At 43.6% G+C, this 144,179-nt stretch overlaps 7 protein-coding genes and 1 long non-coding RNA gene across 19 annotated transcripts in view; 2 read left to right on the forward strand and 6 right to left on the reverse strand.

Moving 5' to 3' along the window:
• The first annotated feature begins 2,842 nt into the window (after positions 1–2,842).
• On the forward strand, positions 2,843–3,957 carry LOC115102113 (uncharacterized). The gene is made up of 3 exons (XR_003859407.1): positions 2,843–3,055; positions 3,320–3,441; positions 3,719–3,957. It is a non-coding gene; the product is annotated as an uncharacterized LOC115102113 (long non-coding RNA).
• A 1,467-nt stretch (positions 3,958–5,424) lies between these two features.
• On the reverse strand, positions 5,425–9,203 carry LOC115102112 (uncharacterized protein SCO4629-like). 3 transcript variants are annotated; one of them, XM_029621700.2, is made up of 6 exons: positions 8,079–9,203; positions 7,498–7,586; positions 6,992–7,115; positions 6,710–6,862; positions 5,853–6,035; positions 5,425–5,640 (listed from the first exon to the last, which is right to left on the reverse strand). In XM_029621700.2, exons 1-6 carry the CDS (start codon positions 8,104–8,106, stop codon positions 5,522–5,524), a joined length of 696 nt encoding a protein of 231 aa, XP_029477560.1. In that variant the 5' UTR covers positions 8,107–9,203; the 3' UTR covers positions 5,425–5,521. The 3 variants fall into 3 exon arrangements, with proteins under 3 accessions (XP_029477560.1, XP_029477562.1, XP_029477563.1); XM_029621702.2 differs by lacking the exon at positions 8,079–9,203 and adding an exon at positions 7,734–8,072; XM_029621703.2 differs by lacking the exon at positions 8,079–9,203 and adding an exon at positions 7,986–8,070.
• Positions 9,204–9,565: 362 nt separating this feature from the next.
• mtg2 (mitochondrial ribosome-associated GTPase 2) lies at positions 9,566–16,126 on the reverse strand. The gene is made up of 6 exons (XM_029621699.2): positions 15,398–16,126; positions 14,925–15,072; positions 12,457–12,572; positions 12,062–12,280; positions 11,765–11,903; positions 9,566–11,679 (listed from the first exon to the last, which is right to left on the reverse strand). Exons 1-6 carry the CDS (start codon positions 15,626–15,628, stop codon positions 11,279–11,281), a joined length of 1,254 nt encoding a protein of 417 aa, XP_029477559.1. The 5' UTR covers positions 15,629–16,126; the 3' UTR covers positions 9,566–11,278.
• A 3,120-nt stretch (positions 16,127–19,246) lies between these two features.
• On the reverse strand, positions 19,247–45,604 carry LOC115102114 (calcium-responsive transactivator-like). 7 transcript variants are annotated; one of them, XM_029621708.2, is made up of 11 exons: positions 45,111–45,604; positions 39,940–40,016; positions 27,982–28,066; positions 27,644–27,788; positions 26,736–26,975; positions 25,583–25,744; positions 23,132–23,233; positions 22,448–22,540; positions 22,094–22,213; positions 21,730–21,916; positions 19,247–21,570 (listed from the first exon to the last, which is right to left on the reverse strand). In XM_029621708.2, exons 1-11 carry the CDS (start codon positions 45,177–45,179, stop codon positions 21,477–21,479), a joined length of 1,374 nt encoding a protein of 457 aa, XP_029477568.1. In that variant the 5' UTR covers positions 45,180–45,604; the 3' UTR covers positions 19,247–21,476. The 7 variants fall into 7 exon arrangements, with proteins under 7 accessions (XP_029477568.1, XP_029477564.1, XP_029477565.1 ...); XM_029621704.2 differs by having other exon boundaries at positions 41,985–45,602; XM_029621710.2 differs by having other exon boundaries at positions 21,460–21,570; positions 21,789–21,916; positions 45,111–45,603.
• A 6,230-nt stretch (positions 45,605–51,834) lies between these two features.
• LOC115102118 (protein LSM14 homolog B-like) lies at positions 51,835–55,643 on the reverse strand. 3 transcript variants are annotated; one of them, XM_029621713.2, is made up of 9 exons: positions 55,521–55,643; positions 55,044–55,207; positions 54,212–54,344; positions 53,886–54,074; positions 53,453–53,530; positions 53,153–53,314; positions 52,745–52,883; positions 52,457–52,611; positions 51,835–52,356 (listed from the first exon to the last, which is right to left on the reverse strand). In XM_029621713.2, exons 1-8 carry the CDS (start codon positions 55,639–55,641, stop codon positions 52,464–52,466), a joined length of 1,134 nt encoding a protein of 377 aa, XP_029477573.1. In that variant the 5' UTR covers positions 55,642–55,643; the 3' UTR covers positions 51,835–52,356; positions 52,457–52,463. The 3 variants fall into 3 exon arrangements, with proteins under 3 accessions (XP_029477573.1, XP_029477572.1, XP_064861404.1); XM_029621712.2 differs by having other exon boundaries at positions 52,453–52,611; XM_065005332.1 differs by having other exon boundaries at positions 51,835–52,380; positions 52,453–52,611.
• A 1,113-nt stretch (positions 55,644–56,756) lies between these two features.
• On the forward strand, positions 56,757–78,881 carry LOC115102117 (transcription initiation factor TFIID subunit 4-like). Of its 2 annotated transcripts, none has more exons than XM_065005331.1 (16): positions 56,757–56,988; positions 57,142–57,936; positions 59,746–59,894; positions 59,986–60,111; positions 60,204–60,332; positions 60,422–60,544; positions 60,662–60,751; positions 60,876–61,118; positions 61,476–61,611; positions 63,047–63,161; positions 63,288–63,457; positions 63,541–63,671; positions 63,941–64,066; positions 64,182–64,238; positions 64,444–64,563; positions 78,519–78,881. In XM_065005331.1, exons 1-16 carry the CDS (start codon positions 56,757–56,759, stop codon positions 78,549–78,551), a joined length of 2,775 nt encoding a protein of 924 aa, XP_064861403.1. In that variant the 3' UTR covers positions 78,552–78,881. The 2 variants fall into 2 exon arrangements, with proteins under 2 accessions (XP_064861403.1, XP_064861402.1); XM_065005330.1 differs by lacking the exon at positions 78,519–78,881 and adding an exon at positions 65,289–66,062.
• A 19,668-nt stretch (positions 78,882–98,549) lies between these two features.
• The window catches only part of LOC115102119 (cadherin-4-like), a 555,321-nt gene continuing 509,691 nt past the window's right edge, over positions 98,550–144,179 (reverse strand). The window contains exons 12-17 of the mRNA XM_029621715.2: positions 116,933–117,075; positions 111,316–111,552; positions 110,946–111,179; positions 105,417–105,556; positions 103,422–103,586; positions 98,550–101,586 (exon numbers count right to left, since the gene is read on the reverse strand). Of these exons, the coding sequence (XP_029477575.2) occupies positions 101,380–101,586; positions 103,422–103,586; positions 105,417–105,556; positions 110,946–111,179; positions 111,316–111,552; positions 116,933–117,075 (1,126 nt within the window). The 3' untranslated portion in view covers positions 98,550–101,379. The remainder of the gene's footprint in view (positions 101,587–103,421; positions 103,587–105,416; positions 105,557–110,945; positions 111,180–111,315; positions 111,553–116,932; positions 117,076–144,179) is intronic.
• LOC115101866 (octapeptide-repeat protein T2-like) lies at positions 99,586–99,969 on the reverse strand. Its single transcript, XM_029621334.2, has one exon. The coding sequence runs from the start codon at positions 99,967–99,969 to the stop codon at positions 99,586–99,588; it is 384 nt and encodes a 127-aa protein (XP_029477194.2).

Raw genomic sequence — 144,179 nt, forward strand, 5'->3', positions numbered from 1 at the left:
ATGCATTAAGAAGGAAATAAATTCCACAAATTAACTTTTAACAAGGCACACCTGCTAATTGAAATGCATTCCAAGCGACTAAGCTGTTTGAGAGAATGCCAAGAGTGTGCAAAGCTGTCATCAAGGCAAAGGGTGGCTACTTTGAAGAATCTCAAATGTAAAATATATTTTGATTTGTTTAACACTTTTATGGTCACTACATGATTCCATATGTGTTATTTAATAGTTTTGATGTCTTCACTATTATTCTACAATGTAGAAAATAGTAAAAAATTAAGAAAAACCCTTGAATGAGTAGGTGTGTCCAAACTTTTGACTGGTACTGTAGTTACTGCATGACTGACTAAGGCCTCAGAGAGAAAAAGAGAGCAAGAGAGAGAGAGAAATAAATACTGAAGCCAGGACACGTCTCTTGAGCTGTGTTTTCACCTCAGGTGGACTGTATCTGTATTGTACTTAGGGATCAAGCCCACACTCTGTGGCATTGGAGTAACATAATTTCACACTTTTGGATACATGATGAGGATGACTACAACTACATGTCTGCTCATGATACTGGTAAGGTTTGATGTTTGCTATCGATTATCTGCTGAATAGAGGGATGCAGGGTCAATGGACTGACGGGCAGACAGACACAGTGGTTTATCATGCGCAACTATTAATATGGACAGTTTGGGAAGACCATTTGAGATTCCCTCTGGTGACTTGTGGAATAGGAGTTTTATTGTGAGAGGGACCGAACCATCTGTGTTCATTCAGACTAGGATTTAAATTACCAATGGCAGTCGGTGACGTTAATGTTTTTTTTTTATGAGCATGGCCATTTCTATTACAGCATATTGGTAATAGACTGTCATTCATATTCCATTCACCCAGCTCAATGTAACATCGATAGGTTTAGTCTACTACATGATACTAATATTTCTCTATACTTATCATGAGGTTGCTAAAACCTAGTCTATGAATGAACATTTACAACTTAGGTGAACAGGTCGAGAGGAACATTTTGTAATGAAGGTGGCAGACAGTGACACATTCAATACCGCCTTGCACACTCTTGTCTGCGTCTAGCTGATCTAGGGTGTAATCAGTCCAATAGTTGCAAACAAGAGATTCTATTGCACAAATTCAGGCATGTTTATCCCCAATTCTTTACCTCTAAAAAACGTTTTTCAACAGGATCGGCGGAATGAATACACCCCTGATCACACGCAAACACAGTTCCCTTTCATAGCAGCCACATACAAACAGCATGATAATTTTGCTCGTTGTAAAATTCCTTCTCGCATCTATGCGCTTTCCTCTGAACACCTTTTCCCTTTGCTTGTGGACTTCAACACATCAGGTGACAGTCACGGTGGAGGATGTCAACGATCCGCCAATCTTCACCCACACCGTCAAAACCTGTTCTTCGGGTGTCCCCATAGGAGAACTCTTTTTGGTTTGAGGTCGAACCGTTTTTGGAATCAGATAGAACCCTTTTGGGTTCCATGTAAAACCATCGGTGGACAGATATCTAGAACCAAATGCGTTCTACCGGTAACCAAGAAGAGTTCTTCAACGGGTTCTCCTATGGGGACAGCCGAAGAACCCTGTTAGGTTCTTGAAAGCACCTTTTTTAACCTCATAGTCCGCCCAAACCCGTATGCGGTAGCGTAACTACAGCCTCAAGCTCATTACCATAACACAACGTTAGCGATTTCTAAAAATCGCAAATGAAATGAAATAAATATGCCTGCTCTCAAGCTTATCCTTTTCTTTTCAAAATATGCTTTAGAACCAGAGAAAATCAATAATTTGTGTAAGAGTGGTGATAGCTAGCTTAGCATTTAGCGTTAGCATTTAGCACGCAACATATTCACAAAAACCAGCCAAGGAATCAAATAAAATAATTTACCTTTGAAGAACTTCAGATGTTTCAATGAGGAGACTCTCAGTTACATAGCAGATGTCCAGTGTTTCCTGAAAGATTCTTGTGTAGGACACATCGTTCCCTTTTGTTACTATGCATTTGGCTACCGAAACTAACCGAAAATTCAGTCACCTACACGTCGAACTTTTTTCCGAATTAACTCCATAATATCGACTGAAACATGGAAAACGTTGTTTGAATCAATCCTGAAGGTGGTTTCTCATATTTCTCTCCATTGAAAGCACCGTCTTTGAAGCCTGCTTTGTTGTCTGATTCGAATGGAAAAACACTGGGAGCTGACTTTTGCGCACCAAATGCCACGCAGACACCAAGCGGGACACTTGGCAATTGTAGTCTCTTATGGTCAATCTTCCAATGATATGCCTACAAATACGTCACAATGCTGCAGAGACCTTGGGGAAACAAGATAAAGTGTCCGTTGATTCCTGTCGCATTCACAGCCATATAAGGTGATCATGGAAAACGTAGCCTCAAAAATCCTGTTCATTTCCTGGTCGGTCATACATCTTGGTTTTGCCCGAAGCATTTGTTCTAAGGGACTCACAGTGAAAATCTTTGCAGTTCTGGAAACGTAAGACTCTCTTCTTTCCAAAACTATCAATTCCAAGCATATTCGAGCATCTTTTCGTGACAAAATATTGCGCTTAAAACGGGCACGTCTTTTTATTCAAAAATGAAATACTGCCCCTAGAGTACTAACAGGTTAAAGTGTGTACACACAATCTGGAATCTCATTCCTCATCCATTATTACATATGGTCTCTTTGACCTTTACACATCACTATTGTAGGTTTCACACACCAAGTAGGCCCAAGTCTCATGCTATTAGTCTACACTTCATGCAGTCATAAACTAGCTAAACTAATGCTGTTAATGACTCTCTTTCTTACTACACATCCCTCCAGGATACAGTGAACCTGGTGAAGGAGAACCCAGGGTACGCAGGTCACTACGACCTTCTGCTCATGGTGTTGGACCAGCAGGGTCAGGGAGCCCTCCACAACCTGTCCGTCACCGTGTATGCCTGCTCTGGTGGCCAGCTGCAGTCTCGGCAGGGCCTCTGGAACCAAGATTGGAGCGAGGGCTGTAGGGATTGTCATCGGTGTCACGCTGCTACTGCAAAGTAAGTCAATCTTAGGAGTAGGGTGAAGATTCCCCTAGATGTTAATTGTGGGCCAGTTTTGCATTTTCCCCACTAATGGTTAAGGTTAGGATTGGGAAGCTGATCCTAGATCTGTGCCTAGGGGAAACTTCACCATTGATGTGAATCTTACACTTGAGAAAGATATACTAGCCTACATCCCCACCTAGTGTTGATTTGGTATAGTTCGTTCGAACTTCAGTGTGTGTGGAGATTTGTATTTATTCAAGTGTGAGTTCCTCCTAGGTTTTCTACTGTTGTCCCTCCTGTTGACCAGTAAAAGAGAACTGAAGCTGATCCCTACAGATGAAAACTCTGAAGAACGTCAGATCAAATCTAACATTGAGATCCCAGGAACTGATTGCAAGGTAACAACAGACAACATTACCATCACATTAATCTCTGGTCATTGCTTTTTTCCCATCACACAATATGCTATTTTGATCATAGGTGCCTACATGTATCACACTCAAAGTGGACAGTCTGCTGGGAACAAAAGCTGCTTTTCTACCAATCAAGATGCCGGTTCAGAAACCAGCCATATTTAATCACCATTCATCAGTACTGTTTTGGTTCACACTGGGCATATTTGGCAAATGGAAAATTGTTGATCCATGCAAAGTAAATATGATACTCTTTCCCCAGGCTGTACAGAGGTCCACCAGTATGCGAGCACCGGTATGTTCAGGATATTCAGGGTATTTTTCCTCATACCAAGAGCAACGGGAACAGTTTCAACAAGGAATCTCTCTGCGCAAGGTAGGCTCTATAAGTCTAATAAATCTACTACCTTCGTCCACTTTTGACCTGTCAATTACATTTTCAGTGGCACTGAACTACAGCAACATTTTGAATTTGGTTTCAGAGTGCGCCCACAAAATTACACTCCAATGGTTATGGACAGGTATTTCAAGATCTAAAATTACACTCCAATGGTTATGGACAGGTATTTCAAGATCTAAAATTTCAATTAAACTTGTGAAACTCTCAGAAAAAGTATTTGACTTGATTAATGTTGCATTGCATTGGTTGTGTGTGTAGAGTATGTTTCTGATCACTCAGGGGTCAACGATGAGCAGATCAATGACAAAAACAAGATACTCCTCATGGGGAGAAAATTATTCTCAATAACACCAGGCCCTTGGTGACTCTACTCAATCATGTAACAATGTGCAACAGTCATAAACAATCATGACTTGACAAAAAAAAAAACTGTTTCGAATGTTTATTTTTTAAATCTCTGGTGAACTCTATCCCTTCATTAACCTTTGTGACCTCCAATCCCTCTATCCCTCCCTCCTTCCTTCTCCAGAGGATGTTAATTCTGCAGATTCCCGGAGAGGAGCTGGGGGACTATGCCCCCCACCCCTACGCTAGAGGGGGACCTAGAGACCGACCTCCAGCTGGGTGCTATTGCCATCAGAGACCCCCTTCGACCAGGATAAACTACTCTACATGGGCGCCAGGTTCAACACGCTGGCCTCCATTTGCAACACCCCATACCCCAGCGCATCCTAAGCCCACCTCTCCCTCACCCTCTTGGGCAAGAGGCTCTGCCAGGACTGACTAGTTAGCATGGGCATAACAGGCTAGGTACTGGCTGCTTTCATGGATTATAAATTGAACTGGATCACTCATGCTTAAAAATGAGGTAGAACAGCAAACCTGCTCTTGGAAAATCTGGATAACAACAAGCAATGTTAGACTTACTTTTTTTAAAGCATAAAATACACAGGACTATGGAGATCAATGACCGGTACAAAGACCAAGACGGAACTCAGTGCTGGAAGGAAAATAAATGCAATTTACCAATGGATCTTACATGGCAGGGCAGTAGCTATGTACAGCTGTGCCGTAGGGAGCCTGGTTGTACATATCAGGCATTCTACATTCTACTCTATTGTACACTGGTCAGGTTTTACCAGCCAGCAGAAAACAAAAGGATTTCGGCACTGAGAACAGACCAGGGAAGTGAGCAACTTGGAGTGGAAAATACTTGAATGTCAATTACTTTTTAGCTCTGATTTTACAAATGTGATGGCTGCAATGAAATAGTGCTATAATGGTGAATGAGAGAGAAAGAGGTCATTCTTTTAACATACCATCTCTTACCCACATATGGCAAGACAAAAGTAGTCTAATGATGTTATACATGATGGTCATGTTTAAGATTATTATCAATTAAACACTTGGGCTTAAGTCCAGTTGTTTTATTTGGGTGTATATTTTGAGGTTGTCTTTTAATGTATATCTATATGGTATGTAAATAAGGGTAAGCACAAATTGAGTTCTGTGGCATATTTTCATACGCCTCAAGTCACGGTATCAATGAAACAACCATCTTCGCAAAATATGAATGTACTGAAATTTAATGTTAAATTCCCAACCATCTGCAGCATCAACATGTCCATAGCGAAACTTAAGCACAAGTGTGTGTGTGTTGTGTATTCACTTGGGAATGTAGCCAGCCTGCAGGAACCAGTGGTAGGCAGAGAGAGCACTGGGTGTGATCTCCTGTTCCACCTGGAAACCTTTCTGTGGGTAGTCACGGATCCTCTCTAGAACACCTGGAACACACGTTTACACCTTACTCACAGCATCATACTCTGGTCTGTTGTTTCTACACGTCTTTCACACAACAATATTTTATTCTGAAATCCTTCATACATTCCTGCACTAGAAAGATGACAGGTGGGCTTACCATATACATATTTATTTTACATGGTCTAAATGCTTTAAGACAACACACAAGTCCTGGGATTATGGACAGAGTACATACCTAGCATGTATGTGATGAGGTCCGTGGCAGTGCCCACAGTGGGATGGGGGTAGGCAGAGATGCCCATCTGGGGGGAGGTAACGATGACATGCGTGTGTTCCCCTTGGTCAGGCCACTGGCGCAGGAATGTTGCAGAGACCCTGCGCTCCATAAAGGGCTGCTGGACCAGGATCACCCTGTTGGCTGGGGTAGACAACCACAAATGGGTACATGACAAAATACACATCGGCATACTGTACATAGGAATCACAGGAGGTTGGTGGCACCTTAACTGAGGAGGACGGGCTCATGGTAATGGCTGGAGTGGAATAGGATCAAATACATCAAACACATGGTTTCCATGTGCTTGATGCCATTCCATGGTTTCCATGTGCTTGATGCCATTCCATGGTTTCCATGTGCTTGATGCCATTCCATGGTTTCCATGTGCTTGATGCCATTCCATGGTTTCCATGTGCTTGATGCCATTCCATGGTTTCCATGTGCTTGATGCCATTCCATGGTTTCCATGTGCTTGATGCCATTCCATGGTTTCCATGTGCTTGATGCCATTCCATGGTTTCCATGTGCTTGATGCCATTCCATGGTTTCCATGTGTTTGATGCCATTCCATGGTTTCCATGTGCTTGATGCCATTCCATGGTTTCCATGTGCTTGATGCCATTCAGGCCATTATTATGAGCCGTCCTCCCCTCAACAGCCTCCTGTAATAGGAATAAAATATTGGCTTGGCTGAAATGTGTTCCAGTGATTCAGTTGTGCTGTCCTGCCCCCTAGCTGTAGAATAACGCAACAACAATAACAGACATTTCATAAGAAAGGTTCTCCATCATTGTGTCTAATGAGGAGAGTCTCACCTGGGATGTTTCTCTCCTTGAGGAGCCTGTATGAGAAGCAGATGTTGTCTCCAGTGTTGGTGGCCTCTGTCTCCAGCAGTATGTTCACCCTGGGCACTCCCATCCTCAGAGCCACATCCAGGAACACGTCAGCCTCTGGCCTCGACCACACACCTGGACCACACAAGACACACATCAGACAGAGACATTGTGTAGAAAAATGGAATGTGTGCGTGCCTTTGTGCTTTCTTGCATTAGCAGAAAGAGGGACAGAAAGAGAGAATGATGCTCAGTCTTGCTGACCTGCAGTCTGGTTGCCTTGATAACCAGTGAAGAGCAGCCAAGGAGCCCACCCTTCCAGGAAGAGAGCGGCTGACCTCTCCGCCACACGCACATCATGGCAACCCAGGCCTATTATGACATCACTCTGAGATCAGACAGGATTATGATGCAATTTCAGATACATAACTTATGACATCACTATGACAGGATTATGGCACTTCAACAGAGGACATCATGGCATTTCAAATTATGACATCACTGACAGAACATACATGATTATTCAACAGAGGAGACAGCATTGATTGTTACAAAACCCTGAGCGAAAATCTAGGAGTATGACATCTTAAAAGAGTACAGATCATTATGTTGTTATTTTTGGTGAAATCAGAAGAGCATATCATATAATCAAATCAAAAGATAATGGGGAAGGATGTAGCATCATACTGCTTACAATTCTGATTGCAGTTCATTTTAAATCCAGTCAAAACATATCTTATGTGTCTGTACAATCAGATATGAAGGCTTGCCTTTTCCAGAGAATGGGGCAGACAAAGGTAGTCCCACAGAATTCTGGCCCACTTCTCACTCTCTTTGTCCATTTCTCTCGCATGCTGGTCTGTGGGAGAGAAAGACACTTCAAATGCAGAACCAAATGGAATAAACAACATGATACTGAATGAATCAATACTTAAAAGTAGACCTTTTCACAGGTCAACAATGTCCTCATTAAATACATGTGTGGAGAGGAGGCACTCCACCTCACCTCAGGGGAGAACAAACTGAGCTGTAGTGGAGGCCCGTCGAGTTGACAATGAACATGTGACGCAACAGCAGCATGCAGACCACAATAACAGCGCCCTGAGGGCAGGTGTCGTGGGTCTGCTGCAGAAGTGGCCATGCTCAACACACTACACTGCACCAGTGTTAAACTCATTAACTCCCCGAACATCATTCAGAAGCCATTAGAATTGTCGTTCTATTTCTCATTTGTCGCAAGGATGAAAGCTTTACACACCCCAGCGGCTCTCTATCCAGGTCTCTTTCTTTCATCCTGCGCGATACTCTCCCTATCTCGACTGTTCTCATTCACCTGTCAATGTTTTCTTACCCAGGATGCACTGCCAATGTTCCGGCATATTCCACTGCAGATTCCACTCTATGGCATTATTGTGATTGGCTAGTCTAAATTATATCCAGCTGCTCTGTCTAACTCTCATTGGCTAATTTACATTTCACTCTTTATCCGATCGGCTGATTAGGCCTCCTTTCTCTTATTCGATTGGTTGGTGAGTCTCTGTAATGCCGCGTTCAAAACAACTAGGAACTGGTAAATCTCCGGCTATAGCGTGTTCACGACAACTGGGAACTAGGAGGAAAACGATATCCGATTAGGATAAATCGTTTTGAACGGTCATCCAACACGGAATTCTAAATCGGAAACTAGTTCCGACTTTCTGACCTAAAGATCACTGATGTCATGATTTGACCACATTTCTTTCCGAGTTCCCAGTTATTAGCTAGCTTGTTTTAACATATGGTCAAATTAGCTACATTATACATATTGATAAGGTCAATATGTATTGTAATAAACTGATTGTCATCCTTTGGTTGAAAAGGTAAAAGGTCAGTGAGTGAAAAGTCACAACTTGGCAAACACAATTTTCTGTTTCCCACTTGTAATTACGATTTGGTGTGTCTATCAAGCGAAATTTCCCACAGGGAACTTTGAGCTTCCGATAATTCTTATAGCACGAACGCGGAATTAGTGTATAACTGTCTTTGTCCATTTTTATTTGACTCTGACTGGTCTGAGTGTAGGCTGATGATTGTGTTTCTAAGTGGAGTAGAAGAAGTAGACACATCTGAAAGGTTCCAAAGTGAAAAAATCTGTGAGAAACCATCAACAGAGCTCTGTTAAAGCCTAGCTATTTCCTGCTAACCTGCTTGCACACCCACTCAAGTTTAAATTGGATGTTGTTTTGTTTGTCACATGACTAGACCCAACCCCATCCACAACACAAGCTCTACATTTTATTTTATCCCCTTCTATTCTCGAATGGTTTCCCCCTTACATACATTAGCTCCACCTAGTTTCTGCCATATAACAAGGACAGAGGGATCAGTTTTCTAGAATGAAACCTAGCCATGGTGTGCCAGCCCATACCTGATCTCGTTTGCTCTCAAGAGGTCAAAGGTCAGCAGAAACTCACTGCGGTTTTGTTTTTCAACCAAGAAACACAGAAAAATCCTTCAGCGAAGGTGACAGATGCATCAATGAGAATTCCTGTCATTATACTGAACAAATATATAAAACGCAACATGCAACAATTTAAGATTTTAATGAGCTACAGTTCATATAAGGAAACCTGTTGCGTTATTTTTTTATCAGCGTAGTTAAAATAATCCAGATGTCTAAGATGTACCAGTACTTGCATTTTTGATGAAGTGTGTTTCTAGACATCCAAGGGGTAAAATGTGTGATGTTGATATAAGGGAAAACACAAGTACATATGACATCACAATAACTATCTGATGTCATCAGTACTGACCCTTGTACACAGATCTCAGTACTTGTGTAAATAAAACAATGAGTAATCAGATTTACTGAAACGCATTTATTAAATCAATTCCATTTTCAGTTGAATAAATACACTGCTCAAAAAAAATAAAGGGAACACTTAAACAACACAATGTAACTTCAAGTCAATCACACTTCTGTGAAATCAAATTGTCCACTTAGGAAGCAACACTGATTGACAATACATTTCACATGCTGTTGTGCAAATGGAATAGACAACAGGTGTAAATTATAGGCAATTAAGCAAGACACCCCCAATAAAAGGAGTGGTTCTGCAGTTGGTGACCACAGACCACTTCTCAGTTCCTATGCTTCCTGGCTGATGTTTTGGTCACTTTTGAATGCTGGCGGTGCTTTTACTCTAGTAGTAGCATGAGACGGAGTCTACAACCCACACAAGTGGCTCAGGTAGTGCAGCTCATCCAGGATGGCACATCAATGCAAGATGTGGCAAGAAGGTTTGCTGTGTCTGTCAGAGTAGTGTCCAGAGCATGGAGGCACTACCAGGAGACAGGCCAGTACATCAGGAGACGTGGAGGAGGCCGTAGAAGGGCAACAACCCAGCAGCAGGACCGCTACCTCCGCCTTTGTGCAAGGAGCACTGCCAGAGCCCTGCAAAATTACCTCCAGCAGGCCACAAATGTGCATGTGTCTCCTTAAACAGTCAGAAACAGACTCCATGAGGGCCCGACGTCCACAGGTGGGGGTTGTGCTTACAGCCCAACACCGTGCAGGACGTTTGGCATTTGCCAGAGAACACCAAGATTGGCAAATTCGCCACTGGCGTCCTGTGCTCTTCACAGATGAAAGCAGGTTCACACTGAGCATATGTGACAGATGTGACAGAGTCTGGAGACGCCGCGGAGAACGTTCTGCAACATCCTCCAGCATGACCGGTTTGGCGGTGGGTCAGTCATGGTGTGGGGTGGCATTTCTTTGGGGGGCCGCACAGCCCTCCATGAGCCTGCCAGAGGTAGCCTGACTGCCATTAGGTACTGAGATGAGATCCTCAGACCCCTTGTGAGACCATATGCTGGTGCGGTTGGCCCTGGGTTCCTCCTAATGCAAGACAATGCTAGACCTCATGTGGGTGGAGTGTGTCAGCAGGTCCTGCAAGAGGAAGGCATTGATGCTATGGACTGGTCCGCCCGTTCCCCAGACCTGAATCCAATTGAGCACATCTGGAACATCATCTTGCTCTATCCACCAACACCACGTTGCACCACAGACTGTCCACAGACTGAGTTGGCGGATGCTTTAGTCCAGGTCTGGGAGGAGATCCCTCAGGAGACCATCCGCCACCTCATCAGGAGAATGCCCAGGCGTTGTAGGGAGGTCATACAGGCACGTGGAGGCCACACACACTACTGAGTCTCAGTTTGACTTGTTTTAAGGACATTACATCAAAGTTGGATCAGCCTGTAGTGTGGTTTTCCACATTCATTTTGAGTGTGACTCCCAAATCCAGACCGCCATGGGTTGATAAATTTGATTTCCATTGATAATTTGTGTGATTTTGTTGTCAGCACATTGAACTACGTAAAGAAAAAAGTATTTAATAAGACTTTCATTCATTCAGATCTAGGATGTGTTATTTTAGTGTTCCCTTTATTTTTTTGAGCAGTGTATTTATTTAGTTCTATAATTTAAACAAAATCAAAATACACTTAGCAGGTGAGACGCAGTGAGGAAAAGGCATGGAAGTCTTTCAGTCCTTTTCCAGGGCAGACCTACCACCTGGTGGGCATGTCCTGCCCACTGCCCTGTCCATGGGTCTGTAGATAGCCATCATATAACTCCCTGAGGTGCAGGATCAGCTCCTCTGTGTTCTGGCCTGTGAGGGCAGACACAGGGATCACCCTGTGGGCCACGTGGCCCCGGAGGGCCTCAAGGTTTCCCCGAGCCCCAGGCAGGTCCATTTTGTTGGCCACGATAGCGTGGGGCCGGTGGGTGAGGCCGGGCTCATACTGGTCCAGCTCATAGCGCAGTTGTTGGAGCTGAGTCCAGGGTTCTGGGGAGGACAGGTCCAGGACAAAGAGAAGGAAGCGACAGCGCTCAATATGGCGCAGGAAGGAGATCCCTAGGCCTCGGTTCAGATGGGCCCCACAGATGATACCAGGAATATCAGCCACTAGACAAGAGGATGGGGACAGTAAACTACAACACCAACCTTTGTGCCCAACAATATACAACACTAAAATCAAAAACTCCTTTACCTGCCACTTGCTCATGGTCCCTGTAGTTGACAATACCCACATGGGGGTTAAGGGTGGTAAAGGGGTAGGCAGCCACAGCAGGCCTGGCATTGGATATGGCCCTTAGAAGGGAAGACTTCCCTGCATTGGGAAACCCAACCTGGAGTGGAAGACACACACCAACAGGTAAATCAAGAAAATGTTATACATTTTTGGGGATAGAGTACATACCATTTATATTTCTACAATATTATTTTAACCAGCCCAATTAATAAGATAGGCCTAGTCAGTGGAGTGAGTCCCTCTTCCGTGTCTCACCAGTCCGGCGTGGGCCATGGTGCGCAGCTCCAGCTGGAGGACCCTCTCCTGTCCCCTCTCACCCATGGTGGCCGTCATGGGGGCGCGGTTCTCATTGGACAGGAAGAAGCGGTTTCCCTTTCCCCCTGCCCCCCCAAACACAGCCACATACTCCTGGTTGTGCTGGGAGAGGTCTGACACAGTCTTCCCTTGCTCCTTCACCACCGTGCCCACTGGCACCTGCACCATCACAAAATACCAAACAATATTCAGTTACACTATTTTACAGTCAGCATTTTAGTATCTGGTATTTGTGGCAATTACATGGCTAAACAAAAGTTTAAAAAAATAATAATAATATAAAGAACCCCTAATTAAAAGCAACACCCCAGCTGTAGTCATGGGAACTAACTCACAGCGATGTAGGTTGTGCTGGCGTTGCGTCCGTAGCAGTTCTTACTGCCTCCTGAATCGCCGTTGTATCCTTTGTAAACGGGGGCGACCTGCGCCAGGGATTTCACCTGCAGGTCGACTGGAGGCACGCAAATCACAGATATTCGGAAATAGGACTTGAAGTACACATATGAAAACCGTCTCCAATGCCCTGGTTAAAATATCCCTACAAATTAAAAAAATATCCGGCCTGATTATATCCTTGTGAAATTGTAAGCCTATTGTGGATCTCCTGATGATCAAAATATTGATCTGAATAGCCAAACGAGAGCACCTCAGAAGACCAACACATTGTAACGAGATTATAAACAATGTATAAACAGTAGAGGTCGACCGATTAATTGGGGCCGATTTCAAGTTTTCATAACAATCGGAAATCGGTATTTTTGGGCGTCGATTTTGCCCATTTTTTATACCTTTATTTAACTAGGCAAGTCAGTTAAGAACACATTCTTAATTTCAATGACAGCCTAGGAACGGTGGGGTAACTGCCTTGTTCAGGGGCAGAACGACAAATTTTCACCTTGTCAGCTCGGGGGATCCAATCTTGCAACCTTACAGTTAACTATTCCAACGCTATAACCACCTGCCTCTCGTTGCACTCCACAAGGAGACTGCCTGTTACGCGAATGCAGTAGAAGCCAAGGTAAGTTGCTAGCTAGCATTTAAACTTCTCATAAAAAACAATCATAATCAAGTGATAACTACACATGGTTGATGATATTACTAGTTTATCTAGCGTGTCCTGCGTTGCATATAATCGATGCAAAGCTGGGGGATGACTGTACCTAACCATAAACACCAATGCCTTCCTTAAAATCAATACACACAGAAGTATATTTTTAAACCTGCATATTTAGCTAAAAGAAATCAAGGTTAGCAGGCAATATTAACCAGGTGAAATTGTGTCACTTCTCTTGCGTTCATTGCACAGGGAGTCAGGGTATATGCAACAGTTTGGGCAGCCTGGCTCATTGCGAACTAATTTGCCAGAATTTTACGTAATTATGACATAACATTGAAGGTTGTGCAATGTAACAAGAATATTTAGACTTAGGGATGCCACCCGTTAGATAAAATACCGAACGGTTCCGTATTTCACTGAAATAATAAACGTTTTGTTTTCGATGATAGTTTCCGGATTCGACCATATTAATGACCAAAGGCTCGTATTTCTGTGTGTTATGTTATAACTAAGTCTATGATTTGATAGAGCAGTCTGAGCGATGGTAGGCAGCAGCAGGCTCGTAAGCATTCATTAATTTTCCAGCAGCTCTTCAAGCCTATCAGCCTAATGGCTGGTGTAACCGATGTGAAATGGCTAGCTAGTTAGCGCTAATAACGTTTCAAACGTCACTCGCTCTGAGACTTGGAGTAGTTATTCCCCTTGCTCTGCAAGGGCCGCGGCTTTTGTGGAGCGATGGGTAACGCTGCTTCGAGTGTGGCTGTGGTCGATGTGATCCTGGTTCGAGCCCAGGTAGCGGCGAGGACAGGGACGGAAGCTATACTGTTACACTGGCAATACTATAATGCCTATAAGAACATCCAGTCAACGGTATATGAAATACAAATGGTATAGAGAAATAGTCCTATAAATACTATATTAACTACAACCTAAAACCTCTTACCTTGGAATATTGAAGTCTCATGTTAAAAGGAACCACCAACTTTCATATGTTCTCATGTTCTGAGCAAGGGGCGGCAGGGTAGCCTAGTGGTTAGAGCGTTGGACTAGTAACCGGAAAGTTGCAAGTTCAAACCCCCGAGCTGACAAGGTACAAATATGTCGTTCTGCCCCTGAACAGGCAGTTAACCCACTGTTCCTAGGCCGTCATTGAAAATAAGAATTTGTTCTTAACTGACTTGCCTGGTTAAATAAAGGTAAAAAAAATTTTTTTTAAAGGAACTCAAACGTTAGCTTCTTTACATGGCACATATTGCACTTTTACTTCTCCAACACTTTGTTTTTGCATTATGTAAACCAAATTGAACATGTTTCATTATTTATTTGAGGGTAAATTGATTTTTAGCAATATATTATATTAAGTTAAAATAAATGTTCATTCAGTATTGTTGTAATTGTCATTATTACAAATAAAAATGTTTTTTATAAATAATAAAAAAATTGGCCGATTAATCGGTATCTGCTTTTTTTGGTCCTCCAATAATCGGTATTGGCGTTGAAAAAAAATAATTTACATTTACATTACATTTAGGTCATTTAGCAGACGCTCTTATCCAGAGCGACATACAAATTGGTGCTTTCACCTTATGACATCCAGTGGAACAGCCACTTTACAATAGTGCATCTAAGTCTTTTAAGGGGGGTGAGAAGGATTACTTTATCCAAATCATAAATCGGTCAACATCTAATAAACAATTATGTTTGGGAACAGTGCAACACTTGAGTGTGACGGTGTGTCTGACACACCTTTGATGATTATGTTCCCACCATCTCCTCCATTCCCTCCGTCTGGTCCACCCCACTCTTTCCGAGGCTCACTGTGGAAGGTGCAGGCCCCTTTTCCACCTGCTCCAGCCAGTAGCTTAACATTGCGGTGGTCCACAAAGTGGCGAGTCTGAGCAACAGAGAGAGACCCAAAGTGAACATTAACATAAGCTTCGTTAACTAGCCACCTGCAGTCTATATACACAAGTCATTGGTCTAAACTCATATCACACTGGACTGGCATAGCACCAATGTTTCATCTTAACTAATAGTGTCATCAATATCTACTTATCCATGTGTGAGTGCATGATAGAGCAGAAGACCAAGAAAACAAGCAATCTAAACAAACTAGCTAACTTGGGTATTGCAAATATAAACAAACCAACGTGTGCTTGGCTAGTGTGATGAGGACAGAGGATATGAGATAGCCATCTGCCTAGTATATCATGACATACCAGTTTCTTTTCTGAAAGTTCTTTCTTTTTAGAAATTCGAGGTTTGGCGCACAATGCACAGGACGTGCTGACATTCATGATTCCAGTTTTCCTCTGTGCTGCCAAGTTGCTTTTGAGCCCTAGCAACAAGCTGCCAATGAACTCGTGCCTAACGCAAACTTGTGCAAATAGTCGACTTATCTCTTGGACAAACCATCTTCGGCTTTGAAATTTGGTCAATGTAGTTAACATTGCAAAATAATCAAATGTAATCTCAGAGCATAAGACCGTAGTTATTTCGTAGTGAGACAGCCAGTGTAGCCCTGATCTCGTTTCGTTAAAGCAGGGTATCCCAAACTCTGTCCTGGGCACCGTTTAGTTTTTTTTACCCTAGCACTACAAAGCTGATTCAAATAACCAACCCATCTTCAATCTTTGATTATTTGAATCAGCTGTGAAGAGCTAGGGCAAAAACCAAAACGTGCACCCAGAAAACCCTGCGTCAGACCAGCTGTAGCCTGCAAGCTAATGTTAGCTACTATTGCTAGTTAACGAAATCACCGTCAATAAACCGACTAGCTAATTAAATCGATAACAAATGACAACAATAATCTATCTAGAGTTTACACATAACATCGCCATCTGCAACTCTAGGTAATATGTAGCTTTTAGATCAAATGAGCTACACGGTACCTATTTTGAATGTCATCTTCAACGAGATCTACCTACGGGACCTACGGAGGGTCAAAAAGCACAGCAAATCACAGCGATGGGTCTACACATTGCTTCTTCATAAATAATACAATACGGATACAAAACTAGCGGAAAGTCGATTTATTTAACGTATTAAAACAGTAAAATAAATCGAAACTGAACAAGCAGCTAAACATTCATAATTGGTCATATATATAGAGTACCAGTCAAAAAAATATATTTTATATTTGAGATTCTTCAATGTTTATTTATTTATTTTATTTCACCTTTATTTAACCAGGTAGGCAAGTTGAGAACAAGTTCTCATTTACAATTGCGACCTGGCCAAGATAAAGCAAAGCAGTTCGACACATACAACGACACAGAGTTACACATGGAGTAAAACAAACATACAGTCAATAATACAGTATAAACAAGTCTATATACGATGTGAGCAAATGAGGTGAGATAAGGGAGGTAAAGGCAAAAAAGGACATGGTGGCAAAGTAAATACAATATAGCAAGTAAAACACTGGAATGGTATATTTGCAGTGGAAGAAAAATAATGGGGTACAAAGGAGCAAAATAAATAAATAAAATAAATACAGTAGGGAAAGAGGTAGTTGTTTGGGCTAAATTATAGGTGGGCTATGTACAGGTGCAGTAATCTGTGAGCTGCTCTGACAGTTGGTGTTTAAAGCTAGTGAGGGCGATAAGTGTTTCCAGTTTCAGAGATTTTTGTAGTTCGTTCCAGTCATTGGCAGCAGAGAACTGGAAGGAGAGGCGGCCAAAGAAATAATTGGTTTTGGGGGTGACCAGAGAGATATACCTGCTGGAGCACGTGCTACAGGTGGGTGATGCTATGGTGACCAGCGAGCTGAGATAAGGGGGGACTTTACCTAGCAGGGACTTGTAGATGACATGGAGCCAGTGGGTTTGGCGACGAGTATGAAGCGAGGGCCAGCCAACGAGAGAGTACAGGTCGCAATGGTGGGTAGTATATGGGGCTTTGGTGACAAAACGGATTGCACTGTGATAGACTGCATCCAATTTGTTGAGTAGGGTATTGGAGGCTATTTTGTAAATGACATCGCCGAAGTCGAGGATTGGTAGGATGGTCAGTTTTACAAGGGTATGTTTGGCAGCATGAGTGAAGGATGCTTTGTTGCGAAATAGGAAGCCAATTCTAGATTTAACTTTGGATTGGAGATGTTTGATGTGGGTCTGGAAGGAGAGTGTACAGTCTAACCAGACACCTAGGTATTTGTAGTTGTCCATGTATTCTAAGTCAGAGCCGTCCAGAGTAGTGATGTTGGACAGGCGGGCACGTGCAGGCAGCGATCGGTTGAAGAGCATGCATTTAGTTTTACTTGTCTTTAAGAGCAATTGGAGGCCACGGAAGGAGAGTTGTATGGCTTTGAAGCTTGCCTGGAGGGTTGTTAACACACTGTCCAAAGAAGGGCCAGAAGTATACAGAATGGTGTCGTCTGCGTAGAGGTGGATAAGAGACTCACCAGCAGCAAGAGCGACATCATTGATGTATACAGAGAAGAGAGTCGGTCCAATAATTGAACCCTGTGGCACCCCCATAGAGACTGCCAGAGGTCCGGACAGCAGACCCTCCGATTTGACACACTGAACTCTGTCAGAGAGGTAGTTGGTGAACCAGGCGAGGCAATCATTTGAGAAACCAAGGGTGTCGAGTCTGCCGATGAGGATGTGGTGATTGACAGAGTCGAAAGCCTTGGCCAGATCAATGAATACGGCTGCACAGTAATGTTTCTTATCGATGGCGGTTAAGATATCGTTTAGGACCTTGAGCGTGGCTGAGGTGCACCCGTGACCAGCTCGGAAACCGGATTGCACAGTGGAGAAGGTACGGTGGGATTCGAAATGGTCAGTAATCTGTTTATTAACTTGGCTTTCGAAGTCTTTAGATAGGCAGGGCAGGATGGATACAGGTCTATAACAGTTTGAGTCTAGAGTGTCACCCCCTTTGAAGAGGGGGATGTCCGCGGCAGCTTTCCAATCTTTAGGGATCCCGGACGATACGAAAGAGAGGTTTAACAGACTGGTAATAGGGGTTGCAACAATGGCGGCGGATAGTTTTAGAAATAGAGGGTCCAGATTGTCTAGCTCAGGGTCCAGGTTTTTCAGCTCTTTCAGAACATCTGCAATCTGGATTTGGGTGAAGGAGAAGCTGGGGATGCTCGGGCAAGTAGCTGCAGGGGGGACGGAGCTGTTGGCTGGGGTAACCAGGAGGAAAGCATGGCCAGCCGTAGAGAAATGCTTATTGAAATGTTAGATTATCATGGATTTATCGGTGGTGACTGTGTTACCTAGCCTCAGAGCAGTGGGCAGCTGGGAGGAGGTGCTCTTGTTCTCCATTGACTTTACAGTGTCCCAAAACGTTTTGGAGTTAGAGCTACAGGATGCAAATTTCTCTTTGAAAAAGCAAGCCTTTGCTTTCCTGTCTGACTGTGTGTATTGGTTCCTGACTTCTCTGAACAGTTGCATAACACAGGGACTATTCAATGTTATTCGCAGGGACTATTCACGGGGACTACTCTTGTCCAGATGAGATAGGGCAGTGTGACTGCAATTGTATTGTCTGGATCTATTGGGGTGGTTTGCAAATTGAAGTGGGTCTAGAGTATCAGGTAATGTGGAGGTGATATGATCGCTACCTAGCCTCTCAAAGCACTTCATGATGACAGAAGTGAGTCATTTAGTTCAGTTACCTTTGCTTTCTTGGGTAAAGGGACAATGGTGGACATCTTGAAGCAAGTGGGGACAGCAGACTGGGAAAGGAGAGATTGAATATGTCTGGAAACACTCCAGCCAGCTGGTCTGCACATGCTCTGAGGACACGGCTAGCGATAATAATACATTATTATGCAATCTAAAGAAGCCTATGATTGTCACTGTATAGTTAATTTAACATACAGGTGAGCAGATATTCCCACTGTCTTGGTAAATTATGGCAACTTCCAGGTGTAATGAGTTGTGCTGTCCCCTTTTGAGATTCATATAATTTCAGCACCATATAGGAAAGTTCTAGTCTGACATTACTACGATTATTACAGGGGATATATTAATGGTGGCCTATACAACAAAACATACCATGATTTTCAAAAATGATAAAATCTTTTGAGGTAAATAAAAACCACCACAAAATCTTTTTACAAAATCTCTTTATTGTACTTTGTCAATAAATAATAAGGCAATGTGTTTGTGTGACAAACTGATTTGACAATTGTCTTCTATAACACTAAGGCCTTACCCCCGAACTTGATCTATGATCACGTCAAATATAGTCAATTGAGCAAGACAAATGGCAAACTTTTTAGTTGCTGCAAACCAAATATGTCAGTATGTCATATGCACTCACAGACATACGCTATGACTACATCAATTTCGTAAGAACGTAATTTAAAAAAATGAAAAATCCATTCATATGGGCTAAGACAGTTGAAGCAAAATCCAAACCCAATTGCCAACAATAATACTTTGGGTTATGTATTCAACAAGACACAAGGCTAATAAGACTTTCATTTTTGTACTCTAATAGGCTATAGACTCAAAAATGTGTGGTAGCACACAGAAAATCTAATTACAAGCCTACTGATAATATCACTCTGCTCCAATGACTGACTGTATTGCTCGTATTGAAAAGGTGTTGTACCGATTGCCAAACACATTCTTCTGTTTGGAAATCATTTCTTAGAAACAACTTGAATGACATGATAAATAAAAGTGCATTACAGAGAATGAAACAGAATAATAAATACTGAAACATCTGATAATTAAATACAATTAATTGATAAATAAATATAGGATGGAAAAAGTTCCAATATACCATATAAAAGTTAAATGATTTAGCTTATTTAAAAAAACACTTCGTTAAAAAATAGAAAGGCAATCAGACCAAATTTAAGAATGAACAAAAGGGGTTGATCATGGACATGGATTTTCCATACTGTATTATGTGATGAGATTATGATGGTGTTGATACACTATATATACAAAAGTATGTGGACCCCATCAAATTAGTGGATTCAGCTATTTTAGCCACACCCGTTGCTGACAGGTGTATAAAGTAGAGTACACAGCCATGCAATCTACATACACAAACATCGGCAGTAGAATGGCCTTACTGAAGAGCCCAGTGACTTTCAACGTGGCACCGTCATAGGATGCCCCCTTTCTAGCAAGTCAGTTTGTGAAATTTCGGCCCTGCTAGAGCTGCCCCGGTGAACTGTAAGTGCTGTTATTGTGAAGTGGAAACGTCTAGGAGTAACAACGGCTCAGCCGCGAAGTAGTAGGCCACATGAGCTCACAGAACGGGACTGACAGAAGCTGAAGTTGCAACACTCACTACTGAGTTCCAAACTGCCTCTGGAAGCAACGTCAGCACAATAACTGTTCATCGGGAGCTTCATGAAATTGGTTTCCATGGTTGAGCAGCCGCACACAAGCCTAAGATCAACATGTGCAATGCAAAGCGTCGGCTGGAGTGGTATAAAGCTCACCGCCATTGGACTCTGGAGCAGTGGAAACACGTTCTCTGGAGTGATGAATCACGCTTGACCATCTGGCAGTCTGTTCGATGAGCAGATGTCCACATACTTTTGGCAATGTAGTGTAGTTGATGCACACTTGTCAATTCACCAGCTATTGTGTCTATTACCTTACTAAAACATTGGTTCTTCTTACACAAAGAGAGTGTTAACACAAAACAGTCGGTCACACCACACACTGACCTACACAACTTCACAGATTAAAAAAAAACAACCTGAAGACAGGTTGAACACCACCGACAAGCCCCATTTTCACCTTAATCAAAGTACACTTATCAAGAGTCAACTCTAAGTTATTCTCTACACTGAATAATAGATGCTGATTGTATGATATTAGATCAATCTTATGTAAATGTGAACAACCTAATTGGCGCATTTCCAATTACATTCTTAAAGAGAGGATAGCACTTGTATTGTGCACCCTGTGAAAGACAAAGACAGAAAGGGAGGATATGAGGAGCCAGGTAGAGGCTGATAGAGGTCACAGACCAAGGAAGGAAGACATTTAGAGGCAGGTTTAAAATTTCACATGAGTTTAAAACACATATAGTGCCCATGTTAATATAATAATACTATTGAGGATGCCCCGATTTGTTACCAGATACCCCCCTAATTCAAAGCCTCTTATAGAGGGTGAGGAGAGAAAGCAGAGATGAGAGGTGCTTCATACAGGATCTCCTGAACCAGTTAACCTCTACTCAGCTAGAAAATAGTGAACAAGCGGACAATGGAGCTGATATTCTAGCCTTCTAATCTGTCTCTCAGCAAACTAAAAGGATTCAGAGCTTAATCTAACTAATTTACTCAGACTGGTTTACACATGACTGTTAAGGGGCATTCACAGAACTGTTCCCTTGCCTAACCTGTCCACCAGTTTGCCCAGGAGGTGGTGCCTTATTGCTGGTAGTTTCCATATTGACCCTAAGGGAGTGGGAGGTAGAAAAGAAAACACAAATCTTTAGTCATTTCAGGTCAGCGTGAGATGGGGAATACTTTCGATCATTAATACTTTCTCATGATTAAAAGCAACCCATGGGCATCGCCATTGTGGTAATTTGCGGTGTGAGTTGCCCAATTTACCCAATGTTTGGTTGGACAGCACCGTCCTCCTCAAAACGTGGGGTCAGGGGTAGCTGTACCTGTTCGTAAGCGTAGGGCCTCTGTGTCTGTGCCCCAGGGGCAGCCTGGGAGGAGCGGTAGGAGCTATACTGCTGGCCCTGACCCTGCTGGTACTGGGAGTACTGGGACGACGCACCCTGACCTGGACCTGGAGACCAAATCAGTCAGTCAACCAAGTATTCAATCACTCTGACAGATGTAACAGTAAAACAATCATCTTCTCAAAATACCAATTTACTGATTTAATGTTAAATTCCCAACCATCTGCATCAACATGTCCATAGCAAAACATGGGCAAGTGCACACCTGTGTGTGTGTTCCTTACCATAGCCCTGTTGCTGTGTGCTGTAGCCCTGCTGTGAGGGGTACTGTTGTTGGCTGAAGGGCTGCTGCTGACCTGAGCCATGCTGGTACTGGGCTTGCTGCTGACTGTACTGGGAGTTGCCTGGGGGTCAGAAGTAGGGATGTAACTTCTTCAAGATTGACTTCAGACTTGTATTAAGCGGATTGTAGTTCCTCGTGGACAGATGCACATAACATAAATAGTAATCAAGCATCTGCTATATTTTACTTCTGGGTGTCTGAGATTAGGCCTAGTGTGGCAGATAGCTAGCAGCTACAATACTATCACAACCTTTATGCTTATTAGGCATGAGTCTGATGTGGTTTGGGAACATACCTCCTTCGTAGTAGTGCTGTGAGGACTCGTCAAAGGGCCTCTCATAGCCCTGTTCGCCGTAGGACGACTGTTGGTAGGAGTACTCGGCATGACCTGGAGTGGGCAGGAATGAGCACGTGCCAAAACCACTCTATTATAAACAATGTGGGTCCTCACACATATGCTAGAGAGCTTGGTCCTCTCACAGTTCATAAAGCTTATACATACATAGGTGTGCACCCATAAGATGACAAGAGCACAAACAGACATTTGCCGTGCCTCGGACACTCAAATAAAAACTCACATTTAAACAAAGCACACACAAACACCCTACAATCAGTTGGGGCTTTGGGAAATCTCTGGGACCAACTGCAAGTTTAGGTACACCAAAGGGGAACACTATTAACAGAGACACACTAGGAGGTAACAGTTCTGGGACCAACCTTTGCACTTTGCCATAACAATCATAATCCATCCATATTATGACCGTACAAAAGACTCCCATTAAACTCCCACAAGAAGATAAAGAAAAGACAAGAAGCCAGAGGATTGATTTATTGAGTTCAGCGCTGAAGACAGGGCAGTGGGATAACACAGACGGGAAGGCATGTATATGTGTGTGTATGTGTGTGATTGAGATGTCTGAAAGGTGTGTATGTGTTTGGAGTGGTTGTGTGTGTGAGGGTCAAGGCTCTGAATGATTACCATCGGGGTAATACTGCTGGTTTATGGGCTCACTGGAGCTCTGAGTGTGTCCATACTGCTCTCCGTAGAACTCGTCTTGTCCCATGTACTGCAGTGCACATCCTGCAAGACAGGCGACACCAGGATTGGTTAATCAGCTGGTCCGACCAATGGGGCTCTGTTGGTGACTAAAGGAGGCTGGGCCAGGACACTTTGGGAGTTGGAGAGTTGGAGGGGAGTGTCTGCGTGTTTGGTTTTACTATCCTTCTGGGGACCAGAAGTCCTCATAAGAATATTAAACAAGGAAAATTCAGACAAGTGTGGACATTTCACCGGTTCCATGAAGGAAAATGACTATTTTAGGCTTGGGGGTTAGAATTAAGGTTAGGAGTTAGGGTTAGGGCTTAAGGGTTAGGTAAAATAGGATTTGTTATTCAATTGTTTGGTCCCCACAAGGATAGTAAAACAAACGTGTGTGTGTGTGTGACCTTAAATCCCCCAAAGTCCCTACAAGGAAGTTAAAACAAGGACAATTCTTCCTTGTGGGGACATTTCCCACATCCCCATGAAGACAAAGGCTATTTTAAGAATAGTGGTTAGGGTTACAATTAGAGTAAGTGATTACTCTAGTTAGGTTTAGGGCTGGGGTTAAGGTTAGGGAAAATAGCTCCCCATGAGGATAGAATAGCAAAATGTGTGTGACTGTGAGAGAGAACGAGAGGCACGAGAGTGAGAGATGCACAATGCGTGCCTGCGTGCATTAGTATGTGCATGAGTGTGTGTCTGTGCGTATGAGAGTGAGGGAGAGGAGAAGTGGCGTCATATGGGTGCTAATGATGTCATGAGAAGCTTTTTTTGTGGTTGAATGACTGAAGTTCAAGTAGAATTAGACTGAATACATGATAGTGTAGGAGGCGGTAAGTAGACTGAAGTCTCTTTGTTGAAACACACGTATTCTGGTTTTCACTTATTTTGTTCCGAAGGATGGCTATTCCCTACTCTATCTGAAATGTGAATTGATAATGTTTGTGTTGGGAAGAAAATGCATCAAAGAACTGAAGGATTTTGGCTGCCATTTGAGTCCAATCATTCTCATTTCAGAATGTTCAGCCCTATCCAAACCATGATCTGAAAAATTATAGATTCCTATGAGAATTAAATTAAATAGGACTTTCTGAAAAGATCAATGACAGAGATGGAAGTTTTCAGAAATCTGAGCGGGTCAATGACATGAGAAAGCAGTGGTGTTGGTGGTGTTATTGGTGGTGTTGGTCTTGGTGGTGTTGTTGGTGGTGGTGTTGGTGGTGTTGTTGGTGGTCTGCAAAAACTACAGATGCCATTCCTTCCTTTTACATCACAAACTACCAACTCAAAAAAATATATTTATTTCTGTTGCCAAATGTATTGCTGGAAATATTGTTATATCTGCAAGATAGAAACTCACAGTCTCGCAAAATATAAATATTCTACAACATATTGATCCTATGACGTAATGCAAAAGGACCATTATCACAGCAGTCAACAGCTAGAGAAGAAAGCATCTTCCATGGCAAAAGAAAGTCTTATTAATTTCCCATTGATAAATATCCATTGTCAGAGATGAACTATACACCGGCAACAATTTGCCACAAAAAAAGTCTGACAGTGTTAGAAAGACAATCTCCAAGCGTGATATCCGACAATACAATACCCAATATCACCAGACACAGTCGAGAGAAGTGCCTTAGCAACAACCATTCGACCAATCAGAGGATGGCTTGTGAGCTGGTCACTTAACCCAACTCGGAGTCAGAACAATACAGTCCATGTAGACAGGACCCAGTGACTGTACCTGGACAAGCTGGGATAAGACCAGGGTAAGTCACAACATACAACCCAGGGCTAGTGACCTCTGTTGCCCTGGAGACAGTGTCTCAGAAATCCAGTACAGACAAGCTACTGACGAGTCTCTGTGAGGAACGTGTCTAGCCCACATCCCACACCAAACAAGGGGATGTTGGGGGACTATTTTTAGGCACATGCTGAAACAGCGTGGGTAAAGTGATTTACAGAGACTGGGACTCCAAGTGACAACAGCCATAAATCTTCAGTCTGCTTCTTCCTAAAGTCATTGGCAGACCATTACCATAGGTCAGATCCTCTAGGCTACACACCTGCGATACCATGGTAACGTACGTGCATCATTGACAGATTACATCCACCCTACATATCATAGTCTGTTTTTAGGCGCACACTTCCTAAACGCCTGCTAACTATTAACATCTCAAAGTTTCACCCCACATCCATGTCCTTTGCATTCACTTTGGCTACATCTTTCACAAGTAATCACCTACACCCAAAACCATACAGCCATCTTCTCCACCGATAGACCACAGTGAGCCACATGCATCCCTGCAGACTTAGCATGCCCCTGCAGCTCTTAACCAAACCGCAGCAGCCTGTAGGAACACAGAGAAAGACATGGTCACCTACCCTGCTGTGTGGGTCGGTAAGTCCCCATGGGCCTCTGGCTCACCATACTGTTGCCTTGTCCGCTCTGCCCCAACATGCCCATAGCAGTCTGTTGGCCCTGGTAGTGCTGCTGCCCGGCCCCAGTCTGGGACGACGGGTAATGAGGCTGCTGCATCATGGAGACTAGAGGATGGTGGGGGGAAGGGCCGTTATACATCAACACACACACCCAATGTCAACATCATCATCGTCTTCATTATTGTCATCATCATTCATAACCAGAACAGAAATTGGGGGAGGAAATCTCTGCAGTAAATGCAAAAGAAGCCAGAGAGGGGTCAGTGCATAAAACAGAGATAAATACACATTGACAACCAGGGAGACGAGGGAGACTGCAGGGATGCATGTCAGGGGTTAGAGGTCAGGAGAGGAGAGCCTGAAGCAGGGTGGTGACTGGGATTGGGGACGATACTAGACTCCAGAGGGAGGAAGGGGATGCCTAACAGTCTGATGAACTGAATATGTTTGGATCTTCTTGTCGTTCATACGGGACAATGCGATATTCAGAGGTTATGGATTGTGAAGTTCAAGCGTATAAAGACTAGAGAAGGTTTTCTAAAAGCTAGGGAAGAGAAGGGAGGTTATAGAGAACGATGTGGAAGAGTTGTGGAGGTGGAATACCTTCAGGGTTCCCTGGATCAGTCAATCATTCACTGGTGTCCTGTCTAAATCAATACAATCGTCATTTTCTAGAATCCTCAGAGAGAGCACAACTCCCTATCGCTCCCTCCCTCTCTTTGCCCTGCTGAGAGCTAGGCCAAAACTACAACCTCACTCAAACTCCAGAATACACTCCACTCTCAGATTCACATCTGTTCATCCTCTCAGCTTCCCTTTCTCCTTGATCATCCCCCCTTCCCCTCCAGAGCTCTGACATTTACTGTAGTGGGGGCTGGCCAATCACACTCCCTGAGCAAGGAGTGGACTCGTCATTCACTAGTAACGTACTTAGCAACAAGACTCACTAGAGGCAAGCAAAATAGAACAGCCAAATTAGAAATCATGTATTTCCAAAGGAATTGTGTTTTCAATTATTGAATATCATTGGCTTTGATGGCTTATTGCTATGCCACTGGTCCTTGGTCTCTGGTTCCTCTGCACCTGGCTGGCTCACCTGGGTTGGACTGCATGTTGAGGTTGCTGCGGGAGGAGGAAGAAGAGGAAGAACCGTAGCCTGGGCTTGGGCCAGGCCCCTGGATCATGCTGCCCTGGGAAGAGGGGGGCACGGGGTGGCTGTAGCCCAAGGCTGAGCTGTGGGTGCTGGCCGGCAGGCTGAGGGACGTGGAGGAGGGCCCAGCCGACTGTGTCTGATCCGCATGCTGCTGCTGCTGCTGCATGGGAGCATGGCTGGGGCCTGACAACACACTGAGCAGTCAAAGCAGCCGGACCCTCAGGCACACGTAATGCCACCATGGCCACAGGCACCATGGAAACGCAACACATTCAGTTCATCGCTACACCACAGGAGGCTCGTGTAGGACTAAATTAAGAGGTTTGGGGTGCTGGGATTATGCAGAGACACTTAACGAGAGAAGAATTAGTGGAAACCAGGAGGGACAGATTGACAAGAGGAAAAAGACCTGTATGGATACATAAAGGTGCATCTCAATAGTCTAAAGTGGCTTCCTCTCCATTTTTCCATTCCTTAATGTGCAATACCATGAGAGAACTGGCCAGGTGAAAGTAAATGCACAGTTAGCATCTGCCAAATTGCATCCATTTATCCTGTCTTAAGGGATCAGTGCAGCTGAAGAAGATTATGAAGATATTAGAATAAGAAGCCACTTTAAACTATCAATATGCACCCATAAAATGATGTCTGCAGAGATGAGAAGACTTGAGATCCGAGATGCTGCCAAGCTATAGGGGGTGAATTGGAGGGTCAGACAGACAGACCATGCAGCAGACAGTCAGTTGAGCAGAGAAACCAGCAGTGAGATTGTACACACGTACAGACAAAGGTGTGTGAGTGTGTGTGGATGGAGGTGTGTGTGTGTTCGTGTGTGGAGATGGGGGTCTCACCATTGCTCATCTGACTCTGCATCATGGAGGGGGGGGGCAGGCCAGGTGTCATGGCGTCGTTGAGGTTGCTCTGGGAGTGTATGGGCCCACTGCCCCCGTTCTGCCCCATCCCTCCAGGACCCATACTCCCCATGGGGGTAGGAGGCTGGCAAAAAAGATAGAAAGGAGAGATGTGAATTTACATCTCTCGAGAATTGTGTTACAGAAAAATAACAGCTCTAAGGGTGAGGGAGGAAGAAAGACATTAAAAGAGAGGTGTGTGGTGAGAGAAATTGAGAGATAACGAGAGAGAGAGAGAGAAAGAAATTACTAAATTGCGTAACTCCATGCAGACTTACCGCAGGTAACAGTGACTGCATGTTCTGATTAGAATCTGCTATCGTGGCCAGATAGACCAGGTTTCTGTGAAGAATCTGCTGATACCTATCAAAGCACAGAGAGACTTTAACATAATGACTATCATTAACCTGTGATATACTATCTTCATGCTTAAAACATCTTCATCCAAGTATACATCTGCTTTGACTGGAAACCTGACGTTGAATTACGTTTTGTCGGGTAGAAATGAGCGTTTCAATCAGGAAAGTTTCCTCTCACGATCTCTACAAGCCAGAATGTTGAATAAAATGCCATTTTAAAGTACTTTACCGTTTGTCCGCGCGGTTGGTCCTTTTGGTTGTAGGAATGTGAGACAATATATCCACAGGAAAGTATAACTACATCAACTTTCAAAGCGCTGATAGGGCGTTCAGATTTCTATCACCTGAAGCATGTGTACAAGATAAACATGCATCCACAGAAACATGCATACTTTCTTGACCTCTTGCATGTGTTTACAAGGTTCTGCGCATTATTCAAATGATAGACAGTTCAAATGCCTTGTTTAATTTTTCTGTAGATGTTATGTATGTATGTGTATGTATACCGTGTACAGTAAGTATATGTATACATATGTACAGTACCAGTAAAAAGTTCGGACACACCTACTCATTCAAGGGTTTTTCTTTATTTTTATTATTTTCTAATTTGCAGAATAATAGTGAAAACATAAAAACTATTCAATAACACATGGAATAACACAACCTTTAACTGGTTGTATACATATATATACATATATATATATATATATATATATATACATATATATATATATATATATATATATATATATATATGTGTATATATATATATATATATATGTGTATACATTATATATATATATATATATATATATGTATACATTATATATATATATATGTATACATTATATATATATATATGTATACATTATATATATATATATATATATATATATATATATATATATATATATATATATGTATATATACATATATATGTGTGTATATATATATACATGTATATATGTATGTATGTATGTATGTATGTATGTGGTGACCCGTCATTCATTTATAATTATTTTTGGGGCGGCTTGCCTGTTTTGCATGTTATTTTGGAATTAATACGTGTCACATAGTGCTTTCTGTGGTGGGGCAAGCCAGCAGAAAATACGGAGCATTACGCCATGATTGGCTCAGTGTTTGTCACTCATGGGGACATTACGTCACTGCCAAGTCTAAGGGTAGATGTAAAAAATTCTAGCACCTTGGGTGCTGCCATAAAGTTACATTAGAAGTGCCTATCCAAGAAGGCTCAAGGTCATTGGCCACAGATAAAATTATGTCAAATCACGTTATATCTACAGTAGCTTTGACATCATACTTTCAAAATCTTAGCTAGCAGTCATCAACATGAATAAAGTCGACAATCTACTGGCAAATAATGTTTCATCCTTGAAGAGAAAAACTGAAGAGAAATCATAGATAAAACGTATCGGTGGTCATTGGCCATTGGACATAAACATTACAGAACAAGTTGGAAATCACAAATTCAAAATGATAAACATTCAACATTGGGCATTCTGTCAATGAAGCATGATTTGTATCGTGCTCAAAACAACTGTTAACACAGAACTGCGAAAATGTGACTTCTATGAGTTCAAGACAACTGGGAAGCCAGGAATACACAAGCTTCGACTGGGAAATTGTAAATCAGGCCTCTTTTGAGAGCTGCGACCTAAAGATCAATGACATTGTCATGACTCAACCATATTTTTTTCAGTGTTCCCAGTTGTTTTGAAAGCACCATGAATCCAGAGAATGCCAGACTTTGATGATACAATTGTGGCGCCTTCCTGTTCAAGTGAGAACACCAGAACAAGGTGAGTCCAAAAATGTATTGTATGCTACTGCATAAATTATGTAATATGCCAGGGAGATATGTATACTGTAGCTAAGAATGTAATACTAAGTGTATGTTGTGTAGTAAGATGTTAGTAGCTCATGTGCCTCACCCAAATAATTTAATTACGCCTACTGTTCTGACTTGGTGGTGCACATGTAGCCTTTAACCTGTTTTAGAGAAATGTAAACATAGAATATTGTAAGAGCTTTCATTGTCTGCTTATATGCCCCTTGATAATGGCAGTAAATGAGGCTGAATGAACTGAACTGTTTTGCTGCCAGACAAGGCACCACTGATAGCCAGGTGGAGCAGTGGTAAGACTTTGGGACTGCTGTTGGGACAGCTTTAAGTAGGCCCTAACCGTTTGTGGGCCCAACATGTCGATTCCTATATTGTTTAGTGTTGTATTGTGGAGTGGCTTTGCTCGCATGCATCCAACTTTCTTTTTTTTCCCCCACCAAGATTTACATACTAAAATCGCCAATGCATGTATGTACAGTTGAAGTCGGAAGTTTACATACACTTAAGTTGGAGTCATTAAAACTCGTTTTTCAACCACTCCACAAATTGCTTGTCAACAAACTATAGTTTTGGCAAGTCGGGTAGAACATCTAATTTGTGCATGACACAAGTAATCTTTCCAACAATTGTTTACAGACAGATTATTTCACTGTATCACAATTCCAGTGGGTCAGGAGTTTACATACACTAAGTTGACTGTGCCTTTAAACAGCTTGGAAAATTCCAGAAAATTATGTCATGGCTTTAGAAGCTTCTGATGGGCTAATTGACATCATTTGAGTCAATTGGAGGTGTACCTGTGGATGTATTTCTGGGTCTACCTTCAAACTCAGTGCCTCTTTGCTTGACATCATGGGAAAATCAAAAGAAATCAGCCAAGACCTCAGAAAAAATATTATACACTTCCACAAGTCTGGTTCATCCTTGGGAGAAATGTCCAAATGCCTGAAGGTACCACATTCATCTGTACAAACAACAGTACACAAGTATAAACACCATTGGACCACGCAGCCGTCATACAGCTCAGGAAGGAGACGTGTTCTGTCTCCTAGAGATTAACGTACTTTGGTGCAAATCAATCCCAGAACAACAGCAAAGGACCTTGTTTGTGGAGATACTTTTGTGCCTGTTTCCTCCAGTATCTATATCCACAGTAAAACAAGTCCTATATCGACATAACCTGAAAGGCCGCTCAGCAAGGAAGAAGCCACTGCTCCAAAACCACCATAAAAAAAGCCAGACTACGGTTTGGGAGACAAAGAACTGCAAATGGGGACAAATATCATAATTTTTGGATAAATGTCCTCTGGTCTGATGAAACAAAAATAGAACTGTTTGGCCATAATGACAATCGTTATGTTTGGAGGAAAAAGGGGGAGGCTTGCAAGCCGAAGAACACCATCCCAACCGTGAAGCACGGGGGTGGCAGCATCATGTTGTGGGGGTGCTTCGCTGCAGGAGGGACTGGTTCACTTCACAAAATAGACGGCATCATGAGGAGGGAAAATTATGTGGATATATTGAAGCAACATCTCAAGACATCAATCAGGAAGCTAAAGCTTGGTCGTAAATGGGTCTTCCAAATGGACAATGATCCCAAGCATATTTCCAAAGTTGTGGAAAATGGCTGAAGGACAACAAAGTCAAGGTATTGGAGTGGCCATCACAAGCCCTGACCTTATCCTGTAGAAAATTTGTGGGCAGAACTGAAAGAGCGTGTGCGAGCAAAAAGGCCTACAAACCTGACTCAGTTTCACCAGCTCTGTCAGGAAGAATGGGACAAAATTCACAAAACCTATTGTGGGAAGCTTGTGGAAGTCTACCCTAAACATTTCACCTAAGTTAAACAATTTAAAGGCAATGCTACCAAATATTAATTGAATGTATCTAAACTTCTGACCCACTAGGAATGTGATGAAAAAAAACCTGAAATAAATCATTCTCTCTACTATTATTCTGACATTTCACATTCATAAAATAAAGTGGTGATCCTAACTGACCTAAAACAGGGATTTTTTTACTAGGGTTAAATGTCAGGAATTGTGAAAAACTGAGATTAAATGTATTTGGCTAAGGTGTATGTAAACTTCCAACTTCAACTGTATGTGTATATGTACAGTGCATTCGAAAAGTATTCAGACCCCGTGACTTTTTCCACATTTTGTTACATTACAGCCTTATTCTTAAGTTAATTCACAAAAAATATATAATCTTCAAACTACACACAATACCCCATAATGTCAAAATGAAAACAGGTTTTCAGAATGTTTGAACATTTATTAAAAATAGAAAACAGAAATACCTTATTTACATACTGTACCGTTCAAAAGGTTGGGGTCACTTAGAAATGTCCTTGTTTTTTAAAGAAAAACTATTTTTTTGTCCATTAAAATAGAATCAAATTAATCAGTGTAGACATTGGTAATGTTGTAAATGACTATTGTAGCTGGAAACGGCAGATTTTTTTATGGAATATCTACATAGGCGTACAGAGGCCCATTATCAGCAACCATCACTCCTGTGTTCCAATGGCACGTTGTGTTAGCTTATCCAAGTTTATCATTTTAAAAAGCTAATTGATCATTAGAAAACACTTTTGCAATTATGTTAGCACAGCTGAAATCTGTTGTTCTGATTAAAGAAGCAATACAACTGGCCTTCTTTAGACTAGTTGAATGTCTGGAGCATCAGCATTTGTGGGTTCGATTACAGACTCAAAATGGCCAGAAACAAATAACTTTCTTCTGAAACTCATCAGTCTATTCTTGTTCTGAGAAAGGAAGGCTATTCCATGCGAGAAATTGCCAAGAAACTGAAGATCTTGTACAACGCTGTGTACTAATCCCTTCACAGAACAGCACAAACTGGCGCTAACCAGAATAGAAAGAGGAGTGGGAAGCCCTGGTGCACAACTGAGCAAGAGGACAAGTACATTAGAGTGTCTAGTTTGAGAAACAGACACCTCACAAGTCCTCAACTGGCAGCTTCATTAAATAGTACCCGCAAAACACCAGTCTCAACTTTAACAGTGAAGAGGCGACTCCGGGATGCTGGCCTTCTAGGCAGAGTTGCAAAGAAAAAGCCATATCTCAGACTGGCCAATAAAAATAAAAGATTAAGATGGGTGAAAGAACACAGACACTGGACAAAGGAACTCATCCCGGAGTCGCCTCTTCACTGTTGACGTTAAGACTGTGGTACCACCTATGGTAAATTCAATTGATTGGACATGATTTGGAAAGGCACACACCTGTCTATATAAGGTCCCACAGTTTACAGTGCATGTCAGAGCAATTGTCCATAGAGCTCCAAGACAGGATTGTGTCGAGGCACAGATCTGGGGAAGGGTACCAAAATAATTCTGCAGCATTGAAGGTCCCCAAGAACACAGTTGCCTCCATCATTCTTAAATGGAAGAAGTTTGGAACCATCAAGACTGTTCTTGGAGCTGGCCGCCTGAAAACTGAGTAATAGGGGGAGAAGGGCCTTGGTCAGGGAGGTGACCAAGAACCAGAAGGACAACCATCTCTGCAGCAGTCCACCAATCAGGCCTTTATGGTAGAGTGGCCAGACGGAAGCCACTCCTCAGTAAAAGGCACATGACAGACCACTTGGAGTTTGCCAAAAGGCACCTTAAGGACCCTCAGATCATGAGAAACAAGATTATCTGGTCTGATGAAACCAAGATTTTCAGCGGCAGGGACTGGGAGACTAGTCAAGATCGAGGGAAAGATGAACGGGGCAAAGTACAGAGAAATCCTTGATGAAAACCTGCTCCAGAGCACTCAGGACATCAGACTGGGTTGAAGGTTCACAACAACCCTACGCACACAGCCAAGAAAATGCAAGAGCGGCTTTGGGACAAGAGAGAGAGAGAGAGAGACCTGAAAATATCGAGAGAGAGACCTGAAAATAGCTGGGCAGCAAAGCTCCCCATCCAACCTGACAGAGCTTGAGAGGATCTGCAGAGAAGAATGGGAGAAACCCCTCAAATACTGGTGTTCCAAGCTTGTCGAGTCATACCCAAGAAGACTCGAGGCTGTAATCTCTTCCATAGGTGCTTCAACAAAGTAATGAGTAAAGGGTCTGAGTACTTATGTAAATGTGATATAAGTTTTGTGTTGTTAAAAAATTTGCAAAAAATTCTAAAAAGCTGTTTTTGCATTGTCATCACAGGGTATTGTGTGTACATTTATAAAGGGGAAAAAACTATTTTATCAATTTTACAATAAGACTAACGTAACAACATGTGAAAAAAGTCAAGGGGTTTGAATACTTTTCTAAATGCATGTATATATATATATATATATATATATATATATATATATATATATATATATATGTAGTGCCTTGCAAAAGTATTCATCCCCTTTCGTGTTTTTCTTATTTTTATAACCTGTAATTTAAATGCATTTTTACTTGGAATTCATGTGATGGACATACACAAAATAGTCCAAACTGGTAAAGTGAAATGAAAAATAACTAACGGAAAAGGGGTGCATGCATATGTATTCACCCCCTTTGCTATGAAGCCCCTAAATAAGATCTGGTGCAACCAATTACCTTCAGAAGTAATTTAATTAGTTAAATAATGTCCACCTGTGTGCAAACTAAGTGTCACATGATCTGTCACATCATCTCAATATACACTGCTCAAAAAAATAATGGGAACACTTAAACAACACAATGTAACTCCAATCACACTTCTGTGAAATCAAACTGTCCACTTAGGAAGCAACACTGATTGACAATACATTTCACATGCTGTTGTGCAAATGGAATAGACAACAGGTGGAAATTATAGGCAATTAGCAAGACACCCCCAATAAAGGAGTGGTTCTGCAGGTGGTGACCACAGACCACTTCTCAGTTCCTATGCTTCCTGGCTGATGTTTTGGTCACTTTTGAATGCTGGCGGTGCTTTCACTCTAGTGGTAGCATGAGACGGAGTCTACAACCCACACAAGTGGCTCAGGTAGTGCAGCTCATCCACAGCTCATTGCTGTGTCTGTCAGCGTAGTGTCCAGAGCATGGAGGCGCTACCAGGAGACAGGCCAGTACATCAGGAGACGTGGAGGAGGCCGTAGGAGGGCAACAACCCAGCAGCAAGACCGCTACCTCCGCCTTTGTGCAAGGAGGAGCAGGAGGAGCACTACCAGAGCCCTGCAAAATGACCTCCAGCAGGCCACAAATGTGCATGTGTCTGCTCAAACGGTCAGAAACAGACTCCATGAGGGTGGTATGAGGGCCCGACGTCCACAGGTGGGGGTTGTGCTTACAGCCCAACACCGTGCAGGACGTTTGGCATTTTCCAGAGAACACCAAGATTGGCAAATTCGCCACTGGCGCCCTGTGCTCTTCACAGATGAAAGCAGGTTCACACTGAGCACATGTGACAGACGTGACAGTCTGGAGACGCCGTGGAGAACGTTCTGCTGCCTGCAACATCCTCCAGCATGACCGGTTTGGGGGTGGGTCAGTCATGGTGTGGGGTGGCATTTCTTTGGGGGGCCGCACAGCCCTCCATGTGCTTGCCAGAGGTAGCCTGACTGCCATTAGGTACCGAGATGAGATCCTCAGACCCCTTGTGAGACCATATGCTGGTGTGGTTGGCCCTGGGTTCCTCCTAATGCAAGACAATGCTAGACCTCATGTGGGTGGAGTGTGTCAGCAGTTCCTGCAAGAGGAAGGCATTGAGGCTATGGACTGGCCCGCACGTTCCCCAGACCTGAATCCAATTGAGCACATCTGGGACATCATGTCTCGCTCCATCCACCGACACCACGTTGCACCACAGACTGTCCAGGAGTTGGCGGATGCTTTAGTCCAGGTCTGGGAGGAGATCCCTCAGGAAACCATCCGCCACCTCATCAGGAGCATGCCCAGGCATTGTAGGGAAGTCATACAGGCACGTGGAGGCCACACACACTACTGAGTCTCATTTTGACTTGTTTTAAGGACATTACATCAAAGTTGGATCAGCCTGTAGTGTGGTTTTCCACTTAAATTTTTGAGTGTGACTCCAAATCCAGACCTCCATGGGTTGATAAATTTGATTTCCATTGATAAATTGTGTGATTTTGTTGTCAGCACATTCAACTATGTAAAGAAAAAAGTATTTAATAAGAATATTTCATTCATTCAGATCTAGGATGTGTTATTTTAGTGTTCCCTTTATTTTTTTTGAGCAGTGTATATACACCTGTTCTGAAAGGCCCCAGAGTCTAAGCAAGGGGCACCACCAAGCAAGTTGCACCATGAAGACCATGGCGCTCTCCAAACAGGTCAGGGACACCATGAAGACCATGGCGCTCTCCAAACAGGTCAGGGACACCATGAAGACCATGGCGCTCTCCAAACAGGTCAGGGACACCATGAAGACCATGGCGCTCTCCAAACAGGTCAGGGACACCATGAAGACCATGGAGCTCTCCAAACAGGTCAGGGACACCATGAAGACCATGGCGCTCTCCAAACAGGTCAGGGACACCATGAAGACCATGGCGCTCTCCAAACAGGTCAGGGACACCATGAAGACCATGGCGCTCTCCAAACAGGTCAGGGACACCATGAAGACCATGGCGCTCTCCAAACAGGTCAGGGACACCATGAAGACCATGGCGCTCTCCAAACAGGTCAGGGACACCATGAAGACCATGGCGCTCTCAAACAGGTCAGGGACACCATGAAGACCATGGCGCTCTCCAAACAGGTCAGGGACACCATGAAGACCATGGAGCTCTCCAAACAGGTCAGGGACACCATGAAGACCATGGCGCTCTCCAAACAGGTCAGGGACACCATGAAGACCATGGCGCTCTCCAAACAGGTCAGGGACACCATGAAGACCATGGCGCTCTCCAAACAGGTCAGGGACACCATGAAGACCAAGGAGCTCTCCAAACAGGTCAGGGACACCATGAAGACCATGGCGCTCTCCAAACAGGTCAGGGACACCATGAAGACCATGGCGCTCTCCAAACAGGTCAGGGACACCATGAAGACCATGGCGCTCTCCAAACAGGTCAGGGACACCATGAAGACCATGGCGCTCTCCAAACAGGTCAGGGACACCATGAAGACCATGGCGCTCTCCAAACAGGTCAGGGACACCATGAAGACCATGGCGCTCTCCAAACAGGTCAGGGACACCATGAAGACCATGGAGCTCTCCAAACAGGTCAGGGACACCATGAAGACCATGGAGCTCTCCAAACAGGTCAGGGACACCATGAAGACCATGGCGCTCTCCAAACAGGTCAGGGACACCATGAAGACCATGGCGCTCTCCAAACAGGTCAGGGACACCATGAAGACCATGGCGCTCTCCAAACAGGTCAGGGACACCATGAAGACCATGGCGCTCTCCAAACAGGTCAGGGACACCATGAAGACCATGGCGCTCTCCAAACAGGTCAGGGACACCATGAAGACCAAGGAGCTCTCCAAACAGGTCAGGGACACCATGAAGACCATGGAGCTCTCCAAACAGGTCAGGGACACCATGAAGACCATGGAGCTCTCCAAACAGGTCAGGGACACCATGAAGACCATGGAGCTCTCCAAACAGGTCAGGGACACCATGAAGACCATGGAGCTCTCCAAACAGGTCAGGGACACCATGAAGACCATGGAGCTCTCCAAACAGGTCAGGGACACCATGAAGACCATGGAGCTCTCCAAACAGGTCAGAGACACCATGAAGACCATGGAGCTCTCCAAACAGGTCAGGGACACCATGAAGACCATGGAGCTCTCCAAACAGGTCAGGGACACCATGAAGACCATGGAGCTCTCCAAACAGGTCAGGGACACCATGAAGACCATGGAGCTCTCCAAACAGGTCAGGGACACCATGAAGACCATGGAGCTCTCCAAACAGGTCAGGGACACCATGAAGACCATGGAGCTCTCCAAACAGGTCAGGGACACCATGAAGACCATGGAGCTCTCCAAACAGGTCAGGGACACCATGAAGACCAAGGAGCTCTCCAAACAGGTCAGGGACAAAGTTGTGGAGAAATACAGATTGGGATTGGGTTATAAAAAAATATCTGAAACTTTGAACATCCCACGGAGCACCATGAAATTAATTATTTAAAAAATGGAAAGAATATGGCACCACAACAAACCTGCCAATAGAGGGACGCCCACCAAAACTCACGGACCAGGCAAGGAGAGGCAACAAACAGAAACATTTTAAGCCGTACACTCCACAGAGCTGGGCTTTACAAAAGAGTGGCCAGAAAAAAAGCCATTGCTTAAAGAAAAAAATAAGCAAACACGTTTGGTGTTCACCAAAAGGCATGTGGGAGACTCCCCAAACATATGGAAGAAGGTACTATGATCAGATGAGACTAAAATTGAGCTTTTTGTCTGGCACAAACCCAACACCTCATCACCCCGAGGACACCATCCCCACAGTGAAAGATGGTGGTGGCAGCATCATGCTGTGGGGATGTTTTTCATCGGCAGGAACTGGTCAGAACTGAAGGAATGGTGTATGGCGCTAAATACAGGGAAATTATTGACAGAGTCAACATTAATCAGGAAACAGACAAAGACTGAGACAAGAACAGTCAGCACATGGGAACAAAAATGACAAACGACAATTAATGCTGAAGCAGGGAACAGAGTGGGGCACCAGACAGATATAGGGGAGGTAATGACAGAGGTGATTGAGTCCAGGTGAGTCCAATAATTGCTGATGCGTGTGACAGGGGGAAGGCAGGTGTGCGTAATGATGGTGGCAGGAGTGAGTAAAACTGGGAAGCCTGGTGCCTTCAAGCACCAGGGAGGGGGAGCTGGATTAGGCGTGACAGTACCCCCCCCCCCCTTCTTGGGGCACCACCCGGCGTCCCACCTGGGCGAGCCTGACAGGCCTGCCGCTGAGGCGTGGGAACCCAGTGATCCGTCTGAGGCATAGCAGCCTGGCGAGCCGGCTGGACATAAATCCCTGACGATCCGGCTGAGGCCTGACGTAGGATGGGTGCCTCCCGAGCCAACCAGGGCAAGAAACCTCTCTAGCCAGCTAGGGCGTGACAGGCCGACGAGCTGGCTTAGGCACCCCCGGGTCCATTGGTGGCGGCCCCCGGACCCAACGTCACCACCAACCGGAAAGCCAGCACTCCCCGAAGCTTCGTTTGGGGGCTTCAGCATTCTGTAAAGACCGACGCCAGAGATAAGAAGCAGGTACCGGGAGTTAACATTTAATAAGGAAACAGACAATGACCAAGACAAGAACAGCGTCAGCACACGGGTACAAAACGACAAACGGCAATTCATGTTGAAGCAGGGAACCAGACAGATATAGGGGAGGTTTTGACAGAGGTGATTGAGTCAAGGTGAGTCCAATAATCGCTGATGCGCGTGACGGGGGAAAGGCAGGTGTGCGTAATGATGGTGACAGGAGTGTGTAATGTGGGGAGCCTGGCACAAGGCGCCAGGGAGGGGGAGTGGGAACAGGCGTGACAGGTATGTGTATGTATATATGTAATTGTATGTATGTATATTATTTACTGCTCTAGGGATATAATTACTGTGTGGATAACCTTGTTTATTATGATGTATTGATTTTTATCTTTAATTTTGTTCACTTTTTATGTGATGCGCACAGCAGAAATCCCCGGAAGAACAATTATCACTGAATTATCACAGTTAATTATTGTATTGTTTGTTTATGAGTCAATTAATCCCATAAGGGATGGGTCGCCAACTGGCGATTTGACGCGAAAATAAAAAGTAATTCATTCATTCATCAGAACTTTGAAAAGTTTATGTAATTATACTTTCCTGTGGATATATTTTCTCACATTCCTACCGCCAAAAGTACCAACCGCACGGACAACCGGTAAAGTATGTTAAAACTTTCCTGATGCAAACACTCATTTCTGCCCAAAGTGGAATTCAATGCAATTCAACATCGAGTTTCCCGGCAAACATCTGCTATACAGTAACCTATAACATGCATATGTGCACAACAGTAGGCCTATGAAGACAGATGTGACACCTACTGTGTGCATTCTGCTGTTTTTCCTTTGTTCTGGTAATCCATTATACATTGTATCAGATGGTGATTTTCATCCAGCATCTTTGGGAGGTAAAAAAAAAGGTAACACCTCACTTGACACACAGCATCATAACACGTTATGACACGGTGATAACATGCCATAATATGTCATAACAGCTGGCATAACCTGTTATAATATGGTCATAACACTGTCATGACACACACATAATATATATATATATATATATACACACAGTAGTGGCCAAAGTTTTGAGAATGACACAAATATTAATTTTCACCTCAGTTTGTATGATGGCAATTTGCATATACTCCAGAATGTTATGTGATCAGATGAATTGTGATCAGATGAATTGCAATTAATTAATGAATCCCCAAAAAACATTTCCACTGCATTTCAGCCCCGCCACAAAAGGACCAGCTGACATCATGTCAGTGATTCTCTTGTTAACACAGGTGTGAGTGTTGACGAGGACAGGGCTGGAGATCACTCTGTCATGCTGATTGAGTTTGAATAACAGACTGGAAGCTTCTAAGGGAGGGTGGTGCTTGGAATCATTGTTCTTCCTCTGTCAACCATGGTTACCTTCAAGGAAACATGTGCCATCATCATTGCTTTGCACAAAAAGGGCTTCACATGCAAGGATATTGCTGCCAGTAAGATTGCACCTAAATCAACCATTTATCGGATCATAAAGAACTTCAAGGAGAGCGGTTCAATTGATGTGAAGAAGGCTTCAGGGCACCCAAGAAAGTCCAGCAAGCACCAGGACCGTCTCCTAAAGTTGATTCAGCTGCGGGATAGGGGCACCACCAGTACAGAGCTTGCTCAGGAATGGCAGCAGGCAGGTGTGAGTGCATCTGCACGCACAGTGAGGCAAAGACTTGTAGGATGGCCTAGTGTCAAGAAGGGCAGCAAAGAAGCCACTTCTCTCCAGGAAAAACATCAGGGACAGACTGATATTCTGCAAAAGGTACAGGGATTGGACTGCTGAGGACTGGGGTAAAGTCATTTTCTCTGATGAATCCCCTCTCCGATTGTTTGGGGCATCCGGAAAAAAGCTTGTCCTGAGAAGACAAGGTGAGCGCTACCATCAGTCCTGTGTCATGCCAACAGTAAAGCATCATGAGACCATTTATGTGTACCAAGGGAGTGGGCTCACTCACAATTTTGCCTAAGAACACAGCCATGAGTAAAGAATGGTACCAACACATCCTCCGAGAGCAACTTCTCCCAACCATCCAGGAACAGTTTGGTGATGAACAATGGCTTTTCCAGCATGATGGAGCACCTTGCCATAAGGCAAAAGTGATAACTAAGTGGCTCGGGGAACAAAACATCGATATTTTGGGTCCATGGCCAGGAAACTCCCCAGACCTTAATCCCATTGAAAACTTGTGGTCAATCCTCAAGAGGCGGGTGGACAAACAGAAACCCACCAATTTGGACAAACTCTCATTGATTATGCAAGAATGGGCTGCCATCAGTCAGGATGTGGCCCACAAGTTAATTGACAGCATGCCAGGACGGATTGCAGAGGTCTTGAAAAAGAATGGTCAACACTGCAAATATTGACTCTTTGCATCAACTTCATGTAATTGTCAATAAAAGCCTTTGACACTTACGAAATGCTTGTAATAATAGTTTAGTATTCCATAGTAACATCTGACAAAAATATCTAAAGACACTGAAGCAGCAAACTTTGTGGAAATTAATATTTGTGTCATTCTCAAGACTTTTGGCCACGACTGTATATATATATATATATATATATATGCAATTCAACATCGAGTTTCCCGGCAAACATCTGCTATACAGTAACCTATAACATGCATATGTGCACAACATAGACATATTTTATGGCTGGTTATGACACCTACATAATAGTGTAAAAACCCACAAAACCTATCACACAAGGCAAAACATTCCATTACACCATAGCCTACTTTTCAACAGTCTGTTTATGCTGTTTAACATTTTGTTAATTATCATTGCAATTGCTCACACATTGTTGTCAGACATGCACCTACCCCAATGCTCTGTTGCTGATGACTGGGATAAATGCCGGAGCAGATGTTAGGAGTGTGTATTGGAGGTGAAGTCAGGTGCAGGAGAGCAGAGTGTAGTGAACAGGCACACTTTTTATTCCGGTCAAAATGACAGCACAAAGTAACATATATAATATGCCGAAAACACAGAACATAGACAAAAAGTAATGCGAGTAACAATATCCACAATATCAAAATACACGTAACACAAACAATTCTACACAAAGACATGATGGGGAACAGAGGAATAAATACATATGAATTGATTGGGGAATGAAAACCAGGTGTGCAGGGAACAAGACAAAACAAATGTATACGTGAAAAATGGATGGCTAGAAAGCCAAATTAGAGGAACCGACTTCGGCGGAAGTCGTGACAGCAGATGTCAGGAGAAGGACAAGGCACCCTCTTCTTGACTGATGACTGATATAAGGGCTTGTACGTGATAGGCCTATCTGGCTTATATGATTATGGTCAAAAAGAGTATATTATTAGTCCAAGTAAAGTGACACAGGATGGTTATAATTCTTCTTGACAGTGTCAAAGTTAATTAAAATATGATGAAAAAAAACATGACTGTACAACACCAAAGGACTTGAGAAACAAACTTTCAAACCAAAGGAAACTTCTTGGCAGGGAATACAATTATTTGAATAAATGACACCTACACTATTATGTAAGTGTCAGAACCAGCCATAAGATAACGCAATATACACTACATGACCAAAAGTATGTGGACACCTACTTGTCGAACATTTCATTCCAAAATCATGGGTATTAATATGGAGTTGGCTTGCCCTTTGCAGCTATAACAGCCTCCACTCTTCTGGGAAGGCTTTCTACTAGATGCTGGAACATTACTGTGGGGACTTGTTTCCATTCAGCCACAAGAGCATTAGTGAGGTCGGACACCGATGTTGGGCAATTAGGCCTGGCTCGCAGTCTGCGTTCCAATTCATCCCAAAGGTGTTTGAAGGGGTTGAGGTCAGGGCTCTGTGCAGGCCAGTCAAGTTCTTCCACATTGATTTCGACAAACCATTTATGTATGGACCTCGCTTTGGGCATGGGGGCATTGTCATGCTGAAACAGGAAAGGTCCTTCCCCAAACTGTTGCCACAAAGTTGGAAGCACAGAATCGGCTAGAATGTCATTGTATGCTGTAGAATTAAGATTTCCCTTCACTGGAACTAAGGGGCCTAGCACGAACCATGAAAAACAGCCCCAGACCATTATCCCTCATCCACCAAACTTTACAGTTGCATTGGGGGAGGTAGTGTTCTCCTGGCGTCCACCAAACCCAGATTTGTTCGCCGGACTGCCAGATGGTGAAGAGTGATTAATCACTCCAGATGCTCCAGAGTCCAATGGTGGCGGGCTTTACACCACTCCGGCAGACGTTTTGCATTGCGCATGGTGATCTTAGGCTTGTGTGCAGCTGCTCGGCCATGGAAACCCATTTCATGAAGCTCCCGACTAACAGTTATTTTGCTGATATTGCTTCCAGAGGCAGTTTGGAACTCAGTAGTGAGTGTTGCAACCGAGGACAGACAATTTATACATTCTATGCACTTCTGCACTCGGCAGACCCATTCTGTGAGCTTGTGTGGCCTACCACTTCGCGGCTGAGCCGTTGATGCTCCTAGATGTTTCCACTTCACAATAACTGCACTTACAGTTGGCTGGAGCAGCTCTAGCAGGGCAGAAATTGGCGGACTGACATGTTGGGAAGGTGGCATCATATCACGGTGCCAGGTTAAAAGTCCCTGAGCTCTCCAGTAAGGCCATTCTACTGCCATTGTTTGACTATGGAGATTGCATGGCTGTGTACTCGATTTTATACACCTGTCAGCAACAGGTGTGGCTGAAATACCTGAATCCACTGGGTGTCCACATACTTTTGTATATATAGTGTATGTCACAACAGGTGTAAATATATGGGTCATGACCATATTATGACAGGTTATGACAAGTTATGTCAGCTATTATGACATGTTATGATCGTGTCATGACACTGGGTGTCAAGTAAAGTGTTACCAAAAAAAACGTTAGAGTAGTTTACTATAATGTCACTACACTATAATAAATTGTCCTGATTTTAAATTTTCTTGCTGAACACAATTATCTGGGTCGGATGTTTTTCATGGAGCATCATTAACGTCGCAGAAGAGACTGTTTCAGTGGAACGGAGCCATTGTTTGTTTTTTTCCCTGCAACTCAAGTCTTTCATTATCTTCAGCCAATCATAACATTCCGTCATCAGTGACAAAAAAAACCAGAGTGAATTAGAAAGGAGAACCTGTGCTGTCCTCTATTAACTACGGTACGCATATCCAAATTAAGCGCTCTAACCGTGTTTGGTTAAAATACTTCCAGATGCCCTAAAACATTTGAAAGCCACCCTAAATTAATGCAATGCCTGCCTCATTCCCTCTCGGTTTAACAAAGGTCCAAGGATGTTGCTGCACGTAGGCTCAAAACTGTCCCGTAATCCACACACCTTCCACGAATCACTCTCTGTCGCCACTGTCAGACTATCCGTTCATCGAGTGCACGTGCCTCTTACCACTCAGTGGCTGTCCAAATAATTATCACTAGTCTACTCTCACGTCTCTGTCAAGGCTTGCTATTTTTGGTAACAATTTGGAGTATGGTTTTCAAAAGAAACAATATTGATCCAAGAAAAAAATCACTCGCAACAGTTCACAAAAAAATCCTATGAAGGGCATGCACCAGAATAAGCACTATTTCAGTCAGACTCGGGACAAACTTGCATATTTTTCTAGGATGTTTATGCTCTATTATTAGACAACATTGATGTTTTAACGCATAACATAGTAGCCGTTATGTAAGCTTACATAGAAAGGCACACTGAAGTTTTAGGGGGCAACGGAAACAACAACAAAAAGTAGCCTTTGAGTAATGTCAATCTGTTTTAATAGTGTCATTATCATCCCCTCGCTGTTTGCCTCGCTCTACTGTACCAGTTGCCTTCTCTGTGCTGATGTTCACTACTTTCCCACCATTGACACTGACTGACTATGCAAGCTCTCAAGTCGACAAAATATGTCATATTTGACGACGTAATGGAGCAAAAAGAAATAGCATTACCTTTTGTATAGTTTGTTGTGTCACCTCCCCTTTGCTCCTTGGGCGCGCCGATGAAAATGCAACCGACATTGTGATATTAGGAAATGGAAAAAATGAAAAGCCTATTTGTATTGTAATATGTAGCTTATATCTAGCGCGCAGCCCTCTATAACATAGTTGCCCTCTATAACATAGTTAGGTTTCCCATTTTATGAAAATCATAGGGGTGTGTGAACCCCTGGATTACACCAAAATGAAAAGAAATTACGAATAAACAACAATATTCTCCTGGACGCAAATTGATAGTTTACTATACATTTGGTGATGTTGCAAAGATGGAGAGTTCCATAATGTCTATGAAAAGATTCGCCTTGATCGAGACGCTCACTCAGTAATTTTTTGGTATAAACCAGACATAGGCTGCAGGCTGCAGTAGATTTTTTCTCACAGTAGTAGGGTCGTCCCTAGTTATCACAGCCACAAAGTCCTAAACCCCGCCTATTTCTACAATTTGTCTTCTTAAAATGTGATTTTAAACATAACCCTAACCTTAAATTAAGAGCAAAAAGCAAATTTTTGTTTTCATAAATGTTTACAATATAGCCAGACAACCCAGTAGTAGAGGCAAAGACAGTACAGTAAGAAGACCACAGAGAGAAGAGGTAACCCAGACACGTCACATGGCTATAAAGCTGAAGGAAGCATCCGTTAGAACGTTCTCACCACCAAATATGGTAGTGAGTTTACTGTTCATTTTTATTGTTTATTTCACTTGTGTATATTATCTACCTCACTTACTTTGGCAATGTTAACACATGTTCCCCATGCCAATAAAATATCGCGTTGTTAAGAAGGAATGAATTTAGTTTGTACACACGCGCACTTCACAGACGTGTCGAGCCCTAACGGAAATATGCAAATACATGCTACAACGCGCCAATAGGATTTCACCAGCTAGTACTTGGCTTTTCCGCCCTCCTTGCGTGTTCCGTTCACAATGCTTAATTTGCGCCCACTGTGAACGACACAGATGAACTATCTTGGCTTAGTTATATCTTTGCTAAAACTGCTTCTCCTTCTCCCATCACACTTGTAGTCGATGTCATGGCAACGTTGGATAGCTAAACTACTTCGTAAAAACACGAAATCGGGTCCTTTCGCGCCGAATTTCGCAGGTGCAGGGCCCAAATTCATAAAACCTTAAGAAGAAATTTCTTGTTAACTGCCATTTTTTCTTAACTATATACTTAAGAAGAAAGTTAAGCAAATGTGCAATTCCTCCAAAAGGTTTTTTGACATTTTCGTGCTCTATTTCATATGTTTATACTTAAACAAAAAAATAAGAAGTATTTTAATAAAACAAAGTTATTGGAAATGTTCTTAATTCCAAGATAGCTAAACCCTTGTTTTAAACTCAGGGTAGTGAGAGAAAAAAGCTCATGAAAGCAATTGACCATGTTTAATCCACTCACAAACTTAATCTGAAAAATTCAGTATTGATTATTTTAAACCCAAGAACATGTTTTAGAACAGTCATCTCTGTAAGAAATATGCTAACATGATTGCCATTGCTAGATAGATAGCTAAAACGGTTGCCTAACACATAACAGCACACCTAGCAACAAACATATTTGGAAGATTTGTAAGAAGATATTTGGGAAGTTCGGAAGAAAATCATTAAATCTTAAGATATTGTTGAGGAATTACACCTTCGAACTATCTTATGAACCTCTTATTTGTTTTCTTAAGAACCGTAAGAAGTGTTTTGTGAATCTGGGCCTAAATTGTTAAAATCAAAGGTACTCTTTCAATATGTTTCTCCCGAGTGGTGCAGCGGTCTAAGGCACTGCATCTCAGTGCATGAGGTGTCACTGCAGTCCTTGGTTTCAATCCAGGCTGCATCACATCCGGCTGTGATTGGGAGTCCCATAGGGCGGCACACAATTGAGTTTGGCTGTCATTGTAAATAAGAACTGACTTGTCTAGTTAAAAAAAGATAAAGTTGTTTTTGATTCAAATGTATCAGTTTGTCACTTTCACGAGGTTGGAGTAATAACATGTTCAACTACCTAAGAGATATGCTCGAATCTAGGTTCTACCTTTTAGATTTTGAGAAAAATAACAACTAGGGAAGAATTTTTCACTTCTCTCATTGACTTCTCAAACTCAAACAAAGGTCCTGGCCCTAGATTCACAAAACACTTCTTACCCAAAAACTTAAGAAAAAAATTAAAAAGTTGATAAGATAGTTTGTAAGTGCAATTCCTCCACAATATCTTAAGATGTAAGGATTTTCCGACAAACTTCTCAAATATCTTGTTAGAATCTTCTTAGAATGTTTGTTGCTATGCAACTGACAATCATGTTAGCATCTTTCCTACTGAGATTACTGTTCTAAAACATGTTCTTGGGTTTAAAATAATCAATACTGAAACTTTCAGATGAACTTTGTAAGTGAATGAAAGATGTTCAATTGCTTTCATGCACTTATTCTCTCACTGCCTGAGTTTAAGACAAGGGTTTAGCTATCTTGGAATTAAGAAGAAATCTAAACTTTTGCTAAAGGAGAAACAAGCTAAATAGCTTAACAACATTTCCAAGATTAACTTTCTTTGTCAATCTATGGTTAAGGAAAAAATGGCAGTTAAGAAGAAATGTCTTCTTAAGAAGGTTTTGTGAATCTGGGCCCTGGTCTGTTTCACAAGCGTTACCCGGAAGTCTTGCGATGTTGCGCCTCTGGGTTTTTTACTAACAGTAACATGAAAAACATAAAAACAGCCAAAGGGATTCCACAAAGAAATGAATTTAAAAATAAAATAAAACTAATCCAGATTATATCAATTCAAATACAGACATGTATCGAATACTTTTTTAAAACATTTTGTTTTGAATATGTTTTAATGACTCTAAATAGTTTTCCAAATCAGATTTTAGAAAATAAGAAAAGGGTATTTTTTTTCAAAATTTTTGATTTGTGTATGAAAAAATATCCTAATAAAATAAAGAGATTTATGACATACTCACGTTCAATTGTGGAATCAGTGTAGTACAATAATATGTCAAACAAAGTTTCAATGGTTGTATGCAATTTGAGGCCAAGATACAGTTTTACATCAGTCCAGAAACGGTGGTATGGGTGTTTTTTTGATTCACTACGCTCGCTCTCCAACGTAAATAGCGTCAGGTTGATGGCCGCAATAAACCAGACGATGGCTGTTCCACAGAATCACAGATAGACCAATTATACAGATATTTCACCGGATGTGTAAGTGTGAAGCACCCGGTTGGCGTTTCAACTCACTACTAAATATGGTGATGAGGAAGCCTAGTGGCCGGCAGTGGGAGAAGATGGATTTTGGCCGACATTATGCAAATGTTTTCATGTTTCCCAATACAGTTTTCTGTTCCCAAAACTAGAATCTGTTACGAACCGAGTGGGCAAGGTTTGATAGATTTGACCTTTTGCCAAATTGCGTTGTTTAGAAGGAGTGCAAGGGCGAATTTAGTTATTGCACAACCGCACTTTACAGAGTAGGCATCGTTCCCTAACGGAAATATGCAAATACGTGCAAATACATGCCCCAATAGTATCTCGTGCTTGGTTGTTTCCTTCAGTCTGATTACTTTCACTTTTGTTTACAGAGCGTAGGAAAGTCAAGGACACAGAAATATTATTTCATGTAAAAGTGAATTGAATAAAAGATGAGCTACGATCGTGCCATCACAGTGTTCTCACCTGATGGCCACTTATTCCAGGTGGACTACGCACAGGAGGCGTAGTGCATGGTGGGAACCAAATTGAACTCCAACTGGCGTAACTGTATCAATCAACAGGTTGGAGTGCGAGGAAAAAATGTTGTTCTAGGAGTGGTGAAGAAAACTGTTGCCAAGCTCCAAGAAGACAGGACAGTGCGCAAAATCTGCTCCTTGGATGACAATGTCTTCATGGCCTTTGCAGGTACATTTTAAACATAGGATATTGCACACCAAACCACAGACGGTGTCAAGTGGTGATTGCAAATATGTAATTACCATGTCTGGTATAATTTATGTCATCAACATTTGAGTACCTTCAAAAAGTATTCACACCCCTTGACTTTTTCCACTGTGTGTTACAACCTGAATTTAAAATGGATTAAATTGGGATTTGGCACTGGCCTACACACAATACCCCATAATGTCAAAGTGAAATAATGTTTAGAATTTGTACAAATGAATTAAAAATGAAAAGCTGAAATGTATTCTCAATAAGGATTCAACCCCTTTGTAATGGCAAGCCTAAATAAGGTCAGGAGTAAAAATGTACATAAGTCACATGAATTGCATGGACTCTGTGCAATGTGTTTAACATGATTTTTGTATGTCTACCTCATCTCTGTGCCCCACACATAGAATTATCTGTAAGGCCTCTCAGTCAAGCAGTGAATTTCAAACACAGATTCAACCACAAAGACTAGGGAGGTTTTCCAATGCCTCGCAAAGGGCACCTATTGGTAGATGTGTAAAAAAATATATATACAGACATTGAATATAGCTTTGAGCATGAAGTTATTAATTACACTTTGGATGGTGTATCAATACACCCAGTTTCTACAAAGATACAGACGTCCTTCTTAACTCAGTTGCCAGAGAGGAAGGAAACCGCTTAGGGATTTCACATTGTAGTTACTTCTCAATACTAACTTAATTGACAGTGAAAAGGCCGCTTGTACAGAATAAAAATATTCCAAAACATGCATCCTGTTTGCAACAAGGCAGTAAAGTAATGCTGCAAAAAAAATGTGAGAAAGCAGTTAACACTTTGTATTCAGGATGAAAAGTTGTTTGGGCAAATCCAATGCATTACGGAGTGCCAATCGCCATATTTTCAAACAGTGGTGATTGCATCATGTTATGAGTCACTTTACAAATGACCTTGACTAACCTGTACCCCCGCACATTTACTCGGGACCTGTACCCCCTAGCCTCGTTATGTAATTTACTTGTTCGTTTTTTGAACTGCATTGTTTGTTAAGGGCTTGTAAGTAAGCATTTCAGCACGTGACAAAATGTGATTTGATTTGTATGCTTGTAATCATTAAGGAGTTTGTTTTTAAAAACAATGGCAAGGCCTGAAAATGGTTGTTTAGCAATGATCAACAACCAATGAAAGAGCTTGAAGTATTTTGAAAATGATTTTAAAAATAGCCAAATGTTGCACAATCCATGTGTGGAAAGCGCTTAGACTTACACAGAAAGACTCACAGCTGTAATCGCTGCCAAAGGTGATTCTAACTTGTATTGACTCAGGGGGTTGAATACTTATCTAATCATGTTGGTTTAATTTCTGTGTTTTTCTTCCTCTAACATGAGTATTTTGTGTATAGTTCACAAATTTGAATTAAACCCATTTTAACAAAATGTCAAAAAAGTCAAGGGGATAAAATACTTAAGGCACTGTATTCCTACTTTGAAAGAGACATGTAATGTTACTGCTGAAATTGAGCAAATTAATTTTACACCAAGTTGGGTGAGGTGTTTCATTGGTGTAACATACTTCCTCCTTATCCAATGGCCTGCAGGATTGACCGCCGATGCCAGGATCATTGTTAACAGGGCCAGGGTGGAGTGTCAGAGTCACAGGCTCACGGTAGAAGACCCTGCAACAGTAGAGTACATCACACGCTACATCTCCAGCATAAAACAGGTACCACCCACCCATCCGTGCGGATACGTCATTCCTATATATACAGACTTTCAGCGCTACACCCAAAGCAATGGGCGAAGGCCCTTTGGCATCTCCTCCCTCATTGTGGGGTTTGATTTTGATGGAACGCCCCATCTGTACCAAACAGACCCCTCAGGAACATACCATGCCTGGAAGGTAGGGGTGTTTTTCTGACCCATACATTTGAATCATCGATGAGATGCTTCAAAATAAGAAAACTGTTCGGGAGTTTCTAGAGAAGAACTATAAAGAGGATATGGAGTCCGATAGACACCATTAAGCTTGCCATCAGAGGGCTACTTGAGGTGAGGCTTACACCACTGTAGAACATTTGACGGCAACAATGTAGTGATTGAAACACAAAGCACAGATTTTCCTCCATCAAACTTTGCACCCTGTGTTCGCAGGTTGTCCAGTCAGGGGGAAAGAACATTGAGCTAGCCATTATGAAGCGGGATGAATCAATGAAGGTCTGTTTGAAATCGTGACATCTCAGCAAATCCAGAGGATCTCACCTGTGTAATAGTGCAACTTAATGTTCCCCTAATTATTTATTTTCCACTGTAAATAGATTCTGGTCCAAGAGGAAATCGAGGAATATGTCACGGCTATTGAAACAGAGAAACCATGAACACTTTGACCAGTCATAACAAAAAGACACATGTGCCTTTGCATCAGGAATCTCATCATTTACATGAATTCTCATTGTTTCTCTAGCCATTTCTGGAGGGACCCCCAAGGATTACACATTTTTGTCTAGTCCGGCATAAACACCCGATTTGACTAATCAGCAGACTATTGTTTGGTTGAATCAGGTAGGCTATGGTAGTGCTGGTAGACTCCAGTGCTCAAGGTACTGGGTGTTAAGACAAACAAAATGCTCCCTCCCTGGGAGTCCCAATGGAATGGATTGAGAAACACTGGTGCCCTAATGTATCACATGCAATCTTAAGATTTTACCTTATTCTTGCAATGCAAAATATCTGCATTTAAAAACTACAACATCCACCTAGTATCATTGAACAGAGAACAAGTGAATAAGCAATTTCCCATGTTTATTTGCATTGTAACAATTGAACACTTATTTTCTCAAAATGATAGAAAACAAACCAATACATGGGAATTCAATATTTTTAGCAGACATGGTCTGTTTTAATTAAGTTAAGTAATATTTACAATATCATGAAGTATTTTACCCTCACCAGTTTCACCTTCAAATTGATCCCTTGAACAGTTTAGGAAGTTTGCATGTCATCCATTTATCCGAATACAGAAAAGGATGAAAAGCACAAGCAAATTCAAAACAATGTCAAAAGCCAAAATGTACCTTAGGCTCAAAGAAAATAAAGAAAAAGCAATGCATTTCACTTCTCATATACTTATTCAGGTGTGGGGTCCCAAGAGTAAAAATAAATTCTCATTACAAAACACTTCATGATGGCAGAGAAAAATAATGGAATGCAAAATGTTACATTTTGGTTAACTACAAAAACAAAAGTACATACACAACCAACCACTGTGGCAATTCATGCACAAGGTAACCCAAGCGTCAAACGAGGCCTGCAGGGTTAAAAATATATATTACTAGACTTGCCTGGTTAGACTCAAATCGCAAGCAATATATACCCAGGCTTTTGAATAAACATGCGTCCTTACTCACTTGACCCTCACAGCCTCCCAGTTCGCTGGGAGGGCCGGCGCTGTGCGGACCCTAGCCCTCTGCGGCCGCGGTAGCCCCCACGGAACCTCAGGAAGCTACCAGGAACCCCAAAGGTCTCAACGTTCAGCTTCCTCTCCTCTGCCCTGGTAGTGCGTCTGGGTCATAGTGTAACATGATTAGACAAGCACAGAGATTAGTCATATCTTCATAAGCATTTTGTGACACATGAAATTGACAGCACAATAGATAGTCATGTTCAGAGCACATCTATAAAATAAACATGGTCACCTGGATTTATGGTCTGATGAGATGTTGTCAAAGAAGGATTTGGCCTTGTCATAGTAGCACTTGGGCCCAAATGGATCCCTCTCCACGGTCTTCTCACCAGTGTCTACTTCTGGTTTCTCCTTCCCTTCATCCTGTGTTTCTAGTGAAGATGCAAGCATGGACGAACAATGAACAAAATCATGGTTCTGAAGTGCTTGCACATGATACCAAATAATATTTTGGGAGGATACATTTCCACCAGAGTTATAAGTCCCCTTTTTGCATTAATTTCCCCAATCAGTGATGGCCAAATCATGAGCTAATGGTTGCCTAATGCATGATCACAGTCATGGTCAAATTGCCACATTCCTGCAACTACAGTACAAAGCACATTGGTCACAGACATGTGGTTATTTTAATGCAACCAACCTTTGATGTTCAACTTGTCCTGCATCTCCCGCTCTAGCGCTTCCTTGTCGAACTGGGCATTTGCAGAATCAAAGTCGAAGTCTGACTCAAACTTGAGGGTGCTGGGCATGGAGCTCTTCACAAGGAGCTGGCCCCGATTACGATTCCTGGGCCTACGAGCTCCTGCAGGACAAAAATGGAAAGAATGACAAGTCATTCATTCTAAGGTATGAGAAATTCTATAACAAAATGGTTTACTATACAACCATCCAGAGCAAATTAGATAATGTCCCTGGCACAAGAGCTAAAAAGGGTGGTCACCTGGTCTCCTCCTTGGTGGTGGCCTGTTCTCGTCATTGGCTTGGGAAGTTGTACGCCGAAGCTGTACATCGGAGCCACCTGATGGTAGAAAACTAGTTGCAAATCACATTACATAGTCCGTTTTACAGTATGAACGCATGTTTTTCCACAGGGGTCATTTTTTATTACATCTACAACTTAACCAGAGCAAACAAGTGAAATGACAGTTAAATTCAAAATCAGGCATTATGCCAATGTATACTATGGGAAGTAGTGCATCTTCTACAATGCAAAAGCTGAATACACATTCAGGTCCTTTCTATTTGTCATATTCTACAATGCATTTCTTTATCCTTATTTTACAAGCATAAAGTAAAGAGAGGAAACCCCCCCCCCATCCCATATCAGCCTGAAGTACCACCAGCTCATCCCGGCTTGCTCCCAGTCTGCTTACTGCCTGGTCCAGAACGTCTCTGGGGCTGTGGGCTCCCTCGTGCACCTCGCTGCATGGGCCTACTGGTCTCCCTGCGCTGCTCCTGAGACAGACTCTGGCCTTTCTTCTGCCCTGTCTCATCTAGAGGCACAGTCTGGACAGCCTGCTCCACCATAGGACCCCTTCTCACTTGAGGGCCATGAGTTCCACCTGAGTAGAATAGGACCAAGAGGGAGGTTATATATCATCATTGGAAACAAGCACCCGATAATGGATTTTATCATTAAAATGAATAGTGTTGCAACATGAATCATCTCCATCAGTTCCAGTCTTATTCACTGACTCACCCAAACCAAGGGCTGCAGCATACTGCTGGTTGAGCAGATAGTTTGCTGCTAGCTGGTTATAAGATGGGATCCTGTAGGGACTGATTGGTCCTGGAGTTGGATTATAGGAGGACGCTGAGGTGCTGAGTGATGACTGAACCCCACCAAAACAAGGAAAGAATACAGCAAATGCATAAATAATTGACTCGAAACACTGATATTATGGACGGGCTCATGGCATAGCCCTTGATCATGACTCAATTTCATTACACATAAATCATTGGACGAAGACGTTTTCTGTAGGGGGAGTTTTGTTAACCAAGATCCCCGATGCTCAATCTGAACTTTAACGTGTCGCTTGCGGTACAGTATTGGACGCAGAAGGACTTTAGCTTTCATTACACCGAGAAATACTTTAAAAAGTAAAAACGTTTAAATTGATTAACACCCAAGGGCTAGTGTTCCCAAATTGCTATGTCTCCATAATACAGCGTTTGTTTACGGAAAACAGAAGACAAGCGACTACCTTTGCTAATTAGCGTGTTCCAAACACCTTTGTGTAAGCCAACTCTGGAAATGTGGTGGAAGTGTAGTTTTGTTGGATGGAGGCACCCATAGCTGTATCGATCTGTGCAAAACGGCTACAGTAAGTGTATCTTTAGTATTTGAATAACGTTTTCCCTTGATGAAATGGCCATATGTTTCAAAAGCAGTATCGCAAGCGATGATTGGCGTTTCTTAATGCTAAAACACAGCGTCAGTACTATAGTTCACACTAGGCAGTCTTGGGCGAAGCTAATGGTTGAGAAGGCATAATTTCGCTTAGAGTGAGAGGGAGGCATAGCCTGCCTACCTGCACAATGGCAGTGTCCTGGGGCAGGCCATGGTGGGATTTTGGAGGCTCACACAATGAGATGTCTTTGATATCACTTCCTCTGAATATGATGTACTCATAGACGTCGTCTTTGGGAGGGGTTGGCCGGTCTGTGGGTCGGCCCTCTGATCCAAATGACTTCACTGCATATGAACAAGAAAACAATCATGGAAGGTCATTGACAGGCCAAAGCAAATGTTTTTACTATGCAATCCATTGACATCTGTACACACAAACTATCCGGTAAAATACAACAGTAGGCCTAAGTGACCATAGTGAAACTTTACTTTCACACCCCACTGCTCGCATTGTCTGTGTTTAAAGTATGGGCTCCATCACCTATTTGTAATGCCACATGTGATCACAATCCCTTATTTTAGGAGCAAACAGGTCTTCTTTGACCTCAACTGCTGTCTGAGAGTGGATATGCTCTCTTTGGCCGCTCGCATAATTTACCTTTTGTCAACACCACTGTCGAATTCACGGTATCGATGGTGTATAAGATGCCCTCATACCGATTTAGAGCTTTGGAAATCAAGCCAATTTTACTGCCGATATAAGGAGTCCCGACGCTCATGGTGGCTGGTGAACTAATGGCAACAAGTAATCGTCAAGTAGCCTAATCTCTGCGTTGTATTTGAAATGTGATTCACATGACAGCAAGGTAATATTCGGCTCATTAGAGGGAATTTATGGACCATCACTCCAAGGTGAGCCATGGGCCACGCCTTCTCATTTACAAGTGCACCTGTGCCTCAAGGGGTCATGGTTGGATTGCATTTGCTGAAGAGTTATAAAAGTTAATTGGAACTTAATCAACTATACTCTATATGTAACAGTTATTGATGGCATATATGCATATTGGCTAAGTGTCGTTGCAAATATGCCGAGTTCATGCAATTTCGTTCTATAATATTTATTGTAGCCCATAAACTAGGCTACAAAGCCTAACTAGGCTAAATATCAATAGGCTAATCAAAACAAATTTACAATATGACCGAAACCAAGAAATATATGATAATTGTATAGGCCTATAATGTTTTTATTCAACTTTATTAACATTACATTTAGCCTACACATTCCCTCTCGGGCGCATTATTGAGGCAATAGCACCAGCATACCAAGTGAAAGTTAAAATATCACATGTACATCAATCTCTAACGTATGAATAGGCTACCGTTACATGTCCGCAGTAAAACAAAGTAAATGACAGATGCTATTGTCCTGCATATGTGTCAGTGTTTGTCAGTGGGCACGAAGCTGGTTGTCCAGTTCTGACAGTCGGCAGCGAGCGCTCGACCAGCGCCCTCGTGCGGGCGGTGACAGCTGCTGTAGGACAGACCGCCTGAAAAACAACGCAGCCATTTTGAGTCGAGAATAAAAGCTCAAAGAAAGCCACTGCATTTCCTCTATAATGATTCAAAATAGTAACAAAACTCGGTAACATAATCGATGTGTGGTTCGTTTCCATTTGGCAACGCTAGCCGCACAACTACCAAATGCAACCCTGTCTGTACTGTCGTCCCAATTTTTTCGCCCGTGCTATATCGCATCCTGCTGCGATTCCTTAAATGTAATTTATAACAATTCATCCCAAACTGTAAATCTAACAATAACCAATCAGAGCACCCTGGAATCCGATGTGAGTGACGGAGTATCCAATCGGTGCATGCGTCTCACGAGCGAGTAAAGATGGCGGCGGGCTCCGATTTACTGGATGATGTTTTCTTCAACACAGAGGTGGACGAGAAAGTAGTTAGTGATCTAGTTGGGTCTTTGGAGTCTGAGCTCACGGGATCGGGTCGTGGAAAGTCTTCAGTTAGGGTCCAGGCTGCAGCAAATCACATTGACAACTCAGCTGTAGGTCGCAATTCCAATTTCCAGGACAGCGAAATGGGACTTTCACAAGAGCTTGCTAAACCAGGTAAATATATTACTGGTTAACGTTAGTTTATTCTGGTCACGTTGTTTTTCTGTTTTTGTCTCTTTTAGCCAAACAATTTGACAACTTGCTTATACAGCTACACATGTTCAATTGATAGATATTCCCATCCCTCATCTGTTTCCTCTTTTGTAGGGACTGGCGTGCCAGGGGGGGTCATTAATAGTAGGAGGTCCCAGGGTTCAACCATGTATGCTGCGGTCGGGACAACGGCGGTGGGATCGAGCATGACAGCCGGGCACAGTCCGAGCAAGACTGGGGCAGTCAGTGGTGTGATAACGGAGGTTCCCGATCACGGAGCTGGGACCAGAAAAACTGGGGCGGCTGGTGTACAAACTTTAAATGGAAGGAGCGTTGTGATAAACTCTCATAATTCAGGAAATGTTGCCGCTTTGGTGAACTCGGCAAGCAGCACTGTGCCCGCCGTCGCGGTTGTCAACAACGGACCGAGCTCCGTAGTCAAAGGAAACGTAGTCTTACCCTCAACTTCCAGCACAGTCATTCAAACACCTCTTATGCACAATGCTGTCACTTCAACTGTGATATCGTCTCAGCTGTCTGTTCTAAACAGTGTGCCCACTGTCACGCTCGTGAGGCCGCCTATGCAACCCCTCGGAACAGTCACCGCGCAGAGCGGGAGTAATAATACGGTTCTGATACGATCTGTCAACGTTGCCCACCCTGCAAGTTCAGAAGCCCAAATCAACACATTGGAGTCTCCAAAAACGACCACACAAACGACTTCAGAAGTGACCGGCCCCAGTGTTATAGGTAAAAGCCTGGTTTTACAAAATGTGAGGACCTCCATCCCATCGACTATTGCAGCCTGTCCTGGTGGGATAAAGGCGATCGCGCCACAGGTGTTCTCCCCGAGACTTCCGCAACCCCAACAAAATGCTTCAAACATCAAAAACATTCAGCTCCCTCCAGGTAACTTTCATTCTCAGGTGTTTTGACGTAGTAGTAGCCAGTTAGGGAGAAGTCAGCATTAGTGGGCCATTTCTTTGAGGGTGCTGTAACTTTACTATAATTTTGCAGCCCAGTCCCAACACATGTTATTTGTTTTTTGCTGAATGTGTTCTGTGCATGAAAACATGGTTTTGGTGAGTGTGACATCGTTGTGGTGTTTGTGTGTGATTAGGTTTCTCAGATGGAGAGACCAGATGAAACATGCTGTACATAGGAAACATATAACCTGCCATTCTGTCAACTATAATTCAACAATCTAGCTTTTCATGTTAAAGTTAATATTTACTGGTAGTGTTTTGAAATATAATAACCATTCACGTAAATAGTTATAATATTTATGAAAATCTGATGTATAGTGGTGTCCCACTGTTTGGATGGTGGGACAGGGACATTTTCAGCTATTAAAATGCACAAAATAAACGTTTTAATCAAATTTAAATGTAAATTCACTCATTGGATATTCTAAAATACATTGAAATATATTATTTTAGTTGTTCCTAACATCTGTAAATCGATTCTAGACGTTATTTAGCACATAAACAGCATAGGATGATGATGGATAGAATTAGCAGGAAAGAGAGTAGGAAAGGAAGGACCGTGACATAGGAAAGGGAGGATAGAAAAGAGGCATCATTTTGGAAAGGGACAGCGGGTGGGCAAAGCTGTGATGTCTGTTAGATTTTTCACCAAGAGCTTGGAGTGTTCCCAAATACATTTTCCAAGGGCATTGAGAGAGTCTAGTTGAAGGTTGTCTTTAACTTCATTTTTTTTATATACAGATGGTGTGTTTTCTATAAGCCTCTACAAGGTATAATTGATGATTCCACAAGTGCCAGGTGCAGTGGGCCACTGTGTTCTTAATGAGAAAATAGTGTCCCACTTCATCTACTAAAGTGGCCCACTAGCATTGAAAGACTCTTCATCAAAAGTAGGGCTCTGGTTTTGTTTTAGGGGATGTAGCATCCACTGAATAATAAATGGTTAACTTGTTTTATCATTAAAATGTAGATAAGACATTCATTCATTTAAATAAACATTGCTTGAGTAGGGGTACACTGATTTTGACTGTCTACATGGCAATCTACCAAAAAGTGTCCAACTAAAGCTGACTTCACCCTATGTCAGTTAGCCACAGTGGAGAGAGGCTACAATGTATTTTGCGGGCAGCGTAAAAAACACTCTCTGTGAAACAGAAACTTTGTTGCAAACTTGTAGTTAACATTTGAGATGTCATATCAGCTACAGTTGCCATCGCTGCTGCACCTTTGGTTTGTTTATTAGACAAAACTCCTTGTGTATGTGCGTGCGTGTGTGTTTTGCTGTCAGTTGTTTATGCTCCACGAGGACATTGACCTGTGGGAACGTTCTATTGATTCTGTCTACTTGTGTCATCTGTAAAATCACACACAGGCTACCCTGGCACACATACAATGGACTGATTTGATCAATAGGCACGCTGACACCATAGCACATCATGTAATGTAGTTGCATGCATGTGGCACATTGTCTGTGGGAGTTGCATGTCTCACAGGTTCTGGCTAACAATGCTAGCTCTAGTTAAACTCCCCACTGAGAGCTGAATGTTTTTTGTTGTGACAATAAAAAAGGTACTTTTCTGCCAAGAGTGGCCAACACTGTATTTTCTAACCAAACAAAGTGTTTCCATAGTTATTATTAAGATATTTAACGTTATTTGTATTTAGCAAGTAAGTGTCTGTCTGTCGATCTATATCCCCTGTTTGACTTCTGACCCCTCCATGCCCTGTGTAGGCATGGTGCTGGTACGCAGTGAGAGTGGGCAGCTTCTGATGATCCACCAGCAGACCCTGGCCCAGATGCAATCCCAGTCCCAGAGCGCCATGACCCCACGGGCAGCCACCCCCACCAGCACTCCCCCTGTCCAGATCACTTCTGTACAGGTGCACACACACACTAATCATCTCTTACCTACAGTGATGGAGAGATCACAGTGTGAACCCCTGAACCCTTGTCCTCTCCTCTGTCCTGCAGGCTCCAGGGACGCCCATGATGTCCCGTCAGGTGACCCCCACCACCACAATCACTAAGCAGGGCTCCACGGCCCAGACCACCGTCCAGGCCACCACCACCCTCCAGAGGCCTCCTGTACTACAACAGGTAGGTACACAACTCATCCCCCTCTTCAATTCTCTTCAATCTCCCCCTTAGTCTCATTTCATACCCTGCTTCCTCTTTCCCACCTCCTATAGAACACCATTATGCTGGGTGGAGCGGCCGCCACCTCAGGTCAGGCTCCAGTGCAGCCTTGCTCGGCAGCAGTCACCCATAGAGCAGGGACCCCTGGGACACCAGGTGCCCCCACGGTCGTTTCTACCATGGTGAGACAACACTCATCTCCCTCCTTCCGACATTTATCTACTCCTAAATAGTCATGCAGTGGTCCTAACTTGTGTATATGTGTGTTTAGGAGATCCTGGAGAATGTGAAGAAGTGTAAGAACTTCCTGTCCACGCTGATCAAACTGGCATCCAGCGGGAAGCAGTCGTCTGAGACCACAGCCAACGTCAAGGAGTTAGTCAAGAGCCTGCTGGTACACCTTTCTATCTGTTTGGCCATCTGTCTGGCCATATGTGTCAGTCTCTTGCATTCACTCTCACTATTTCTCTCACTTTATCTTTCTATGTTGTCTGTTTTTCTACCACCACAGGAGAGTAAGATCGAAGCGGAGGACTTCACCAGTCGGTTATACCGGGAGCTCAACTCCTCTCCTCAGCCATATCTCGTGCCTTTCCTCAAGGTGAGACTGATGGCTTTTCCCTTATCTAATGTAGCTAGCTATACACTCAAATAAATACAAGTGGCCAATGATGCAATATACTGTAGATGAGAGAATGATTTGTGCTCTTCCTCCCCATCTCCAGAGGAGTCTTCCTGCACTGCGTCAAATGACCCCAGACTCGGCAGCCTTCATCCAGCAGAGCCAGCTGCCTCACACTGGCGCCCAGCCTGCCGCCCCCTCCAAGGCCTTGACTGCTGCGGTGCTGGGGGGCACGTCCACGGCACAGAACTCCCGTCTCAACAGTAGTAGCCCTGGGGCCAAGGGTACCATGCACCAGTCTCCTGTCATCAGCCTGGCCCAGACACCTCATAGCAAGCCTGGCCTGGTATACTATATCCTAACGATACTCCACTCAGTGTTTCCTCTGTTGAATGGGTAGGGTGCCTTGTTGTTTTAATGTAATGGGAAGTCTATATGACTGTATGTTATGTTGAGGGATGACCCCAAGTGTATCGCCTGATTACGCGTCCACCATAGTTGGTGGAAACATGCTGGAAAGGACTATGTGAAAAGGAAATACCCGAGCCTGCACAGTAAGGTTCAGGTCTGCACTCTTTCTTTCTCTCTGGCCTCTCTCGCTTTCTCTCTCTGTTTTCTCTCTCTCTCTCTCTGGTCTCGCTCTCTCTCTCTGGTCTCACTCTCTATGGCCTCTCTCTGCCTCTCTCTGTCTCTGTGTGTGTAGATGGTGCCTCAGCAGCAGGGGGCAATGGGGAGGCCTCAGGTGACTCTGGCCCAGTCACCCATGGTTACGCTCCGAGGCCAACCCCACAGTCACATCATCATGGGGCAGCCGCAGGTGGTCAGACAGCTTCAGACAGGTGTGTGTGTTTTGTATTTTCTGTGTCCTTTCTTATCCCATTACAATCTTAGCCCTGTCGAAGCCCCCCCTGCTGCACTGGAGCCTGACCTGAGGTGGCGGCCGCTCCACCCAGCATGGGGGGAGTATTCAGACCCATCGACTTTCTCCACATTCTGTTACGTTACTCTTTTTCAGAAGTATTCAGACTGTTTACTCAGTACTTTGACTCACCTTTGCCAGCGATTACAGCCTCGAGTCTTCTTGGGTATGACACTACAAGCTTGGCACACCTGTATTTGAGGAGTTTCTCCCATTCTTCCCTGCCATTTCTTTCAAGCTCTGTTAGGTTAGATGGGGAACGTCGCTGCACAGCTATACCCTTCCCCATATCTGTGCCTCGACATAATCCTGTCTCGGAGCTCTACGGACAATTCCTTCGACCTCATGGCTTGGTTTTTGCTTTGTCATTATGAGGGGTATTGTGTACAGATTGATGAGGAAAATAATTCATTTAATCAATTTTAGAATAAGGCTCTAACGTAACAAAATGTGGAAAAAGTCCAGGGGTCTGAATATTTCAGAATGCTCTGTATACTTCCAATCATTTTTTTCAACTGGTACGAGGGACCTTCAGATGTGTCTTGTGAGGCAATGCTAATTAGATTTTCGCTGGTGCGCAGACATTGACTCTATCTGCATTTTGCCTGTGTGTTTGATGCATGCGTTTGTGTACTCGTCATAGATGAACATTCTAATAGAAATATAATTTATACAAAATATAAAATATACTATGGGCCTAATAGTACTTTGTATTACCTGATTAATTGTATTATTTAATGCTTTGATACCATCACTGTAGAATGTGATACGACACCTGTGCAGGATTGGATCTTTCCTGTGTGAGGTATTTTTCCCACTGGGCTGTGAGGCTCTGGGACAAAGACACACAGTGTGAACAATGCCAGTTAGCAGTGTCCATGATCGAAGGCGACAGACAGAAAGAAGTGTACTGGTTCTGTCTGTGGCCAGCTGCTATTAGCTAGTGGAGATGGCAGTAATATGATAAGTGCTGCTGCTGTGGGTGTGTATGTGTGTCCGGTGTCCTCCTGGCTTGCCTTGCTGGCTTCACTGACCGAGGACTATATTGAAACACTTCCCCTTGTGACATATGTATATAACTGCATGCTATATTGATCAAGTATATTGATGGATGGGGTTTTGAGGGACCCATGGAAAGCTCTCCATCTGTGAAATGTGTTCTTCCGCCATCTCTCTTCCTCTTGACGTCCGCTTCTCTTTTCTGCTCACAACAACTCTACCAAGAAAAAGTGAATTATTTATTACTGAGTTATGATATACAATGTGAAAGGCTTGGGAGGTTAAATAAAAATATAGTGTCTCTGTTATGTAACTGCCCCCTCACTTTCTCCTGCTCTCTCTTCCCTCTCTCTCAGTTCCTGTAGTGAAGCAGGCTCTAGCACCAGGAGCCAAGGTAACACTGGGGCCCCAGTCTATGCTCTCTGTAGTACTGAAGAACAGGCAGAAGGAGGCAGGCGGAGGAACCTTCAAGTAAACACACATATACATACACACACACACACACACACTCATAGACATACATGTCCAAATCAGATGATTTTGGAATTCTTCAAGTGAAAATGAGGCCTTATAAACAGTTTCTCTCCCTCCATTCAGGGATGATGATGATATAAATGACGTGGCCTCTATGGCTGGAGTCAACCTATCAGAGGAGAGTGCCCGCATTCTGGCAACCAACTCTGAGCTGGTCGGCATGGTGACTCGCTCTTGTAAAGATGAGGCCTTCCTCTACACCTCCTCACTAACCCAGAGAGTACATGAGATAGGTGAGACACACACACACATACACACACACACACATTCTGTACCTAAAATCTATGACATCTCCTGTCCTCTTGTGTTGTAACAGGCGGGAGGTTAGGGGTGACTGACCTGGGGCCGGAGGTGATCAGTTACGTGTCCCATGCAACACAGCATCGGCTGCAAAACCTGCTGGAGAAATTGACGGTGGTGGCGCAGCAGAAAAGCATCACCTTCAAGGTGAATGAACACAGCTTCTGTGGGTGTTTGTGTGGAAGAGGTTCACTAGTAAAGTTATTTCATGAGCTATTTAAGTTGTATATATATTTAGTCAAAACCAGTTTGTTATTTGGTATTTGATCTTCACTGGCGCTCATTACAACAGTTTTGCAAAAAGTGCTGAAATAATTTGATGATGCCAGTGATAATATCTGATTGAACCATTTTACCCTTGTAATTGATTATTTATCTTTCCCCTCTCCCTCCATCTCTCTCTCGCTCTCCTTCAGGAGGAGGATAAGTGTGAACAGGTGAGTGACGTGCGAGCACAGCTGAAGTTCTTTGAGCAGCTGGATCAGATGGAGAAACAGAGGAAGGAGGAGCAGGAGAGAGAGATCCTGATGAAGGCAGCTAAGGTAACTAACTCTCCACCAGAGGCAGTAATGTATAGCTGTTTATGCCATCTAGTGGTCATATACTATAAGTGCTAGTAGTGTTGATACTGAATACTGTGCCTCTTTCTTCCCCCAGTCTCGATCACGACAAGAGGACCCAGAGCAGCTTCGGCTTAAACAGAAGGCTAAAGAGGTAAGAGTACAGGCTGGTGTAGCTGTATACATGGTGTGTGTAACATGTTGTATGTGAATGAGTTGTAGTGTTTCTCATACTCTTTGTGTGTCAATATGTTCATTTATAGTGGGTGCCGGTATGTGTAGTCATGTGTCTGTCTTCAGGCAAAGTAGTCTTGTATTGTAATGCCTGTTCCCTCTCTCTGTGTGTGTGTGTGGTCTAGATGCAGCAGCAGGAACTGAATCAGATCAGGCAGAAGGAGGCCAACATGACGGCCCTGGCAGCCATCGGCCCCAGGAAGAAAAGGAAAATGAACTCCCCTGTCAGCGGAACCGGGGCTGAGGTAGAGTACCATAACCAAACATAGACTTGTACTCTGGGCTAGATCATTGACTCCTGATCAATTACATTCATTTATAAAGCCCTTCTTACATCAGCTGATGTCATAAAGTGCTGTACAGAAACCCGAACCAGGCTATGAGGGGTGGCCAGTCCTCTTCTGGCTGTGCCGGGTGAAGATTATAACAGAACATGGCCAAAATGTTCAAATGTTCATAGATGACCAGCAGGGTCAAATAATAATAATCACAGTGGTTGTATAGGGTGCAACAGGTCAGCACCTCAGGAGTAAATGCTGTCTCTAGAGAGTTTAAAACTGCAGGTCTGGGATAAGGTCAGGGTTCCATAGCCGCAGGCAGAACAGTTGAAACTGGAGTAGCAGCACGCCCAGGTGGACTGGGGACAGCAAGGAGTCATCAGGCCAGGTAATCATGAGGCATGATCCTCGGGCTCAGGGAGGGAGAGAATATATACTTAAATTCACACAGGACACCGGATAAGGCAGGAGAAATATTCCAGATATAACAGACTGTCTCTAGCCCCCCGACACAAACTATTGCAGCATAAATACTGGAGGCTGAGCCAGTATCCTAATGGATATTAACAAAGAAAATAATGCTTTTAGATGATAGCACCCTATCATACACATATTTTTGAAGATCAAATGGACTTTACTTCCTCTATCTTTCCCCACCTCTCTCTCCCCTTTTTCCTCCTCTTTCTCTTCAGGACTTGTGCTCTGGTCCCTCTCCGTCAGGTGGGTACAGTAGCGGAGGCTCCAGGCCTCAGCGCCAGCGCATCACCCGGGTTAACCTCAGGGACCTGCTCTTCTGTCTGGAAAATGAGAGGGAGACCAGCCGCTCACACCTGCTCTATAAAGGCCTCCTCAAATAACACAGGGAGACCGGACATGCCCAATAACGCTTTTCTAAGGGACAAGAAATGAATGAGACTAACCAAGTCACTCACCTCCCTAACAGACAGAGACCAGCCACTCCCTATAGCACCTCCCTAATAGACAGAGACCAGCCACTCCCTATAGCACCTCCCTAACAGACAGAGACCAACCACTCCCTATAGCACCTCCCTAACAGACAGAGACCAGCCACTCCCTATAGCACCTCCCTAACAGACAGAGACCAGCCACTCCCTATAGCACCTCCCTAACAGACAGAGACCAGCCACTCCCTATAGCACCTCCCTAACAGACAGAGACCAGCCACTCCCTATAGCACCTCTCTAACAGACAGAGACCAGCCACTCCCTATAGCACCTCTCTAACAGACAGAGACCAGCCACTCCCTATAGCACCTCCCTAACAGACAGAGACCAGCCACTCCCTATAGCACCTCCCTAACAGACAGAGACCAGCCACTCCCTATAGCACCTCCCTAACAGACAGAGACCAGCCACTCCCTATAGCACCTCCCTAACAGACAGAGACCAGCCACTCCCTATAGCACCTCCCTAACAGACAGAGACCAACCACTCCCTATAGCACCTCCCTAACAGACAGAGACCAGCCACTCCCTAACAGACAGAGACCAGCCACTCCCTAGCACCTCCCTAACAGACAGAGACCAGCCACTCCCTAACAGACAGAGACCAGCCACTCCCTATAGCACCTCCCTAACAGACAGAGACCAGCCACTCCCTACACCTCCCTAACAGACAGAGACCAGCCACTCCTATAGCACCTCCCTAACAGACAGAGACCAGCCACTCCCTATAGCACCTCCCTAACAGACAGAGACCAGCCACTCCCTATAGCACCTCCCTAACAGACAGAGACCAGCCACTCCCTATAGCACCTCCCTAACAGACAGAGACCAACCACTCCCTATAGCACCTCCCTAACAGACAGAGACCAGCCACTCCCTATAGCACCTCCCTAACAGACAGAGACCAGCCACTCCCTATAGCACCTCCCTAACAGACAGAGACCAGCCACTCCCTATAGCACCTCCCTAACAGACAGAGACCAACCACTCCCTATAGCACCTCCCTAACAGACAGAGACCAGCCACTCCCTATAGCACCTCCCTAACAGACAGAGACCAGCCACTCCCTATAGCACCTCCCTAACAGACAGAGACCAGCCACTCCCTATAGCACCTCCCTAACAGACAGAGACCAGCCACTCCCTATAGCACCTCTCTAACAGACAGAGACCAGCCACTCCCTATAGCACCTCTCTAACAGACAGAGACCAGCCACTCCCTATAGCACCTCTCTAACAGACAGAGACCAGCCACTCCCTATAGCACCTCCCTAACAGACAGAGACCAGCCACTCCCTATAGCACCTCCCCTAGAGACAAGAACAACCAATAGCACCTCCCTCAAAGGGCAAGATAGACCAGCTACCCTTGATGGTACCGTCTCTTCTTCTGTGCTCTCCTAGATTCATGACCTCCTAGACTAGAGGAGAGACCAATGACACCTGGAAAATGAATCAACAGCTGAACCCTACACTCCCTCCTCAAGAGAGACCAGGTTGTTGCAGCTGTGAAATAATGAGTTGTTGGGACTGACCTATCAAACTAGCTCTTCTGGCCTTCTTCGCGATTGCCTGATCCCTCCTGATGACCCAGTTGGACATGACTTCAACAAGGTCACCAGGAGAGATCTGCCAATAAAGTTGGAAGTCCCACCTAGTTGACCACATTAAAATGGTGGATGCCCCCAATGGCGCTGCCTATGCTAACACGGCCTTTTGTCCACTAGAGGCCTCAATCATTCTCCATGTTAGAGACCTGCTACTGGCAACCAGGTCCCCTCCCATACACTCCTCTGGAGGGGAAAAGCTCTTATTTGTGAGGTCTCCTTTGGGTCTGGAAATATCCTCATGTTTTGCAGTAGGGACATGCATTAGCTTTTCCATCCTTTAACCTCATGCAATATATGATTAGACGTTCTTTAGAAAGATCCCCAGCTAGGGGACTTTTTAACATGTTTAACCAACAAATGTATAAACCTGCAGGAGTAACGTCAAATACCTGATGATACAGAGACTCTGTGCATTTTGTTGAGGAGACGTTTTATTTTTCCTATATTCTAGTCATTCATTCTAGTGCTGTTTTACTGACTGAGGATTATTTGAGTTTGACTGGTATTCCTCTTCCACCGAGCTGCCGTGCAGCCATAATAAGCCATATTAATCATACATCTCTAACTCTCCACCTCTGACAGAACTCCTTCTCAATCAGTCAATTTTCCACAGAGATTTTAGACTTGTTTAATTTCTGCTTTAGCGTCTCTTCCCAGGTGCTTGTGTGTTGGACTTTGTTTTTAATCACTTATAATGATTATTTATTTTGTCAGCATGTCTGTTGATAACATTTTGTACATGTATATGCATACATGAAAACACAAACACATCCTATGGAAGCAGTCGGTAAATTGTAGGTTTTTATCAGTAGACCGTGTGAAGAAATTGATATACAATATATATATTTTTTCAGAGGAGTAATGTAAAACAATTTACATTAATTAATTGATGCAACAATGAAAAGTGAGACTGATGCAAAGTTGGCAATAGATAGCGTTTATGATTGGAGGCCATTGCTAGCTGCCATGGTGATGTGGGACGGAATGCAGAATATGGTATACAGAATGCACCCCCGAATGATCCGTTTTTTAATCAAGCAGTCGGTCAGAAGCATACACCCACTTTATGTATATTCTTTGTATTTCTTAGCGCACATACTAATTGGTTGGTTGTTAAGCTTTTGGATGGTATTGATGAAACCTTTCAGACTACATATGTTTCAATACCGTAGCCCCTAGCAGCTGTTACGCGTCTGTCCCTTTATCCATGTTCTATCAGAGAACTGTTTTTAGTGAAAAACCTGAAGCAGATGACTTCTTATTAATATCTTGTACATTTTGCACAGCCACTTGTTAATATGTAAATATTCTAAGGTAAAGAATGTTTTTTTAATTGCAATTGTTTTATAGATGATTGAGAAAGAATGATCTCCTTCATTAAAAAAAAGTAAAATAGTACAACGACCGATCTTTCTGCCTGGTCCCAGTGAAAACCTATCGGTGGATCTTGCCAATGCCTGTGTTTTATAGTTTGTCTTATACAGTGGTTATCAACTTTATTAGCCCAAAGACAGATGGGCTCCAATGATGTAGCTATGATGAATGATTTACATTTGTGCATAATTCTTCCACAGGAGGGCACTATTTCGTCACAATCTCTATGTCCCTCAAACAGAGCGAGGCAGCATCAGGCAGAAAACCAAATGAATTAGCTTTGTGTCTTTGGGAGTGAGACCGATCTCACCTGTATCTATGTGGACGTGATCCAAGTTAATGCCGCCAAAGTCACACACGTGTGAATGGAGTTCACAAAGTGAAAATCTCAGGGGGGAGTATTTTAAGATGCTACAATGTTTCAAAGCTGAATGCCCGGGGATATGACAGTGGTAAGTTCCTGGGGTGATTTCTCCCAATTCCACCCCTGCATATGGCTCTATCAGTACAGCAGCCTTTGGTGCATACCGTCAGTTTCCAAACCCTCCCCTTAGCTCAGCAACAGATATGAGTTGAGAATGCCAGACTGATAAGAGATTTTATGAGCAACACTAGCTAGCTAAACAGCACCAGGAGTCATGTCTCTGGCTGTGCTCTGGCTCCAGTGACTTTGATCTTTACGTACACACCACTGGGTTACTACAGACACTCAGACACACACAGTTGGGCAGCTCATTGAGGGCTCACAGTAAAGTGTACAGAGTCATGTCCCTGTTTCAGATAGTGTGGATATTAGGCTTATGGAGTTTGTTTCTGTTCACTCTGCAGACACAGTAGATTCCTGTGAATCCCTGTGTATCCCTGTGTCTTCACCCAGTCTATATCCCATACTTGGGCAGCATCGCAAGTCTACCCAAATACTTAGTTGAAGTTGGAAGTTTACATACACCTTAGCCAAATACATTTCAACTCAGTTTTAAACAATTCCTAACATTTAATCAGAGTACAAAAATCCCTGTTTTAGGTCAGTTAGGATCACCACTTTATTTTAAGAATGTGAAATGTCAGAATAATATTAGAGAGTGATTTATTTCAGCTTTTATTTCTTTCATCTCATTCCCAGTGGGTCAGAAGTTTACATACACTTGATTAGTATTTAGTAGTATTGCCTTTAAATTGTTTAACTTGGGTCAAATGTTTCGGGGAGCCTTCCACAAGCTTCCCACAATAAGTTGGGTGAATTTTGTCCCATTCCTCTTGACAGAGCTGGTGTAACTGAGTCAAGTTTGCAGACCTCCTTGATCGTACACGCTTTTTCAGTTCTGCCCACACATTTTCTATGGGATTGAGGTCAAGGCTTTGTGATGGCCACTCCAATACTTTGACTTTGTTGTCCTTAAGCCATTTTGCATCAACTTTGGAAGTATGCTTAGGGTCATTGTTCTCTTGGAAGACCCATTTGCGACCAAGCTTTGACTTCCTGACTGATGTCTTGAGATGTTGCTTCAATATATCCACAATTTTCCCACCTCATGATGCTGTCTATTTAGTGAAGTGCACCAGTTCCTCCTGCAGCAAAGCACCCCCACAACATGATGCTGCCACGCCTGTGCTTCACGGTTGGGATGGTATTCTTCGGCTTGCAAGCATCCCCCTTTTTCCTATAAACATAACGATTGTCATTATGGTCAAACAGTTCTATTTTTGTTTCATCAGACCAGAGGACATTTCTCCAAAAAGTACGATCTTTGTTCCCATGTGCAGTTGCAAACCGTAGTCTGGCTTTTTTATGGTGGTTTTGGAGCAGTGGCTTCTTCCTTGCTGAGCGGCCTTTCAGGTTATGTCGATATAGGACTCGTTTTACTGTGGAAATAGATACTTTTTTTTACCTGTTTCCTCCAGCATCTTCACAGGGTCCTTTGCTGTTGTTCTGAGATTGATTTGCACTTTTCACACCAAAGTACATTCATCTCTAGGAGACAGAATGCATCTCCTTCCTGAGCGGTATGACAGCTGCGTGGTCCCATGGTGTTTATACTTGCGTACTATTGTTTGTACAGATGAACGTTGTACCTTCAGGCGTTTGGAAATTCCTCCCAAGGATGAACCAGACTTGTGGAAGTCTACAATTTTTTTCTGAGGTCTTGGCTGATCTTTTGATTTTCCCATGATGTCAAGCAAAGAGGCACGGAGTTTGAAGTACGCCTTGAAATACATCCACAGGTACACCTCCAATTGACTCAAATGATGTCAATTAGCCTATCAGAAGCTTCTAAAGCCATGACATTTTCAGTCAACTTAGTGTATGTAAACTTCTGACCCACTGGAATTGTGATACAGTGATGACTCCAACCTAAGTGTATGTAAACTTCCGACTTTAACTGTATATGTTCATCATTTCTGAGTAATCTTACATATTGCCTTGCACATATCTAATTTAATTGGCAGAAATATGTTAGCAGGTTGAATCACCAAGGAGCCAAATCCCTCTGAGCAGTGGGGCTGAGAGAGAGAGAGACAGTAGTTTGTTTGGATAGATCCCTACTGATGACTTTCATCCACTGAGTGGTTTTTTATCAGTGGGAGAGGATTAGACAGCGATACTCTTCAGTAAACAGAGTATTTTTTGGATCTCAGTCGGAGTCTCAATTTACTGTTGAGAGTTAGAATACACAAGGTGCAATTTCGAAACTTGGTTACAGCAGTTTTGCTCGTGTTATATCACTCACTGACAGTCACTCAATTAGCTCATGACCGTTAAAATATTTTTGATTGGGAAATTAGTTAGTCTAGCCAGATTTTTAGACTTGTAATGATCATGCCAGAATTACTGACCGGGCATGCAGGGCAAGTGCCCAGGGACCCTGACCTCCAGGGGGCCCCAATGATTTTGTTAGTCAATCTCACTCAGATATAATGTTAATAACCTACCATAAGTCATGGCAAATGTGTGGAATTGCTGGAAATTTGCTGTCAAATTCATTTGTTTACATAATACTTTTTCTGCAAACAGATCCCTCCGCATGTATTAAATTGAACAAAAATATAAACGCAACATGTAAAGGGTTGGTTCTATGTTTAATGAACTGAAATAAAAAGATCCCAGAAATGTTCCATATGCACAAAAACATATCTCCAATTTTGTGCACAAATGTGTGTGCAAATTTGTTAGTGAGCATTTCTACTTTGCCAAGATAATCCATTCCCCTGACAGGTGTGGCATATCAAGAAGCTTGCATGCTTAAACAGCATGATCATTACACAGGTGTGTCTTGTGCTGGAGACAACAAAAGGCCACTCTAAAATGTTCAGTTTTGTCACACAACAGAATGCCACAAATGTCTGAAGTTTTGGGGGAGAATGCAATTGGTATGCTGAATGCAGGAATGTCCAACAGAGTTGTTGCCAGAGAATTACATGTTAATTTCTCTACCATAAGCCACCTCCAATGTTTATAGAATTTGGCAGTACGTCCAACCGGCCTCATAACTGCAGACCAGGTGTAACCACGCCAGCCCAGGAACTTCACATCTGGCTTCTTCACCTGTAGGATTGTCTGAGACCAGCCACCTGGACAGCTGATGAAATTGTGGGTTTGCACAACCAAAAAAGTTCTCCAGAAACCATTTCAGAAAATCGCTTCTGTATGCTCGTTGTCCTCACCAGGGTCTTGACCTGACTGCAGTTTGGCGTCATAACCGACATCAATGGACAAATGCTCACCTTCAATGGCCACTGGCTCGCTGGAGAAATGTGCTCTTCATGGATAAATCCTTTTTTCAACTGTACCTGGCAGATGGCATTGTGTGGGTGAGCAGTTTGCTGATATCAATGTTGTAAACAGAGTACCCAATGGTGGCAGTGGGTTATGGTATGGGCAATTATAAGCTACAGACAATGAAAACAATTGCATTTTATCAATGGCAATTTGAATCCACAGAGATATCGTGATGAGATCCTGAGGTCCACTGTCGTGCTATTCATCTGCCGGCATCACCTTCCAACAGGACAACGACTACAAGCACACAGCCAAGACAATGCAGGAGTGGCTCCGGGACAAGTCTCTGAATGTCCTTGAGTGGCCCAACCAGAGCCCGGACCTGAACCTGATCGAACATCTCTCGGAGACCTGAAAATAGCAATAGCTGTGCAGCAATGCTCCCCGTCCAACCTGACAGAGCTTGAGAGGATCCGCAGAGAAGAATGGGAGAAACTCCTCAAATAAAGGTGTGCCAAGCTTGTAGTGTCATACCCAAGGAGACTCGATGTTGTAATCATTGCCAAAGGTGTCTCAACAAAGTACTGAGTAAAGGGTCTGAATACTTATATAAATGTGAAATTTCTGTTTTTTTATTTTTTATAAATTAGCAAACATTTCTAAAAACCTGTTTTTGCTTTGTCATTATAGGATATTGTGTGTAGATTGATGAGGAAAAAAATGAATGAATACATTTTTGAATAAGGCTGTAACGTAACAAAATGTGGAAAAAGTCAAGGGGTCTGAATACTTTCCCAAGGCACTGTACTGATAACATTATTTTGCATGACTTGCATTCTCTTTTTTGTTGTTGCTTTTTTGATAGCCAACTATATCAAGCAGAGCAGGCAGTCAAAATAACACTGAATCAAAGTTGGGACAATCTCATGTAAACTATCAATCCCCTTTCCCTCAAGAATGGTCTACCATATAGCCAGTTATGCAGGGTTAAACAAATCTGTGGCCACCATTTTGACATCAATGCTAAAAAAATGCTAAAATACATTTAAAATGAGATGCTACAAGGACAAACCTCTTGATGCTGCAATGATGAAAATATCTCAAAAACCTATAGAGGAATTACTAAAAACAACCATCTTTTGAACTAAGCACACCAAGGGTTCGGAGAATTTTTTAAAATTGTATTTATCTGTTATTTTACCAGGTAAGTTGACTGAGAACACGTTCTCATTTGCAGCAACGACCTGGGGAATAGTTACAGGGGAGAGGAGGGGGATGAATGAGACAATTGTAAACTGGGGATTATTAGGTGACCGTATGAGGGCAAGATTGGGAATTTAGCCAGGACACCAGGGTTAACACCCCTACTCTTACAATAAGTGCCATGGGATCTTTAATGACCTCAGAGTCAAGACACCCATTTAACATCCCATCAGAAAGATGGCACCCTACACACTGGAATAGTTTTAGACTAGAGGAAAGAGTGCCTCCTACTGGCCCTCCAACACCACTTCCAGCAGCATCTGGTCTCCCATCCAGGGACTGACCAAGACCAACCCTGCTTAGCTTCAGAAGCAAGCCAGCAGTAGTATGCAGGGTGGTATGCTGCTGGCTTGCATACCACCCAAAATGAAAGCAATCCTGAAAAAGCACTGGCATATTCTGCAATCAGAAATAAAATCACACACTTCTTCAAGGAACCCCCACTGGTGGTCTATAAGCGTGTTCGCAATCCTGGAAATAGCTTGGTGAGATCTGACATGCCCCCTGAGCCCACTCAGACACTCTAGACACCTATCCCAAATGGGAACCACAAATGTGGCTCATGCGCACAGTGCAATAGCACTATTAAAAAACGTCTTTCTTCAGACACCCACATACAGGTCGAAAGATCCCTGTTAGGGGTATCATCTCATGCAAGACCAAGTAATCTATCTCATCACCTGTTCATGCGGAAAAGCCTACGTAGGACAAACGAAAAGACAATTAAAACAACGCATAGCTGATCAGGTGTAAGAACATTGACTATCCAGTAGCAGCTCACTTTGTTGAAGCTAACCATCCCATCTCCTCCCTCAAATACACAGGCATTGAGCATGTTGCTCTACCAAGGAGAGGAGGTAACATGGAGATCCTACTAATACAAAGGGAGGCTTACTGGATATCCTATCTAAAAACATTGACCCCTAGTGGTCTGAATATTGACTTTGACCTCAGGCCCTTGTGAACAAATTTTTCCTTTATGAACAAGTCTAATAAATGTATATATTCTTTCTATAGCTCAGTAGCGTACACCTAATATGTTCCCCCTGTTTGATGATGCTCATTATACATTAATTATACATTAAGGTTGAACCAAAAGATTACATGTAAATATGAAACGAAATATGAAAAATATAGTTAATATGCCATATACTATTTTTTAACAGTTTCACAAATGAATTTTAATTAACTTAATCATTATGATCCACCCTTCACTATTGTCATTGGTTGCACTAATTGCACTGTTTGTCTAACCTGGTTCAAGTATTCATGACATTACCCTGAGGAAGGCACAGTGATGCCAAATGTTGGTAAATACCCATTCATTTGCTGGGAGTTCATACATGGAGTGTGCGACTTTCTTTATTTTGATAGTTTATTGTTTATTCGTTGTTAGTCAGCACCTCCACACAAACTATTTTTCTGGGTGTGCGCCAGCTCATGTTTAAAAATATCTAGTGTTACAATATAAAAATGTAAATTTGTTCGCCATTTTTGAAATAATTTTTGCAGAAATCAGGTCTCCAGAAAGGGATTCATCTATGGACACACCAAGATAAGTTACACTTGTTTTAGATTCAATATCCTTACCTGCACAGTTTACCTTTATCTTGTCAACTCTAAACAATCTACGTTTTGTTCCAGACAAAATTTGTTCAGTTTTTCCTAAATGTATCGACAATTTGTTGTCAGTCAACCAATCTCTATAAAATGCAAAACTTACTAAGGGTTTCCTCTATGTAAACTGTATCCTTCCCTGATACCAGTATGGCTGAGTCATCAGGAGTTTGAACTTTATTGTATCTGGCATATATAAAATAAGCGAGGCCTTGCGGTACTCCACAGGATATTTATTTGGCCTCTGACAAAACATCATCAAAATTACATACTTCTGTTCTGTTGATCATATAAGACCTAAACCAATTCACTGCTACATGTCACCAATTGAGCATGTTTGGGATGCTCAGTATTGACAGTGTGTTCCAGTTCCCACCAATATCCAGCAATGTTGCACAGCCATTGAAGAGGAGTGGGACAACATTCCACAAGCCACAAGCAACAGCCTGATCAACTCTATGCAAAGGAGATGTGTCATGCTGCATGAGGAAAATAGTGGTCACACCAGATACTGACTGTTTTTCTGATCCACGCCCCTACCTTTTTTAAAGCTATCTGTGACCAACAGATACATATCTGTATTCCCAGTCATGTGAAATCCATAGATTAGGGCTTAATGAATTTATTTAAATTGACTGATTACCTCATATGAACTATAACTCAGTACAATCATTGAAATTGTTGCATTTTTATTTTTGTTCAGTGTAAATTGTAGTTTTCCCTGTGCCCAGTTAATGTGCAGCGGCAAATTATATAGCTAATAGGCTATGTGTTTGTAGATAGACTGAGGTGAATGAACCCTGGCTACGGCTCTGCACACACAAGCACAAATGCACAAACACATGTGGACCACCCCCCCACCCTCACACACACACATCCTGCCGTGCCACACAGACCAATAAACACACTTTAAATATTTAAAATAAACGTTATATGGTTTTGAAATCAGTCAGACAACTCCTGCAACTTTTTACAGTTTTACATCTCACTCAGGGGGAAAAAAACTGTTCTGGCAATAAGTCATCAAGGGATTTTAATTATTGGTGTCCTTTTATTAAGACAGTTGCACTGCAATAAATACATATGTCTTGATAATTAATTGCTCAACATGAGCTACCATTAGAGAAATAACAACATCAATCGTGTCATCATCGGAGCCTTCCCCTACTGCTGAATGCTAAGAATGCAAAGTCGCTCTGCTTGCAGGTATGTTCATTCTCAGAAAACAAGAGAGAGAGAAAGAGAGAATATCTAGGAGGAGTGGAAGTCCCTTAGGGCCCAGAAACAACCTCTTCGTGCCTCCTCCACACATAATTGAACAAATTAGCCATGAACAGCTGTTAGCTGTTAAAATGACCCGCTTTCATTTTATCGCCGTGGACAAAAGGTCTGATAGCATCTGCACACCACAGCTGTCAGGCATTCTGACTAGCTCGCCCATTCCTACTTTCAATATATCATGCCAAACATAATTACCTCGACATCTCTTTTTATGGATTCGACAAATCGCCAGGCACACCAAGCATGCCAAGTGTCCATTAATTACAGCCGCAGTATTCCGGGAAAAAAATAACCTGCAATGTAAAGCTTATTATTAGGACCTCATGTTCATTCGTATGATGCTTGTCTGAGAGGACACAGAGAGAGGAGAATAGTCCAGCATTTGAACTGTGAATAGGCATGATGCTTGTCTGAGAGGACACAGAGAGAGGAGAATAGTCCAGCATTTGAACTGTGAATAGGCATGATGCTTGTCTGAGAGGACACAGAGAGAGGAGAATAGTCCAGCATTTGAACTGTGAATAGGCATGATGCTTGTCTGAGAGGACACAGAGAGAGGAGAATAGTCCAGCATTTGAACTGTGAATAGGCATGATGCTAGGCCATGGCCTAGAGGAGAATAGTCCAGCATTTGAACTGTGAATAGGCATGATGCTAGGCCATGGCCTACACATGGTTTCCAACATGGTCGTTGTAGCTGTTTTCTTCTTGATTATGTTGGGATTTTTAACAGCAACAGCAATCACTCACATTTCTGACTGGTACAAAACCTTGTAATGGACATAGGCCTGTGATAACCTATGCCATTCTCTAGGCCTTTCATTATGGGTAAACCCACGGGTAGGCTTACCAAGGACTGGTTTATTTGAGACTGAAGTGATTTTGTTCAATGAGGGTATGTGTGCAAAAACACTGCAATGCCGTTTGATTGGTCAGTACACAGACCACCTACAGTTCCCTTACTCATAGAGATTTAGTTACTTTTGCTGGATATTGGAAACTTTCTCTCTGATTGCCCTCAAATTGTTGTCTTGAAGGTTTAGAAAATATATATATATATATATATATTCACCTTTTACTGCATTGGGCTAAATCAGGGTCACGCAGAATGTTTCTTGGTAGTCTTAAACAATCTACTTTGAAACAAAAGTATACACCTCACACACATGGTTACGAGCTGGAAAAAAAATCTAAACCACAATTTCTGCAGCCCTGTGGTAATCGAATTACATTAGAAAAAAATACCCATCGTAACACTTGTTACAGTTTAAGCTAGAGATATGTGTTTTTTGTTATGCAGGGCTGCATCTCAATCGATTCCCTTCCTCATCTGCTGTGTTTGTCAAACCACGAGACATCCCGAAAATCGTGCTTCTAATGAAAACATCTGAAATATTTGGCCCACAAACTATAATGAACAAAAATAAACGCAACATGCAACAATTTCCACGATTTTACTGCGTTACAGTTCATATAAGGAAATCAGTCAATTGAAATACATTCATTAGGCCCTAATCTATTGATTTCACATGACCGGGCAGGAAGGCCCACCCACTTGGGAACCAGGCCCACCCACTTGGGAGCCAGGCCCAGTCAATCAGAATTATTTTTTTCCTACAAAAGGACTTTATTACAGACAGAAATACTCCTCAGTTGCATCAGCTGTCAGGGTGGCTGACCTCAAATGATCCAGCAGGTGAAGAAGCCAGATTTTGAGGTCCTGGACTGGCGTGCTTACACGTGGTCTGCGGTTGTGAGGCCGGTTGGACGTACAGCCAAATTCTCTAAAATGACGTTGGAGGCAGCTTATGGTCGAGAAATGAACAAACAATTCTCTGGCAACTACTCTAGTGGACATTCTTGCAGTCAGCAATCCGGTTGCATGCTCCCTCAAAATTGAGAACTCTGTGGCACTGTGTTGTGTGACAAAACTGCACATTTTAGAGTGGCCTTTTATTGCCCCCAGCACAAAGTGCACCTGTGTAATGATCATGCTATTCAATCAGCTTCTTGATATGCCACACCTGTCAGGTGGATGGATTATCTTGGCAAAGGAGAAATGCTCACTAACAGGGACTATCATTTGTTTTTCAACAGGACAATGACCCAACACACATCCAGACTGGGTAAGGGCTATTTGATCAAAAAGGAAAGTGATGGAGTGCTGCATCAGATGACCTGGCCTCCACAATCACCTGACCTCAACCCAATTGAGATGGTTTGGGATGAGTTGGACCGCAAAACGAAGGAAAAGCAGGCAAAAAGTGCTCAGCATATGCGGGAACTCCTTCAAGAATGTATGGAAAAGTATTCCAGGTGAAGCTGGTTGAGAGAATGCCAAGAGTGTGCAAAGCTGTTATCAAGGCAAAGGGTGTCTACTTTGAAGAATCTGAAATATATTTAGATTTGTTTATCAATTTTTTGGTTACTACATGATTCCATATGTGTTATTTCATAATTGTAATGACTTCACTATTATTCTACAATGTAGAAAATAGTAAAAATAAAGAAGAACTCTGGAATGAGTAGGAGTGTCCAAATGTCTTTTTTTTACTGTCTGTAGTAAAAGGCTTAGACTTCAGATTGTCATTCTATCCTCATGGTTGTTATTCCATCCACTGATTTTGGGCTTCAAGTAATCTCTGTAAAAAAGTGAAATGTTTGTTTTTGACAATGTGTTTCTTCAGCCAGATATTTATCCACAAAAGACTAGCCTATACTATTTTCAACATGGACGCATACAGGTAACTGCCAAAATAAAGGAAACACTTGAGTAAATGAGGGATGTAAAATATATTGAAAGCAGGTGCTTCCACACAGCTATGGTTCCTGTGTTAATTAAGCAATTACCATCCCATCATGCTTAAGGTTGTGTATAAAAATGCCCATGATTTTGACTACCATAGCTAGATGAAGAGATCTCAGTGACTTTGAAAAAAGGTTCTCAAAGGAGCATAGGGGTTTAAATGGTGTGTGTGTGTTTGCATGTGCATGTGCGTGTGTGTGTGTGTCATTCACTAAATCTCGACCCAGTTGAACACTTAAGGGAGATTCTGGATGCATTTATACAGTATAAACCTGCCACAGACTAGCAATATTTCTAACTTCTGTTTGGCAATTATTCAGAACAATAGTAAGAGAGAAAATCCCAGATCCTTTAGAGATGCCTTGTAGAGAGACTGTAAACCTGACTGGGTCCAACCTAATCTCATCACCTCTCTTCCAAACAAAGCAACAAAAAATATGAAAGAGCATGAGAAACGGAGAAAGGATGAAGAGACACAATTAGATTTCCAACACAATAAAACAATAAGAAAACTTCCCACCACTGACCTTTCTGTCAACCTGCTCGCTTATTAGTTTCTCTCATTTGATGTTGATTTAAATAAACCCAAAATCCTAATATTTTTCTATCAGTATTTCAACCTTGAGTCATAATACATAAAAGCAATATTGTGTTTCACCAATATCTCATCAATCAAGCATGTCAGTACATGTGTACATCACTCAATTCTAGGTCGGTTTGTGGCATTTATTTGAAGTCTGTTTTACAGAAGGGAAATACCGTTTATTTTCCAGTGAAGTTTGTTGGTCAAAAAAATGAAACCATTGAAATGGTTGCGCAAATCTAAATGTAAAATATGAATTTCTTTGTTTGTATAATAACACCATGTGGATGATTTATGTAAATATTAGCTTTTTGTGATAAATGTGTATCTACTAAATATGAGAAAGACAAGGATGAAACTAATGTAATGTATCGATCAGTGCACACACACACACACACACACACACACACACACACACACACACACACACACACACACACACACACACACACACACACACACACACACACACTGTACAGACACACACATTGTCAAATGGATCACACTACAGTTGGCCATGCATGCAACAAGCTGCCATGTGTCAATGTGCAGAGGTTAGGACAGAGTCAGGCACAGGACACAGAACTGAGTAAAAGACGTACTTTACTCGAAAAGAAACAACAAAATATTTCCACGCAAGGAAAACACACCAGCTCACAGAAGTCTTGAACACTAAACAAAGAACAAACACGCACAAAACCATGTGGGAACTAGAGGGTTAAATAGGGAATAAATTATAACGTAATTGGAACCAGGTGTGTACAATCAAGACAAAACAAATGGAAAAAGAAACGTAGATTGGTAGCAGCTAGAAAGCCGGTGACGACGACCACCGAACGCCACCCGAACAAGGAGAGGCAGCAACTTTAGCGGAAGTCGTGACAGTACCCCCCTTGACGCGCGTCTACAGCTGCGCGCCGACACCGGCCTCGGGGACGACCCGGAGGACGAGGCGCAGGGTGATCCGGGTGGAGACTGTGAAATTCCTACAGTAAGGAAGGGTCCAGGATGTCCTCCACCGGCACCCAACATCTCTCCTCCGGACCGTACCCCTCCCACTCCACGAGGTACTGAAGGCCCCTCGCCTGATGCCTTGAGTTCATGATGGCTCGCACAGTATACGCCGGGGCCCCCTCGATGTCCAGAGGGGGCGGAGGAACCTCCCGCACCTCAGACTGCTGGAGCGGACCAGCCACCACCGGCCTGAGGAGAGACACATGGAACGAGGGGTTAATACAGTAATCAGGAGGAAGCTGTAACCTATAGCATACCTCGTTCAGTCTGCTCAGGACTTTAGATGGCCCCACAAACTGCAGACGCAGCTTCCAGCAGGGCAGGTGAAGGGGCAGGTTTCGGGTCGAGAGCCAGACCCGGTCCCCCGGTGCATACACCGGGGCCTCACTACGGTGGCGGTTGGCGCTCGCCTTCTGTCGCCCGATGGCCCGTTACAGGCGCACATGGGCAGCATCCCATGTCTCCTCCGAGCGCCGAAACCATTCATCCACCGCAGGTGCCTCGATCTGGCTCTGATGCCACGGTGCCAGGACCGGCTGATATCCTAGTACACACTGAAATGGAGACGGGTTAGTGGAGGAGTGGCGGAGGGAGTTTTGGGCCATCTCTGCCCAGGGGATGAAAGCTGCCCACTCCCCCGGCCGGTCCTGGCAATAGGACCGCAGAAACCTACCCACATCCTGGTCAACTCTCTCCACCTGCCCATTACTCTCGTGGTGAAACGTTCCATGAACGCCCTCCAGACCCTTGATGTGAACATGGGGACCCCGATCAGACACTATTTCCACAGACACCACATAGTGCCGGAAGACGTGTGTAAAGCGGGCCTCCACAGTCTGTAGGGCCGTAGGAAGATCGGGGAAAGGAAGGAGACGGCAGGACTTAGAAAACCGACGACCAGAATCGTGGTGTTTCCTTGTGACGGAGGAAGTGAGTGAGCCCAACAGGTCAATCAATCACGGACATCAGACGGAACGTACAGACGCTCAACTGGACACTGGGTGGGAGTGGGCTCCGCACGTAACGCCCACTCGATGTCCGCTTCAACCTCCCACAACACCAGGCAAGAAGCCGGAAGTATGGGAGTGGGATCCGTGGACCGCTCCTCTGTGTCATACATCCGGGACAGTGCGTCTGCCTGGTCTATAGGACAGGGTGAAAACAAAACTGGTCAAAAACATGGGCCCACCTTGCCTGGTGAGGGTTCATTCTCCTCGCCTCCCGTACAGATTGCGGTGGTCAGTCCAAATGAGAAAAGGGTGTTTAGCCCCCTCAAGCCAATGCCTCCACGCCTTCAGAGCCCTGACAACAGCCAACAGCTCCCGGTCCCCCACATCATAATTTCGCACCGCCGGACTGAGCTTCTTCGAAAAGAAAGCACAGGGGCGGAGCTTTGGTGGTGTACCCGAGCGCTGAGACAGCACAGCTCCTATCCCAGCCTCGGACGCATCCACCTTTACTATAAATGCCAAAGAGGGATCAGGATGAGCCAGCACGGGAGCCTTCAGGTGACCAAAAGCCCTGTCCGCCCCAGCTGACCACTGCAGTCACACCGGTCCCCCCTTCAGCAAGGAGGTAATGGGAGCTGCTAACTGACCAAAGCCCCGGAATAACCTCCGGTAGTAGTTGGCAAACTCTAAGAACCGCTGCACCTCCTTTACCGTGGTTGGAGTCAGCCAATTACACACGGCTGAAATGCAGTCATTCTCCATCTCCACCCCTGACGCGGACAGGCAATACCCTACGAAGGAGAAGGACTGTTGGAAGAACATAAATTTCTCAGCCTTGACGTACAGGTCATGCTCCAACAGTTGACCAAGCACCTTGCGCACCAGGGACACATGCTCGGCGCGTGTAGTGGAGTATATTAGAATGTCATCGATATACACCACTACACCCTGCCCGTGCAGGTCCCTGAAAATCTCGTCTACAAAGGATTGGAAGACTGATGGAGCATTCATAAACCCGTACGGCATGACGAGGTACTCATGTACAATCAAGACAAAATAAATGGAAAAAGAAACGTAGATCGGTGGCAGCTAGAAAGCCGGTGACGACGACCGCCGGACGTCGCCCGAGCAAGGAGAGGCACCAACTTCGGCAGAAGTCGTGACACAAGCGACATATCGTTTCAGAATATTTTCAAGACTCATTTAACTGATCTTTGTTCCATTCCTTCTCACACTGTACATTAAAATAGGCAGAACAAATGACAAGTCCAGTGGAATCTAGCGTGGTTGTTCTATTAGGACAATTGCCCTTTTGTGGTGAGACTGATGAAGAGAAATAATGAAAGGTCTCTGTGAGAATCATAAAGCACTCTAGTGTACAGTAGGTAATGAGTGTGCTGGTGAGGATAGGCTGCTGGCTGCAGCAGCTAGTGTTTTGACGTTGTGTGACTGGCTGAGTGATAAATAAAACTTCTGTGAATAGCTGTGGAGACTAACGTGATTTGGATGCTGCTGGGAGTGGAATGTAAATCAAATTTTGGGCAGTAGAATGGACCCAGCACCCCACCCTCCTCCATCTCCATCCCTCAGCATCCTTAATGTGGTCATCTCCCAGCCGGGAGGCTGTCTACCCTAGGGCATTGTCCTGACGATCAGGGAGAGGACACATTATCCTATCTATCCTATCATCCCACAGCCAGAGGTCCACAGCTCTAGGTACTTCTCAAAATGGCCTGCATCATATACATTACCCAAATGTCATTGATCATCAAATTGTCCAGCCAACTGTCATTTTGGGGAGGTGCAAATAGATTGAAAATATCTTGTTATGTGATAAGAGAGCGATCTGAAGTTGTGTGATTGTTTTTCTCCGCACCATTTGAGGTGTTTGACTGTTTGAACCCTCTCCTCTCTCTGCCTTGAGAGCAGAAGTTTTTACCCAGAGTGCATCACTCCCAGGAGGAAATGCGGAGTTCATGATGCGGCCAACAGCTAATTTGCATATAGCCCACCACCACGGTTACGAGTAAATTAACGCATATGTAAGACAGTAAAGCCAATGTGATCGCAGCGTTTGTTTTGTACCTATTACCCAGAGTGACATGTCTACCTCTGAGCAAACACATTACTGTGAGACCACAGAGCACAGATCCCCACTGGCTTTATTTCACCAGTCTCCACAGAGGCCACAGGAACACCACTAACACACCCATCAGATGCATAACAGTTATCTAGTTATCAGATTCGTCCCTCTCCTGTACTCTCCTCTCTTCATATAGTTCTAAGGCTATCAGGCTTGAAATGAGAATCACAGAGGGAGAATATGGACGGATGTGGATAGATGAATGGATGGATGGAGTGGACGTGTTGAGACAGAGCCCCCTTGAAGGCAAACTCATATATGACCATATGCTTCAGAGCCAATTCTCTCTCTCACTCTCGACCTCTCTCTCTCTCGCTCTCCCTCTCTCTCCCTGTCTCTCGCTCTCTCTCTCGCTGTCCCTCTCTCTCTCTCTCCCTCTCTCTCTCTCGCTCGCTCTCCCTCTCTCTCTCTCCCTCTCTCTTGCTCTCTCCCTCCCTCATATTCTTTGCCACTCTCTGTCACTACAGTATATGTGCAGAGAGTTTGTGTACGAAGTCTTTGCAAAGTTAACATTGTATTGAGGTGGTGGGTGAGCGATAGATAATTACAGTAATTTGCATCATCATGATGTGTTCTGATTTACATGTCAAAACAAACACCTCTGATTACAAGTGATAGATGTTGTGGCAAACAGTGTTTTCTTGCTGGTGATCACTCAGCATGCTCTTCACAGTGATTTGTGTGCACAGTTGGGTTGGTGTATTTTTTACATCCTGGGTTCTAACACTGTCTTTCATTCCTTGTTTTCAGGAGCAAGGGTCTAAATGTAAGACTTCAGCTTCTCTGAAGAAAAAAACATGTTTGTTTGTTGTGTCCTTTAACGGCTAACGTCTTATTCATGTAAACTGTGTGAATAGACTAATTCTGAGCTGTGACAATGACTTTGGTTCAGTCAAAAACATTTATAACAGGGGCAATATGTGAGAAGGTGATTAAATAATCTGATAGAGGCATGGGGTTTCCTGCTGCCCTTTCTTGACAACTACATCTCTTCTTGTGTGATATATTTAGCAGCATCATCTATATTCCCTCTAAAGTGTTGTGGTATGGTCTTATTTCACCAAACAGTACTGTATTAGTATTTTTGTCATTATTAAGGATCCCCATTGCCAAGGCAGCAGCTACTCTTTCTGGGGTCCAGCAACATTAAGGCAGTTAAATACAATTTTAAATATTACATGACCTTACATTTCATAATACTTTTCACAACACATTGTGTTCCCTCAGGCCACTACTCTACTATCACATATCAACAATACAACATCTATGTGTACGTGTGTGTAGGGTATGTGTCGTATCATGTGTATCTGTGTCTGTGCCTGTGTGTGTGTGTGTATCTCTTCACAGTCCCCGCTGTTCCATAAAGTGTATTTTTATCTGTTTATAAATCTGATTCTAGTGCTTGCATCAGTTACCTGATGTGGAACAGAGTTCAATGTAGGCATGGCTCTATGAAGTACTGTGCACCTCCCATAGTCTGTTCTTGACTTGGAGATTGTGATGAGACCTCTGGTGACATGTCTTGTGGGGTATGCATGTGTGTCTGAGCTGTGTGCTAGGAGTTTAAACAGACACCTCGGTGCATTCAGCACGTCAACACTTCTCACAACCCAGTATGTCATTAAAGCTCAAGTGGATGAGGAGATAGGTAAGAACATGGTCGGGCTCCATAGGTCAATATGACCCTCTCTGGTAAGAACATGGTCGGGCTCCATAGGTCAATATGACCCTCTCTGGTAAGAACATGGTCGGGCTCCATAGGTCAATATGACCCTCTCTGGTAAGAACATGGTCGGGCTCCATAGGTCAATATGACGCTCTCTGGTAAGAACATGGTCGGGCTCCATAGTTCAATATGACCCTCTCTGGTAAGAACATGGTCAGGCTCCATAGGTCAATATGACCCTCTCTGGTAAGAACATGGTCGGGCTCCATAGGTCAATATGACCCTCTCTGGTAAGAACATGGTCGGGCTCCATAGGTCAATATGACCCTCTCTGTTAAGAACATGGTCAGGCTCCGTAGGTCAATATGACCCTCTCTGGTAAGAACATGGTCGGGCTCCGTAGGTCAATATGACCCTCTCTGGTAAGAACATGGTCGGGCTCCATAGGTCAATATGACCCTCTCTGGTAAGAACATGATCGGGCTCCATAGGTCAATATGACCCTCTCTGGTAAGAACATGGTCGGGCTCCATAGGTCAATATGACGCTCTCTGGTAAAAACATGGTCGGGCTCCATAGGTCAATATGACGCTCTCTGGTAAGAACATGGTCGGGCTCCATAGTTCAATATGACCCTCTCTGGTAAGAACATGGTCGGGCTACATAGGTCAATATGACGCTCTCTGGTAAAAACATGGTCGGGCTCCATAGGTCAATATGACGCTCTCTGGTAAGAACATGGTCGGGCTCCGTAGGTCAATATGACTCTCTCTGGTAAGAACATGATCAGGCTCCATAGGTCAATATGACCCTCTCTGGTAAGAACATGAACAGTTGGGCCCCATAGGTCAATATGACGCTCTCTGGTAAGAACATGGTCGGGCTCCGTAGGTCAATATGACACTCTCTGGTAAGAACATGGTCGGGCTCCGTAGGTAAATATGACCCTCTCTGGTAAGAACATGAACAGTTGGGCCCCATAGGTCAATATGACCCTCTCTGGTAAGAACATGGTCGGGCTCCATAGGTCAATATGACCCTCTCTGGTAAGAACATGGTCGGGCTCCGTAGGTCAATATGACCCTCTCTGGTAAGAACATGGTCAGGCTCCATAGGTCAATATGACCCTCTCTGGTAAGAACATGGTCGGGCTCCATAGGTCAATATGACCCTCTCTGGTAAGAACATGGCCGGGCTCCGTAGGTCAATATGACCCTCTCTGGTAAGAACATGGTCAGGCTCCATAGGTCAATATGACCCTCTCTGTTAAGAACATGGTCAGGCTCCATAGGTCAATATGACCCTCTCTGTTAAGAATATGGTCGGGCTCCGTAGGTCAATATGACCCTCTCTGTTAAGAACATGGTCAGGCTCCATAGGTCAATATGACCCTCTCTGGTAAGAACATGGTCAGGCTCCATAGGTCAATATGACCCTCTCTGGTAAGAAGATGAACAGTCGGGCTCCATAGGTCAATATGACCCTCTCTGTTAAGAATATGGTCGGGCTCCGTAGGTCAATATGACCCTCTCTGGTAAGAACATGAACAGTTGGGCCCCATAGGTCAATATGACCCTCTCTGGTAAGAACATGGCCGGGCTCCGTAGGTCAATATGACCCTCTCTGTTAAGAACATGGTCAGGCTCCATAGGTCAATATGACCCTCTCTGTTAAGAACATGGCCGGGCTCCGTAGGTCAATATGACCCTCTCTGGTAAGAACATGGTCGGGCTCCATAGGTCAATATGACCCTCTCTGTTAAGAACATGGTCAGGCTCCATAGGTCAATATGACCCTCTCTGTTAAGAACATGGTCAGGCTCCGTAGGTCAATATGACCCTCTCTGGTAAGAACATGAACAGTTGGGCCCCATAGGTCAATATGACCCTCTCTGGTAAGAACATGGTCAGGCTCCATAGGTCAATATGACCCTCTCTGGTAAGAAGATGAACAGTTGGGCTCCATAGGTCAATATGACCCTCTCTGGTAAGAACATGGTCAGGCTCCATAGGTCAATATGACCCTCTCTGGTAAGAACATGGTCAGGCTCCATAGGTCAATATGACCCTCTCTGGTAAGAACATGGTCGGGCTCCATAGGTCAATATGACCCTCTCTGGTAAGAACATGGTCGGGCTCCATAGGTCAATATGACCCTCTCTGTTAAGAACATGGTCGGGCTCCATAGGTCAATATGACCCTCTCTGGTAAGAACATGAACAGTTGGGCCCCATAGGTCAATATGACCCTCTCTGGTAAGAACATGGTCAGGCTCCATAGGTCAATATGACCCTCTCTGGTAAGAAGATGAACAGTCGGGCTCCATAGGTCAATATGACCCTCTCTGGTAAGAACATGGTCAGGCTCCATAGGTCAATATGACCCTCTCTGGTAAGAACATGGTCAGGCTCCATAGGTCAATATGACCCTCTCTGGTAAGAACATGGTCGGGCTCCATAGGTCAATATGACCCTCTCTGGTAAGAACATGGTCGGGCTCCATAGGTCAATATGACCCTCTCTGTTAAGAACATGGTCGGGCTCCATAGGTCAATATGACCCTCTCTGGTAGGAACATGAACAGTTGGGCCCCATAGGTCAATATGACCCTCTCTGGTAAGAACATGGCCGGGCTCCGTAGGTCAATATGACCCTCTCTGGTAAGAACATGGTCGGGCTCCATAGGTCAATATGACCCTCTCTGGTAAGAACATGGTCAGGCTCCATAGGTCAATATGACTCTCTCTGGTAAGAACATGGTCAGGGCTCCATAGGTCAATATGACCCTCTCTGGTAAGAACATGGTCAGGCTCCATAGGTCAATATGACCCTCTCTGGTAAGAACATGGCCGGGCTCCATAGGTCAATATGACCCTCTCTGGTAGGAACATGAACAGTTGGGCCCCATAGGTCAATATGACCCTCTCTGGTAAGAACATGGCCGGGCTCCGTAGGTCAATATGACCCTCTCTGGTAAGAACATGGTCGGGCTCCATAGGTCAATATGACCCTCTCTGGTAAGAACATGGTCAGGCTCCATAGGTCAATATGACCGTCTCTGGTAAGAACATGGTCAGGCTCCATAGGTCAATATGACCCTCTCTGGTAAGAACATGGCCGGGCTCCATAGGTCAATATGACCCTCTCTGGTAAGAACATGAACAGTCGGGCTCCATAGGTCAATATGACCCTCTCTGGTAAGAACATGGTCAGGCTCCATAGGTCAATATGACCCTCTCTGGTAAGAACATGGTCGGGCTCCATAGGTCAATATGACCCTCTCTGGTAAGAACATGGTCGGGCTCCATAGGTCAATATGACCCTCTCTGTTAAGAATATGGTCGGGCTCCGTAGGTCAATATGACCCTCTCTGGTAAGAACATGAACAGTTGGGCCCCATAGGTCAATATGACCCTCTCTGGTAAGAACATGGCCGGGCTCCGTAGGTCAATATGACCCTCTCTGGTAAGAACATGGTCGGGCTCCGTAGGTCAATATGACCCTCTCTGGTAAGAACATGGTCAGGCTCCATAGGTCAATATGACTCTCTCTGGTAAGAACATGGTCAGGGCTCCATAGGTCAATATGACCCTCTCTGGTAAGAACATGGTCAGGCTCCATAGGTCAATATGACCCTCTCTGGTAAGAACATGGCCGGGCTCCATAGGTCAATATGACCCTCTCTGGTAGGAACATGAACAGTTGGGCCCCATAGGTCAATATGACCCTCTCTGGTAAGAACATGGTCGGGCTCCATAGGTCAATATGACCCTCTCTGGTAAGAACATGGTCAGGCTCCATAGGTCAATATGACCGTCTCTGGTAAGAACATGGTCAGGCTCCATAGGTCAATATGACCCTCTCTGGTAAGAACATGGCCGGGCTCCATAGGTCAATATGACCCTCTCTGGTAAGAACATGAACAGTCGGGCTCCATAGGTCAATATGACCCTCTCTGGTAAGAACATGGTCAGGCTCCATAGGTCAATATGACCCTCTCTGGTAAGAACATGGTCGGGCTCCATAGGTCAATATGACCCTCTCTGGTAAGAACATGGTCGGGCTCCATAGGTCAATATGACCCTCTCTGTTAAGAATATGGTCGGGCTCCGTAGGTCAATATGACCCTCTCTGGTAAGAACATGAACAGTTGGGCCCCATAGGTCAATATGACCCTCTCTGGTAAGAACATGGCCGGGCTCCGTAGGTCAATATGACCCTCTCTGGTAAGAACATGGTCAGGCTCCATAGGTCATTATGACCCTCTCTGGTAAGAACATGGTCAGGCTCCATAGGTCAATATGACCCTCTCTGGTAAGAACATGGTCGGGCTCCATAGGTCAATATGACCTTCTCTGGTAAGAACATGGTCGGGCTCCATAGGTCAATATGACCCTCTCTGGTAAGAACATGGTCAGGCTCCATAGGTCAATATGACCCTCTCTGGTAAGAACATGGTCGGGCTCTGTAGGTCAATATGACCCTCTCTGGTAAGAACATGAACAGTTGGGCCCCATAGGTCAATATGACCCTCTCTGGTAAGAACATGGCCGGGCTCCGTAGGTCAATATGACCCTCTCTGGTAAGAACATGGTCAGTCTCCATAGGTCAATATGACCCTCTCTGGTAAGAACATGGTCAGGCTCCATAGGTCAATATGACCCTCTCTGGTAAGGACATGGTCGGGCTCCATAGGTCAATATGACCTTCTCTGGTAAGAACATGGTCGGGCTCCATAGGTCAATATGACCTTCTCTGGTAAGAACATGGTCGGGCTCCATAGGTCAATATGACCCTCTCTGGTAAGAACATGGTCGGGCTCCATAGGTCAATATGACCCTCTCCGGAAAGTACATTAACAACTAAGATGTTAGTGGAGTATAATGAGTGTTTTTCTGTGGACTGTCTTCATGATTAAGTATTTCTTTCTTGAGTATATTTTCGAACACAGCACGACTTGGATGTTGTGAAATGTTGTTAATATTTATCTCATACAAGTATTACATGGAATCAGTGGCCTGTATTCACAAATGCCAAGGGAAGCCACTCTTCCACCAAAAATGTACCAATAAAAAAAAAATATACATATCTTTCGTCTATCTGTGTTTCATAATTTTTAAATCCGCAAGAGGCTGAATGTATCTCACCAGAGAAAGCATCCGAGTGAGCGAAACAGAGCCCTTCTGTCTCTGTATGTGTAGCCCATCTATCTGATGCTGTCTGGTCAAAATAAGTACGACATTGTTGCCACCCATTGTCACACCCTGATCTGTTTCACCTGTTTTGTGCTTGTCCCCCATGCTTGTCTCCCGTCTTTCGCCATTATCGCCTGTGAATTTAGACCTGCGTTTTCAGTTTGTCTGTTGCCAGCTTGTCTTGTCCTGTCAAGTCGTGCCAGCGTCTTTCTCCGTGGTATTTTCCTCTTTCTGGCTTCTGTTCTAGTCCCCCTGGTTACAACCTGTTTTTCCTGTCCTTACCCTGAGCCTGCCTGCCGTCTACGTCTGCCAACTATTACCAGGATTATGAACCCCTGCCTGTCCTCGACCTGCCTTTGTCCTGCCAGTGTATATTCAATAAATCTCTGAGACTTGAACCATTTACCTCAAGTGTCTGCATCTGGGTCTCATCCCAAGTCATGAAACCCATAGCATTGAATGTAAGGGAAGCCAGCGAGCATTTAGCCTCCCTTGATAATTAAAAATAATAATAATAGCCAATCAGCATTGAGGTAAACTGAGTGAGCTCAACTGTGAATGGTCCTGGTGCACCAAAAAACAGTATCAAGGGAAGCTATTTTGGATATGTCTTCACACCAATCGCATCAGATCAAAGCAAAACGTCATTGCCAGAAAAACTTGAATTGTTGCATCTCATTGTGTCATTGTCCTCCTGTGTATAGCTAGCCTAACTAAAATTGGTCATTTCTTAAATTAGCCATAGATGGAGATAGGGATTTGGACTTGGTTTTAATTCTCTGATTCGGATCCAACCATACATTTTAGCCCTGGCCTGGGAGGATGTAAGTTCAATATGTAGCTAGATGTATCATGTAGTAGGCTAATGACAACTAGCTGGCTCATCGTTGCCCATGAAAGGAAGTTCAGCTAGCAAGCAAGCATTTTAGCCAGGTAGCCTAGGACAAAAAACGAAAACTTTGTACTATATGACAGTCATAGACCGTTACGTCAACATGAAAGAGAGGAGGATGGCATTGGCGTTTCTCTACAAGTAGGGTGAGTCAACATGTAATTTCTACTTGCACATATAGATAGGGGGGACACATATGTTCGAACACACACACACAGAAATCAGAACCATGGACAGCCACATCATATTCAGCTTACATTGATTGGACAAAATAGTTTTTGCCATATTTTAGTTCATGATGTTGAAATGTTGAAGTTGAAATGGCGCTGGAATTGTGGAGTTAGCTCCTGTTTTCTTTGTGACTTACGGTTGTTCTAAATCAATAGTTGTTTAGTAGTCCAAAAATATCCGGAACATTTACTTGCTTGACGGTGCTCTAGGTCATGTAACTGTTTGTTACATGCATTATGCTTTGTGGACTCCACCAGACAGATGTTGCTCTCTGGTTTTGTGATGAAACAAAGGTCTGGTTGAATTTATTCTGCCACTGTGTCTTCTTATTGCCTCGGCCTCAGGCCAACATATCACAGTGGCAAGGCATTTAAACGAACAGGTTATAGAGCAAACAATGCAAATATCACAACACATAGGTTGCTATATGACAAGAAAAACGCTGCTTCATTTGATCAATATGATCCCAGACAACCTACCTCTATGAATCCATAATGGGTCAAAATGTAGCAGCGTGGTTTGTTCCAGATAGGCTACCTGGCTGGGTTAATCTATACTGCCTCATCCTGTCAACCTTGACATTTAACTGCTGAGTACAACTCCTTTTAACTGCACCCCTCTGTTTTCTCTCTCTTTAACAATCGTCCTCCGCCCTCGGTCTCTCTGCCTCACCGTGTCCTTATTCCAGATGAGCATGTCTGTGTGTCAGAGAGCAGGTGATTGATTCAAATAGATCAGGCTTCCTGCAGATTCTCACCGTGGATGCGATATTGATGGAGGGCATTGTGAAGGGGTGTGTGTGTGTGTGTGTGTGTGTGTGTGTGTGTGTGTGTGTGTGTGTGTGTGTGTGTGTGTGTGTGTGTGTGTGTGTGTGTGTGTATGTATGTATATATATATATATATATATATATATATATATATATATATATATATATATCTGGAACTTGGACTGGCTCCGGTGGGGGATATTCTGTCTGCTTGTGCATTGATGTCCAGTGACAGGCCAATCGATGTGGAGGAGCTGCTGTTTCATTGACCTGCCCTGGTAACAGTACTGCTGGAGGTCCATCTCAGCGCCCGCTATCTGACTCCTCTCCTCATCTGGGTGGGGAGTCTGCTCTCTCAAACTGATCTTCTGTTTTCTTTCAAAGCTGTTTGTTTGTCCATACTTTTGCCAGTCTTCAATTTACTATTGTGTTATCTGGACCACAGTAACTATATATCAATGATTGCAATTGAGTGGCGAGGAGGTTATTATGGTAACACAACCTTAATTGGCAGCGTATAAATCAAGCGTTGAGCAGCACATTAGGGGGCTCTATTCAATCTGTATCACTGAAGCATTACAGATTGCGGGAACATTGCCTTTAAATGTCAATCACGCTGTAACTCTGAACTTTCGCTATACGAATAGACCCCTAGGAAAATACAATCTACACCCATCTTGCCATGTATTAGCATATTGGCTTTATTCCTATTTTCATAGCATCAGCTGCAGTTGGTACAGACTCCATTCCCACACCTTGTAAAAGCTCAGGGAGAGAGAAGACAAATGCAGTTAATTGATTTGTTCATTGTTCGCAGTTGTTTGTTAATTGATTTGTTCATTGTTCATTGTTGTATTAGTGAAATAAATCATAACGTTTAACATTAAGTTTAACTTTGAAGTCAGACTGTCTTCAGTGGATCACCAATAAAGTTGTATTGTACCATAGAAGGGAAAGCGGAGTAATTCCCCAGTAGAAATTCCCTGCTGTACCCTGGGTGTGTATGTGCATGCTTGTGTGTGTGTGTGTGTGTGTGTGTGTTTGCGCATGTGTTTAAGTGAGTGTTTTTTCCCCCAGTGAGCCTCGGAATCAGTCCTCTGCCTGAAAACATGAGGATTGATAGCATTTTGATCAAGGTCGTTGGAAATCCAGGCCACCCACCCAACACACTCACTCACACACACACACACACACACACACACACACACACACACACACACACACACACACACACACACACACACACACACACACACACACACACACACACACACACACACACACACACACACACACACACACACACACACACACACACACACACACACACACACACACACACACAAGACGCCCCCTAGTCTGGGTCTTGGCTGATGGGTTCTTGTAATCCAGTTATCATGCAGTTTGCACACTCACTCTATCAAGGTGAGTGTTACTCTATACGAGGCTAGGGGCCTCCCATCAAATTGCATTCTGCCTTTCCGGGGCCATAATCAAATGCAGTTACCAAATCACATAACTACCCTCAGGTTCAATCTGTGCTCCCCTGATGCTAAAGGCTGGGAGATGGAGACACATCTCAGTGAGTTGATAAACTGGCTCAAACATAGGTGAGTTAACTGGAATAGTAAACAGCAGAAATGGTCATAACAAATGAGAATATGTTTTACCAATATGGAAGAGAAAAAAGCTTGAGCACACGTTATGCTTATAGGCTAGTGTTTGCTGTTCGTTATCGCTTGGTTTTTGTTCGCTTATAGATGATCATTTGTGTCTCGAAAAAGAAACCATTGCTGGAGTTAATTTAACATAATCTGTGTCTTTGTTCATAATCATCATCATCATCAACAACTACATGCAAAACAGGAAGAGAATGTGGAGACAGGAAGCAGTGTTTGTATAAGGAGGGGAAACTTTATTTATAACACAGGGGCTCTGACATGGATTTGCCAGCTCAATTCCTATATTACAAGGTTTATCTGCAAGGCTGTATATGTACTGTTACTGTATTTGGAAACCAAGATTGCAGTGGCACTAGAAACACACGCTTAAAACGACGGACTCTTTCCCTTTTTTTTCATTTTTTTCATACAAAATGGTACAAACAACATTACAAAATACTTGTGCTGTTGACAGTTTACAAAAAAAAGTATTTTAACTTGATAACTGTGCAATTTCTTTTTTAAAGCATTTTGTGTTTTTTTTGTGTATTTTTTGTATTTTATTTACTTAAGTGTATGTGAGTATGTTACACACCAGAAGTCCTTCTGGACAGCAACCTCGGTCATGCGGGCTGCTACATGTTTTAAATGATCTTTATGATAACCGTCATAGAATTCTTCTTCAGTCCCATTATAAAAAGACACATGCAAAAAAGCTCCAATTGTACAGTTATATTTTGCCTAACTTGATCCGTTTAGCTTTAAGCAATTACTACATTATGTACACTCAGACGTGAGCAACATCAAGACCACTCCAATACGACACTGGCTGTATCTCAAATCACACCCTATTCCCCATATACTGCACTACCTTCAACCACAGTAGTGCACTACATGGGGAATAGGGTGCCATTTGAGAGACTCAAATACTGTCATGTTTCGGTGCAGGCCTGGTGATAGCAAAGGCTATGTCTAACACTGTAACCTCACTCCCGTTGGAGTCTCCTGCAGTTGAATAGTGTGCAGTACACTCCATGGGTTGGTGAGCGCTGTCAGGATCAGTGGTCTTCAGTGAGGGTTCAAAGGCTAACACCACTCTGAAAGAAGATGACCACTTCCCTCTAGGGACAGGCAGACAGACAGGGACAGACAGAGTGACTGTTTGTATGCAGGGCTCATGGTAAAGGGGGTAACTAGTACATACAGATACTACATAGCAGGTCTGAAATACATCTGCACTAGCTAAACATACTGCGTTCCTCCCACTATATCATTCACCCCAAGCTTTGACTCAAGGAATTTATTTGCACACCTTAAGCCTCCCGCGTACCCTATCTTCAATATGTCAAACTGAAGCGTGGATGTGCAAATCCATACATCCTGATCCCAGTTGCCCTGTGTGTCATTGTCACATCAATCGCATCCATTTAAACTAACCACCTTTGCATATTTACATGTCCAACTTTTAATCCTCCAATTCAACCCTTCATTTCCCCAAAACCTTAATTTAACCCATCCCTGGCTTCCCTCTCATAGTGTTGGAATGGCACGGCTTCCTTTGTCCCCCAAATAACTCCTAGCCGTGGTAATGAGACACTATGACAGGCATTAGGCCATTCACTTGATGATGCTATGTAGTGCTTATGACAGCAGCATTATGCAAGGTGGGACCATGAAGTTCCTGGATCCATCTCCTCTTGGTTTGCTGCCCCCATGCTAGGTGTATATCTGAATACAGTCTCTACTGTCTCTGATGGGGCTAGAGCAAAGCAAGTAGGCCTCATCTATATGGATGACATGTAGGATGATGCCCAGAGAAGGTGAGTGTAAATATGTACTGCAGGATGTCTTGTAATGGAATAATGAAGTCAATCTTGAACAGCGACACATAAACAATTATGGCTGTGACCATACAAGTCTCTTAGAATCTTCAGTGAACGCAAATGACTTTTATGGTAATTTGAAGCTTGCGAGCAGGCTCGGTAGGCTACTCGTCCAACAACAAAGACAACAAAATACAGGGTGAAGAATATAAAGAGAGCGAAAGTGAAAAACAACTAAATGTATAAAAAAAAGTATATGTATAACATATCTATGTAAAAAGAGATAATCATAAATCGCGAACAGCAACAGCTGTGTAATGTGTGTATGTGCTTATGTGTGCGTGCACGTAAGTGAGCATGTGTGTGCATTGAGCTGAGCGACGTTCTAGTGGAGAAAGAAGCACTAATCCTACTTTGTGATGGCGAGAGGTGAGGTGGAAAGCCTAAACACTGCTTCCTGTTTCTGCTTCTGTCACCCAGAGGCATTGTGGGCACACAGTAGGATCAGAGGGTGGTCAAAGGTCATTCTCACTGATACCCTGTAGCCACCACAGGGTATCAGGGTCTACCTACACTCTGAGGGCTCACTGTTATTCAGTTATAACACCCCCCAATAACCTATATGACCTTGTCCCCTTTCAGAGACTTCTATTTTCTTCCAGTGCCCTTCTTCCCCTCTCTGTGTAAGGCATACTGTACATATCTTTTTTCTCCAAAGGGAGACGTGAGGGAGAGATACTGGGTGCAGTGTAAAGGGAAATAACCTGATAGTGAAGGGGGAGCTGGGAGGAAGAGCATGGGAGGCTGAGTCATCCTCTCCTCACATCTTATCTAGGATTTTAGAGCTCTCTCTCTTCGTCAAGGAGATTACCTGGAGGAATCCAGCATCCTCCTAATTATAAGGAGAACTGGAGGATGGATTAAATACATAACCTCGCCCAATCCCTATGAAATCTACTATTAGAGAGAGAGATAGAGAGGAGGGAGAGAAAAAGAGAGAATGCACGTATGTAGAAAGCACATTCCTCTCAAGTGTAAATCTCAACTGGAATGACATTGAATGACATTGGGGCAAATGTACTGTATCATAGGATGATGCATGGGTAGTGGTGTTTTCATAAAATACAATAAAATGGCTGTTCCTCAATACCAACATCTTATGACAGATTTACCACTACTAAACACTGCTTTGGAAAGGTGCAGTTATTTTCTTTCTCTCTTTCCAAAAAGTTTATATGAGAGATTTTCCCCAACTTGTTTTTCGAAACCTCTCGCACCAAAATGACATATGAATCAAAATGTCTGAGGGGAGACAGACGGTGGTGCTTGCTAAGTCCCTGACAGAATCTCAGTTCTCTCTCTCTCTCTCTCTGTTGTTGTTGCTGCGACAGGGACCAGCATCAGAGATTGTATATCAAAAGTGTGTCAGGACACAACAGTGAATCAGCACAAAAGCCGACGCTTGAAACGTTGTGTCTCACACCTTGTCTTCTCTGCCAGCAGTGCAAGAGGACATGGAGCACAAACGGTTTGACGTTTACTAATACTTCAAAAATATTTAGTTTCACACCCTTTTTCTTTTTACAATTTGTATAGTTTATCTCAACACATAGTGATATTGTGGTCTGGTTGGTCTATGTTAACATTTGGAAACAGTGGACAGAACCATACAACACACCTTCATCCTTCGTCCTACTATGGATTACTTCCTTTCACTTTTCACACTTCATCCCTCTTTTCCGAGCTACCCAGCCTCATTAAGTTAAAAGTGCAAAGTAATGTGAACTCAAAAAAGCAAAGTCACAAAGCCATCCAAACTCAACTGCTTTTAAAGCCGCAATGACTAATGGTTTGAATACAGTAAATACATGTTGTCTAAAGACAATCCTGTATCTGTGTGAAGATTCCTATTGTGACACTGACGATGGCTTTTTATCAGGACCTCAGACTTGAAGGAAATAAAAGAATTGTCCTTCGACTAAGGAGAGATACAGTACCAGTCAAAAGTCTGGACACGCGTGCTCGTTCAAGGGTTTTCTTTATTTCTACTATTTTCTACATTGATTTGTCAACTATTAAATAACACATACTGAATCATGCAGTAACCAAAAAAAGTGTTAAACAAATCAAAATACACTTCCGTTCAAAGTCTGGGATCACTTAGAAATGTCCTTGTTTTTGAAAGAAAAGCATATTTTTTTATCCATTAACATAACATCAAATTTATCAGAAATATAGTGTAGAGATTGTTAATGTTGTAAATGACTATTGTAGATGGAAATGGCTGATTTTTAATGGAATATCTACAAAGGTGTACAGAGGCCCATTATCAGCAACCACTACTCCTGTGTTCCAATGGCATGTTGTGTTAGCTAATCCAAGTTTATAATTTTAAAAAGCGAATTTATCATTAGAAAACCCTTTTGCAATTATGTTGGCAGAGCTGAAAACTGTTGTCCTGATTAAAGAAGCAATAAAACTGGCCTTCTTTAGACTAGTTGAGTATCTGGAGCATCAGCAGCATCACTGTTGACATTGAGACTGGTGTTTTGCAGGTACTATTTAATGAAGCTGCCATTAGGGACTTGTGAGGCATCTTTTTCTCAAACTAGACACTAATGTACTTGTCCTCTTGCTCAGTTGTGCACCGGGGCCTCCCACTCCTCTTTCTATTCTGGTTAGAGCCCGTTTGCGTTGTTCTGTGAAGGGAGTAGTACACAGCATTGTACAAGATCTTTAGTTTCTTGGCAATTTCTCAGAGGAAATAGCCTTCATTTCTCAGAACAAGAATAGACTGACAAGTTTCAGAAGAAAGTTCTTTGTTTCTGGCCATTTTGAGTCTGTAATCGAAACCACAAATGCTGATGCTCAACTAGTCTAATCAGAACAACAGTTTTCAGCTGTGCTAACATAATTGCAAAAGTGTTTTCTAATGATCAATTAGCCTTTTAAAATGATAAACTTGGATTAGCTAACACAACGTGCCATTGGAACACAGTGGTGATGGTAGCTGATAATGGGCCTCTGTACGCCTATGTAGATATTCCATAAATAATCTGCTGTTTCCAACTACAATAGCCATTTACAACATTAACAATGTCTACACTATATTTCTGATCAATTTGATGTTATTATTAAAAACAAGGACCCCAAACCATTGAACAGTAGGGAATATTTTACATTTGAGATTCTTCAAAGTAGCCACCCTTTGCCTTGATGACAGCTTTGCACACGCTTGGCATTCTCTCAACCAGCATCACCTGGAATGCTTTTCCAACAGTCTTGAAGGAGTTCCCACATATGCTGAGCACTTATTAGCTGCTTTTCCTTCACTCTGCAGTCCAACTCATCCCAAACCATCTCAATTGGTGAGTTGGTTGATTGTGGGAGTGGGTGATTGTGGAGGCCAGGTCATCTGATGCAGCACTCCATCTATCACACCTGCTCCCTCTTCCCCTCTCTGGCGCGCCCGCTTCTGCTCTCTGGCGCTCCCGCTTCTCCTCTCTGGCGCTCCCGCTTCTCCTCTCTGGCGCTCCCGCTTCTCCTCTCTGGCGCTCCCGCTTTCCCTCTCTGGCGCTTCCGCTTCTCCTCTCTGGCGCTCCCGCTTCTCCTCTCTGGCGCTCCCGCTTCTCCTCTCTGGCGCTCCCGCTTCTCCTCTCTGGCGCTCCCGCTTCCCCTCTCTGGCGCTTCCGCTTCTCCTCTCTGGCGCTCCCGCTTCTCCTCTCTGGCGCTCCCGCTTCTCCTCTCTGGCGCTCCCGCTTCTCTTCTCTGGCGCTCCCTCTTCCCCTCTCTGGCGCTTCCGCTTCCCCTCTCTGGCATTCCCGCTTCCCCTCTCTGGCGCTCCCGCTTCTCCTCTCTGGCACTCCCGCTTCCCCTCTCTGGCGCTCCCGCTTCTCCTCTCTGGCGCTCCCTCTTCCCCTCTCTGGTGCTCCCTCTTCCCCTCTCTGGCACTCCCTCTTCCCCTCTCTGGCGCTCCCTCTTCCCCTCTCTGGCGCTACCGCTTCCCCTCTCTGGCGCTCCCTCTTCCCCTCTCTGGCGCTCCCTCTTCTCCTCTCTGGCACTCCCTCTTCTCCTCTCTGGCGCTCCCTCTTCCCCTCTCTGGCGCTCCCTCTTCCCCTCTCTGGCGCTCCCTCTTCCCCTCTCTGGCGCTCCCTCTTCTCCTCTCTGGCGCTCCCTCTTCCCCTCTCTGGCGCTCAAAACCTGTCATCAAGGCAAAGGGTGGCTACTTTGAAGAATCTCAAGTATAAAATATATTTTGATTTGTTTAGCACTTTTTTGGTCACTACATGATTCCATATGTGTTCTCATATTTTTTATGTCTTCACTATTATTCTACAATGTAGAAAATAGCAAAAGAAAATCCTCCAAACTTTTGACTGGTAATGTATGTCTTTGTATAGAGCACTCCCTCTCCTGATACCCCCTCATCCCCAAAGGCAAATCCCCTCTGCAACTTCTCCTATGTCTGTCCATGTTGCATGACAGGGTGATGAACATGACACACAGGAAGTCGGACGTGAAGGTCAGATTTGAGGGGTTATAAGGGGGCGGTGCCCCACGTTAGCCCAGAAAATGGGAACCAATCCTGAGTTAGCGAGAGTCAGACAAAATACGCACCACTGAAGGCACTTCTTAAACAACAGTGCTTCTGTTCTATGAATTCAAAGTTCAGAGAGATTAAACCAGGGCCTTCCACGCAGAAGAAAGAATTGACATTCTGTGTTTCTCTTTCTTTTCTTCCCCGTCACACAATATGCAGCTTGGACTATCTGCAAAGGGACGGCTGGGGGCTGATGCGGAAATGGGGAGCCAATGGCCTCCCAACACCAGAAAATAGCTTGCTTTTAAGGACAGTGAAGACAGCAAGGGATAATAAAAAATAATAAAAAAATAAAAAACACAACAAAAGTAACCAACCCCATAATCTACCAAAAAACCTGGAGAGCATAAATTTCAGTCTTAGACAGCCTTGGAGCAGGAGAGGGCTCAGTATAGTACAGTACAGTACAGTAGGACCCAAAGCTGCCTTGCTGCACAGTCCACTATGGCGGTTTCTTAATTGATTGGTCAGTTGCTAGGTCAGTTCAGTTGGTTGGTGTGTGTGTGGGGTGTGTATTAAAGTTGGAGATTTGAGGACCCCCCCAAGGTTGTAGAGACATAGAGAGCATGGCAGACCAGCTGAGTAGGGTGGATAGGGGAAGTTGATCTTTGACCGGGCCCCCTGTGGCCCTAGTCATCTTCCCCTCCCCCGTACATATCGGCCAGCTTCTTAAAGCGGGGGCCCCAGTCGTTGAGGTAGTCGTAGTCTTGGTCCCCTGTGCTGGAGGAGTTGAGGGAGCTGACGGATCCGGCCGTGGAGCCACTGCCCTCGTAGTCAAACACCAGGAGGGAGTCATATGGAGGGGCCGTGGGGTCGTTGTCTGCCGCCCGCAAACCCTGGAGGGAGATAGAGAGAGGAAAGAGTTAATAGTAAACAGGCTGACCTGTAGGGAGGGAGGGGGGTTAAAGTGGAACTGACAGCATTTTAGCAATATTAAAATCTGTTCATATACACCCCTAGGAAGAATATGACACTTTTTAAAAAACATTTTCTGACAAGCGAGCACTTAGGTATGGTCATTTTCACATTTTCATAAATTATTAGAATGTTTGGGAAGTACATATACTAAGACATTTGTGAAAATTCTATAGCAATATAGAGGAGAGGGAAAGCTGTGCGTTTGGACAATTAATAGACACTGCAGTAAATAAAACAGAAAAAAACCTGTCTCGTCCAACACAGGAGTCTACCAGTGTGCTATAGCCAATCAGAGCTACAGTAGGCCTTTATGTAAACAAGTCATTTGCCACATGGGCCTGCCATCATTCACTTTGAAAAGGACTGTGTGTTTACAGACAGTTGCAACAGTGCGACTTTAAATCGTTAGAACGCATTTGCCAAAAGCTAAAAAAATACACCTGAATGGATTTCTGCAAATATGTAAATCCCACAGAGTCCTCTTACATTTGGGAACTTTACAGTGCTATTGATCAAACTACCATGAAAGGGTAGGCTTTCTCTCCCTCAGTTATGCACAACAACAACAACAAGGTCAACAACTAATGCTAGCCAGAGCAAGATGAGCTAAAATATAACCAAGGAACATTAGATAAACCCTCTCAAACTTTTACAGTTAGTTGGCCATCAAAATTGCACTGATAAACGATGGGGTAGCCTACTCGTCCTTCTGCAGCCTGCCTGCCACTGCTTGTCCCAACCAAGCACCCAAGCTAGATTGCTAGCTAGCTACTTCCAGACACAAATGAGAGAATACCTCACTCTGACCATTTTACTCGCCGTAGCAGAGCTGGTTAGACTGTTTACATGTTAATAGAGCACAGGCTGAGGAAGCATCACAGCAAAGGCCAACAGGATTAGCAAGGTTAGTGTATAGTACTACAGAGAGACAGAGGAGGGTAGGCTTTCAGTAAGATAACATACACAGGCTAAGGAAACACCATAGAGGAGATGGGAAATGTTGGCATACAGGCAATATATTGAGAGTGACAGAGTGATGTCATTGGCAGGGATGTAGAATCCCCAAGGAGGAGGATACAGTGGGCAGCCGAGCCATCATGTGTTTGTGTTTTGCCAGACTGCTGGAGCGAGATTAGTGTGTGTGTGTGTGTGTGTGTGTGTGTGTGTGTGTGTGTGTGTGTGTGTGTGTGTATATGTGTGTGTAGGCAGAATGGATCAAAGCTGAACAGCTGCCAATACTTCTCAAGTGTGAACATGTTGTCACGGCGCCTGTCAGTCAAAGCCTTCTTGCACGAGTGTGTTTAAATTGGGGTAACGTACACACGCATGTGTGCGTACATGTATGTGTGTGTGTGTTTGAGTGTGTGATAACAGCTGTCAGGTAATCTCCATCTCCACTGTTGCCAGAGCTCAGAGGATTGAAGCCTGTAAACAAACAGCACGCAGAAAATGCCACCATTTATGCAATATCATCCTCAGATCTCACACATTTACCTGAAACAAAAGGTGCATCAAATGTTTCTTAGAAATAAGGAGGTACACAGTAAATGCACCTCCACATCTTTACAGATGTCTTCATTTTTTATTTCAATGTCTTTTGTAGTTGTGTATTGTAGGTTAGTCATTGTGCCTTGTATGTGGAATTGTGTCTGTGTTTGTGTCAGATCCCAAGTAGAAAAGTGCTGCGGACTAAACCGTATCTTGATAAAGAAATAAACAAAACAATACTATGACCCCTGGTTGCCCCCCTCACCTCGTTGATGAAGTCCCCAATATCCCCAGGGTGGGGGATGGCAGGTCGGATGGGATACTGGGACTCAGGGATGATGGGGCGCTCGTCCACCCTCCGTACTCCCAGGGGCTTACTGATGATGTGCTCCAGAGAGTCAGGCTGCTGCAGCTGGCTTAGGTCATAGTCCTGCACAGAGACACACACAGACAGATGATACAGTCAACCTCAAGACATAACTAACTTGCACTCTGTGTTTGTGGGTGTATGTGCAATATATATGCGTATTCAGATCACTCAACTTTTTACACATTTTGCTACGTTACAGCCTTATTCTAAAATGTATTAAATTAAACAAAATCCTCAGTAATCTACACACAAAACCCCATAATGACAAAGCAAAAACAAGATTTGAGAAATGTTTTCACATGTATAAAAATACAAAATAAAATACAACTTATTTATATAAGTATTCAGACCCTTTGCTGTGGGACTCGAAATTGAGCTCAGGTGCATCCTGTTACCATTGATCATACTTGAGATGTTTCTACAACTTGATTAGAGTCCACCTGTGGTAAATTCAATTGATTGAACATGATTTGGAAAGGCACACACCTGTCTATATAAAGGTCACACAGTTTACAGTGCATGTTAGAGCAAAAACCAAGCCATGAGGTCAAAGAAATTGTCCGTAGAGCTCCGAAACAGGATTGTGCCAAGGCTCAGATCTGGGGGAAGGGTACCAAGACATTTCTGAAGCATTGAAGGTCCCCAAGAACAAAGTGTCCTCCATCATTCCTAAATGGAAGAAGTTTGGAACCACCAAGACTCTTCCTAGAGCTGGCCGCTTGGCCAAACTGAGCAATTGGGGGAGAAGGGCCTTGGTCAGGGAAGTGACCAAAAACCCGATGGTCACTGACAGAGCTCTAGAGTTCCTCTGTGAAGATGGGAGAATCTTTCAGAAGGACAACCATCTCTGCAGCACTCCAGCAATCAGGCCTTTATGGTAGAGTGGCCAGACAGAAGCCACTACTTGTTAAAAGGCACATGACAGCCTGCTTGGAGTTTGCCAAAAGGAACCTAAAGGACCATGTTTCTCTGGTCTGATGAAACCAAGGTTCAACACTTTGGCCTGAATGCCTAGCGTCATGTCTGGAGAAAACCTGGCACCACCGCTAACGTGAAGCATGGTGGTGGCAGCATTATACTGTGGGGGTGTTTTTCAACGGCAGCGACTGGGAGACCAGTCAGGATCGAGGTAAAGATGAGAGAGATCAGAGAGTACAGAGAGATACTTGATGAAAACCTGCTCCAGAGTGCTCAGGATCTCAGACTGGGGAGAATGTTCACCTGCCAACAGTACAACGACCCTAAGCACACAGCCAAGACAATGCTGGACTGGCTTCGGGACAAGTCTCTGGATGTCCTTGAGTGGCCCAGCCAGAGCCTGGACTTGAACCCGATCTAACATCTCGGGAGAGACCTGAAAATAGCTGTGCTGCAACACTCCCCATCCAACCTGACAGAGCTTAAGAGGATCTGCAGAGAAGAAATGGGAGAAACTCCCCAAATAAATGTGTGCCAAGCTTGTAGCATCATACCCAAGAAGACTTGAGGCTATAATTGCTGCCAAAGGTGCTTCAACAAAGTACTGAGTAAAGGGTCTGAATACTTACAGTACGTAAATGTTAATTTTATTTTTTTCATACATTTCATTTGCTAAAATTAATAAAAACCTGCTTTGCTTTGTCATTATGAGGTATTGTGTGTATATTGATGACAAAAAACAAACAATTTAAGCAATTTTAGAATAAGGCTGTAACCTAATAAAATGTGGAAAAGGTGAAGGGGTCTGAATACTTTCCGAACGCACTGTATACTGTAAACATACATGTATATGTTTACAAGTCTGTATCTGTGTGTGTGTCTCTCAGTGTGTGTCTCTCTGTATGTGTTAGTCTCTCCGTGTGTGTGTGTGTGTCTCTGAGTGTGTGTGTGTGCATGTGTGTGCATGTGTACCTGGTCCTCCTCTCCCCCTCCTTCCTCGTCGTATTTCAGAATGTTATCTCTGACATCGTCCTCTGGGTCGATCAGCAGCTGTTTGGTCTGCCTCTCCTTCTCTCTACGCTTCATCCACACCACAAACACTAGCACCATACCTGGAACACACACACGACACCTCTAACAACACAATAATACTGCAAAACACACAATGAACACACATTAAAGAATACCTTTCAACTGCAAAACACTCAGCCAATAATCCTTTATTAACACACTTCTACAACAAAACACTTAAACCACATGATTGGCCTACGGCAAAATACACAGCCAACACATCTTTAACAACACAGACTGCAAAACACTCAACCACACAAAAAGCTCTACACATTTATAGAGCATAGGACTGTACCACTATACACAAGAGCGAAACCCACGATGTAAATGTGATCCATGAGCACACACCACAAAACAAACCACCAGCAGCACCTTAGCAAGACAACTCCACATTAAAACCACTGTCTGACAGAACCCAATAATAAAACCCATGGGGTCACACACTCAGAGAAAACACATTCTGGTGGCCAGCTAGGCATTCATCTAAAATACAACCTGTATGCTATTGTGTTTACTGCATGGTAAATGTTTGATTTCAAGGCCCAAACGAGAGAACAGCAAATCATTACCCTCTTCAGCATCTGGTAAGAAAGGTGGTTTAATATACCATGTGATCATAAGGAGGGATCTGATGTATTGTGTGTAGGGAAGAGGTAGTGGTAGCTACAGGTAGAGATCTTCATAGGTCCAAAAAGTTGGACCCATTCTGAAATGAACCTGGGGCTTTCCCAACCGGACCAATATGCAAAATCTTTAAAAAAAAAAATTTTTATTCAACTAGGCAAGTCAGTTAAGAACAAATTCTTATTTACAATGAGGGCCTACCCCGGCCAAACCCGGATGACACTGGGCCAATTGTGTGCCGCCCTATGGGACGCGCAATCACAGCCGGATGTGATGCAGCCTGGATTCAAATCAGAGACTTGCACTGAGATATAGTGCCTTAGACCGCTGTGCCACTCGGGAGACCTGTTCCGAACTGACTGAAGGACAACTAGACCCGTTCCGTATAAACCTGGTCAGATCCAGACCCTGTCCGGTCTGATCTGAGGGAAGCAGCAGAAAAGTCATTATTTAAACTACTTTATTATCTGGAAGTGATCAAGTGCGAGAGGAGGGAGAAAGAGGTGCAGCTCTAGCAGGCGGGGGAGGGGCTGTACTGTGAGTGAGTGACACAGGGAGCAGGAAGGAAGGAAGGAGGGAGGGAGAGACGACTCAAACTATAGTAGACTAATAGCTGCCATAGCTAGGTTATTTATCATAAAATATGATTACATAGTACCTGTCTTGACTGCATCAAACCCGGGAGATGCTATTTAAGCTAGCTAACGTTAGCTAGCTAGGCTAATTGAGGCTGCAGTGCATTCGCTTTTTCATCCTACAGTTACAAATACAACTCCATTTAGAATATTAATCAGCAACCTACCCGTTGGCTCTTGGTCGTTGTAGCCTATCCTTCTCCTTTTAATTCTATCATTTTAATTCCATCTTCCATTGATTAAATATCTCCTAATTTTGCCACACACGGAGGCTCTATGACTGTAGCCTAGTACCGCTTTGATGTCTTACGATTGGCCAACAACAAGCTACTCCCGTCACGCTCCACACTCGTGAAAAGCAAGAGCAGCAGCATAGATTACTGCAGCAGTCACATTCTGATCTGTAAGGGGCCTTCCGGACAAGTCATTTAAAATGACATATACCCAAGACTCCTGACAATCATATCAGATTCGACCCAGACCCGTGACATTCTTTACACTTCTGGATCCGGACCCACTCGGGTCAGTCTCGGCTATTCGGGTACAGGTGGATATGTGAAGACCTCTAGCTACAGGGGGAGGGGAGAGGAAGCGAGAGGAAGGAAGATATGTCTGTTTTAGGGCTGTGAAATTAAAAATATTTTTTTAGAAAGTTAATCAAATAAAATGTTATTGCTCACATACACGTATTTAGCAGATGTTATTGTAGGTGTAGTGAAATGCTTGTGTTCCTAGCTCCAACTGTACGGTAATATCTAACAATTCACAACAATACACACAAATCTAAAAAGTAAAATCCTCAGATTTGCTGTGATTTAAGATTAAATTTAAGATTTTTCATACAAAAAACATTACAGGAATATTGACGTCTTGATTTTATCTAAAGTAACTAAAATTAGGTACAGTTGAAGTCGGAAGTTTACATACACTTAGGTTGGAATCATTAACTTCTTCGAGATAGGGGGCGCTCTTTTAATTTTTGGATAAAAAACGTTCCCGTTTTAAACAAGATATTTTCTCACGAGAAGATGCTCGACTATGCATGTAATTGACAGCTTTGGATAGAAAAAACTCTGATGTTTCCAAAACTGCAAAGATATTATCTGTGAGTGCCCCATAACTAATGCTACAGGCGAAACCAAGATGAAATTTCATACAGGAAATGCCCCAGATTCTGAAGGCGCTGTGTTCCAATGTCTCCTTATATGGCTGTGAATGCACCAGGAATGAGCCTGCACTTTCTGTCGTTTCCCCAAGGTGTCTGCAGCATTGTGACGTATTTGTAGGCATATCATTGGAAGATTGTCCATAAGAGACTACATTTACCAGGTGTTCGCCCGGTGTCCTGCGTCAAAATTATTGCGTAATCTCCAGGTCCATGCGCGTTCCATTTCTTCAGAGGAGAAACCAAACTGCCATGAATGATTTATCATCGATAGATATGTGAAAAACACCTTGAGGATTGATTCTAAACAACGTTTGCCATGTTTCAGTCGATATTATGGAGTTAATTTGGAAAAAAGTTTGCGTTGTAATGACTTAATTTTCGGGTTTATTCTTACCCAAACGTGATGAGCAAAACGGAGCGATTTGTCTACACAAATAATCTTTTTGGAAAAACTGAACATTTGCTATCTAACTGAGAGTCTCCTCATTGGAAACATCTGAAGTTCTTCAAAGGTAAATGATTTTATTTGAATGCTTTTCTTGTTTTTGTGAAAATGTTGCATGCTGAATGCCAGGCTTAATGCTATGCTAGGCTATCAATACTCTTACACAAATGCTTGTTTAGCTATGGTTCAAAAGCATATTTTGAAAATCTGAGATGACAGTGTTGTTAACAAAAGGCTAAGCTTGAGAGCAAATATATTTATTTCATTTCATTTGCGATTTTCATGAATAGTTAACGTTGCGTTATGGTAATGAGCTTGAGGCTATAAATAGGATCCCGGATACGGGATTGCTCGTCGCAACAGGTTAAACTCGTTTTTCAACCACTCCACAAATTTCTTGTTAACAAATTATAGTTTTGGCAAGTCGGTTAGGACATCTACTTTGTGCATGACACAAGTAATTTTTCCAACAATTGTTTACAGACAGATTATTTCACTTATAATTCACTATATCACAATTCCAGTGGGTCAGAAGTTTACATACACTAAGTTGACTGTGCCTTTAAACAGCTTGGAAAATTCCAGAAAATAATGTCATGGCTTTAGAAGCTTCTGATAGGCAAATTGACATCATTTGAGTCAATTGGAGGTATACCTGTGGATGTATTTCAAGGTATACCTTCAAACGCAGTGCCTCTTTGCTTGACATCATGGGAAAATTAAAAAGAATCAGCCAAGACCTCAGAAAAAAAATTGTAGACCTCCACAAGTCTGGTTCATCCTTGGGAGCAATTTCCAAATGCCTGAAGGTACCACGTTCATCTGTACAAACAATAGTACGCAAGTATAAACACCATGGGACCACGCAGCCGTCATACCGCTCAGGAAGGAGATGCGTTCTGTCTCCTAGAGATGAATGTACGTTGGTGCGAAAATTGCAAATCAATCCCAGAACAACAGCAAAATACCTTGTGAAGATGCTGGAGAAACCGGTACAAAAGTATCTATTTCCACAGTAAAACGAGTCCTATATCGACCTAACCTGAAAGGCTGCTCAGCAAGGAAGAAGCAACTGCTCTAAAACCGCCATAAAAAAGCCAGACTACGGTTTGCAACTGCACATGTGAATAAAGATCGTACTTTTTGGAGAAATGTCCAAAAATAGAACTGCTTGGCCATAATGACCATTATTATGTGTTTGGAGAAAAAGGGGAGGCTTGCAAGCCGAAGAACACCATCCTAACCGTGAAGCACGGGGGTGGCAGCATCATGTTGTGGGGGTGCTTTGCTGCAGGAGGGACTGGTGCAAATAGATGGCATCATGAGGAGGAAAATTGTGGATTTATTGAAGCAACATCTCAAGACATCAGTCAGGAAGTTAAAGCTTGGTCGCAAATGGGTATTCCAAATGGACAATAACCCCAAGCATACTTCCAAAGTTGTGGCAAAATGGCTTAAGGACAACAAAGTCAAGGTATTGGAGTGGCCATCACAAAGCCCTGACCTCAATCCCATAGAAAATTTGTGGGCAGAACTGAAAAAGTATGTGCGAACAAGGAGGCCTACAAACCTGACTCAGTTACATCAGCTCTGTCAGGAGGAATGAGCCAAAATTCACCCAACTTATTGTGGGAAGCTTGTGGTAGGCTACCCGAAACATTTGACCCTGTCACGCCTTGGTCTTAGTATTTTGTGTTTTCTTTATTTTTTTGGTCAGGCCAGGGTGTGACATGGGTTTATTTTGTGGTGTGTTTTTGTATTAGGGTTTTAGTAGGTATTGGGATTGTGGCTGAGTAGGGTTGTCTAGGAAAGTCTATGGTTGGCAGGTGGCAGGTGATTATCGTTGTCTCTGATTGGGAACCATATTTAGGCAGCCATATTCTTTGAGTGTTTCGTGGGTGATTGTTCCTGTCTCTGTGTTAGTTGTCACCAGATAGGCTGTATAGGTTTTCACATTCCGTTTGTTGTTTTTGTATTGTTCGTGTTTTTTCTTTACTAAAGATGTATCGAACTAACCACGCTGCATTTTGGTCCGACTCTCCTTCGATGGAAGAAAACCGTAACAGACCCAAGTTAAACCATTTAAAGGAAATGCTACCAGATACTAATTGAGTGTATGTAAAATTCTAACCCACTGGGAATGTGATGAAATCAATAAAAGCTGAAATAAATCATTCTCTCCACTATTATTCTAACATTTCACATTCTTAAAATGAAGTGGTGATCTTAATTGACCTAAGACAGGGAATTTTTACTAGGATTAAATGTCAGGAATTGTGAAAAACGTTTAAATGTATTTGGCTAAGGTGTATGTAAACTTCCAACTTCAACTGTACTTTGAGAAAGCACACTTTCTTTAACCTGAATGTCAACTTCTTTTATATTGCATTGTTGTTTTTAACTGTATAGATTATGTATTTGGGATGTTTTCAGCGTATTTTCAACACTTTCAGTCAATGCGATCAATTACAATTGAGAAAAATGTCTACACTCAAATTAAAACTGAACTTGATTAAACTAATTAACTCTGACAGACGATGTCCAGTCAGTATACTCACTGAGCAGTATGATGATACAGATGAGTATGGCTATGATGGCTCCAGTCCCCAGTCCAGCAGCAGCCACAGCCCCGACCAGGGTGCAGTCTCCGTTCTCATCACACGGACACACCTTGACCTTTATAATGGACCTGTTGGAGAGAGGAGGGTTCCCCGAGTCGCTCACAATCACAGGCACCTCATACACCCCAGGCTTCAGATACTGGATCCGCAAACTCAACCGGGCATAGTCACCTGGGAGTGGAGGGGAGAGACATACTGTTAATACCCAATATCAGAACACTTAAACACTTTTTTTTAGGCACTGCCTCTAACCCTTCTTAGGCACTGCCTCTTCTACCCCCAAATCTACATCTGCTGGTCCCCTCACCGTTGAGACGTGACACAGTCCAGTTGCGTCGTATGCTGGCGGGGAAGGTGGGCAGCTCGAATACAAAGGGTCCCACGTTGGGGTCCGTGTCTGAGTCTGCAGCCGTTATGTTGATGCCGGCGTTGCGGTTGATGCGCTCACAGATCTGAGACTCGCGGGGCAGCAGAGATGGAGCGTTGTCATTCACATCTATCAGATAGATCTGGAGGGTTCCTGTACCGCTGGCCATGGGAGAGCCTGGGAAGAGGACAGGAGAGGGGGAGAGTGGAGGAGAAGAAGAGGCAGGAGAGGGGAAGAGTGGAGATGAGTTAAGGGAAGAGGCTATTGTTACTGTTGTTGCTATTGTTAAGCAAACATTTACGGCCATGCATGTCTCACACACAAACACACACACACATGGCCACACAGCCGCACACTGATCAGAAAACAATACAGAAATGCACAATGGAAATAGAAGGAACAGCACGTCAGAAATCAGCTCAATGTAATTGAAGTATCCATCAAATCTAACCACTTCTGGGAAAAATTGAACACACCAAACAAACAACATGAAGAGTTACAGTATCTATCCAAAACAGAAATGTATGGATAAACCACTTCTCCAATCGTTTTGGCTCCATAATAAAGAACAAAACAGCAAAAACATATACATGATCAAATACAAATCTTAGAATCAACTATTAAAGGTCCTACAGCAACACCTAGATGTTCTGCACAGATTCTGTCACACCTGGGTGCTGACAGTAAATCTCAGTAAGACAAAAATAATGGTGTTCCAAAAAAGGTCCACTTGCCAGGACCACAAATACAAATTCCATCTAGACACCATTGTCCTAGAGCACACAAAAAACTATATGTACCTTGGCCTAAACATCATAGCCACAGGTAACTTCCACAAAGATGTGAAAGAGCTGAGAGACAAGGCAAGAAGGGCCTTCTATGCCATCAAAAGGAACATAGAATTTTACATACCAAAAATACTTGAATCAGTTATAGAACACATTGCCCTTTATGGTTGTGAGGTCTGGGGTCTGCTCACCAACCAATAATTCACAAAATGGGACAAACACCAAATTGAGACTCTGTTTACAAGGTAAAACACCAAATAATGCATGCAGAGCAGAATTAGGCCGATACCCACTAATAAACAAAATCCAGAAAAGAGCTGTTAAATTCTACAACTACCCAAAATGAAGCCATTCCCAAACCTTCCATAACAAAGCCATCGCCTACAGAGAGATGAACCTGGAGAAGAGTCCCCTAAGCAAGCTGGTCCTGGGGCACTGTTCGCAAACACAAACAGAGCCCCAGGACAGCAACACAATTAGACCCAACCAAATCGTGAGAAAACAAAAAGATCATTACTTGACACATTGGAAAGAGTTAACAAGAAACAGAGCAAACGAGAATGCTATGTCCCTAAACAGAGAGTACACAGTGGCAAAATACCTGACCACTGTGACTGACCCAAAATGAAGGAAAGCTTTGACTATATACAGAATCAGTGAGCATAGCCTTGCTATTGAGAGGCGCTGCCGTAGGCAGACATGGCTTTCATAAGAAGACAGGCACACTGCCACTTCCTAACCACCACTTCCTAACCTCCTGCCAAATGTATGACCATATTAGAGACACATATTTCCCTTAGATTACACAGACCCACAAAGAATTTGAAAACAACTCCCATATCTACTGGGTGAAATACCACAGTGTGCCATCACAGCAGCAATATTTGGGACCTGTTGCGACACGAAAAGGGCAACCAGTGAAGAACAAACACCATTGTAAATACAACCCATATACACAACCCACATTTATGTTTAATTATTTTCCCTTTTGTACTATTTGCACAACTATTTTATCTATTTCACTTGCTTTGGAAATATAAACATATGTTTCCCATGCCAATAAAGCCCTTTGAATTGAAAGAGCGAGCGAGAGAGAGAGAGAGCTGCTGACATTTGGCTGTGACATTTGGCTGTTCAACCTCCCCTTATTTCATACAGCCAAATCCCTCTCATCACAACCCATCTCCCTACATACACAGCTCACACACTCGCCAGAGACAATAACAAATTAATATAACACAATAAAACAGTCCGTGGATATTTTGTGTGTGTGTGTGTGTGTGTGTGTGTGTGTGTGTGTGTGTGTGTGTGTGTGTGTGTGTGTAAATATAAATGTATACATAAACAATATGAAGGCCATTTTTATTGATTGAGTGGACAGATGGAACATGGCCACAATACATTTAGAATTCAGGGAAAGAAGGAAGAGAGAAAAGGCCTTCAGCAATCAGAGAGACAAGACAAAAAAGACAGAATGACAAAGTACAGCAAGAGGAAAGAGAACAAGTCAAAATGTGTAATACAGAGGAAGAGAGAGTATACTAGAGAAAAAGAGAGTAATGTGTGTGTCAAAAATAAAGAAAGTTAGAGACTGTCTGTCTCAGACTAAATGAGAGAGAGAGACTGTGTGCAGCAGTACTATCAGCTCAATGCTGTTTATTGAGAGTTTTTGTCAGGGGGGCGGTGACCCTTGCTGCCTCCAATTAGGAGTAATTTCCCTGCTACGCCCCGCTGGCTCAGCCAATGGTTAGTGGGGAAGTGTCCCAGAACCAAGCCCGGGACGGAGATAAGAGCTCTGTCATTTACCAAAGATTTATGTAAAGCTCACAGATCTGGCAATTAAACTTGGCAACGGTGCAAGACATTTGACAAAGATGGAAAAGGAGGGGGGGAGTGAGATAAAGAGTACTACAGAGGAGCGGGAGAGAGAAAGAGAGAGGAGGGAGAGGGGTACCAGAGGAAGATAAACTTATTACTCTTCTGTTAAGGCTAACTGGGAGTAGGCCACGGAAACCCCTAAAGTGGAGAATAAAAGTAAAAATGTGGGTTATAAAATGGAATATTAAGGATATCCTGCAGTTATGATAATTTACATCAGTTACCAGTTCATAACCCTTGACCTTATCAGCAACAACAGGAGGCATGACATTTAACATGTGGGGATTATCATCTCAATGTTGGCTCTTGTTCAGTACTAGTCTCCAATACTATGATGACCATATTCACCACCAGCAGAGGTGTGTAAACCGGGTAGCTACCATACAGTACGTTCTCTGTAGTCTGTATAGTGACAAAAGGACCATACTGTATGTTCTCCTTTCATCAAGTCTGTGGATACTATGTCCCCAATTCCACTTCACTGCATACTGTATCCATCTCTACTCCGGAGTCTGTATGTTCTCTATTGGAACAAAGCAGTGAGGGGAGAGTGGTAAGACACACATCACATTGCTTTTGTGTGCAAAGGCTAGCACACACACACACACACACACACACACACACACACACACACACACACACACACACACACACACACACACACACACACAAAGCCCGGAAGGGTTCCCCTGTCTGGTGGTTTAGTATCCCCTGTCTGGCGGTTTACTGTCCCCTGTCTGGCGGTTCACTGTCCCCTGTCCGGCGGTTCAGTTCCCCTGTCTGGCGGTTCAGTTCCCCTGTCTGGCGGTTTACTGTCCCCTGTCTGGTGGTTTACTGTCCCCTGTCTGGCGGTTTACTGTCCCCTGTCTGGCAGTTTACTGTCCCCTGTCTGGCGGTTTACTGTTCCCTGTCTGGCGGTTTACGGTCCCCTGTCCGGCGGTTTAGTTCCCCTGTCCGGTGGTTTAGTTCTCCTGTCTGGTGGTTTAGTTCTCCTGTCCGGCGGTTTAGTTCCCCTGTCCGGCGGTTTAGTTCCCCTGTCTGGCGGTTTAGTTCTCCTGTCTGGCGGTTTAGTTCTCCTGTCTGGCGGTTTAGTTCCGCTGTCTGGCGGTTTAGTTCCCCTGTCCGGCGGTTTAGTTCCCCTGTCCGGCGGTTTAGTTCCCCTGTCTGGCGGTTTAGTTCCCCTGTCTGGTGGTTTAGTTCCCCTGTCTGATGGTTTAGTTCCCCTGTCTGGCGGTTTAGTTCTCCAGTCTGGCGGTTTAGTTCCCCTATCTTTCGGTTTAGTTCTCCTGTCTGGTGGTTTAGTTCTCCTGTCTGGCAGTTTAGTTCTCCAGTCTGGCGGTTTAGTTCCCCTGTCCGGCGGTTTAGTTCCCCTGTCTGGTGGTTTAGTTCCCCTGTCTGGTGGTTTAGTTCCCCTGTCTGGTGGTTTAGTTCCCCTGTCTGGTGGTTTAGTTCTCCTGTTTGGTGGTTTAGTTCCCCTGTCTGGTGGTTTAGTTCTCCTGTTTGGTGGTTTAGTTCCCCTGTCTGGTGGTTTAGTTCCCCTGTCTGGTGGTTTAGTTCTCCTGTCTGGCGGTGTAGTTCGTTAATCCCGGTCATGTATGGGGGACATGTGGAAGCAGCTTGCTGAGGCTGATAGGAGAATTATGGGGGTTTTAACCAGCTAAATAAATAATTATGTTTGTGTAAATTCCTCAAAAGGATTTGTAATAATGTTTTTTTCTTCATGTCGGCTAAAAGATTTCAGGTGTGAAGAAAGGACTTCTAGCAAGCCTCCCTTATGTTCTTTAAAGAAGAAATAAACAAATCCATAGGCGGGTTAAAACAGATGTTTGTGTAGGTGACAGCCATGATAATATGTTAGCTCTCTCTGACTGTGTTTCTCTCCTAAATACTGTACCCCCCCCCCCCGCTTTATCTTTCTGCCTCCTCTCATCCTCCCTTCTTCCCTCCACCCCCAGCGCATCCATAATCCCTCTCACTTTATCACTGCAGACATTCCCCCTACACCCACACAGTCTGCAACACACACACACACGCACACGCGCGCACACACACACACACACACACACACACACACAGACAGACACAATTTCCCAATAGCACCTAAAACTGTGATCTAAATAATGAGAAGGAAGAGACAGAGGTGAATACAGAAGCGGAGTGCAGAGACAACACGTCACAAGGAACTTTCATAGGGTCAGAGGGCTTTGAAAAAGTGTGCAAGGAGAGAGACAGGGACAGAGAAGAAGAAATGGAAAAAGAGAAGGGAAAGGAAAGGAGAGAAAAAGAGAAAGTGCGAGCGGAGTCATGGAAATTAAGGGAGCGTGTCAGCCCTAATGGGTTTGCTGTCTAATCCCCCCCTGTGCTGCAGGAAACAACACAGGAAGTACACGTCATGGTCTCTGAAGTTGTCAATCACTGTTAACACGCACGCACGCACAAGCAATGTCAATCATGCTTCAAAGCCGTCCCAACTTTGGATAAACACACCAATGCACTGCATGTCACTGATAAGGCACTTTGGGAGGGGGAAAGCACTCGGTTTGCTTCCGCATGAGAGAAAAAAAGTGTTTTTGTTTGCTGTGATTGAGTTTGTGCTCGGTTAAGCTTGAGCTTTGACTGGGTGGAAGAACAAACTGGATGTCCCACACTCAATGCCATGGGCAGAGGAGAAAGGAAGAAAGGAGGAAAAGAGAGGAGAGATGGAGCAAGAGAAGAAAGGACAACGGATCGATACAGCATGACTAGCTCTCGGTAACCAAGAGTTTCCGCTCTAACTCAGCTGTAGTCATGCCTCTGCTCAACCCCGTGAGACCACGTTTTTCTTCAGCATATCATCTCTTTTTTCTCTCTGTCATCTCTTTCTGACACACACACAGTGGACACAGTCTCACCGTTATCGACTGCGAGGAAGGTGGCTTCGTAGATGTTGTTTTTGACGTAGATAGACTCTCTGTCCAGGGTTGCCATGGTGACGATCTGACCGTTGGTGGTGTTGATGGACAGCCACTCAGCTGGGTCGGCCAGCTTAGAATACCTGGACAGAAAGAGGGAGGAAACAAGTTGAAAGAAAGTACACATATTGTACTCACTCTTCATCTGCAAGGAGGAGGAGGAGGAGGGTAGCATGTTAACCCTTTACACTTCGTGGAATTTGGCTGATATGGATTGGGCTAAATTGAAATGTTTCTTACAGAAGAAATATGAAAATGCATAACAATTGTAGCAATTGAAAGGAAACAGTTTGGAGATTATGGGAAGATTATTAGACTAAAAGGTGAGGACACAACAGTTCACCTGACAAGACTGAATCCAATCATTACACTGTTGATTTTATGTTATGGCCAGCCACCACAGGCTAATAGGGATTTTTCCCCCCTTTACTCTAATCAGACTGAAACTTAATCAGTTGAAAGTATACATAAATAAGATATTATTGTATTACAAATTGTATTTATTTTAACATTTAAATACGCGAATTAGGCAAACGCGAATTAGGCAAACCATGCTCGGGGCGGCAGCGTAGCCTAGTGGTTAGAGCGTTGGACTAGTAACCGGAAGGTTGCAAGTTCAAACCCCTGAGCTGACAAGGTACAAATCTGTTGTTCTGCCCCTGAACAGGCAGTTAACCCACTGTTCCCAGGCCATCATTGAAAATAAGAATGTGTTCTTAACTGACTTGCCTGGTTAAATAAAGGTAAAATAAAAAATAAAAAATGTGCGCTAATTTGCATATTATGAGAATCTGTTTTTCAACACATTGCTTCAAGGCAGAATGTTTTTTTTGTTTAATTGTGATAAGACACCCAATGGTCAGACTTTTACAGATCAATTTATAAAAATATTATTTTAAAAAACACTATTCACATGTATGATGGATGCATATTTTGCTTATATTTACACATACAATGACACTTAAAATCAAAAAGTCTGACTATAAGACCTAAGAACCTGTGTGTGGAATAATGGGAATGTACGTCCTTTGAAGACTGAGAAAAATGAAGAATTGGCGCACAGAGAATTGGCGCACAGGGAACATGTCATTTTGAGAAAATGGCCGATAAAGGTAGGCTAATGCAATTGAAATGTACTTTCCATAAATATGACCATTTATGTCACGTTAATTAAACTCTTATTCATATATCACTTCTAAACTAACAAATAAACATCAAATATACCTTTTACAAATACATTAGCACGTTTAATACATTTGTTTCAAGCAATAGAGCATATGCTTTGAATACTGGTCTGTTGGGCAAATATGCAGTTTTGGGCAAATTCTCATATCACTTTGCTCAATCTGTCACATGTAAGGATTTTGTATGGCTGTTGAAATGTGCAGAACATTAATCAGCTATACCTGCTGTTATGTTTGTTCCTTATATAATGACAAACTGGGGCGTAGGTTTAACTACTTTCAATTAACATATACTTCAGCTAGAAAATTCCATGTTTAGCCATGCAAGGCATTCTTTAACCATCCGCATCCCGCATCGCCTGCTGGGTAACGTAGTCTAAATGTTATTAACAGATAACAACACACCTGCCTCATATGTAAGGCCCACTGAGTTGTTGCTGGGGATGCTTTACTTTCTTGACTGTGTCATGAGAACTGCGCCTACGTTTGGCAGACTCCATTGAAGCAGCATCAGCTCTCACAACTCCTCTCTAATTGCTCCAGTGTCACCAAAGTGCTTGTAAATGAACACTTTGTTCATCACATTTGTTATAGTAGTGGCTCCCTCATCGAACGTGGGTACTGCCATGCTGGCTGCTCAGTCACTGTGCCTTTTGCCCACGAAGACAGTTTTGGGGCATTGCGACCATATTACAGAGTTCAGACATTCATTTGCATTCTGGGTTCCTCCGTGCTACATGCTTTTGAGGACGTTATCATTTGGCATCCTATGATATACAGGTACCATTTTATGTGCAACCTCTATATTACAAAATGTATGGCCTCCAAGGTTTTTGTGACAGGGTGGATTTTCACAATTTTCTATGGCTCGCTGGTACCAGCACCAATGCATACACCTATCCCATAGTTGGAAGTGAATCCTCTCTTGTGCCATGTGCCATCGGAGGATACATTAATGTCTATAATGGCATCCTCATCCTCCTTCAGCAACTGCTATGTCTGGCTCTATATCTGCTCTTCTAATTATCTTTGCAGCTCTCTCTGAATCTCTGCAACTAAAGTGGGTTGGAAAAAGTACTTATTATGTCTGTGGACATTACAGACATAACTGCAGGACTAAATATGAGCATATCAGCATGTATTTACTTTACGTAAAGCTAATTTCTCACTAATCACATTAGGCTACAGCCCTATGATACTGTAGGCCTATGCGACAGACTCATTGTATAGTTCTGTTTTCCTATCACTCTGTTTTATTAACTTTGAATACATTTGCTGGAACAAGGAAATAAATCCTATTTATACACAGCAAGTCACCCGTCAATAACGGGCCACTCTCCCTTCTTCTTTACCTGTCATTCTCCTGTCATGTCTCTGATATGAGCTGAGACGCAAGGGAGGAATCCCTAGGACTTTGCTTATTTTCTTTAGAGCTGCATAACCAAGTCCAAGTTCGAGGGCTAGAAGAACCATCCTCACATTTATATCAAATGCCACATCTCCCCTGGAGCACTCCTGCAGCCTAGAGGAAGTGTAAACACTCCTCCTAAATGCATCACCTTCACAGTCGGCACATTCTATCATGACAGAATTACAGAATCACTGGTTGGTGAAGTCTACGGTGATTTTCAGTCCAGTGTTTAGACAATTTGGGCAAATCAAATCATGTAAGTGTATTTGAGACATGTGGAATAAAAGCAACTATTGGCTGGCTGCTGTCTGGTTGATCGCTGCAAGTGGTCATATTCATCTCAACTAATTTGCGTCTCAAAGCGCTGCTGCGGGCTACTTCATTTTCCTCTATCTGTACTGCCTCGATCGGCGGATCAGGCAAATTGTTTCTTTCATTCACTGCTTTTCTTGCATTGATTAACTGAGATCGCCTGTTTTTATTCACATGCTGTAGGTATAGTCTTCGAGATTTTCTCATTTTGTCTTTCTTTACGTTGATTCTTCGCGGGAGATATTTTCAAACAAGCAAGTGCTTTGCGGCACGTGAGGCATTTTAACCAATCAGGTTGCCGGAAAGGGCCTTTAAATTCCAGTAACCAATCAGATGTCAGGAAATTACTAATCTTTCAGAACGAGGCGCTATGTCTGCAATGGATAGAGCCATGTATGGACTAGCTAACGATATGCTCCGGAAAACAAGCTTTTGAATGATACATGATTCAACATGGAGAGTTTTAAAAATAGCGGTGGAAGTTCTACGTGAAACATACTATCAAGAACGACATTTATGGTAGGTGTATTTGACGGAGTTGGGATAAGTACAACATAAGACAAAAAATGACAAGAGTTTGAGTGAGACTAACTGGTGTGTCTAAGTGGCCACAAACCTCTCCAAAGTGTGCATAGTTCGTAAGTAATTTCAATGCACTTTTATGACTCAAAGAAGAGTATAATTATATGATGCTTTATAAGTCTTCAATTAAGTCTTCAATTAAAAACTTTTACAGTCTCACTGCAGAATTAGACATTTACCCACGTTCTCCAAACGTCATATTTCAATGTTGCTCCAAATGTGGTATTTCATCGTGTTTTGTGCCACTGCTGCTCTGTATCGTTCCATTTCTCCAAATGTCAAATTTCAAAGTTAATGGTTAAGTTTAGGCACTCATTCCAAGTGGTTAAGGCAAGGGTTAATGGGCTACAACTGGGGTTGAACATGCAACCTTTTGATACAGAGTAGAGGTCGACCGAGGTGGCCGATTTAATTAAGGCCGATTTCAAGTTTTTATAACAATCGGTAATCTGCATTTTTGGACGCCGATTATGTCTGATTACATTGCATTTCACAAGGAAACTGCATGGCAGGCTGACTCCCTGTTACGCGAGTGCAGCAAGGAGCCAAGTTAAGATGCTAGCTAGCATTAAACTTATCTTATAAAAAACAATACATCTTCACATAATCACTAGTTAACTACACATGGTTGATGATATTACTAGGTTAACTAGCTTGTCCTGCGTTGCATAGAATCAATGCGGTACCTGTTAATTTATCATCGAATCACAGCCTACTTCGCCAAACGGGGGATCATTTAACAAAAGCACATTTGCGAAAAAAGTTCAATCGTTGCGCAATTGTACCTAACCATAAACGTTTGTTTTAAAACTGCATATTTAGTTAAAAGAAATGCATGTTAGCAGGCAATAATAATTAGGGAAAGTGTGTCACTTCTCTTGCGTTCATTGCACGCAGAGTCAGGGCATATGCAGCATTTTGGGCCACCTGGCTCATTGCCAAACTAATTTGCCAGAATTTTACATAATTATGACATAACATTGAAGGTTGTGCAATGTAACAGCAATATTTAGACTTAGGGTTCCCACCCGTTCGATAAAATACGGAATGGTTCCGTATTTCACTGAAAGAATAAACGTTTTGTTTTCAAAATGATAGTTTCTGGATTTGACCATATTAATGACCAAAGGCTCATATTTCTGTGTTTATTATATTATAATTAAGTCTATGATTTGCTATTTGATAGAGCAGTCTGACTGAGCGGTGGTAAGCAGCAGCAGGCTCGTAAGCATTCCTTCAAACTTTACTGCGTTTGCCAGCAGCTCTTAATGCTTGAAACACAGCGCAGTTTATGACTTCAAGCCTATCAACTCCTGAGATTAGGCTATTAGAACATCCAATTATCAAAGGTATATGAAATACAAATGGTATAGAGAGGAATAGTCAATGCGTCATAATTCCTATAATAACTAAACTGAATAACTGAACCACTGCTCGGCATCCGACTGCAAGGCACTACAGCGGGTAGTGTGTACGGTCCAGTACATCACTGGGGCTAAGCTGCCTGCCATCCAGGACCTCTACACCAGGCGGTGTCAGAGGAAGGCCCTAAAAATGGTCAAAGACCCCAGCCACCCCAATCATTGAATGTTCTCTCTACTATCGCATGGCGAGCGGTACTGGAGCGCCAAGTCTAGGACCAAAAGGCTTCTCAACAGCTTTTACCTTCAAGCCATAAGACTCCTGAACAGGTAATCAAATGGCTTCCAGGACTATTTGCATTGTGTCCCCCCCCCCCCAACCAACCCCTCTTTTACGCTGCTGCTACTCTCTGTTTATCATATATGTATAGTTACTTTAACTATACATTCAAGTACATACTACCTCAATTAGCTCAACTAACCGGTGCCTGTATATAGCCTCGCTACTGTTATTGCCTCGCTACTGTTATAGCCTTGCTACTGTTATTTTTCACTGTTGTTTTTTACATTTCTTTACTTATCTATTGTTCACCTAATACCTATTTTTTACGTAAAAATTGCACTGTTGGTTGGGTCCTGTAAGTAAGCATTTCACTGTAATACCTGTTGTATTCGGCGCACGTGACAAATAAACTTTGATTTGCCCTCACACAATTACTGTTGTTTATGCAATCCAAAAAATGTCCATTCATAAATTGCAATCTGGGTAAGGTGAGCATCATCTGAAAGCCTGTTCTATTGCCATCATGACAAGCTTCGGCGTGTAAATCAGCTAGAAAGATGTGTCGGCATCGAGTAATTGTCTCTGCCCCGGTGACTTTAATATTCACATGGAAAAGTCCACAGACCCACTCCAAAAGGCTTTCGGAGCCATCATCGACTCAGTGGGTTTTATACAACATGTCACTGGACCTACTCACTGTCACAGTCATACTCTGGACCTAGTTTTGTCCCATGGAATAAATGTTGTGGATCTTAATGTTTTTCCTCATAATCCTGGACTATCGGAACACCATTTTATTACGTTTGCAATTGCAACAAATAATCAGCTCAGACCCCAACCAAGGAGCATCAGAAGTCGTGCTTATAAATTCACAGATTCCTTGATGTCCTTCCAGACTCCCTCTGCCTACCCAAGGACGTCAGAGGACACAAATAAGTTAACCACCATAACTGAGGAACTCAATTTAACCTTGCGCAATACCCTAGATGCAGTTGCACCCCTAAAAACTAAAAACATTTCTCATAAGAAACTAGCTCCCTGGTATACAGAAAATACCCGAGCTCTGAAGCAAGCTTCCAGAAAATTGGAACGGAAATTACGCCACACCAAACTGGAAGTCTTCCAACTAGCTTGGAAAGACAGTACCGTGCAGTATTGAAGAACCCTACTGCTGCTCGATCGTCCTATTTTTCCAATTTAATTGAGGAAAATAAGAACAATCCAAAATTTATTTTTGATACTGTCGCAAAGCTAACAAAAAAGCAGCATTCCCCAAGTGAGGATGGCTTTCACTTCAGCAGTAATACATTAATTAACTTATTTGAGGAAAAGATCATGATTATTAGAAAGTAAATTACGGACTCCTCTTTAAATCTAGGTATTCCTTCAAAGCTCAGTTGTCCTGAGTCTGCACAACTCTGCCAGGAACGAGGATCGAGGAGACACTCAAGTGTTTTAGTTCTATATCTCTTGACACAATGATGAAAATAATCATGGCCTCTAAACCTTCAAGCTGCATACGGGACCCTATTCCAACTAACTACTGAAAGAGCTGCTTCCTGTGCTTGGCCCTCCTATGTTGAACATAATAAACGGCTCTCTATCCACCGGATGTGTACCAAACTCACTAAAAGTGGCAGTAATAAAGCCTCTCTAAATAAACTTCAGTCAGTGCTAAATATACGGCTGCTAGAATCCTGACTAGAACCAAAAAATTTGATCATATTACTCCAGTGCTAGCCTCCCTACACTGGCTTCCTGTCAAAGCAAGGGCTGATTTCAAGGTTTTACTGCTAACCTACAAAGCATTACATGGGCTTGCTCCTACCTATCTCTCTGATTTGGTTCTGCCGTACATACCTACACGTATGCTACGGTCACACATCTCATTGCCCGAGATGGCATAGCAGTTCAGACGTCTTTTGTCCTCGTCGTGTCGTATATATATATATTTACAACTTTTTTCACATACATTTTATTTTTTATTTTCCATCAACTCATCTTCAATACACTCTCCTGCAACCCGCCTCACCAATTTATATTTATAAATAAGTATTATTTACCTCAAATCTGCAATCCTCCAAGAAGCTAGCCAGAAGCTAGCCAGAAACTAGCCAGAAGCTAGCCAGGAGCTAGCCAGAAGCTAATCAGAAGCTAGTTAGCTTCTTTACTGGCAACTCGTTAGTATTCAGCTAACCACGGTTTGTGGTCATCAGCTATCCTTTAGCTCGAAAATCTATCGCCAGTTTTGTACGGCGCAGCTCGGAACGGAACATACCGGACCAATTTTTCTCTCCATGTCCCTGGATTTCAACTGCTCTCTGGACATTCACTCCCGGATCTCGCAGTTAGACACACGGATAGCAGCCAGCTATCTGCTTTCGTCGATTCCGGAGCAAACATCAATTACTCCGGAGCTAGCCAGCTCCGTCAATCACTCCTGAGCTCCGTCAATCACTCCTGGGCTGCAGTCACCTATCCGGACCCGTTTTACTGCCTACGCGGAGCCCCACCGGGCCTTCACAACTGGACTGCCGACGTTATCTACCCGAAGGAGATCCGGCTGGCTCCTCCGTCGCGACGTTACCTGAACGCCCATCTGCGGCCTGCTAACCGTTAGCTGTCTTACCGGCTGCTCTCAGAATAGACAATCGGACAATTTATTTATTTTATTATTATTATGTTTCTTCTTGGGCCTCTATAACTATATCTATTGTTTTATTTTTTTTGTTGTGTGATTTGGACTAATCCCCTCTACCACACGGAACCCCACTAATCTACTGACGGAACGCAAGAGGTGGCTAACAACAGACCTCCATCCTATGCTAGCTTGCTACCGATGTCCTGGCTAGCTGTCTAAATAGCCGTGACCCCCAAACCAACCTCTCCACTCCCTGGACCCTTTTGATCACTCGACTAAGGATGCCTCTCCTTAATGTCAATATGTCTTGTCCATTGCTGTTCTGGTTAGTGTTTATTGGCTTATTTCACTGTAGAGCCTCTAGTCCTGCTCACTATACCTTATCCAACTTATTAGTTCCACCACCCACACATGCAATGACATCTCCTGGTTTCAATGATGTTTCTAGAGACAATATCTCTCTCTTCATCACTCAATACCTAGGTTTACCTCCACTGTTTTCACATCCTACCATACCTTTGTCTATACATTATACCTTGATGCAATTTTATCGCCCCCTAGAAACCTCCTTTTACTCTCTGTTCTAGACGACCAATTCTTATTGCTTTTAGCCGTACCCTTATTCTTCTCCTCCTATGTTCCTCTGGCGATGTAGAGGTGAATCCAGGCCCTGCAGTGCCTAGCTCCACTCCTATTCCCCAGGCACTCTCTTTTGATGACTTCTGTAATCGTAATAGCCTTGGTTTCATGCATGTTAACATTAGAAGCCTCCTCCCTAAGTTTGTTCTATTCACTGCTTTAGCACACTCTGCCAACCCGGATGTTCTAGCTGTGTCTGAATCCTGGCTTCGGAAGACCACCAAAAATTCAGAAATTTTAATTCCAAACTACAACATTTTCAGACAAGATAGAACTGCCAAAGGGGGCGGTGTTGCAATCTACTGCAAAGATAGCCTGCAGAGTTCTGTCCTACTATCCAGGTCTGTACCCAAACAATTTGAACTTCTACTTTTAAAAATCCACCTCTCTAAAAACAAGTCTCTCACCGTTGCCGCCTGCTATAGACCACCCTCTGCCCCCAGCTGTGCTCTGGACACCATATGTGAACTGATTGCCCCCATCTATCTTCAGAGCTCGTGCTGCTAGGCGACCTAAACTGGAACATGCTTAACACCCCAGCCATCCTACAATCTAAACTTGATGCCCTCAATCTCACACAAATTATCAATGAACCTACCAGGTACCCCCCCAAAGCCTTAAACACGGGCACCCTCATAGATATCATCCTAACCAACTTCCCCTCTAAATACACCTCTGTTGTCTTCAACCAAGATCTCAGCGATCACTGCCTCATTGCCTGCATCCGTAATGGGTCAGCGGTCAAACGACCTCCACTCATCACTGTAAAACGCTCCCTGAAACACTTCAGCGAGCAGGCCTTTCTAATCGACCTGGCCGGGGTATCCTGGAAGGATATTGATCTCATCCCGTCAGTAGAGGATGCCTGGATATTTTTTTAAATGCCTTCCTAACAATCTTAAATAAACATGCCCCATTCAAGAAATTTAGAACCAGGAACAGATATAGCCCTTGGTTCTCCCCAGACCTGACTGCCCTTAACCAACACAAAAACCTCCTATGGCGTTCTGCATTAGCATCGAACAGCCCCCGTGATATGCAGCTGTTCAGGGAAGCTAGAAACCGTTATACACAGGCAGTTAGAAAAGCCAAGGCTATCTTTTTCAAGCAGAAATTTGCTTCCTGCAACACTAACTCAAAAAAGTTCCGGGACACTGTAAAGTCCATGGAGAATAAGAACACCTCCTCCCAGCTGCCCACTGCACTGAAGATAGGAAACACTGTCACCACTGATAAATCCACCATAATTGAGAATTTCAATAAGTGTTTTTCTACGGCTGGCCATGCTTTCCACCTGGCTACTCCTACCCCGGTCAACAGCACTGCACCCCCAACAGCAACTCGCCCAAGCCTTCCCCATTTCTCCTTCTCCCAAATCCATTCAGCTGAAGTTCTGAAAGAGCTGAAAAATCTGGACCCCTACAAATCAGCCGGGCTAGACAATCTGGACCCTTTCTTTCTAAAATTATCTGCCGAAATTGTTGCCACCCCTATTACTAGCCTGTTCAACCTCTCTTTCGTGTCGTCTGAGATTCCCAAAGATTGGAAAGCAGCTGCGGTCATCCCCCTCTTCAAAGGGGGGGACACTCTTGACCCAAACTGCTACAGACCTATATCTATCCTGCCATGCCTTTCTAAGGTCTTCGAAAGCCAAGTCAACAAACAGATTACCGACCATTTCGAATCTCACCATACCTTCTCTGCTATGCAATCTGGTTTCAGAGCTGGTCATGGGTGCACCTCAGCCACGCACAAGGTCCTAAACGATATCTTAACCGCCATCGATAAGAAACATTACTGTGCAGCCGTATTCATTGATCTGGCCAAGGCTTTCGACTCTGTCAACCACCACATCCTCATCGGCAGACTCGACAGCCTTGGTTTCTCAAATGATTGCCTCGCCTGGTTCACCAACTACTTCTCTGATAGAGTTCAGTGTGTCAAATCGGAGGGTCTGCTGTCCGGACCTCTGGCAGTCTCTATGGGGGTGCCACAGGGTTCAATTCTTGGACCGACTCTCTTCTCTGTATACATCAATGAGGTCGCTCTTGCTGCTGGTGAGTCTCTGATCCACCTCTACGCAGACGACACCATTCTGTATACTTCCGGCCCTTCTTTGGACACTGTGTTAACAACCCTCCAGGCAAGCTTCAATGCCATACAACTCTCCTTCCGTGGCCTCCAATTGCTCTTAAATACAGGTAAAACTAAATGCATGCTCTTCAACCGATCGCTACCTGCACCTACCCGCCTGTCCAACATCACTACTCTGGACGGCTCTTACTTAGAATACGTGGACAACTACAAATACTTAGGTGTCTGGTTAGACTGTAAACTCTCCTTCCAGACCCATATCAAACATCTCCAATCCAAAGTTAAATCTAGAATTGGCTTCCTATTTCGCAACAAAGCATCCTTCACTCATGCTGCCAAACATACCCTTGTAAAATTGACCATCCTACCAATCCTCGACTTTGGCGATGTCATTTACAAAATAGCCTCCAATACCCTACTCAACAAATTGGATGCAGTCTATCACAGTGCAATCCGTTTTGTCACCAAAGCCCCATATACTACCCACCATTGCGACCTGTACGCTCTCGTTGGCTGGCCCTCGCTTCATACTCGTCGCCAAACCCACTGGCTCCATGTCATCTACAAGACCCTGCTAGGTAAAGTCCCCCTTATCTCAGCTCGCTGGTCACCATAGCATCTCCCACCTGTAGCACACGCTCCAGCAGGTATATCTCTCTAGTCACCCCCAAAACCAATTCTTTCTTTGGCCGCCTCTCCTTCCAGTTCTCTGCTCCCAATGACTGGAACGAACTACAAAAATCTCTTAAATTGGAAACACTTATCTCCCTCACTAGCTTTAAGCACCAACTGTCAGAGCATCTTACAGATTACTGCACCTGTACATAGCCCACCTATAATTTAGCCCAAACAACTACCTCTTTCCCAATTGTATTTAATTAATTTATTTATTTTGCTCCTTTGCACCCCATTATTTTTATTTCTACTTTGCACATTCTTCCATTGCAAAACTACCATTCCAGTGTTTTACTTGCTATATTGTATTTACTTTGCCACCATGGCCTTTTTTGCCTTTACCTCCCTTCTCACCTAATTTGCTCACATTGTATATAGACTTGTTTTTTTACTGTATTATTGACTGTATGTTTGTTTTACTCCATGTGTAACTCTGTGTCGTTGTATGTGTCGAACTGCTTTGCTTTATCTTGGCCAGGTCGCAATTGTAAATGAGAACTTGTTCTCAACTTGCCTACCTGGTTAAATAAAGGTGAAATAAAAATAAAATAAAACAAGACGCAGGCCTCCTCATTGTCCCTAGAATTTCAAAGCAAACAGCTGGAGGCAGGGCTTTCTCCTATATAGCTCCATTTTTATGGAATGGTCTGCCTACCCATGTGAGAGACGCAAACTCGGTCTCAACCTTTAAGTCTTTACTGAAGACTCATCTCTTCAGTGGGTCATATGATTGAGTGTAGTCTGGCCCAGGAGTGTGAAGGTGAACTGGCACCCCCCCCCTGGGTTGTGCCGTGGCGGAGATCTTTGTGGGCTATACTTGGCCTTGTCTCAGGATGGTAAGTTGGTGGTTGAAGATATCCCTCTAGTGGTGTGGAGGCTGTGCTTTGGCAAAGTGGGTGGGGTTATATCCTTCCTGTTTGGCCCTGTCCGGGGGTATCATCGGATGGGGCCACAGTGTCTCCTGAACCCTCCTGTCTCAGCCTCCAGTATTTATGCTGCAGTAGTTTGTGTCGGGGGGCTAGGGTCAGTTTGTTATATCTGGAGTACTTCTCCTGTCTTATCTGGTGTCCTGTGTGAATTTAAGTATGCTCTTTCTAATTCTCTCTTTCTCTCTGTCTTTCTCTCTCTCGGAGGACCTGAGCCCTAGGACCATGCCTCAGGACTACCTGGCATGATGACTCCTTGCTGTCCCCAGTCCACCTGGCCGTGCTGCTGCTCCAGTTTCAACCGTTCTGCCTGCGGCTATGGAATCCTGACCTGTTCACCGGACGTGCTACCTGTCCTAGACCTATTATTTGACCATGCTGGTCATTTATAAACATTTGAACATTTTGGCCATGTTCTGTTATAATCTCCACCCGGCACAGCCAGAAGAGGACTGGCCACCCCTCATAGCCTGGTTCCTCTCTAGGTTTCTTCCTAGGTTTTGGCCTTTCTAGGAAGTTTTTCCTAGCCAACGTGCTTCAACACCTGCATTGCTTGCTGTTTGGGGTTTTAGGCTGGGTTTCTGTACAGCACTTTGAGATATCAGCTGATATACGAAGGGCTATATAAATACATTTGATTTGATATTACAGTGTAAGGCTTTGACAATGCAATTCAGGGAAATAGATAGTAATTTTGGTGCGCATAAAAAGGAGTCATGACTGAGTGCAGTCAGGTGAGGATGCCGTGGCAAAAAAAAATCATAATAGAAAAACAGGCTCATTCTGTCCAGCACAACCCAGGGTATGACGCCAAGTCATCTTGTAACTGTTCATCAAACATAGTGATCATAAGCGTTGACACTGTATATGACATGAGTTTTATGATATGGAAATGTGAAGTGCACATTTGGACTCACGGGTGTTTGTCTTGCTTGTATAACATCAAAGCAGTATTTAATATTATCCTAAACGTCTCATCTTTCAAAATACATAGAGTCGTCTTCATTTATAGCATTTCCCTCACTCAGATAACAAAACATTTGCAAAAAATGCCCAATTAGCTGGAGGGATGGGGACAACTTATTGTTGCGTGAGGTGCTCAAGTTCAGAACGGCTGTCAGTCAAATCCATACAGCGCTGTAAAGGACAGAGCCAGAGCTCTGATATCATGTACAGTGCATTCGGAAAGTATTCAGACCCCTTTCATTTTTTTCACATTTTAAATTGGATTAAATAAAAAAAATCCTCAATCTACACACAATACACCATAATGACAAAGCGAAAAGACTCGAAATTGAGCTCAGGTGCATCCTGTTTCAATTGATCATCTTTGAGATGTTTCTACAACTTGATTAGAGTCCACCTGTGGTTAATTCAATTGATTGGACATGATTTAGAAAGGTACACACCTATCTATATAAGGTCCAAACAGTTTACAGTGCATGTCAGAGCAAAAACCAAGCCATGAGGTCGACGGAATTGTCCGTTGAGCTCCGAGACAGGATTGTTTTGAGGCACAGATCTGGGGAAGGGTACCAAAAAATGCAGCATTGAAGGCCCCCAAGAACACAGTGGCCTCCATCATTCCTAAATTAAAGAAGTTTGGAACTACCAAGACTCCTCCTAGAGCTGGCCGCCCTCGCAAACTGAGCAAACAGGGGAGAACTGCCTTGGTCAGGGAGGTGATCAAGAACCAGATGGTCATTCTGACAGAGCAAAGTTCCTCTGTGGAGATGGGAGAACCTTCCAGAAGGACAACCATCTCTGCAGCACTCCACCAATCAGGCCTTTATCGTAGAGTGGCCAGACAGAAGCACCTAAAGGACTCTCAGACCATGAGAAACAAGATTCTCTGGTCTGATGAAACCAAGATTGAACTCTTTGGCCTGAATGCCAAGCTACATCTGGAGGAAATCTGGTACCATCCCTATGGTGAAGCATGGTGGTGGCAGCATCATGCTGTGGGGATGTTTTTCAGCGGCAGGGACTGGGAGACTAGTCAGAATCTAGGGAAAGATGAACGGCGCAAAGTACATAGAGATCCTCGATGAAAACCTGCTCCAGAACGCTCAGTACCTCATTACCTAAAAAAACAAACCAATTTAAACCAATAAGGCTGTAACGTAACAAATTGTGGAAAAAGTCAAGGGTTCTGAATACTTTCCGAATGCACTGTATAGCATGTTACTATACAGCCACAACGTTCCAATTTAGACATGTATCAGTGCCCAAATCTGCCATTTTCAACCCGAGTTTTCAACGAGTACGAGTGTAAAGGACTACCACAGATATATAATAAATCAATGGAATGGACATAATTTTCAAATGTGATGTTCAGTTGTATGCTAGTTACACACACACAGTTTAATCCTTCATGGACATCTTGTCCACAGCCTGCAGACAATTCCACACGTCCCTGTATGTGTGTGTGGATAGGGGAGAAGCTGAAGACATTATTCTATTCCAAGATAGGAGGGAGAAGAAAACAGATATGATCTCAAGGATTTACCCACAATCCCTGTCTGGGCCCCCCCCCCCCCTCTCCACTCAACCCCTTCAATCTCACCTCATCTCACCATGTCTTCATATTCACAAATTCCTTCATCCTGTCATCCCCCTGTATCTCTGTATTCATCTCATACATCCTTTTCTCATCTGCTCTGTGTCCACCACCTTCCACTCCACCATATTTCATCCACTGTATCTGTGTCCATAGTAAATATTACCTATGGAATGTCCTTGTTCTCTTCATCGGTGTATATGCACTGATGTAGAGAACACATTCACAGCTGCAAACAGGCTTCAGTGCCTAATACCCATACCCTCCCACTCAGGCTCTCCCACCATGTATACTGTGTTCATGTAGGCTTGCCCTGCACTACAGTAAAGTGGGCTAGAGAGCAGGCCTAGCTGTAGGGAGGGAGGGAGTAATCTCCTCTCCCCTTCAGAGAAGGAGGGGGTTTTTCCCAGCAGGCTAGTGGGCTGTACCCCGGGCTCTACAGGGCCATGGGAACGGGATGAGAGAGGGCTGCCCGCCCTGGTCAGCTGGGCTGGCAGCTACCTGCAGACTGGAACCGTCAGCCTGTGAAATCACCACAGGGGAGAGAGCTTGGCTGGCACAGAGGGGGGGCAAGGGGATATGAGAGGGAGGGAGGGGAGAAAGACAGTAGCTAACTTTATTAGGAAGTTGCTGAGGCTTAGGTGAGGTTAGCATGCTCTGACCGGTAGAAGCTCATGGACTCAGAGATAGAGAGAATATCCATCCGTGTGTGTGTGTGGAGGAAGGTGCAGGTTGTACTCTGGTTCTCCAGTGGAGGGCAGTCACGCCTGAGTAGGAGAGACTGGGGTAGCAAAGCAGGAGATAGAGAAATAAAGAGATCGAGAAAGGAGAGAGTAGGGGTGTGTGGGTAAAATCACTGAAGAAGCCAAGCCAAACCCGTAAAAAAAGTAATATTACAACCTGTTGTGATAATTGCATTATTTGCTGTATAATCCATTTGTTGATATGCCACCATGATATTCAATGAGGCCATGAGAACAAAAAGAAAACATTCACACAGTGAAACAATAAATTCAACTACACATACTTTGTTTCATCACAAAACCGGAGAGCAACATCTGTCTGGTGAAGTCCATGTATGAGCTGCAGCATGATCAAGCAAGTTAATGTTTTCGACAGTTTACTAAAACAACTACTGATTTAGAACCATGGAGTTACCGGAAGTCAGCACAAAGACAACAAGGCTATATATGCTTAGTTTAAAACACTGAAAACAAATGTATACAAAAAAATACAAAGTAACAAAAGAGAACGAAACAGCTCCGTCAGGTGCAACAAACACTAAACAGAAAATAATCACCCACAACTCAAAAGTGAAACCAGGCTACCTAAATATGGTTCTCAATCAGGGACAAAGATAAACAGCTGCCTCTGATTGAGAACCATACCAGGCCAAACACAGAAATCCCAAAACATAGAAAAGTGAACATAGACAACCCACCCAACTCACGCCCTGACCATACTAAAACACAGACATAATAAAAGAACTAAGGTCAGAACGTGACACTATTGTTGTGGAAAATAATCGTCATTAGCAGATTTCTAAACAGTACTTTATATTTACTTTATACATATGCCTACTTTAAATGTACTTTAAATGTACTTTATAAGAAGGTAGGCTACTCTGTTTATGCCAGACAATGACCAGATCAAATAAGCAAAGGTATAAATATGTGCCTAGACACAATCCTGTCTACGGACAATTCCTTCGACCTCATGGCTTGGTTTTTGCAGTGACATGCATTGTCAACTGTGGGACCTTATATAGACAGGTGTGCCTTTTCATGTCCAATCAATTGATTTTACCACAGGTGGACTCCAATCAAGTTGTAGTAACACAAGGATGATCAATGGAAACAGGATGCAGCTGAGCTCAATTTCAAGTCTCAAAACAAAGGGTCTCAATATTTATGTAAAAAGTATACATTTGCAAAGAATTTATTTAAATGTTTTTGCATTCTCATTTTGGGATATTGTGTGTAGTTTAATTAGGAAAAAAATGTTTAATCAATTTTAGAGTAAGGCTGTAACGTAACAAAATGTGGAAAAAGTCAAAGGGTCTGAATACTTTCTGAATGCACTATACACATGGATTTTGTATTGTAGATACATGAATAGTAGAGTAGTGGCCTGAGGGCACACACCAAATGTGTTGTGAAAAGTGTTATGAAATGTAATATTTTAAATTGTATATAACTGCCTTAATGTTGCTGTAACCCAGGAAGAGTAGCTGCTGCCTTGGACCCTTAATAAATCCAAAAATACAAATAATGTGATGAGTGCTAAAACTGTCACCCATAATAAAGCGCAGTGTGCTATGATAAACTACATATAACAACTTCAATGAAGTAGCAGCTGTGTTCATATAGATGATGTCACCTTAGTCTAGGACCAATAGGAACATCGACTGAAAAATCTGCTTTCTACCATTTTCCGAGAGGCAGGACCTACAGTATTTCTATAAAAGAAGACCATTTTTATTCTCAGCTTCTAACTTGTCAATATGGTTTTTAAAAGCTTTTCATCTATCCAGATGCCCAGATACTTGTAAGCAGGGACATGATCAATATGGACAAAGTACATATTATGCTTAAATCAGAGTTATTTTTATGCACTCTGGAGAACATTCAATACTAAATTCAGGTCAATAAAGTTTGTTCTGTAATACAATGAAGGCAGACTGTAGTTCAGATAGAGCCTGGTCAACGATGGGTGTAATAGCATACCCAACAGTATCGTCGGCATACAAGTGCAGTTTACAATGTTTAACAGACAAGCTGATATAGTTCATGTAAAAGATAAAAATTACAGGACCCATAATCAACCCCTGCGGGACACCATTCATCATATCAAGGAAACCTAATTTAACACCATTTGTTAAGTCATTTTCAAACCAGTTACATGCAGCCTGGTCTAGGCCAATTGAGAAAAGACAATTACCCACATCATTTATAACTTGGGATGCAACAAAGATAGTGCTATGACCTGGTCTAAATCCCAACTGATGTACATTTAGAATATGAAAGATCTTAGCTGTCACGACTTCCGCCGAAGCCGGTCCCTCTCCTTATTTGGCCGGCGTTCCGAGGTTGACATCACCGGCTTTCTAGCTACCGCCAATCCACTTTTCATTTTCCATTTGTTTTGTCTTTGTTTCACACACCTGCTTTCAATCCCACAATCACCTGTTTATTATTTAACCCTCTGTTCCCCCCATGGTTTTTGTGAGTGGTTGTTTATTTCGTATTTTTGGTCTGTAATGGTGTATGTGGATTTGTTACTTTGTATATTTTACCTTTTGAGTAAAGTACGTTTGATTACTCATATCTGCTGTCCTGCGAGTGACTCTCTACTCCCTGTTCCAGTGGAGGAGCGTGTTCAGCAGCACCCGACCATGTTGCAACGTCTGGTCACTGCCATGGATCGCGTGCTGCAGAATATGGATCATTTGCAGAGAGGAGGAGGTTTTTCAGCGCCTCCACCAGCTCCAATACAACAGGTCCCACTGTCCACCCCTCCTTCCCCTAGTCCCAGCGAGATTCGACTCGCGCTCCCGAGGGAGTATGATGAGACGGCTGCCGGATGCCAGGGTTTTCTACTACAGTTGGAGCTCTACCTGGCGACCGTCCACCCGGCTCCTTCGGGGCGTGAGCGTGTATCCGCCCTCGTTTCCTGCCTCTCAGGCAAAGCCCTGGAATGGGCCAACACCGTATGGTGTGAGGGAGATGTGGCGGATCATTGCGCAGAGTTCACCCGCCGTTTTCGGGCAGTGATCGACCACTCACCTGAGGGTCGGGCGGCGGGTGAATGTCTGTTCCGCAGGGGACGAGGAGCTTGCAGGATTTCGCCTTGGAATTCCGGACCCTGGCCGCCAGCGCGGGATGGAACGACAGGGCCCTGATCGATCACTACAGGTGCAGGCTGTGCGAGGACGTCCGTCGGGAGTTGGCCTGCAGAGACACCACACTCACATTGGACCAGCTGGTGGACCTGTCCATCTGGTTGGACAACCTGCTGACTGCCCGCGGACGTCCGGATTGGGACCTCTCAGTTCCATCCCCCAGCACCTCCGCTCCGACGCCCATGGAGCTGGGAGGTGCTGCATTTAGGGCGACCGGAGGAGGGGCCATTCCCTGCACCAACTGTGGCCGCAGAGGGCACACTGCTGGTCGGTGCTGGAGGGGTCCCTCAGGGAGTTGTGTCACCCCAGGTGAGTCGGCACCAGGCTCACCCAGAGCCCCCTGTTGCTCACATGTATGTGTTTGTTTCATTTCCTGAGTTTTCCCCGCATTCCCAGCATAAGGCACTAGTAGATTTTATTGATCGTTCATTAGCTCGTAGGTTAGGGATTCCCCTTGTTCCTGTGGATATGTCTTTCCCGGGCTGATTAGGGAGGCCACCGCTCCACTTGACATGGTTACGCAGGAGGGTCAGTCTCTTCCTTATTGATTTTCCAGCGTTTCGCGTGGTGCTGGGCTTACCTTGGTTGGCCTGTCATGACCCCACTATTTCGTGGCAACAGAGGGCTCTCAAGGGGTGGTCACGAGAGTGCTCCGGGAGGTGTGTGGGGTTTCCATCAGTGCGACTACAGTGGAGAGTCCAGACCAGGACTCTGGCTGACTCATCCGGATCCCTCTTTGGCGTTCATAGTTGAGGTGGATGTGTCCGAGGCTGGGATAGGAGCCGTGCTCTCTCAGCGCTCAGCCACCAAAGCTTCGCCCCTGTGCCTTCTTTTCGAAGAAGCTCAGCGAAACTATGATGTGGGAGACCGGAAGCTGTTGGCTGTTGTCAAGGCTCTGAAGGCGTGGAGACATTGGCTTGAGGCGGCTAAACACCCTTTTCTTATCTGGACTGACCACTGCAATCTGGAGTACATCCGGACGGCAAGGAGACTGAACCCTCGTCAAGCAAGGTGGGCTATGTTCTTTACCCATTTTGTTTTCACCCTCTCCTACAGACCAGGTTCCCAGAATGCTAAGGCAGACGCACTATCCTGGCTGTATGACACAGAGGAGCGATCCATGGATCATACTCTCATACTTCCGGCCTCTTGCCTGGTGGCACCGGTGGTGTGGGAGCTGGACGCGGACATCATTAAGCATAGAGCCCACTCCCCCCAGTGTCCAGCTGGGCGCCTTTACGTTCCATCTACTTTCCGCGACCGTTTGATCTATTGGGCTCATACGTCACCCTCCTCTGGTTATCCTGGCATCAGGCAGACGGTGTGTTGCCTTAGTGGGAAGTACTGGTGGCCCACCTTGGCCAAGGACGTGAGGGTTTATGTTTCCTCCTGCTCGGTGTGCACCCAGTGCAAGGCTCCCAGGCACCTGCCCACAGGGAAATTACAACCCCTATACAACCCCTACCTGTTTCACAACGGCCGTGGTCGCACCTGTCGTTGGACTTCCTGATAGATCTTCCTCCCTCACAGGGCAACACAACAATCCTGGTTGTTGTGGATCAGTTTTCTAAGTCCTGCCGTCTCCTCCCTTTGCCCGGTCTCCCGGTCTCCCTACAGACTGCGGAGGCCCTGTTCACTCATGTCTTCCGGCACTACGGGGTGTCTCTGATCGAGGTCCCCAGTTCACGTCCGTTCATGGAACGTCTGTGGGTCTGGGTCAGCTTCACCTCGAGAGTAACGGGCAGGTAGAGAGAGTCAACCAGGATGTGGGTAAGTTTCTGCGGTCATATTGCAGCGACCGGCCGGGGGAGGTGGCATCGTTCATCCCCTGGGCAGAGATGGCCCAAAACTCACTCCGCCACTCCTCCACTAACCACTCTCCTTTCCAGTGCGTACTGGGTTATCAGCCGGTTCTGGCATCGTGGCATCAGAGCCAGATCGAAGCTCCTGCGGTGGAGGAATGGTTCAAGCGCTCGGAGGAGACCTGTGACGCTGCCCATGCGCACCTACAACGGGCCGTGAGGCGGCAAAAAGAGGGCGCTGACCGCAACCGCAGCGAGATGACTCTGATTCTCTCTTGACCGGAAACCTGCCCCTTCGCCTGCCCTGCCGGAAGCTGGAATCGCGGTTTGTGTGGCCTTTTAAAGTCCTGAGGAGACTGTACGAGCTATGTTACAGGTTACAGCTTCCCCCAGATTATCGTATTAATCCCTTGTTCCATGTGACTTAACTCAGGCCGGTGGTGGCTGGTCCACTCCAGGAAGCTGAGGCGCAGGAGGTTCCTCCGCCCCCTCTGGACATCAAGGGGCCCCGGCGTATGCTGTTCGAGCTATCCTGAACTCGAGGCGTCGGGCGAGGTGCCTTCAGTACCTCGTGGAGTGGGAGGGGTATGGTCCGGAGGAGAGATGCTGGGTGCCGGTGGAGGATGTCCCAGACCCTTTGTTGTTGCGGGATTTCCACCATTTCCATCCGGATCGCTCGGGCACCTCGTCCTCCGGGTCGTCCCCGAGGTCAGTGTCGGCGCGCGGGTGTCAAGGGGGGTACTGTCACTGACCTGGTCTAAATCCCAACTGATGTACATTTACGCCGGTCCCTCTCCTTGTACAGCAAAAATAGATAAAGTATATCAGCCCCAGTGGATTCTTTTTACATCAATCTAAAGCAAGGCATCTAGCACGTCACAGATAGTAAATTGCTGAACCGACCTACTAACCATAACGAAATGAAAAATGCGGCCGACAGAGAGCGCTGCCGTGCTTCTAACTCTTAAGAAACTTTGCCCTATTTTGTATTTTATGTGTTATTTCTTACATTATTAGCCCAGATTTTCCCGGGAAGAACTATTGGATATCAGAGTGGCGGTAACTCACCAGCACTATCAGCATTACGACCAGGAATACGACTTTCCAGAATAGGATCCTTTGTTCATACCCCTCAGGGCACTTTAACTGATTCTGGAGGCCGAACCAAAACAACGCCGGCGAAGGAAAGGTACTCGGAGTGGTCTTCTAGTCTGACTTAGGAGGCGCACACACCACCCACCGCTTCCAAGTATATTACTCACTAATGTTTTGTCTCTGGATAATACAAAATTCAAAAGGCACTTGCACATCTGAACAATCAGATGATGAAGGCCGATACGTAAGCTTATTAAATATCAGTGATACTATCAAGAGCAGTGTGCGGTTTCCTTTTTTTCTTCAGTCTCTGGATAATACAGTTGTTTCATGATCAAATAATACATTTGATTCATGACTTCTTATGGCTGCAGGGGCAGTATTGAATAGCTCGGATGAAAAGGTGCCCATTGTAAACAGCCAGCTCCTCAGTCTCAGTTGCTAATATATGCATAGTATTAGTAGTATTGGATAGAAAACACTCTAAAGTTTCCAAAACTGTCAAAATATTGTCTGTGAGTATAACAGGACTGATATTGCAGGCGAAACCCTGAGGAAAATCAAACCAGGAAGTGGCTTCTATTTTGAAAACTCCATGTTCCATAGCCTCCCTTTGCTCCATTGAAAGGAATATCAACCAGATTCCTTTTCCTATCGCTTCCTCAAGGTGTCAACGGTCTTCGGACATAGTTTCAGGCTTTTATTTTGAAAAATGAGCCAGAAGGTGGTCGCTTGAGTTTTGCTCGTGCAACAGAGTTTGGGCTGCCATTGCCTTTCCCTCTCCTACTGATAAAGACATTTGCGGTTGATATATTATCGATTATATATTTTAAAAACAACCTGAGGATTGACTATAAAAAATGTTTGACATATTTCTGTGGACATTACGGAAACTATTTGGAATTTGTCTGCGTTGTCATGACCGCTCTTTCCTGTGGATTTCTGGACATAACGCGCCAAACAAACAGAGGTATTTTGGATATAAAAATAATCTTTATGGAACAAAAGGAACATTATTTGTGTATTTGGGAGTCTCGTGAGTGAAAACATCCGAAGATCATCAAAGGTAAACAATTAATTGGATTGCTTTTCAGATTTTCGTGACAAAGCTACTTGATGCTAAGTGTACATAATGTTTTGTAGAGCGATCAATAAACTTACACAAACGCTTGGATTGCTTTCGCTGTAAAGCATATTTTCAAAATCTGCCACTACAGGTGGATTAACAAAAGGCTAAGCTGTGTTTTCCTATATTGCACTTGTGATTTCATGAATATAAATATTTGTAGTAATATTCATTGAATGTGGCGCTATGCAATTCAGCGGTTGTCGATGAAAATTATCCCGTTAAAAAAGGTGTTAAAAATATATAGCGCCTAGAGATATAGCGCCTACAGCATCTGCCTTGGCAGCAACAAATAAATGTGTATTCTGGTTTTCTGACACAACGACAACCAGAAGCTCAAATTGATTGCAAACAGAAATATTTACAGATTGGGATACCATGAAATTAAAGTTGACATACAGCTTTATTTTAAGAATGTGAAATGTCAGAATAATAGTAGAGATAATGATTTATTTCAGCTTTTATTTATTTCATCACATTCCCAGTGGGTCAGAAGTTTACATACACTCAATTAGTATTTGGTAGCATTGCCTTTAAATTGTTTAATTTGGGTCAAAGTTTTGTTTAGCCTTCCATAAGCTTCCCACAATAAGTTGGGTGAATGTTGTCCCATTCCTCCTGACAGAGCTGGTGTAACTGAGTCAGGTTTGTAAGCCTCCTTGCTCGCACACGCTTTTTCAGTTCTGCCCATAAATTTGCTATGGGATTTAGGTCAGGGCTTTGTGATGGCCACTGCAGTACCTTGACTTTGTTGTCCTTAAGCCATTTTGCCACAACTTTAGAAGTATGTTTGGGGTCATTGTCCATTTGGAAGACCCATTTGCGACCAAGCTTTAACTTCCTGACTGATGTCTGGAGATGTTGCTTCAATATATCAACACAATTTTCCTGCTCATGATGCTATCTATTTTGTGAAGTGCACCAGTCCCTCCCACAGCAAAGCTCCACCACAACATGATGCTGCCACCTCCATGCTTCACGGTTGGGATGGTGTTCTTCGGCTTACAAGCCTCCCCCTTTTTCCTCCAAACATAACGATGGTAATTATGGCCAAACAGTTCTATATTTGTTTCATCAGACCAGAGGACATTTCTCCAAAAAGTGTGATCTTTGTCCCTATGTGCAGTTGCAAATCGTTGTCTGGCTTTTTTATGGCGGTTTTGGAGCAGTGGCTTCTTCCTTGCTGTCCTTGTCGATATAGGACTCGTTTTACTATGGATATAGATATATTTGTACCCGTTTCCTCCAGCATCTTCACAAGGTCCTTTGCTGTTGTTCTGGGATTGATTTGCACTTTCCGCACCAAAGTATGTTAATTTCTAGGAGACAGAACGCATCTCCTTCCTGAGCGGTATGACGGCTGCGTGGTCCCATGGTGTTTATACTTGCGTACTATTGTGGACGTGGTACCTTCAGGCATTTGGGAATTGCTCCCAAAGATGAACCAGACTTGTGGAGGTCTACATTTTTTTCAGAGTTCTTGGCTGATTTCTTTTGATTTTCCCATGATGTCAAGCAAAGAGGCACTGAGTTTGAAGGTAGGCATTGAAATACATCCACAGGTACACCTCCAATTGACTCAAATTATGTCAATTAGCCTATCCGAAGCTTCTAAAGCCATCACATCATTTTTGGGAATTTTACAAGCTGTTTAAAGGCACAGTCAACTTATTGTATGTAAACTTCTGACCCACTGGAATTATGATACAGTGAATTATAAATGAAATAATCTGTCTGTAAACAATTGTTGGAAAAATGACTTGTGTCATGCTCAAAGTCGATGTCCTAACCGACTTGCCAAAACTATAGTTTGTTAACAAGACATTTGTGGAGTGGTTGAAAAACTAGTTTTAATCACTCCAACCTAAGTATATGTAAACTTCCGACATCAACTGTATATAATACTAGATATTAGGAGCTCATCATTTTACCAGCTGATCTTGGAACTTTGAACCTAGAATTTACCCAACGGATCTCAGTCGCCCACCCTCCAACCTTTCCTGATCCCACATGATTCACACACACACACACACACACACACACACACACACACACACACACACACACACACAAGAGGTCGACCGATCATGATTTTTCAACGCCGATACCGATTACTTTTTTTTGTAATATTGACAATTACAACAATACAGAAACACTTATTTTAACTTAATATAATACATCAATAAAATCAATTTAGCCTCAAGTAAATTTACATTTACATTTAAGTCATTTAGCAGACGAAACATGTTCAGTTTGGTTTAAATAATGCAAAAACAAAGTGTTGGAGAAGAAAGTAAAAGTGCAATATGTGCTATGTAAGAAAGCTAACGTTTCAGTTCCTTGCTCAGAACATGAGAACATATGAAAGCTGGTGGTTCCTTTTAACATGAGTCTTCAATATTCCCAGGTAAGAAGCTTTAGGTTGTAGTTATTATATGAATTATAGGACTATTTCCCTCTATACCATTTGTATTTCATTAACCTTTGACTATTGGATATTCTTATAGGCACTTTAGTATTGCCAGTGTATCAGTATAGCTTCCGTCACTAATTAGCACACGCTAACTAGCTAGCCATTTCACTTCGATTACACCATCCTCATCTCGGGAGTTGATAGGATTGAAGTCATAAACAGCGCAATGCTTGACACACAACGAAGAGCTGCTGGCAAAACGCACGAAAGTGCTGTTTGAATGAATGTTTATGCGCCTGCTTCTGCCTACCACCGCTCAGTCAGATACTTGTATGCTTGTATGCTCAGTCAGATTTTATGCAACGCAGGACACGCTAGATAATATTTAGTAATATCATCAACCATGTGTAGTTAACTAGTGATTATGATTGATAGTTTTTTATAAGATAAGTTTAATGCTAGCTAGCAACTTACCTTGGCTTACTGCATTCGCGTAACAGGCAGTCTCCTTGTGGAGTACAACAAGAGAGAGGCATGTCGTTATTGCGTTGAACTAGTTAACTGTAAGGTTGCAAGATTGGATCCCCCGAGCTGACAATGTGAAAATATGTTGTTCTGCCAATGAACAAGGCAGTTAGCCCACCGTTCCTAGGACGTCATTGAAAATAAGAATGTGTTCTTAACTGACTTGCCTAGTTAAATAAAGTTTTTTTTATTTTTTATCGGCCAATCTGCGACCAAAAATACAGATTTCCGATTGTTGTGAAAACTTGAAATCGGCCCTAATTAAATCGGCCATTCCGATTAATCGGTCGACCTCTAACAAACACACAGACACACAGACACACAGACAGACAGACAGACAGACAGACAGACAGACAGACAGACAGACAGACAGACAGACAGACACACACACACACACACACACCAGCTGATGAGTGTGTCAGTGTGCAACATCTGACACTCTCTGTATGAGGACAGATGGGAGAGAACCCTCATCAGGACAACACAGACTACTGCTGCCTTCTCCAACTGACACGACTGGAGGGAATGTGCTTTTCAAGTAACAACGATCTGGTTTGGTTTGCCAGAGTCAATTCTTTGATTTAATTGCTGATATTAAAACCTAAAACCTATTTTATTGTTTTATTTCACCTTTGTTTTACCAGGTAGGCCAGTTGAGAGCAAGTTCTCATTTACAACTGCGACCTGGCCAAGATAAAGCAAAGCAGTACGACAAAAACTACACCACAGAGTTACACATAAACAAATGTACGGTCAATAACACAATAGAAAAATCTATGTACAGTGTGTGCAAATGTAGAAGAGTAGGGAGGTAAGGCAATAAATAGGCCATAGAGGCTAAATAATGATTAATTACAATAAATAATTGCTATTTACAGATTGGCTGTATACAGATACAGTGATCGGTAAGCTTTTCTGACAGCTGATGCTTAAAGTTCGAGAGGGAGAGGGAGAGAGGGAGATATAAGACTCAGATATTTTTGCAATTCGTTCCAGTCATTGGCAGCAGAGAACTGGAAGGAATGGTGGCCAAAGGAAGTGTTGGCTTTGGGGATGACCAGTGCAATATACCTGTTGGAGCTGCAGTTTGATTAGTTGGATTCAGTTTTATGATTTAATTTATTTGGTTCTTATTGCTTCACTACTGTCTGGAACTTTAAGTCTGTGTTTGCTCTGGTGCTTTGAAAGACACAAAGAAGTAAAACGTATATAAATTCCGCAAATGTTAATAATACAATTCCAATGTCTTCATACAATACCTTGATCAGTCTCTCTATGTATATCCAGGTTGGTGGTACTGGAAAGTGGGTGTGAGGAGTGAATAAGATCTAGTATGAAGTCTGGTGGGGTTAGTGATGCTAGTGGAAGCCTGTCCCTGAGAATCAAAAATGTATGTCCTCCTAGCCTTCCTCCAGCCCATGCAAGGTAGTCTGGGTAATTATTTATGCATGTTTCTCAATCCCACACCTCGCCACACTGGTTTGGACCCGACAGGTGATGCCTGATTCCTCCCTCCCAGGCTCCCCCTCTACCCCCTCTCCATCCCCCAATCCCCTGGCCCCTGACCCCCCCTAAAACTCACTGCCTGCCACTGGTCTGAAGAAAAACTGTCAAGTAGAGCCTCCGTGTGTGGCAAAAGTTAGGAGATATCTAATCA

This window comes from Oncorhynchus nerka, linkage group LG20 (assembly GCF_034236695.1).
Source record: "Oncorhynchus nerka isolate Pitt River linkage group LG20, Oner_Uvic_2.0, whole genome shotgun sequence".
In the NCBI taxonomy this organism is placed as follows: Eukaryota; Metazoa; Chordata; class Actinopteri; order Salmoniformes; family Salmonidae; genus Oncorhynchus; species Oncorhynchus nerka.

Bases quoted from the DNA above. Each gene is read 5' to 3' on its own strand.
- LOC115102112 (XM_029621700.2), bottom strand. From the start codon at position 8,106: ATGCCGGAACATTGGCAGTGCATCCTGG. The intron at 6,863-6,991 runs GTCAGCAAGACT...TGTGTGGTCCAG, and splicing joins TCAAGGCAACCAGACTGCAG to GTGTGTGGTCGAGGCCAGAG. The intron at 5,641-5,852 runs GTATGTACTCTG...CGTGTGTTCCAG, and splicing joins CCTCATCACATACATGCTAG to GTGTTCTAGAGAGGATCCGT.
- mtg2 (XM_029621699.2), bottom strand. From the start codon at position 15,628: ATGTTAACTACATTGACCAAATTTCAAAGCCGAAGATGGTTTGTCCAA. The intron at 12,281-12,456 runs GTGAGTTAGTTC...GTGATGGTGCAG, and splicing joins CCAGCACAACCTACATCGCT to GTGCCAGTGGGCACGGTGGT. The intron at 11,904-12,061 runs GTGAGACACGGA...CTTCCACTCCAG, and splicing joins CCATGGCCCACGCCGGACTG to GTTGGGTTTCCCAATGCAGG.
- LOC115102114 (XM_029621704.2), bottom strand. From the start codon at position 42,233: ATGTCTTTGTGTAGAATTGTTTGTGTTACGTGTATTTTGATATTGTGG. The intron at 21,917-22,093 runs GTAAGGAACACA...TTTGGTCTCCAG, and splicing joins CACACAGCAACAGGGCTATG to GTCCAGGTCAGGGTGCGTCG. The intron at 21,571-21,729 runs GTAAATTGGGCA...CCACTCCCTTAG, and splicing joins GCTGTCCAACCAAACATTGG to GGTCAATATGGAAACTACCA.
- LOC115102118 (XM_029621713.2), bottom strand. From the start codon at position 55,641: ATGAGCGTCGGGACTCCTTATATCGGCAGTAAAATTGGCTTGATTTCC. The intron at 52,884-53,152 runs GTTGGTTGCATT...CATCTTCACTAG, and splicing joins GGACAAGTTGAACATCAAAG to AAACACAGGATGAAGGGAAG. The intron at 52,612-52,744 runs GTGACCATGTTT...ACTATGACCCAG, and splicing joins TCATCAGACCATAAATCCAG to ACGCACTACCAGGGCAGAGG.
- LOC115102117 (XM_065005330.1), top strand. From the start codon at position 56,757: ATGGCGGCGGGCTCCGATTTACTGGATGATGTTTTCTTCAACACAGAG. The intron at 59,895-59,985 runs GTGCACACACAC...TCTGTCCTGCAG, and splicing joins TCCAGATCACTTCTGTACAG to GCTCCAGGGACGCCCATGAT. The intron at 61,119-61,475 runs GTATACTATATC...CTGTGTGTGTAG, and splicing joins CTCATAGCAAGCCTGGCCTG to ATGGTGCCTCAGCAGCAGGG.
- LOC115101866 (XM_029621334.2), bottom strand. From the start codon at position 99,969: ATGCCAGAGAGGGGAAGCGGAAGCGCCAGAGAGGGGAAGAGGGAGCGC.